The 144,179-nt window shown below is 38.1% G+C and overlaps 2 pseudogenes; one reads left to right on the forward strand and one right to left on the reverse strand.

Moving 5' to 3' along the window:
* Nucleotides 1-10,275: 10,275 nt before the first annotated feature.
* On the reverse strand, nt 10,276-12,198 carry LOC127691866 (exocrine gland-secreted peptide 1-like; annotated as a pseudogene).
* A 1,873-nt stretch (nt 12,199-14,071) lies between these two features.
* On the forward strand, nt 14,072-110,756 carry LOC127691957 (zinc transporter 4-like; annotated as a pseudogene).
* The last annotated feature ends 33,423 nt before the right edge of the window (nt 110,757-144,179 follow it).

Here is a 144,179-nt window from a genome sequence, read left to right on the forward strand (position 1 = left end):
GTATGAGTTCAATTATAAAGGACTTAATTTTTAGTATAATTTTAGGAATTTTATAGGATCATAATTAAGAATTATGAATTCATATTTTTACTATATAATAGCACTGTAGGATAGTACATCTTTTTTGATCTGCAGAAATCTGCCTAAAAGGACTAATTCCTACTGATTGTTACATATATTTAATAATAAGAGGATAGTATATTCAGCCAGACTATTCCTAAAATATATTTCCTTTTGGATTTACAGTCCATGATGAAACTATCCCAGGAAAATAGCCTGCTAGCTTTTAGCCTTTTCTCAATGACTTCCATCAGATTATCAAACTTCAGTTGACTCCACTTGTCTTGATAATTTCTTCTTTTCCAGCCATTATGTTCCTGGTAATCTAAAGCTCATCTCTATTTTACAATGTTGGAAAAATTATTTTATCCATATACATGTATAACTAAGATATTAGCAGTTCCAACATAATTCAAAGACACAATTTTCTTTTAGAACACATGTAAAATTCACAATTTTAAAACTTTGAAAGGTTTGTAATAACTGTCACATATTTTCTCAATAAAATACCATTTATAAAAGATCCTTGTTCTAAAAATAAAAAATAAAAATAACAAGAGAGAATCACACCAAAGAAAAACCAAATGATGGAGAGAAACTTTTCCATTCTTTATCTCCATGATTAGCAGCCAAGGTATATATGTGGCGAAGGTCTGAATCCTATGAACTATGAGGGCGAATAAGAATGGGAGGATCTATGGTAAGAGAGAGGGCACAGGATTGAGAGAGCTAATGGGGAAAAGTACAGCTAGAATTGAAACACATTTGAGGGACACTATGGAAACCTAGTGTGGTGAAAACATCATCTAATATATGAAGAGAATCCTAATGATTTCTGAAAATAATGTTGCAGACTAAGCCTCTAGTGGGCATCTCTTGTAGATAAAGGAAGTGTCATTCTCTTGCACTCAGTTTCATCCAATCGAGATGTTGCATTAAGGATCCTGTGGAATGTTCCCCCAAAGAACATATTTTGTTGTCAGGACAAAGAATATCTCTCCACAAATTGACCATAAGACCCAATTTCTGAAGAAAACAACCACACAACTCATTGAACAGGGAGAAGTCTAGCTGGAGCTTTTAAAACACGGAAAAGTATTCTACAGGAATCCAAAAGATAATAATAAATATCTTCCCAATTATAAAACCTTACATTTCAAAAAGGGACCTATCGGGCAGTGCAGCAGTGGCTGGTCTAGCTGAAGGGCCATCAGCAGTGGAACCAATGTGACACAGGGACCAGTTAGGCCCTGCGCCCACGACCACTGACCTTTGTTGACCAGCTGGGCGGCAAGCAGCTGCAGTTTTGCGGTGCCTTTCCTGCAGGGAAGCCACTTCAGAACTCGGCCTCCCACCAGTCAGGAGAGGTGCATCCATCTTGGTTCCGGACTCCAGAGATCGGACAGACTGAGGTACACAAACATAATCCGAGGCCAACACCACGGTGGTCTGAGCCCGACGGGCGTTGGCCTGCACCCAGGCCCTGGGCTGGTCAGGGGGGCCATCGGGGTGCCAACCCAGCCAGGAGGTTTTTTGCCCAGGCCTGCGCGCGTGCCGCCGCCATTTTGCCTGCAGGACGACAGAGAGCTCTGGCGGGCAGACCTGTAACAGGCATAGCCTGAGGCTAACAAAGCGAGGGTCTAGGCCCCAAAAGGCACAGGACTGACCCCAAGAACTGGGCGGCTTGGTGGGCCATCTGTGAGTCAACCCGCCCAGGGGATTGTTAGCACAGCAGACTCTCCCGGCACTTTCAGGGAGCACGGGCATGCACGCCCACCATCCTAGTCACCTGGCGGACCCAATTAACAGTCATAGCCCTAGGGGAACTTTGCTCGGACCTTGGCCTCCCAGGCTTTTGCCTGGACTCAGGGACTGGGCGGCCAGGCTAACCTTGTGTGCGACAGCCCGGTTGGCGGATCGGCTGCCCAGCGGAGTGAGCAGAACACAGGGGAGGTCACAGCCGCATACATCGTCGGCACTCCCTGGGGGTGCACACGGGCTCCATCTGGTCCACAGACACAATCTGGGGCAAGGCCTCAGGTGGAAGCCCTCAGCTCTACTCTCTCTTCTTCCGGATCCAGATCAGCCTGGGCGGCAGCACCACATCTCCAAGTCCTGCAAGAGGCTAGCTGGGCTTCCGGGCGGCCAGCTGGGAGAAGTCAGTGTGCTCCAGTAAATCCAGTGGGCCCCAGCGGGAGCCTTCAGGTGCCTGCTTTGGGATCTGAACAGCCTGGGCAGAAGCACCCTGTCTACAAGCAGTGCAGGAGGTAAGCTGTGCACCAGAGGCCAACTGGGAAGGGGCAGCTTGCACTGGTGAGTCCAGCACTGACAAGACAAACTGACACCAGTGAGAACTAGATGGCAAAAGGCAAACGCAGGAACGTCACTAACAGAAATCAAGGCAATATGGCAACATCTGAACCCAATTCTCCTCTACCAACATGTCCTGGATACCCCATCACACCAGTAAAACAAGATTTGGATTTAAAATCACTGGTCATGATGCTGGTACAGGAACACATGAAGGACATACTTAAAGAAATTCAGGAGAAAATGTATCAAACGTTATAAGCCCCTTGCAAGGGAAACACAAAAATCATTGAAAGAAATCCAGGAGAATACAAAAGCCAACAAGGAGGAAATGCAAAAAACACTTAAAGAAATACAGGAGAACTTTGGTCAACAGGCTGAGATCATGAAAGATGAAACACAAAAATCTCTTAAAGAAATACAGGAGAACTTTGGTCAACAGGCTGAGGTCATAAAAGAGGAAACACAAAAATCTCTTAAAGAATCACAGGAAAACACAAACATGCAAGTGAAGGAGCTAAGCAAAACCATCCAGGATCTAAAATCAGAAGTAGAAACAACTAAGAAAACTCAAAGGGAGACAACTTTGGAGTTAGAAAGCCTTGGGAAGAAATCAGGGGACAGAGATGCAAATATCAACAACAGAATACAAGAGATAGAAGAAAGAATCTCAGATGCTGAAGATTCCATAGAAACCATGGACTCAACAGTTAAAGAAAATGCAAAATGCAAAAAGCTTGTAACCCAAAATATCCAGGAAATCCAGGACACAATGAGAAGACCAAACCTAAGGATTATAGGCATAGATGAGAGTGAAGATTTACAACTTAAAGGGCCAGCAAACATCTTCAATAAAATTATGGAAGAAAACTTCCCTAACCTAAAGAGAGAGATGCCCATGAATATACAAGAAGCCTACAGAACTCCAAACAGACTGGACCAGAACAGAAATACTTCCCGTCACATAATAATCAAAACACCAAATGTTCTAAACAAAGAAAGAATACTAAAGGCAGTAAGAGAAAAAGGCCAAGTAACATATAAAGGAAGACCTATCAGAATCACAGCAGACTTTTCACCTGAGACTATGAAGGCTAGAAGGTCCTGGGCAGATCTCATGCAGACTCTAAGAGAACACAAATGCCAACCAAAACTACTATATCCAGCAAAACTCTCAATCACCATAGATGGAGAAACTAAGATATTTCATGACAAAACAAAGTTTACCCAATATCTATCCACAAACCCGGCCCTAAAAAGGATAATAGGAGGACAACACCAATACAAGGAGGGAAACTTCACCCTGGAAAAAGCAAGATAGTAACCTTTCATCAAACCCAAAAGAAGTTAAGCATTCAAATTTAAAAAATAACGTCAAAAATGATAGGAAGTAACAATCACTATTCCTTAATATCTCTTAACATCAATGGACTTAATACCCCAATAAAAAGACACAGACTAACTGACTGGATACGTAAACAGGACCCTACATTTTGCTGCTTACAGGAAACACACCTCAGGGTCAAAGACAAACACTACCTTAGAGTAAAAGGCTGGACGACAATTTTACAAGCAAATGGTCTCAGGAAACAAGCTGGAGTAGCCATTTTAATATCAGATAAAATTGACTTTCAACCCAAAGTCATCAAAAGAGACCCTGAGGGACGCTTCTTGCTGGTCAAAGGAAAAATACAAAAAGAAGAACTGTCAATCCTGAACATCTATGCCCCAAATGCAAGGGCACCCTCTTTCATAAAAGAAACTTTATTAAAACTAAAAGCACACATTGCACCTAACACAATAATTGTGGGTGACTTCAACACTGCACTTTCCTCAATGGACCGATCAGGAAAACAGAAACTAAACAGGGACACAATGAAACTAATTGAAGCTTTGGACCAATTAGATTTAACAGATATATATATAGAACATTCTATCCTAAAACAAAAGAATATACCTTTTTCTCAGCACCTCATGGTACCTTCTCCAAAATCGACCATATAATTGGTCACAAGACAGACCTCAACAAATATAAGAAGATAGAACTAATCCCATGCCTCCTATCTGATCACTATGGAGTAAAAGTGGTCTTCAATAGCAACAGAAACAACAGAAAACCCACATACACGTGGAAACTGAACAATACTCTACTCAATGATACCTTGGTCAATCAAGTAGAAACAAAGAGAACCATACAAAGAATCAACAAAACCAGGAGCTGGTTCTTTGAGAAAATCAACAAGATAAACAAACCCTTAGCCAGACTGACCAAAGGGCACAAGAAAGTATCCAAATTAACAAACTTAGAAATGAAAAGGGAAATATAACAATGGAAACTGAGGAAATCCAAAAAATCATCAGATCCTACTACAAGAGCCTGTACTCAACACAACTGGAGAATCTGGAGGAAATGGACAATTTCCTTGACAGATACCAAATACAAAAATTAAAACAGGATAAACTAGACCATCTAAACAGTCCCATAATGCCTAAAGAAATAGAAGGAGTCATAGAAAGTCTTCCAACCAAAAAAAGCACAGGACCAGATGGTTTCAGTGCAGAATTCTATCAGAACCTCAACGAAGACTTAACACCAATACTCTTCAAACTATTTCACAAAAAGAAACAGAAGGAATACTACCCAATTCCTTCTACGAAGCCACAATTACGCTGATACCAAAACCACACAAAGATCCAACAAAGAAAGAGAACTTCAGAACAATTTCCCTTATGAACATCGATGCAAAAATACTCAATAAAATTCTTGCCAACTGAATCCAAGAACACATCAAAACGATCATCCACCATGATCAAGTAGGCTTTATCCCGAGAATGCAGGGTTGGTTCAATATACGGAAATCCATCAATGCAATCCACTACATAAACAAACACAAAGAACAAAACCACATGGTCATTTCATTGGATGCTGAAAAAGCATTTGACAAAATTCAGCATTCTTTCATGCTTAAAGTCTTGGAGAGAACAGGAATTCAAGGCCCATACCTAAACATAGTAAAAGCAATATACAGCAAACCGGTAGCCAGCATCAAACTAAATGGAGAGAAACTTGAAGCAATCCCACTGAAATCAGGAACTAGACAAGGCTGCCCCCTTTCTCCTTATCTTTTCAATATTGTACTTGAGGTACTAGCTCGGGCAATTCGACAACATAAGGAGATCAAAGGGATAGAAATCAGAAAGGAAGAAGTCAAACTATCATTATTTGCAGACGACATGATAGTCTACCTAAGTGACCCAAAAAACTCCACTAGAGAGCTCCTACAGCTGATAAACAACTTCAGCAAAGTGGTAGGTTACAAAATCAACTCAAGCAAATCAGTGGCCTTCCTATACTCAAAGGATAAGCAGGCTGAGATAGAAATTAGGGAAATGACCCCCTTCACAATAGCCACAAACAGTATAAAGTATCTTGGGGTGACTCTTACCAAACATGTGAAAGATCTGTATGACAAGAACTTCAATGGGAAAACCTCCCATGCTCATGGATCGGTAGAATCAATATAGTTAAAATGGCCATTTTGCCAAAAGCAATATACAGATTCAATGCAATACCCATCAAAATCCCAACTCAATTCTTCACAGAGTTAGAAAGAGCAATTATCAAATTCATCTGGAACAACAAAAAACCCAGGATAGCTAAAACTATTCTCAGCAACAAAAGAAAATCTGGGGGAATCAGTATCCCTGACCTCAAGCAATACTACAGAGCAATAGTGTTAAAAACTGCATGGTATTGGTACAGTGACAGGCAGGAGGATCAATGGAACAGGATTGAAGATCCAGAAATGAACCCACACACATATGGCCACTTGATCCTCAACAAAGAGGCTAAAAACATCCAATGGAAAAAAGATAGCCTTTTCAACAAATGGTGCTGGTTCAACTGGAGGTCAGCATGCAGAAGAATGTGAATTGATCCATCCTTGTCTCCTTGTACTAAGCTCAAATCCAAATGGATCAAGGACCTCCACATAAAGCCAGACACTCTGAAGCTAATAGAAAAGAAACTGGGGAAGACCCTTGAGGACATCGGTACAGGGAGAAAGTTTCTGAACAGAACACCAATAGCGTATGCTCTAAGAGTAAGAATTGACACATGGGACCTCATAAAATTACAAAGTTTCTGTAAGGCAAAGGACACCATCAAGAGGACAAATCGGCAACCAACAAATTGGGAAAAGATCTTCACCAATCCTACATCAGATAGAGGGCTAATATCCAATATATATAAAGAACTCAAGAAGTTAGACTCCAGAAAACCAAACAACCCTATTAAAAAATGGGGTACAGAGTTAAACAAAGAATTCTCACCTGAAGAACTTCGGATGGCGGAGAAGCATATTAAAAAAATGCTCAACTTCATTAGTTGAACCTTAGATGTGCGACTAGGCACCATCATTGTACATTTTCATTTGTTGTGTTTTTCTGTAGTGGATTTTGTGCAAATAGAAGTTTCCTGGATACATGGTGAAAATACTCTGCTATATAGGTGTAGCAACTAATGTTTATAGATCATTAAGAATATACTGTCCTGTTCTTGGATGCCATTTTTTAATGTTTACAATCTCTCTCTCTCTCTCTCTCTCTCTCTCTCTCTCTCTCTCTCTCTCTCTCTCTCTCTCTCTGTGTGTGTGTGTGTGTGTGTGTGTGTGTCTGTCAATTCCTCCCTCCCTCCTCTCCCTCTCTTAATGTATATGTGTGTGTGTGTGTGTGTGTGTGTGTGTGTACATATTTCCATGTTTGCGTGAAAATACATATTTGACTTGGTTTCTTTTGTTTTCTTACCCAAATGTTCAGAACAACATGAGAGCAAGCCTGTGCAATTCATTCTATCAGGTTGAATTATCTCTTTAAAACATTTAATATGTCCAATTCTATTTTTAAAAATTCTTTTAAAACACATACAATTTTAAGTTGAAAAAATGCTTAAAACATGGGATATATCACCAAGAGGAAAGGGACAAGTACAAAGCAGGTCTGTTCTGTTTGATTTCTACATTTTATGCAGTCCAGGATCACATGTCCATGGACAGTCCTGCCCATAATTGAAACAAGTTTTCCAACATTAATGTAGTTAAAATAATTTGATACAGGCATACCCAGAAGTTCTAGCATGTGAAGTAGACAATTAAAGTTTACTCTCACAGCTTTATTACATCAATTAGTTCTGACATGTTAAAATGTTCTTGCTTATTTGGAATGAAACTACTAGATCATGATGTACAATTTTTAAAATGTGTTTTTAAATTTGGTTTGCAAGTATTTTGGTCAGAAATATGCTATTTGTCAAGTACATTGGGCTGTTTCTTTTGTTGTTGCTTTAAAATAGTATTGATAGCTTTGTACACGGTATCTTCTACCTCATTCCTGCCTCTTCAAATTCCCCAGTGTCCCCCCTCCCAAATTCATAGCCTCTCCTTTCTTCAATAAATGTACAATGTACTAAGTCCATTTAGCATTGATTCTATGAATATGTGTTCAGGACTGACCACATGAATGTGAATAATCTCGGCAGAATCTCTACATTAGAGGGCACTGATTCTCACTCAGCAGCCACTGACCACTTTTTAGCTTTTCATCTATTGCATGATTGACAGCTCTCCTAGATCATGTCAGCAGTAGGGACTAATGTGGGCTAGAAGATCAGAACTGATCTGAAGTTTCTGAAGCATTGATCCCAAAGAAAGATGAATTTATTTCATCTAAATTGCTTTTGGATATTTGTTCTGGTGAGAATAAACTATGACAGATAGTTTTTATTAGCAATCAAAATGAATTAATCACGTAAACCAATAACCCAACAATCACAAATAATCCCTTTGGTGCAGAATTTTAGTAAATTAAGTGGAATTTAATTTAAGCAGCAGAGAATCTATACTTGAACAGATAAACCTATCTTTTCCTGTGAGAAAATTGATGTAGTTATTGCCTTTAGAGAAGATGGGAAAATTACAGAATTTTAATAAAATGGTGCTACAGATCAATCTGATATTATTTCTCAAGAAGGTTGTAAAGCTGAGTTGCATTTATATAAAAGGCAAAAGATTTTACATTTGAACAGAATGTTTTAGAATGAGAAGTATCTTCTATGTAATATAATTTACTAATAATGTATATTGTTTCATATTTATTTGAAGAAAGTAGATTTAAAATCCATGATTTTGATTTTGGAAACTTATTTCCTGCCATAATATATTAATATCTATGTTAAGAATTTAAAAATGCATATGAAGTTACAATTTAAAGTAGACATTTAAATCAGAGTTTAGAGTCTTCTCCTGTGTAATGAAACTTGGTAGATAATACTCAGCTCGGCCAAATACAAAAATCTCAATCTCCTTTAAAAGTCAAAAATCAGTAAATTTTTGTCTACAAATGGGGCCATGATACAAAATATAACAAAGTCAAATAACATGGATTCATCATCATAATCTCTAAGAGAAATAGTACTAGACTATGAATCCTACATCTGGGTTGAGGACATTTCAGGACAAAAATATCAAGGAAAGTCAGTCTCTGAGGAGACCCCCATAGTTCAAAGATCAAATCCAACCTTCAGGTGCTCTAAAAGATAGGCCTAGTGAAGTTTTATGGGCAATATTAGTTTACAAGGGCTCTGTAAGTAATTGTTTTTGAAGGAGCAGAATTTCAAATCTGAATGTGAAGGCTGTTCTGTTTACAAAGGCTTGTCTCCAACAAGTGCTTTAGTAGCCCCTTATCTGAGGTTTGTAAGAACTCAATTGATCTGAATGAATGTGAATACCCTGCTCAGCCTTACTCTCTTTTCCATGTGAAGAAATGGATATAAGTTTGCATGAACATGGCTTGTACATGACTGAGTTTGTCTCCATCAGTCATAGATGAGAGAAGATCTTATATGACTAAGACTATCTATAGTGGGGCACTGGGACTGAGTAGCTGCTTGAGCAATGTAGTCATTTCCTTCAGAGGTTTTGCCACTGGTTATTTGTGTGGTTCCTGCAATCTTTTCGGGCATATGACCCTGTGTTATACCCAGTGAGCTGCCCAACAACAAAACAAAGCAAAACAAAACAAAACAAAACAAAACAAAAAGCAAAGAGTTCAACAAACAAGGAAACAAAACAGTAAACGCAGGAGGGAGACATATTGAGAAGATAACTTCATGGGAGAAAAAGGTAATAGAGAGTGAAATGTGACTGTGATCAATTGGGAAAATCAAGATAATTGATGCTTTATAACTTCAAAGCTTCATAGGCCAAAGCATATGACATTCTCATTCCTATCTGATCAGCTTACAGTGAGGAAGAGTGAGGTGACCATGATGACTTTCCTGGGAAACTTGCCATGAAATGACATGTGCATTTAAAGAATGGAAAGTTTCCGGAGGACTCTGCTATACCTCTCCTGGGGATATACTCAGAGGATTCTTCCCACCTCAGCAACCACCACTTTGATTTTGACCCTGCTTGAAGCTCTTATACACTGAAATGTATGCATAAAGAACAGGCTGCTTAGAGACATGGGTGGCTTGAGATAAAGGGGAAAAATAAGAGTATAAAGTTCACAGAATTTGTGGAAGACACCTGCTTACTTCAAAATTTGAAACAAATTAAAGTAATGGAAATATTTCCTGGAAAATAAAAGAATGGAAGGTTAGACTCTTAGTTCTAAAATTATGTTAATTCCTACTGGCTTTCTCCTTCCACAGCTAGTTCAGAACCCTTTCTTTGCTGCCTCTGGCCATTTTCAGTATTTTATTAGAGGGAGGAGAAGGTTAATTGTGTTCATTTTCCATCTGTTATCTCCTTTGTTTGCATGGTTAACAAAAGAAGTCATAGTACTACTTAGGAGAGACTACTAAGAGTCACAGCTTGTTGGAATCCAGGAGACTTGTAATTAAATTTAATGGGAAATCAAGATGTCTCTCACTGCATCCAAGAATTTATCAAAGCAACAGATGAGTTCCTTTTTAAAATAGTCTTCTTGGTGCCTAACTCTGGTCCCTTGAAGTGGATTGAAGTTTATTGGGTCCACTTGATCCTTCTGAGTACAGCAATTACTCTGCACCATTAGACTTTTATACAGGTTTAACATGTGTTTTTTGTCAATGGTGAAGTCTTCAAATAATGTTTGATTTTGATTGGAAGCAGAGAATATCTTCTCTGGGGCCTGTTTATTTCCTTCACCTTGGTGGTCAGTTTTGCCCAAGATAGCCTTGTGATTTTTCTAATGATTATAAGATTTGGTGGATTCTTTTTGAGTCTGCATCAGTACCTGTGTGAGAGGGAATTGTTTATGACAAGTTTTCATTAAGAAACATAAAACCCATTCATTTGTATTTACATAAGGTACAGTAAGATGAGAAGAGGATGTAAGCTCATAATTTACCTAGACTTTACAGGAAATACTCACCTCCATGACATTGAAATTAGAGTGGGTTAAGCTAATAAAGAAATAATATCCTATTCAGTACTCAACAAGTACTAATTTCCAGATTTACAAGTTCTCCATAGCTACTAAACACCAAAATTTCATATATTAGCAGAAAAATGTAATCTTATTTGGAGAAGTTACATTGATCTATTAAATAACTCTTTCTCATTTGTTCAGTGTAGTGATATTAATTCAACCAATGAGCTATTAGCAGTGTTTCTAGTTGATACTTTCACTTATAGATATGTGTATGTGATAATCAACTGAAGAAAAAGACAATCAATGCTTATGAATTGTCCCAACAAGATCTAAGGGGGGTTGGATTTCTATAGTAGTGTGGTGCTTTATGTGTAAAAGAAACATATTAAGCACATGTAAACAATCATAGTATAATTAAATATTTTCTCTGATATTTCAAGATTAGTTATATGGTCATTTCCTTCATCATAAGTAAGGATTTATCCTTTTTTTTTTTTTTTAAGTTTCTGTGCTCAAAGATCTGACCATACTGCATGGAAATATGTCTATGTCTAATTTTGGATGTATTCCCAGATATAGGCACCATTTGTGTGTGCTCAAAGAAATGGGTTTAAGGCACATATCAAGTCCTTGGAGAAAGAATGCACAAGCCAGACATTTGTCATACAGAACAGCTGTGATTTGTCTAAGCAAACATTTTCATACACATCCAATTCCCCATATACAATCTAACGCAAATGAAATATAATGATAATTTATGTCAAAACTCCAAATATGATTTTCTGACAAAAATGATAATACTATTTTTTATTTTCCAAAATTGCCAAATTTTTATTTTTCCTGTCCTTTTTCTTATTCCCCATTCTTGGGAGTTTATACTTTAAAACTCAAGCAAACAAATAAATTACCAACTAATAAAGCAACTTTGTATTATAGTTTTCAGAGGGCTTACATAAGAGTCAATATTAGAAGTGGGTATTTGCCTGGCAATGATGGTACACACCTTTAATCCCCTCACCTCTTAATGCTTTATCATTGACAGGTCTCTTAAGCCCCATAATGTGCAACTTTGATGCACAGTAAGTGTCATATATTTGTAGCCCACCCGCCTCTCCAAGTGCACAGTTCCCACATGCCATTAGTGGTTATTATAGCTGCCAATGCTAGAGAATGAAACCTTACTCTATATCTCTGTAGCCCTGTTATATGCTCTAAGGTCCAAATGTGACTACTGTAACCTACTGTACTATCAGGATTTCTGTATTCTTATGCAATGTACTATTTTCCAAAATTGTCAGGTAGATTTAAGATAAATATTTATGTAACACTCACCCTTCCATCAGTCAGCATTGATGGTAGCAGTAGAGTAATGAGAAATAACATCACTGGTAAAGGAGTCATGACTGACACTAAACAAAGAAAAAAATCCTGATTAAATTAAGCCATGTATAAGACTCATAGGTAACCAACACCAAATATACTCCAAATATACACCAAAGCAACTCTGGCTGACAAATTCATTAACAAAATAATGTAATAGTTGACATGTGAGGCTGGCTGCTGCAATATCACTGTGCCCAGTTTGCCTCTAATTGGTAGAAAAATAAAAAGCACCTAAGTGATATCTCTGATGTACCTACAAAGGATAGAGAATTCCTAGTTTCTTTCTCCACAGGTCCAATCTCCTGTTCTCATAATGAGAATATGGGAGAAAAGAAGACTCAGTTTCTACTTTTTTTGCTGTGTACCATCTTTTAATTTGCCCCTTCCTGTTTATAGCTCACATCTGTACTGGATATAAATCAGGGTGCCAAGGATGTGATTATACAGATGTAATTATAATAAAGCCTTAGAAGTACAATTTTGTGGAGAGTAATTGCAAGATTTATCAATATCTTCCTTTATACTTGAATTTATTTTTAATTTTTGCCTTCAGTAAGTAAATACAACCTGTGTCACAGCTCTCCCTACCCAAATACTATTGAAAGAGAGCTTGTCTCCCAGAAGTGCTGACACATCTGGAAGCACAGGTGAGACTACCACTTCTGCTCAAATTCCTGGCTAAAGATAGACCTGCTCAGAGACATCAGGACACAGGAAACAAGGAACAAACAGAGTCAGGATCCTTCCATTTTCTGTCTGCACCCTGGAGTTGACTTTGCGCTACAGTTCTCCATACTCAAATTCTTCCTGGAGAAAACTGGTCTTCTGGGAGTATTGACATAAAGGCTTGCAGTAGGGAAAAGCAAGTCAGAAATAACAAGACTAGGTAAGACCAGATAGGAAGAGGCAAGAACAAGAACATTAGGAACAGAAACCAAGGCTACTTGGCATCATTAGAACCCAGTTCTCCCACCAGAGCAAGCCCTGGAGACCCAACACACTAGAAAAGCAAGACTGATTTAAAATCCCAAATCATGATGATGATAGAGGACTTTAAGGAGGACATGAATGCTCCCTTATAGAAGTACAGGAGAACATATGTAAACAGGTAGAATCCATTAATGAAGAAACATAAAAATCTCTTAAAGAATTACAGGCAAATACAGGCAAACAGTGGAAGGAATAGAAAAGATCATCCAGGAACTAGAAGCAGAAATAGAAACATTAAAGAAATCACAAAGGGCAGCAGTACTGGAGATAGAAAACCTAGGAAGAGATCAGGAGTCACAGATACCAAGATAACCCTCAGAATACAATAGATAGAAAAGCAAATCTCAGGTGCAGAAGATACCATAAAATACATCAACACAACAGTCAAAGAAATTGCAAAATGCAAAAAGCTCCTATTGCAAAACACCCAGGAAATCCAGGACACAATGAGAAGATAAAAACTATGGAAAATAGGTGTAGTAGAGAGCAAAGATTAACAACTTAATGAGCCAGTAAATAAATACCTTCAACAAAATTATAGAAGAAAACTTCCCTAACTAAAGAAAGAGATGCCCATGAACAAACAAGAAGCCTACAGAACTCCAAATAGATTGGACTGGAAAAGAACTTCCTCCTGTCACAAAATAGTCAAAACACCTGTGACTTCCTCCTGCCCACTGTTCTAAAAGAATAGCAGCAAGCAACCTGATCCGCCTGCCTCATTGAAGAACAAGAAGAACCAGTTTCCAGCCTTCAGGGGAGGGGCTTGGCCTGCCTTTGTTGCTTGAGAAAGAAAGCATGAAAGATGGAGACTTGAACCAGAAGCCATCCATGTGTTTTTGTGTCTCTCCATGTGATTTATCTTGCAACCCATTCCTTACCCATCTCTCCTTCCAGAGAACCTGCTGTTAGAATGCATGAGCTGGACTCTACATATGGTGTCAACATGGATTATAACTGGAAACAGAAACAGAATGAGGTATGAGCTCCATGGAAAAAGGAAAAAAAGTTTATGTATCGGACATGGTAAGCAACAGGGTATTAATTTAGCGCTAATAATGTCATTTATTTCTAAAGAATGTTGCTGCAGAAGTGTGTATAGATACAGGCTAGACTGATTCAGTGTAGGCCCTAAACTGAGATCAGCTAGGGTGTGAAGACAACAATGGAATAGGGAATTAATTTAGTTAGGCAATTGTCCGCAATCTAGAACTGCACCAGGCAAGAGAAATAGGGCATAAAATAATATAAAACAAAATAAAAAGAGTAAAAAACAACAAAAAAATTCTAGAAACAAAAGAAAAGAGAGAAGGAAAAATGTATTTGATTGCATTGCAGCGCACTTTAATTTCTATGTCTTCGGTGCACCGATTGTCCATGTGTACGTTTATCTGTCTGTGTTTTGTGTGAATGACTGTTTGTTTGTTTCATGTTAAAAAATAAAAATTGATGAAAATTTTGTCTGCTGGCACCTCTTTAGCAAGCCACAGGCTAATTTAAAGCCACACACAGCACTAGGCAGCATGTTAAACTTTCTTTTCTTAAAAGGCCACTAGCCTCCAGTTCGGGAAAACTGGTTTAACCTATAAGATTTGTGTAATCGCTTTGTTCTTGTTTTTAATTGGTCTTAATGTTATAAAGTTTTACATGTCTTCACTATGGAGTTATAGATATAGAGGCAGGTTTTGGCTGATGGCTTAGAGGTGCAGCAATTTAGAGCACGTGGCTACCCGCTAAGTTTGAGCATTCGCTCTAGCTAGTAGGGAAGAGGCTGGAGCCGAGCCCCTGCCCTGTAGGCCCTATCACTTTGATTCAGCCCGGGCTAGAGAGAGTCCGGAACTCTGTAGGCCATGAGTAGGTAGCCCAGGCAGTTCACATGGAGCACAAGCCGATGGCGCCCCTGCTAAAAAGAGCCCAGAATTCTGCGGGCTGGGGAGGGTGGTCCGGGCAGTGGCAGTGGCGGCTGCAGTGATGTTGGAGCACAGCGCAGCATGGCACATCCTCGGTGGAGTGCCGGTTGCATGTGCTATGGCCCCCATGGGCAGACAAGCTGCATGGTACACGGCCTACAGTGGCTATGACTCTGGACTTGAGCCAAGTGGCCTGAGGGACTCAGTTTTTCTGCAGGACAACAGGAGAGAGGTGTCTCCCTCGCAGCTTCCTCCCTGCCACACTGGCCCGTGAGTTTTCCAAGCAGCACCTAGCAGACAACTTACTTGAAAAGGAGTGTTTTGTCTCTACTTCATTACAAGAAGCTGGGATCTTAGATTTTTTAATATATTTTATTTGTAGAATTTTTGTTTTGTTTTGTAAAATATTTGTTTATAAAAATGTTTTGTTTATAGAAACAGTCCTTTGCTTATGGGTTTTCTTAAATTTTTAAATAAATAATTTTCAAAGGTTATTAAAATAAGTTAATTAGCTAAGACATCTCTTTAAGCTTGCCACAGGAGAACTTAAACCTCTGTTTTCAAGGCAGATATAAATCAACTGGCAAAGGATAGGTAATTTTACAGATAAACACTGCTGTAATCAGCTGTTTATGATATGTGTTCACTGCCATTCCTTGGCAAAAATAACGTTGATATAGAATCACATTTTTTGCTTGTGAAATAAATTTTTTTACATCCTTCAATAAAGATATTGATGTATTGTTAAAATATTATAGAAATATTTTAAAAAATGTTTTAAGAGCCTAACAAAATGTTTGTTCCTTGCTTCAAGCAGCAATCAAATTAATTATTATTAATAACTGGCCTATTACATGACAGCCCTTTTTAGGCAAAATTAATAATTGCTATCCAAAAGATAATTTGTTACTATTTACTTTTGTATTTCTACATATACAAATCCCATAAATAATACATCAACTATGGGACTAAAGTTTATATAATTAGATCACACGTCTATTCCTTTAACTTTTCCCTGCTTCAGCACTTAGGTGCTATAGCAGCTATTTTTAAGATGTTAAAAATCAAGCTTTTAATAATATATATATAGATAGATATAGATATAGATATAGATATAGATATAGATATAGATAGATATAGATATAGATATAGATATAGATCATGGTTTACCATTGCTTAAAATTGTTCCATTTTTAATAGTGCTAATTCTTAATTTTTACAATTGTTTAAACAAATATAATTCAAATTTCAAAGGATATGTTCTCTAAATAAATATCCTTTAAATATTTAAAAGCTAACCCAAAGGCTACAGAGACAGCCATTGGTGCTGAGAGCTGAACTCTTATATTTTATGGTTGTAAGCCTGGAAAGATGGCTCAGCCGCTAAAGGCTAGGCCCTCATTCATAGAGCTTGAGAGCTTGAATCCCAGCAACGACATGGTGGCTCACAACCACCTGTGGTGAGATCTAACGCCCTCTTCTGGTGTGTCTGAAGACAACTACAATATACTTATTTATAATTAAATCTTTAAAAAGGTGCCTGAACAAGACCACTTGGGACAGGGCAAAACATTCAGATGTACAAGCATATTTATTATTTATATCATCAAAATGGCAATGACTTAAAAAATAATTTTATATTTTTATGTACATCAAATTATAAAGATTTGTTCTTTAAGAGTGGTTTTCAATAGCAACAAAAACAACAGAAAGCGCACATACACATGGAGGCTGAACAATACTCAATGACACTTTGGCCAAAGAAGAAATAAAGAAAGAAATCAGAGACTTTTTAGAATTTAATGAAAATGAAGGCACAATATACCCAAAACTTTGGGACACAATGAAAGCAGTGCTCAGAAGAAAACTCAGCCCCGAGTACCTCCAAAAAGAAAATGGAGAGAGCATACACTAGCAGCTTAACGACACACCTGAAAGCCCTGGAACAAAAAGAAGCCAATGCACGGGGGAGGAGTAGAAGGCAGGAAATCTTCAAACTCAGGGCTGAAATCAATCAAGTGGAAACAGAGAACCATACAAAGAATCAATGAATGCAGGAGCTGGTTCTTTAAGAGAATCAACAAGATCGATAAATCCTTAGCCAGACTGACCAAAGGGCACAGAGAAAGCATCCAATTTAACAAAATTAGAAATGAAAATGGGGATATAACAACAGAAACTGAGGAAATCCAAAAAATCATCAGATCCTACTACAAAAGCCTATACTCAACACAACTGGAGAATCTGGAGGAAATGGACAATTTCCTTGACAGATACCAAATACCAAAATTAAATCAGGACCAAATAGATCATCTAAACACTCCCATAACCCCTAAAGAAATAGAAGGGGGTCATAGAAAGTCTTCCAACCAAAAAAAGCACAGGACCAGATGGTTTCAGTGCAGAATTCTATCAGACCTTCAAAGAAGACCTAACACCAATACTCTTCAAACTATTTTATAAAATAGAAACAGAAGGAACACTACCCAATTCTTTCTATGAAGCCACAATTACACTGATATCAAAACCACACAACGATCCAACAAAGAAAGAGAACTTCGGACCAATTTCCCTTATAAACATCGATGCAAAAATACTCAATAAAATTCTTGCCAACCGAATCCTAGAACACATTAAAACAATCATCCACCATGAACAAGTAGGCTTTATCCCATGGATACAGGGTTGGTTCAATATATCCAACAATGCAATCCACTACATAAACAAACTCAAAGAACAAAACCACATGGTCATTTCATTGGATGCCGAAAAAGCATTTGACAAAATTCAGCATCCTTTCATGCTTAAAGTCTTGGAAAGAACAGGAATTCAAGGCCCATACCTAAACATAGTAAAAGCAATATACAGCAAACCAGTACCCAGCATCAAACTAAATGGAGAGAAACTTGAAGCAATCCCACTAAAATCAGGGACTAGACAGGGCTGCCCCCTTTCTCCTTATCTTTTCAATATTGTACTGGAGGTACTAGCTCAGGCAATTAGAAAACATAAGGAGGTTAAAGGGATACAAATTGGAAAGGAAGAAGTCAAACTATCATTATTTGCAGATGATATGATAGTCTGCCTAAGTGACCCAAAAAACTCCACTAGAGAACTCCTACAACTGATAAACAACTTCAGCAAAGTGGCAGGTTATAAAATCAACTCAAGCAAATCAGTAGCCTTCCTATACTCAAAGGATAAGGAGGCTGCGAAAGAAATTAGGGAAATTACCCCCCTCACAATAGCCACCAACAGTATAAAGTACCTTGGGGTGTCTCTTACCAAACTTGTGAAAGATCTGTATGACAAGAACTTCAAGACTGTGAAGAAGGAAATGGAAGAAGACCTCAAAAAATGGAAAAACCTCCCATGCTCATGGATCTGCAGGATTAATATAGTTAAAATGGCCATTTTGCCAAAAGCAATATACAGATTCAACTCAATACCCATCAAAATCCCAACTCAATTCTTCACAGAGTTACAAAGAGTATTCCTCAAATTCATCTGGAATAACAAAAAACCCAGGATAGCTAAAATTATTCCCAACAATAAAAGGAATTCTGTGGGAATCAGTATCCCTGACCTCAAGCAATACTACAGAGCAATAGTGTTAAAACTGCATGCTATTGTTACAGTGACAGGCAGGTGTATCAGTGGAACAGGATTGAAGATCCAGAAATGAGCCCACACACCTATGGCCACTTGATCCTCGACAAAAGGGTGGAAAACATCCAGTGGAAAAAAGAGTCTTTTGGTGCTGGTTCAATTGGGGGTCAGCATGCAGAAGAATGTGAATTGATCCATCCTTGTCGCCTTGTACTAAGCTCAACTCCAAATCGATCATGGACTTCCACATAAAGCCAGACACTCTGAAGCTAATAGAAAAGAAACTGGGGAAGACCTTTGAGGACATCGGTACAGGGGGAAAGTTCCTGAACAGAACACCAATAGCTTATGCTCTAAGATCAAGAATTGACAAATGGGACCTCATAAAATTACAAAGTTTCTGTAAGGCAAAGGACACCATCAAAAGGGCAAATCGGCAACCAACAAATTGGGAAAAGATCTTCACCAACCCTACATCAGATAGAGGGCTAATATCCAATATATATAAAGAACTCAAGAAGTTAGACTCCAGAAAACCAAATATCCCTATTAAAAAATGGAGTACAGAGTTAAACAAAGAATTTTCACCTGAAGAACTTTGGATGGTGGAGAAGCATCTTAAAAAAATGCTCAACTTCATTATTCATTAGGGAAATGCAAATCAAAACAACCCTGAGATTTCACCTTACACCAGTCAGAATGGCTAAGATTAAAAATTCAGGAGACTGCAGATATTGGCGAGGATGTGGAGAAAGAGGAACACTCCTCCATCGCTGGTGGGGTTGCAAATTGGTACAACCACTCTGGAAATCAGTCTGGCGGTTCCTCTGAACACTGGGCACCTCACTTCCAGAAGATCCTGCTATACCACTCCTGGCCATATACCCAGAAGATTCCCCAGCATGTAATAAGGATACATGTTCCACTATGTTCATAGAAGTCCTATTTATAATTGCCAGAAGCTGGAAAGAACCCAGGTATCCCTCAACAGAAGAGTGGATGCAAAAAATGTGGTATATATACACAATGGAGTACTATTCAGCCATTAGAAACAATGAATTCATGACATTCTTAGGCAAATGGATGAAGCTGGAGAACATCATACTAAGTGAGGTAACCCAGACTCAAAAGATGAATCATGGTATGCACTCACTAATAAGTGGATATTAACCTAGAAAACTGGAATACCCAAAACATAATCCACACATCAAATGAAGTACAAGAAGAATGGAGGAGTGGCCCCATGTTCTGGAAAGACTCAGTGAAGCAGTATAGGGCAAAACCAGAACAGGAAAGTGGGAAGGGTTGGGTGGGAAAACAGGGGGAGGGAAGGAGGCTGATGGGACCTTTGGGGAGTGGGGGTCTAGAAAAGGGGAAATCATTTGAAGTGTAAATAAAAAAATATATCGAATTTAAAAAAAAGGAAAAAAAAAGATTTGTTCTTGATGTCCTCAATTTCTACTTCCATCACATAATGGTGTTGATTCTAGAGGACTTAATTAACTTTTACAGATAAATGATACTCATATTCCTAATTTAAAAAATCAAAATACGTGTATATAACTATGATTCATTTTGGGACATTCTAATTGCAACTGCTTTAGCAAAAGGCAACTGAGAATGCTGTATTTATTTTCTATAATTACATAGTTATTACATATGTTATGGCATATGCTTGTTCCTACTTTGATTAAAACAAACAATTGAACTGGACATTTAAGAAATAAGAGTTATTCATTTGAGATATCTTTGACAATTTGATTCTTTATTATCCTCAAAGACAAGATAATATAAAACATTTTTTAAAATCAAAACAATATCTTCTTAAAAAAGAAAAAGAGAGGGGAATGCTTATAATTTAAATTATGCATATATATTTTAAGGCATATATATTTTTATGAAAAATTTAAAATTTGGATGCCAAGGAAATCCTTGCTAACTATATATGGCATCCTATCACTAGGCATGCCAATGCCTAGATGAGAAGGAAGAATTCACTTATTGGCATGGCTGTTGTCCTAAATATAGATTAATAATGTTTCTTAGATATGCATGAGGTTGTATTTACTAATATGATCTTTATAGCCTCTACATAATAATACTCTTGATTTTCATAGATGGCTCTTCTGAAGGAAGAGCTAGGTATCTTATTTATAACCAATAGGTGGTTATAGAAACACCTGGGCTCAGCTCAGTTAGCAGAGCTGACAATGATATTAAATGTTTTTCAACTTATAAATAATGCTTTTAATCCTTTTACAATTAGCTTGTATGCTGCAGAATCTTCCCTTTTATTAGCAGCCTGTGGCACATTGAATTTTAATACGCCATCAGGATCTTTGTTTTCACTATTGTAAAACAATGCCCTAACTGCCTTTTCTTATCTCCAGCTCCTCATTTAGGAGTTGATCCACATGACCTTGTGCCCAATCATTTTTGACAAATGGATGTAACTCACTATACAAAATTGGAAAATTAAAATTTATACATGTTTGCATTGATAATTTTCCAAGATTTCTTTTCACTTTTCTACATTTGAGAGAAGCCTCTAAATGTAATCAATCATTGTTCACAAGGTTTTTATACCAAGGGATTAAACAAAGTCATTAAGATGGACAATGAGACAGTCTACACTGGCAATAACTTTATCTCATTTTGTAAAGAATTTGGTTTTAAACATAAAACTGAAATTCCTTATAACCCAATGGTTCAAGGAATTATTGAGCATGCACATCGCACTCTTAAAAATTGACTTTTTAAAACAAAGAAGATAAAAACTATTCCCTTCTAGATCACCCAAAGCACGCCTTGCTTTTGTTTTGTTTGTTTTGAATTTCTTGCAAACTGATGCTAAAAGTCAGTCTGCAGCAGATCGCCATTGGCAATTTGCCACTTCTAATTCTTATGCCATGGTTAAATGGAGGGACACTAACTAATACATGGAACGGTCCAGACCCTGTTTTAATATGGAGAAGATGTTCTATTTATATTTTCTCTCAAAAAGAAGATGGAGCCTGATGGCTGCCAAAAAGATTGATATGGTAGGTAAATAAAGTCCCTGAATCAGCTGGTATGACTAATTCAATAATGTTCTTAAAGCTGCTTCTCCCATATTGGGAAGGTAGGCTGCTTTTCCTCTAGCCATTAATTTGCAAGCCAGGCTTTATTCATGAGCTACTAATTTACAACCAAATTAAATACCATGGGCCCTCCAGAGAAACAGTCCAAGCAGTTTTTCCTCTTAATCTCTTATTTTGCTTCAAGCAGGTATCTTTCAGATACAACACTCAAAGGTGGGCTGCTACAGCAATGGGTTCCAGGACTCGAAGGTGGGCTGCTATGAAAGCCAGCTAGCTCTTATTCATAAGACATTTACTTTACCTGGCCCCTTGTTCTGGAAAGACTCAGTGAAGCAGTATTCGGCAAAACCAGAACGGGGAAGTGGGAAGGGGTGGGTGGGAGGACAGGGGGAGAGAATGGGGCTTACGGGACTTTCGGGGAGTGGGGGGCTAGAAAAGGGGAAATCATTTGAAATGGAAATAAAAAATATATCGAATTAAAAAAAAAAGACATTTACTTTACCAGTAGATCTCCACAAATGGAGCTGCATAGAACTCAGATTTATGCATGTTTGTTAATTAAACAAACATGGGCACTAGTTATGAGGTGCGAGGTGAGGCACTGCAAAGGAAAAAGGAAATGTCCTGCTTCTGAGTTTCCCTGAAAGTAAGCCTGGCTGTATAGGGGTCAACGTTGAGAGACTGTCCTTTAAAATAACAAGGCAGTCTATTTCCCCTCCCCTGAAAAGGATGTCAATTAATATTTAAGGAGGTCAAGGCCAATGCTTTCCTTCACTAGTCAATGCCCACCGTCTTTTGACAAATATATTTATCCACTGGTGTTTCTTAAAATTAATAAAAAGGGAGGAATTGTTACCTCCTCTTGCCCACTGTTCTAAAAGAATAGCAGCAAACAACGTGATCTGCCTGCCTCATTGAAGAACAAGAAGAACCACTTTCCAGCCTTCAGGGGAGGGGCGTGGCCTGCCTTTGTTGCTTGAGAAAGAAAGCATGAAAGATGGAGACTTGAACCAGAAGCCATCCGTGTGTTTTTGTGTCTCTCCATGTGATTTATCTTGCAACCCATTCCTTACCCATCTCTCCTTCCAGAGAACCCACTGTTAGAATGTATGAGCTGGACTCTAATACACCAAATGCACCAAACAAAAAAAGAATACTAAGAATAGTAAGGGAAAATAATCAATAAACATAAAGGCAGACCTATCAGGATTATACTAGATTTCTCAACAGAGACTATGAAAACTAGAAAATCCTAGGCAGAACTCATACATAAACAAACAGAATACAAATGCTAGCCCAGGCTACTTTACCCAGCAATACTCTCAAATACAATTTATGGAGAAACCAAGATACTCCACGACAAAGCCAAATGTACATAATATCTTTCCACAAATCCAGCCCTAAAAAGGATAACATATGGAAAACACCAACACAAGGAAGGAAAACACCCCCCCCAAAAGCAAGAAACCAGTCTTCTTTCAACAAACCCAAAAGAAGATAGACAGCCACACAAACATAAAAATAACACTGAACAATACTCTACTCAATGATACCTTGGTCAAGGAAGAAATAAAGAAAGAAATTAAAGACTTTTTAGAACACAATGAAAATGAAAACACAACATACCCAAATCTATGGGACACAATGAAAGCAGTGTTAAGAGGAAAACTCATAGCCCTGAGTGCCTCCAAAAAGAAAATGGAGAGAGCATACATTACCAGCTTAATGACACACCTGAAAGCCCTAGAAAAAAAAGAAGCTATTTCACCCAGGAGGAGTAGCAGGCAGGAAATCATCAAACTCAGGGCCGAAATCAATCAAGTAGAAACAAAGAGAACCATACAAAAAATCAACAAAACCAGGAGCTGGTTCTTTGAGAAAATCAACAAGATAGATAAACCCTTAGCCAGACTGACCAAAGGGCACAGAGAAAGTATCCAAATTAACAAACTTAGAAATGAAAAGGGAGATATAACAACGGAAACTGAGGAAATCCAAAAAATCATCAGATCCTACTACAAGAGACTGTACTCAACACAACTGGAGAATCTGGAGGAAATGGACAATTTCCTTGACAGATACCAAATACTAAAATTAAATCAGGACCAACTAGACCATCTAAACAGTCCCATAAAGCCTAAAGAAATAGAAGGAGTCATAGAAAGTCTTCCAACCAAAAAAATTACAGGACCAGATGGTTTCAGTGCAGAATTCTACCAGACCTTCAAAGAAAAGTTAACACCAATACTCTTCAAACTATTCCACAAAATAGAAACAGAAGGAACACTACCCAATTCCTTCTACGAAGCCACAATTACGCTGATACCAAAGCCACACAAAGATCCAACAAAGAAAGAGAACTTCAGAACAATTTCCCTTATGAACATCGATGCAAAAATACTCAATAAAATTCTTGCCAACTGAATCCAAGAACACATCAAAACGATCATCCACCATGATCAAGCAGGTTTTATCCTGGGAATGCAGAGTTGGTTCAATATCCGGAAATCCATCAATACAATCCACTACATAAACAAACTCAAAGAAAAAAACCACATGGTCATTTCATTGGATGGAGCCCCCCCCCACTCCCCGAAAGTCCCTTAAGTCCCCTTCTCTTTCCCTGTCCTCCCACCCACCCCTTCCCACTTCCCCGTTCTGGTTTTGCCGAATACTGTTTCACTGAGTCTTTCCAGAACCAGGGGCCACTCCTCCTTTCTCCTTGTACCTCATTTGATGTGTGGATTATGTTTTGGGTATTCCAGTTTTCTAGGTTAATAACCACTTATTAGTGAGTGCATACCATGATTCACCTTTTGAGTCTGGGTTGCCTCACTTAGTATGATGTTCGCTAGCTCCATCCATTTGCCTAAGAATTTCATGAATTCATTGTTTCTAATGGCTGAATAGTACTCCATTGTGTAGATATACCACATTTTTTGTATCCACTCTTCTGTTGAGGGATACCTGGGTTCTTTCCAGCATCTGACAATTATAAATAGGGCTGCTATGAACATAGTAGAGCATGTATCCTTATTACATGGTGGGGAATCCTCTGGGTATATGCCCAGGAGTGGTATAGCAGGATCTTCTGGAAGTGAGGTGCCCAGTTTTCAGAGGAACCGCCAGACTGATTTCCAGAGTGGTTGTACCAATTTGCAGCCCCACCAGCAGTGGAGGAGTGTTCCTCTTTCTCCACACCCTCTCCAACACCTGCTGTCTCCTGAATTTTTAATCTTAGCCATTCTGACTGGTGTAAGATGAAATCTCAGGGTTGTTTTGAATTGCATTTCCCTAATGACTAATGAAGTTGAGCATTTTTTAAGATGCTTCTCCGCCATCCGAAGTTCTTCAAGTGTGAATTCTTTGTTTAACTCTGTACCCCATTTTTTAATAGGGTTGTTCGGTTTTCTGGAGTCTAACTTCTTGAGTTCTTTATATATATTGGATATTAGCCCTCTATCTGATGTAGGATTGGTGAAGATCTTTTCCCAATTTGTTGGTTGCCGATTTGTCCTCTTGATGGTGTCCTTTGCCTTACAGAAACTTTGTAATTTTATGAGGTCCCATTTGTCAATTCTTGCTCTTAGAGCATACGCTATTGGTGTTCTGTTCAGAAACTTTCTCCCTGTACCGATGTCCTCAAGGGTCTTCCCCAGTTTCTTTTCTATTAGCTTCAGAGTGTCTGGCTTTATGTGGAGGTCCTTGATTCATTTGGATTTGAGCTTAGTACAAGGAGACAAGGATGGATCAATTCGCATTCTTCTGCATGCTGACCTCCAGTTGAACCAGCACCATTTGTTGAAAAGGCTATCTTTTTTTCCATTGGATGTTTTCAGCCTCTTTGTCGAGGATCAAGTGGCCATAGTTGTGTGGGTTCATTTCTGGATCTTCAATCCTGTTCCATTGATCCTCCTGCCTGTCACTGTACCAATACCATGCAGTTTTTAACACTATTGCTCTGTAGTATTGCTTGAGGTCAGGGATACTGATTCCCCCAGATTTTCTTTTGTTGCTGAGAATAGTTTTAGCTATCCTGGGTTTTTTGTTGTTCCAGATGAATTTGATAATTGCTCTTTCTAACTCTGTGAAGAATTGAGTTGGGATTTTGATGGGTATTGCATTGAATCTGTATATTGCTTTTGGCAAAATGGCCATTTTAACTATATTGATTCTACCGATCTATGAGCATGGGAGGTTTTCCCATTTTTTGAGGTCTTCTTCCATTTCCTTCTTCAGAGTCTTGAAGTTCTTGTCATAGAGATCTTTCACATGTTTGGTAAGAGTCACCCCAAGATACTTTATACTGTTTGTGGCTATTGTGAAGGGGGTCATTTCCCTAATTTCTTTCTCAGCCTGCTTATCCTTTGAGTATAGGAAGGCCACTGATTTGCTTGAGTTGATTTTATAACCTGCCACATTGCTGAAGTTGTTTATCAGCTGTAGGAGCTCTCTAGTGGACTTTTTTGGGTCACTTAGGTAGACTATCATGTCATCTGCAAATAATGAAAGTTTGACTTCTTCCTTTCCAATTTGTATCCCTTTGACCTCCTTATGTTGTCTAATTGCCCGAGCTAGTACCTCAAGTACAATATTGAAAAGATAAGGAGAAAGGGGCCAGCCTTGTCTGGTCCCTGATTTCAGTGGGATTGCTTCAAGTTTCTCTCCATTTAGTTTGATGCTGGCTACCGGTTTGCTGTATATTGCTTTTACTATGTTTAGGTATGGGCCTTGAATTCCTGTTCTCTCCAAGACTTTAAGCATGAAAGGATGCTGAATTTTGTCAAATGCTTTTTCAGTATCCAATGAAATGACCATGTGGTTTTGTTCTTTGAGTTTGTTTATGTAGTGGATTGCATTGATGGATTTCCGTATATTGAACCAACCCTGCATTCCCGGGATAAAGCCTACTTGATCATGGTGGATGATCATTTTGATGGGTTCTTGGATTCGGTTGGCAAGAATTTTATTGAGTATTTTTGCATTGATGTTCATAAGGGAAATTGGTCTGAAGTTCTCTTTCTTTGTTGGATCTTTGTGTGGCTTTGGTATCAGCGTAATTGTGGCTTCGTAGAAGGAATTGGGTAGTGTTCCTTCTGTTTCTATTTTGTGGAACAGTTTGAAGAGTATTGGTGTTAACTCTTCTTTGAAGGTCTGATAGAATTCTGTACTGAAACCATCTGGTCCTGTGCTTTTTTTGGTTGGAAGACTTTCTATGACTCCTTCTATTTCTTTAGGCATTATGGGACTGTTTAGATGGTCTAGTTGGTCCTGATTTAATTTTGGTATTTGGTATCTGTCAAGGAAATTGTCCATTTCCTCCAGATTCTCCAGTTGTGTTGAGTACAGTCTCTTGTAGTAGGATCTGATGATTTTTTGGATTTCCTCAGTTTCCGTTGTTATATCTCCCTTTTCATTTCTAAGTTTGTTAATTTGGATACTTTCTCTGTGCCCTTTGGTCAGTCTGGCTAAGGGTTTATCTATCTTGTTGATTTTCTCAAAGAACCAGCTCCTGGTTTTGCTGATTTTTTGTATGGTTCTCTTTGTTTCTACTTGATTGATTTCGGCCCTGAGTTTGATGATTTCCTGCCTGCTACTCCTCCTGGGTGAAATAGCTTCTTTTTGTTCCAGGGCTTTCAGGTGTGTCATTAAACTGGTAATGTGTGCTCTCTCCATTTTCTTTTTGGAGGCACTCAGGGCTATGAGTTTTCCTCTTAGCACTGCTTTTATTGTGTCCCATAGATTTGGGTATGTTGTGTTTTCATTTTCATTGTGTTCTAAAAAGTCTTTAATTTCTTTTTTTATTTCTTCCTTGACCAAGGTATCATTGAGTAGAGTATTGTTCAGTTTCCACCTATGTGGGTTTTCTGTTGTTTTTGTTGCTATTGAAGATCACTCTTACTCCATAGTGATCTGATAGGAGGCATGGGATTAGTTCGATCTTCTTATATTTGTTGAGGTCTGCCTTGTGTCCAATTATATGGTCGATTTTGGAGAAGGTACCATGAGGTGCTGAGAAAAAGGTATATTCTTTTGCTTTAGGGTGAAATGTTCTATAAATGTCAAATCCAATTGATCCAAAGCTTCAATTAGTTTTACTGTGTCCCTGTTTAGTTTCTGTTTTCCCAATCGGTCCTTTGAGGAAAGTGGAGTGTTGAAGTCCCCCACAATTATTGTGTTAGGTGCAATGTGTGCTTTGAGCTTTAGTAAGGTTTCTTTTACGAATGAGGGTGCCCTTGCATTTGGAGCATAGATGTTCAGAAGTGAAAGTTCTTCTTGGTGGATTTTTCCTTTGACCAGCAAGAAATGTCCTTCTGTGTCTCTTTTGATGACTTTAGGTTGAAAGTCAATTTTATCTGATATTTGAATGGCTACTCCTGCTCGTTTCCTGTGACCATTGGCTTGTAAGATTGTCTTCCAGCCTTTTACTCTGAGGTAGTTTTTATCTTTGACACTGAGGTGTGTCTCCTGTATACAGCAAATTGTAAGGTCCTGTTGCCTTATCCAGTCTGTTAGTCTATGCCTTTTTATTGGGGAATTGAGACCATTGATGTTAAGATTTATTAGGGAATATTGATTATTACTTCCTGTCATTTTTGATGTTCTTTTTATATTTGAGTGGTTATCTTCTTTTGGGTTTGATGAAGGAAGGTAACTATCTCGCTTTTTCCAGTGTGTAGTTTCCCTCCTTGTATTGGAGTTTTCCTCCTATTATTCTTTGCAGAGCTGGGTTTGTGGAAAGATACTGTGTGAATTTGGTTTTGTCATGGAATATCTTGGTTTCTCCATCTATGGTGAATGAGAGTTTTGCTGGGTATAGTAGTCTTGGCTGACATTTGTGTTCTCTTAGAGTCTGCATGAGATCTGCCCAGGATCTTCTAGCTTTCATGGTCTCTGGTGAGAAGTCTGGTGTGATTCTGATAGGTCTTCCTTTATTTGTTACTTGGCCTTTCTCTCTTACTGCCTTTAATATTCTTTCTTTGTTTAGAGCATTTGGGGTTTTGATTATTATGTGACGGGAGATATTTCTGCTCAGGTCCAGTCTGTTTGGAGTTCTGTAGGCTTCTTGTATATTCATAGGCATCTCTCTCTTTAAGTTAGGAAAGTTTTCTTCCATAATTATGTTGAAGATATTTGCTGGCCCTTTCTGTTGTAAATCTTCACTCTCATCTATACCTATAATCCTTAGGTTTGGTCTTCTCATTGTATCCTGGATTTCCTGGATGTTCTGGGATACAAGCTTTTTGCATTTTGCATTTTCTTTGCCAGTTGAGTCAATGGTTTCTATAGTATCTTCGGCATCTGAGATTCTTTCTTCCATCTCTTGTATTCTGTTGTTTATATTTGCATCTATGACCCCTGATTTCTTCTCAAGGTTTTCTATCTCCAAAGTTGTCTCCCTTTGTGATTTCTTAGTTGTTTCTACTTCTGTTTTTAGGTTCAGGATGGTTTTGCTCATTTCCATCATTTGTTTGTCTGTGTTTTCCTGTAATTCTTTAAGAGATTTTTGTGTTTCCTCTTTCATGACTTCTGCCTATTGACTCAAGTTCTCCTGCATTTCTTTAAGTTTTTTTGCCTTTCTTCTTTATTGGCTTCTATCTCTTGGGCCTTATTCTCCTGCATTTCTTTAAGTGTTTTTTGTGTTTCCATTATACGGGTTTCTAGCTTATTCATGTTCCTCTGCATTTCTTTAAGAGATTCATTCATGTCCTTTTTGTGTTCTTCTAGCAGCATCATGAACAGTATTTTAAATCCAAATCTTGTTTCTCTGGTGTGTTGGCATAACCAGGACTTGCTGATGTTGGAGAGTTTGGTTCAGATGCTGCCATATTGCCTAGATTTCTGTTAGTAGCGTTCCTGCATTTGCCCTTTGCCATCTTGTTCTCTGGAGCTAATTGGTCTTGTCTCCGGCTGGTGTTTCAGCCTCCTGAGAGGCTCTAGGGCTATTTCTGCAACACTGGAGGGCAGGGTTTTCCCTTTTGCAGATTGCTGATGTGCTTTCCTCCTCTTGGGTGCCCTTGCAGCCCTAGTGTTCTTTGCCCCAGATTGTGTCTGTGAGCCAGAAGGTGCCCGTTTGCTCCTTCAGGGAGCGCTGAGGCTGTATGCTGCAGGGACCTTTTCTGTGTGCTGATCTCTCTGCTGGGCAGCAGAACTCCCAACCGGGTTGGTGCACACAAGGCTAGCCTAGCTGCTCAGGCCCTGAGTCTAGGCAAAAGCCTGGCAGGCCAATGTCGGAGCAAAGTTCCCCTCAGCTGTGAGTGTTAATTGGGTCTGTCAGGTGGCTAGGACGGTGGCGTGGGCGCGCTCCCTGAGAGTGCTGGGAGAGTCTGCTGGGCTAACGACCTCCTGGCTGGGTTAGCACACTGATGGCCCACCGAGCAGCCCAGGGCCTGGGGGCAGTCCAGGGCCTGACCGTCTGAGACCCCTGCTATGTCCGCCTCGGGATATGCCTGTTAGTTGGTTTGGTTTTGCCTGCTAGGTCTCTCTGGCTTCCCGTAAGCAAAATGGTGGAGGTGCGCAAACCGGCCCGGATAAACAACCTCCTGGCCGGGTCGGCACACAGATGGCCCACCGAGTAGCCCAGGGCCTGGGGGCAGTCCAGGGCCTGACCGTCTGAGACCCCTGCTATGTCCGCCTTGGGCTATGCCTGTTAGCTGGTTTGGTTTTGTCTGCTAGTCTCTCTGGCTTCCTGTAGGCAAAATGGCGGCGGAGTGTGCCGGCCTGGGCAAACAAGCTCCTGGCTGGGTCGGCACACAGATGGCCCACCGAGCAGCCCAGGACCTGGGGGCAGTCCAGGGCCTTACCGTCTGAGACCCCTGCTATGTCCGCCTCGGGCTATGCCTGTTAGCCGGTTTGGTTTTGCCTGCTAGGTCTTTCTGGCTTCCCTTAGGCAAAATGGCGGTGGTGCGCGTGCGCTGGCCCGGGGGGAAAAAAACCTCCTGGCCGGGTTTGCACCCCAGTGGACCCCCCCGATCAGCCCAGGGCCTGGGTGCAGGCCAACGCCCATCGGGCTTAGACCCCCGTGATGTTGGTCTCGGGTTATATTTGTGTACCTCAGTCTGATTTCTCTGGCGACCAAGAACCAATATGGAGGCCTCGTATCTGACTGGAGGGAGGCAGAGTTCTGATGTGGCTTCTGTGTGGTGAAAGGCAGCATAAATCCGCCGCTGCTTGCAGCCTGGCTGGCCAGCGATGGCCAGTAGTCGTGGGCGCAGGGTCTGCCTGGACCCTGTCAGCTTGGTTCTACTGCTGATGGCCCTTCCTCTGGACCAGCCTCTGCTGCTGCTGCTGCTGCTGCTGCTGCTGCTGCCGCCGCCGCTGCCGCCGCCGCCCCTGATCCTATGGTGTTTCTTTATAGTAGGAGAACACTATGAGAAGAGACAGAGAGGATGGAGGACATGAGAAAATTGGTCCTCTATTTAAGGACCAAAGGTCATATGAATTTATAGAGACTGAAACAGTCATCACAGGATTTAAATCTGTTTGCACCATGACCTCTTTCTTTATATATATTATAGCTTTCAATGAAGTACACTTACAAGACTCCTGAATGTGTAATATGATTCTTGTCTTTGGGGGCTTGTTGATTTTTTGGGTGGCTTGGCTTGTTTAACTTCAATATGAGGGTTTTCATTTTAACTTTTAATATTATACTTTTTTTTAAAATTAAGAAACTAAGAAATATGATATATTTTCCTGTATTTTAACCCATTTTATATTTTGCTTAATTTCTGAAATTTCAAGTTTCTGTTGTTCCTATTTCTTTATTTCTATTTTTCTTACATGTGTTCTTTGACAACTTTATACATGTATATGATACATTACAGTTAGTCTCAGACCTACTACCCTGGTCTATTTCCATCTTAATATTTGAGCCTACCTTCCATCCAACTATCCTTTATTCTTTCTTTTTTTCTTTCTTTCTTTTTTTTTCTTTCTTTTTTTTCTTTCTTTCTTTCTTTCTTTCTTTCTTTCTTTCTTTCTTTCTTTCTTTCTTTCTTTCTTTCGTTTTTTGAGTCAGGGTTTCTCTGTATAATCCTGGCTGTCCTGGATCTCACTCTGTAGACCAGGCTGGCCTGGAACTCAGTGATCTGCCTGCCTCTGCCTCCCAAGTGCTGGGATTAAAGGCATGAGCCACCACTGCCCGGCTACAACTACTTTTCTTATATTCATGTTCTTATGTTTTAACCACACACTGGCTTTAACTAGGGCATCTTTAAGACTGCTTGTTTGGAACTGTAGATTACAGCCTGTTGGGTTCATGTATAGGTCATCTATTAAAGACAATGCCTACTCCTTCCACAGAGTACACTGGTATACAAAACTTTAGCAAGCTGACACAGAGGGTTCTAGGTTCCATCTTTGATACACGACTGAACAATGACCCACACATTCCTGTGTAGGGCCACTGAAGGTAACTTCAACTGCTCTGGGTCACAATTTTAATGACTGTGCACCACCAGAAGATAGTGGTTGAAGTTCTTCTCCTAATTCCCGATACTTATGATGATTTTGTTTTTGTCTTTCCTGCTTTTCCACAATGCTATCTGAGTCTGGAGGAGATGGTATAAATGTCTTGTTTATGGCAAGATCTAACTAGCTGAACCATTTTCTCTGAGAAATTCATTCAGTCATCATGTATTATCAGCAGTAAACCAATATAATTCTCCTATGGTGTTATTGCCAAGGTACGGTTCTGTGATGGGAAAAGCATGTGCTCACACATTTGACTGTTGCAAGAATGTAAGTATTTAGAAGGCACTGAGACCAGGTCCTCTTACTTACACAGCAACACCATGCTCCCTGTTAGGGCTTAAGACCTCTTTGAGCATAAGTTGTTGACTGAGATTTCAGTAAGAAGCATGAATTATGTCCCATAGCATGGGGCTCAAATCCCATCAGAGAACAGTTTACACAGATATAAGTATCTTATTATTAGTGAACAAGTGGGAACATTTTGGCTGTCAGATTGGCACTGTACAGTTTACAGCAATTGAAGACCAAGGAGGAAGCTCTCATGTTTTCCTAAAGGATTATTATCCTTAGAGAGGAGGCAGCAGAAACGCAAATTTATCTTGACAGCAAGAGTTGTAGAATTATTTTTATTTATTTTAGTGTTTGTCCATAGGATTTTAGTCCCTGTTTAACATGGGATGTTGAAAACACTTTTTTTTTCTAGCTAAATAATTTAGTCATAATGACAATAAAGAGATTCTATCACCAAAGTGTGTTTTTTCAAAATGTGAGAAATAAAGGTCTGAGGGATGATATTGTATACCTTCAGTCTTAATAAACTGAAATAGTTCAAAGTCACCCTGGACTACATAAAAATACCCACAAAATATTACACGATTCCCTAGTATGTAATAAGGATACATGCTCCACTCTGTTTATAGCAGCCCTATTTATAATTGCCAGAAGCTGGAAAGAACACAGATGTCCATCAACGGAGGAATATATACAAAAAATGTGGTATATATACACAATGGAGTACTATTTGGCCATTAGAGACAATGAATTCATGAAATTCTTAGACAAATGGATGGAGTTGGAGAACATCATCCTAAGTGAGGTAACCCATTCTCAAAAGATCACTCATGGTATGTACTCACTAATAAGAGGATATTAGCCTAGAAACTTGGAATACCCAAGACATGATCCACATATCAAAAGATCACCAAGAAGAAGGAAGGAGTGGCCCTGGGTCTGGAAAGGCTCAGTACAGCAGTGTAGGGCAATACCAGAACAGGGAATTGGGAAGGGATAGATGGGGAAACTGGGCAAGGGAAGAGGGCTTATGGGATTTTCGGGGAGTGGGGTGCCAGGAAAGGGGGAAATCATTTGAAATGTAAATAAAGAATATATCAAATAAAAAAATAAAGCACAACAAATAAAAAAAAACACAAAACAAAATTAGTAGTCTGAATTATATTTGTACATCCTCTCCCCAATGCATACAGAGATAAAAACACACCAAACAAGCCAGAATTCAATGCTTGTTTAAGCAGGATATCAGTGAGTATATTAAAATTGTCTGATATGATTATGGATAGATTAATTTATAATGGCTTGAATAGATATACTGATTTTTTAAACTTCACATTATAATAGTATACATTTACATTATTTACTTTTTAAAAAAATCTGTTAAAGAATTTAAATGTTGGCTATCTTTGCTCCTGTGACTGAGCAGCCAGGTACAACCAGGTACACAGGGAACACCCAAGTGTAAGATCATGTGGGACATGGCTTGCCAGGGCCCCACATGCACCCAGGAGCTGGGCAGCCCCACAGCACTCTGTGCCAGGGGAAACCACTCACCCACGGGTGCTGAGATTAGCCTGCAGGCACACAGTAGGGTTAAGCACTAGTCAGGGACAGCAGGAACAACTAATACCAGAGATAACCAGATGGTAAAAGGCAAACTTAGGAACGTTACTAAAAGAAATCTCGGCAATATGGCACCATACAAAGCCATTTCTCCCACAACAGCAAGTCCTGGATACCCTAACACAACAGAAAAGCAACATTTGGACTTAAAAATCACAGCTCATGATGTCAATAGAGGGCTTCAAGATGGGCATAAATAGTTCCCTTAAAGATATATAAATCTCTTAAAGAAATACAGGAGAAAATGGATAAAAAGTTAGAAGCCCTTACAAGGGAAACACAAAAAATCATTGAAAGAAATTCAGGAGAATATGGGTCAAAAGATAGAAGCCAATGAGGGAAAGCAAAAACCACTTAAAGAAATACAGGAGAAATTGGGTCAACGGGCAGAAGTCATGAAAGAGGAAAGGCAAAACCTCTTAAAGAATTACAGGAAAACACAAACAAGCAAGTGAAGGAACTGAGCAAAACCATTCAGGATCTAAAAACAGAAGTAGAAACAACTAAAAAATTGCAAAGGGAGACAAATTTAAAGATAGAAAACCTTGGGAAGAAATCAGGGGACATAGATGCAAATATCAACAACAAAATACAAGAGCTAGAAGAAAGAATCTCAGATGCCGAAGATACCATAGAAACCATGGACTCAACAGTTAAAGAAAATGCAAAATGCAAAAAGCTTGTAACCCAAAACATCCAGGAAATCCAGGACACAATGAGAAGACCAAACCTAAGGATTATAGGCATAGATGAGAGTGACGATTCACAATTTAAAGGGACAGCAAATATCTTCAACAAAATTATGGAAGAAAACTTCCCTAACCTAAAGAGAGAGATGGCTATGAATATACAAGAAGGCTACAGAACTCCAAACAGACTAGAGCAGAACAGAAATACCTCCTGTCACATAATAATCAAAACCCCAAATGTACTAAACAAAGAAAGAATATTAAAGGCAGTAAGAGATAAAGGCCAAGTAACATACAAAGGAAGATCTATCAGAATTACACCAGACTTCTCACCAGAGACCATGAAAGCTAGAAGATCCTGGACAGATCTCATGTAGACTCTAAGAGAACACAAATGCCAGTCAAAACTACTATACCCAACAAAACTCTCAATTACCATAGATGGAGAAACCAAGATATACCATGACAAAACCAAATTTACACAATATCTTTCCACAAACCCAGCCCTACAAAGGATAATAGGAGGAAAACACCAATACAAGGGGGAAAACTACAGCCTGGAAAAAGCAAGATAGTAACCTTCTTTCATCAAACCCAAAAGAAGATAACCAATCAAATATAAAAAATAAAATGACAGGAAGTAATAATCACTATTCCTTAATATCTCTTAACTTCAATGGACTCAATTCCCCAATAAAAAGACATAGACTAACAGACTTGATACATAAACAGGACCCTACATTTTGCTACATACAGGAAAACACACCTCAGTGTCAAAGACAAACAGTACCTTAGAGTAAAAGGCTGAAAGACAATTTTATAAGCAAATGGTCCCAGGAAACAAGCCAGGAGTAGCCACTCTAATATCAGATAAAATTGACTTTCAATCTAAAGTCATCAAAAGAGACATGGAAAGACACTTCTTGCTGGTCAAAGGAAAAATACACCAAGAAGAACCATCAATCCTGAACATCTATGCTTCAAATGCAAGGGCACACTCATTTGTAAAAGAAACTTTAATAAAGCTCAAAGCACACATCGCACCTACAACAATAATGGTGGGTGACTTCAACACTCCACTCTTCTCAATGGACCGATCAGGAAAATAGAATCTAAACAGGGACACAGTGAAACTAATTGAATCTTAGGACCAATTGGATTTAACATATACATATATAACATTTCATCCTAAAGCAGAAGAATGTACCTTTTCCTCAGCACCTCATGGGACCTTCTCCAAAATTGATCATATAATTGGTCACAAGGCAGACCTCAACAAATATGAGGAAATTGAACTAATCCCATGCCTCCTATCAGATCACTATGGAGCAAGAGTGGTTTTCAGTAGGAACAAAAACAACAGAAAGCCCACATATACATGGAAGCTGAACAATACTCTACTCAATGATACCTTGGCCAAAGAAGAAATAAAGAAATCAAAGACTTTTTATAATTTAATGAAAATGAAGACACAACATTCCCAAACCTATGGGACACAATGAAAGCAGTGCTAAGAGGAAAACTCATAGCCCTGAGTGCCTCCAAAAAGAAACCAAAGAGGGCATATACTAGCAGCTTAATGGAATACCTGAAAGCCCTGGAACAAAAAGAAGCAAATTAATCCAGGAGGAGTAGAAGACAGGAAATCATCAAACTCAGGGCTGAAATCAATCAAGTAGAAACAAAGAGAACCATACAAAGAATCAACAAAAACAGGAATTGGTTCTTTGAGAAAATCAACAAGATAGATAAACCCTTAGCCAGGCTAACCAAAGGGCACAGAGACAGTATCCAAATTAACAAAATTAGAAATGAAAAGGGAGATATAACAACAGAAACTGAGGAAATTCAAAAAAATCATCCGATCTTACTACCAAAGCCTATACTCAACACAACTTGAGAATCTGGAGGAAATGGACAATTTCCTAGACAGATACGAAACACCAAAATTAAATCAGGATCAAATAGATCATCTAAACAGTCCCATAATGTCTAAAGAAATAAAAGGGGTCATAGAAAGTCTCCCAACCAAAAAAAGCATGGGACCAGATGGCTTCAGTGCAGAATTCTATCAGACCTTCAATTAGGTCAAGAAGACCTAATACCAATATTCTTCAAGCTATTCCACAAAATAGAAACAGAAGGAACACTACCCAACTCGTTCTATGAAGCCCACAATTACAATTACACCAAAACCACACAAAGATCTAACAAAGGAAGAGAACTTCAGGCCAATTTCCCTTATGAATATAGATGCAAAAATACTAAATAAAATTCTTGCCAACTGAATCCAAGAACATGTCAAAACTATCATCCACCATGAGCAAGTAGGCTTCATCCCAGGGATGCAGGGATGGTTCAATATATGGAAATCCATCAATGCAATTCACTACATAAACAAACTCAAAGAAAAAACTGCATGATCATTTCATTAGATGCTGAAAAAGCACTTGACAAAATTCAGCATCCTTTCATGCTAAAAGTCTTGGAAAGAACAGGAATTCAGGACCCATACCTAAATGTTACAGACCAAAGTCTGCTGCAGGATAACCAGGTCCAGGAAGGTCCAGGTCCAGTGGGGAATGACAAAGTGACATGACCACGAAGGCGGTTTGAAATCTGAATGTATTATTTTGGTTATCTCCTAGTCCAGTCAAGTTAACATCTCAAATTAAGCATCACATTCTTCTGTAAAAGGCTAGGTTTTCTCGGGCAATACAGGGTGTTTACCCAAATTCCAGAGCACATGGGGTTAAACAGTATCTTCATCATGGCCCCTCTGTCTCGTTGGCCCAGGAACTGAGGAAGGATGGTTCTGTGCCTAGCTTCCTGGCGAAAATGGTGGCATTGTAGAGTTTGGGAAGCTGCCTGACTTGCGCTGTCTTCCAAGAGTACTTCTGCATAGTATGCCTGTTGCATTCTTCTCTGTGCCATGCCAGGGGCCACCATAGCCCCCCTCCCAGAGGTCCCCAGCGATCAGTTCCCTGTATTTCCTAGTCTCATTCCAGGTTTGCAGTAGACCCCTCTGGCAATCAGCTCTAGTAGCAGCCTCTTGCCCTCAGCCTGGTGAACTAACTGGCTGCATCCTTTAGGCCCAGCCTGATGAGTGTCCCTCTGAGTAAAAAGTATCTATTGTTTCTCTGAGTAAAAAGTATCTATTTTTTGAGTAAAAAGTATCTAGTACCTCTTGAATCACATCTGGATGAGCTAGAAATGTTGATTTTGCTCAAGGATTCACTGGGTGGGGCTTGCAACACAAAAGTAGTTCCTCATAGGCCTCCATTGCTATCCAGGTGAGCCTGGGTAGAGATAGCCTGTCTGCATAACAAGCAAAAGTCAAGAGTTAAAGGCAGAACAGGATTAACTTGTCTGCTCTGGATGTCTCTGAGGTAATCAATTCAGCTGTAAATTAGCAACTCAAAAAACAGAGAGCCTGGCCTCTGGAATGGGGGGGAGGGTAGCTATGAGCTATGCATTAACTCAAATGTAAATTCTTATTACCTGGTTCAACAGCCACTTTTATTATAAGATTCTTCAGATGTAAATATCCTTAGTCTGGATCTATTGTTTCAGAATCCACCTGCCCTGAAAGGAAATGACTAATAAAAGAAGAAAGAACCTGTGATTAGAGTTCCTGGAATGCTTTTTTTACCATAATAACATAAATGGAGCAAAGCATAGCAGAATTTTTTGGCTACAAGATGAATTCTTTCACATCTATACTTGCTTGGTTATACTATGTCCCAGCCACTAGGAAGGAAGAGAGTTTTCAGAATTGCCAAATGAGATTTTCAGCTTCCGATTATACCAGGAGTTCTGCTTTTTCCTAGGAGACATTTCTTGCCTCTGTCTGTAAAATATCATTTTTACAGGCTTCACTGGGCAACTGCAGCACCTAAACATAGTTAAAGCACTATACAGCAAACTGGTAGCCAACATTAAACTAAATGGAGAGAAACTTGAAGCAATCCCACTAAAATCAGGGACTAGACAAGGCTACGCTCTCTCTCTCCATATTTTTTCAATATAGTACTTGAAGTTCTAGCTAGAGCAATTAGACAACATAAGGAGGTCAAATGGATACAAATTGGAAGAAGAAGTCAAACTATCACTATTTGCAGATGATATAATAGTGTACTTAAATGACCCAAAAAACTACCAGAGAACTCCTACAGCTGATAAACAACTTCAGCAAAGAGTCTGGTTACAAAATCAACTCAAGCAAATCAGTAGCCTTCCTATACTCAAAGGATAAGGAGGCTGAGAAAGAAGTTAGGGAAATGATACCCTTCACAATAGGCACAAACAACATAAAGTATCTTGGTGTGACTCTAACCAGACAAGTGAAAGATCTATACGACAAGAACTTCAGGTCTCTGAAGAAGGAAATCAAAAAAGACCTCAGAAAATGGAAAAATCTTCCATGCTCTTGGATTGGCAGGATTAATAAAGTAAAAATTGCCATCTTGCTAAGATTAATATACAGATTCAATTCAATCCCCATCAAAATCCCAAGTCAATTCTTCATAAAGTTAGAAAGAGCAATTCTCAAATTCATCTGGAACAACAAAAAACCCAGGATAGCTGACACTATTCTCAATAGTAAAAGAACATCTGGGGAAATCAGTATCCTTGACCACAAGCAGCACTACAGAGCAATAGTGTTAAAAACTGCATCGTATTGTTGCAGTGACAGGTAGATCAATGGAATGGAAATGATGACCCAAAAATGAGCTCACACACCTATGGTCACTTGTTCTTTGACAAAGGAGTTAGAATCATCCAATGGAAAAAATACAGCCTTTTCAACAAGTGGTGCTGGTTTACCTAGAGGTCAGAATGCAGAAGAATGCAAATCGATCCATTCTTATCTCCTTACACTAAGCTCAACTCCAAGTGGATCAAGGACCTTTACATAAAACCAGACACATTGAAACTAATAGAAAAGAACTGGGGAAGAGCCTTGAGCATGTGGTCACAGGGAAAATTTCCTGAACAGAACACCAATAGCTTGTGCTCTAAGATCAGTAATTGACAAATGTGGGAAGCCATTAGAGACTCTCACTTTGGCTGACAGGACAAAGGCCCTGAGATAAGCAAACAAGAGCCTCTCCCACGGGCATTGGTTTAGCCATTGTCTCGAAGATAACTGCAGAATGATCCTGCCTGCATCAACACCCACCGACTCCGGTAATTGCGGTGGAAGGAAGTCCTGAGGTAACTGAGGCAGGCTCCAGCCTGTGCAAACACCTGTTGTCTCCACCAGAGGACCCTTATCTCTTCCTGCTGAAACTGCTAGATTGCCCTTCCTTCCTTTGTCCTTGCCTTGGGGTATGCCCCTCCTGAAAGCCTTAAAACCTGGGTACCCCAGAACAATAAACGAGGCTTTGACACAACCCAGAGTGACTTGTCGTTCTTGGTGCTTGGCCTCCCTCCTTCTCTACCCCCTTTTGACCCTCAGGTAGCACCCCTTCAGAACCCTGGAATAACTGACCCGTGGGACGGGTTACAGACAAATGGGACCTCATAAAATTACAAAGTTACTCTAAGACAAAGGATACTATCAAATGGGCAAATTGGGTAAAGATCTTTACCAACCCTACATCTGGCAGAGGGCTAATATCCAAGATATACAAAGAACACAAGAAGGTAGACTCCAGAGAGCCAAATAAGCCTATTAAAATGAGGTACAGTGCTAAACAAATTTTTTCACATGAGGAATATCGAATGTCTGGGCAGCACCTCAAGAAATGTTCAACATCCTTAGTCACCAGGGACATGCAAATCAAAACAAACCTGAGGTTTCACCTCACACTGTGAAACCCTAACTCGATACTTTTAGACTTCTAGCAGCTAGCCTAATACATAGAAACTTGCTCTTTTACCCTACTGCCCCCAGCTTTGACTTTGAGATTACCCTAGAAAATAACAATCCCTGATCTCAGACCTGGCCTGCCAGCTTCTTTACACAGCTGAGAGCTTTGCTAAATCTTCAACCACATAATGGCCCAAGAATGTTGCCTGTTTGCTCTAGCCCCACCAAATCCCTGACACATTTAGTACTCTGTTAAATGTATAGCATCCCTGATGCATTTAGTGCTCTGTTAAATGTATAGCATCCCTGACACATTTAGTGCTCTGTTAAATGTATAGCATCCCTGACACATTTAGTGCTCTGTTAAATGTACAGCATCCCTGACACATTCCATGCTCTGTTAAATGTTTAGCCACACAATATCCTAAGAATGTAAATGTTGGCTCTAGATAACCTATTATCACCTGGCTTCCCCATTCCTCTTCAGTTTATGGAAGTTTTGAATCATTGACAGGATGTCTAATGCATTGTCAAACTTCCCGGTTTCTTTGTGTTTTTTTTTCCTTTAAAAACCCCCAACCACTGCAGCTCAGGGTCGAACTCTTCTGACCTCACGTAGGTTATGAGGTTCGGCCGTAGTGCTGCACTGGATTCCCCAATAAACCTTGTGTGTTTGCATCAAGAAGGTCTCTCATGAATTTCTGTGGGTGTCGCCTTTTCCCGAGGCTGAGGGTCCCCTACTTTGGGGCCTTCCAACACCAGTCAGAATGTCTAAGATAAAAAACTCAGGAGAGTTTAATCCTAGCACTTTGGAGGCAGAGGCAGGCGGATTTCTGAGTTCGAGGCCAGCCTAGTCTACAGAGTGAGTTCCAGCACTGTCAGGGCTACACAGAGAAACCGTCTTGAGGAAAAAAAAAATAACACAGTAGAAAACAGGTGAACAGGTGCTGGAAAGAATGTGTACAAATCAGAACACTCCTCTAGCACTGGTGGGATTGCATGCTGGTACAACCACTCTGGAAATCATTCTGGCTGTTCCTCAGAAAACTGGGCATGATACTACGAGAGGTACTTGCTATACCATTCCTGGGCTACACCCAGATGATTCCCCAGCACATAATAAGGATATATGCTCAGCTATGTTCACAGAAGGCCTATTTATAATAGCCAGAAGCTGGAAAGAATCCAGATGTCCCTCAGTGGAAAAATGGATACAGAAAATGTGGTATATTTACAGTATGGAATACTACTTAGCTATTAAAAACAATGAATTCATGAAATTCTTAGGCAAGTTGGTAGAATTAGAGAATGTCATCCTTAGTGAGGTGACCCAATCACAAAAGAACACACATGGTATGCTCTCACTGATAAGCAGATATTAGCCCAGAAGCTTGGAATATCCAAGAAACAATTCACATATCAAATGATGCCCAAGAAGTAGGAAGGAGAGGCCCCTGGTCCTGGAAAGGTTCAGTGTAGCAGTGTAGGGGAATACCAGGACAGGGAAGCAGTAAGGGATTGATTGGGGAACAAGGGGAGGGAAGAGGTCTTATGGGACTTTTGGTGAGGGGGTATCCAGGAAAAGGGAAATGATTTGAAATGTAAATAAAGAATATACTGAATAAATAAAAAGGAGACCATAAAGGAAATAAATACAACTGTCAAAGAAAATGCTAAATCTAAAAAACACTTGACACAAAACTTAGAGGAAACCTGGGATACCATGAAAAGACCAAACCAAAGAATTTTAGGAATAGCAGAAAAACAAAACAAAACAAAACAAAACAAAAACAACAAAAACAAAAAACAAAACAAAACAAAAACAACAACAACTCAATCACCAGGAAAATATTTTTAACAAAATCATAGAAAACATGTTCTTAATCCAATGAGGGACATGTTTATAAAATATTGGAAGGTTAAGAATACTATAGATTTATACAGAGAAGAAAGTCCCATAGTAATCATAGCACAAACACAGAGAACTTGAAAAATATTGAATCCTCAAAGAAAGGAGGCCAAGTAACATATAATGGCTGACTTGTAAGAATTATACCTGACTTCTTAACAGAAAGTCTATAAAACAAAGGGATCTGGATAGATGTTTTGCAGAGTATATGTGATCACTGTGATCATCAGTGTCTGTCTAACCTATTATATCCAGCAAAACTTTCAATTATCATAAGCAGGAAACACAATATATTTCATGATACAGTCAAATTTAAACAATGTCTATGCACAAAACTAGCCCTACAGACAGTATACGGAAAACTCCAACCCAAGGAGGTCAATTTTTCACATTAGCAAAACTCTGAACAGGCAGACAAATTCTCTCTCTCTCCTCTCTCTCTCTCTCTCTCTCTCTCTCTCTCTCTCTCTCTCTCTCTCTCCCTCCCTCCCTCCCTCTCTCTCCCTCTTCCTCTCTTTCTTTATCTTTCTCCCTCTCATGTGTGCGCATACTCTCTCACACACATGAGAGAGAGAGACTAACACCACCACAAACAACTACAAAATTACAGGAATTAACAATCACTTGTCATTAATATGTCAGAATATCAATAGACTCAATATATCCATAAAATTACAGGAGCTAAAAAGATGGATACAAAACCAGGATCCTTCCCTCTTCTGTACACTAGAAACACACTTCAACATCAATGATAGACATCACCACAGGATAAAGGGATTGAAAAGGTTTTCCAAGAAAATAAACCTTAGACAAGCTGGTGTAGTTCTATTCTAATATCTAATAAAAGACTCTTTAAACCAAATTTAATCAAAAGACATGGAAAAAGTATCCCTACTCATGAAAGGAAAAGTCAACTGAGAAGATATTTCAATTCTTAACACCTGTGCCCCAAGTACAGGGTCAATGTTGATAAACAAAATGCAATTAATTCTCTTTCTTTGTTGAATATTTTTGTGATTAGAGGTGTCATGGCAACTGTGGCTTCATAGAATGACTTTGGCAGTATTCCTTTGGTTTATTTTTTTTTTTAATAATGTGATAAGTTTTGTTATTTGCTCTTCTTTGAAAGTCTGGTAGAATTCTCTAGGGAAGATGTCCCATTCTCATGAATAAATAGAATTAATGGAGTAAAAATGGCCATCTTCCCAAAAGCAATGTACAGATTCAAAGCAATCCCCTTCAAAATTCCAACTCAATTTCTCCAGAACTTGAAAGAACAATTCTCATGTTTACATGAAAAACAAAACAAAATGATGTTGATATCTAAAACAATCATGAACAACAGAAAATCTTCCAGAGCTATCATTATCACTGATACCAAGCAATACTACATATTTAGAGTATTAAAACCTGCTTGGAAGTTCATCAAAACAGACAGGTTTAAACATGGCATCAAATTAAAGATTCAGTAAATTTATATACCTATAGATACCTGATGTTTGATAAGGAAGGCAGAAATAGACAAGGGAAGAATTGAAAGCATCTTCAACAAATGGCGCTAGTCTAACTGGATGCTAGCATGTAGAAGAATGCAAATAGACCTGTATGGATCACCATTCAGAAAACTCAAGTACACTTGTTCCAAACACCTTAGCACAAATCAGATGCTCTGAATGTGACAGAAAAGAAAGTGGAAAATGGCCTTGAAAGCATTGGCACATGAGACAACTTCCTGAATAGGACATCAATAGCATAGACATTAAAATCAAGAATTACTAAATGGGACCTCATGAAACTGAAAAGTTTCTATAAGGCAAAGGATGCTGTCAATGGAATAAAACATGAGGGTAAAAATGGGATATTTTTCCAACTCCATATTTGACAGAGGGCTAGTATCTAAAATATATAAAGAATCCAAGAAACTAGACATTAACAAAGCAAATAACCAAATTAAAAATAGGGTACAAATTATAACATTACATTTTAAAAACAAAACAAAAAGGGTAATCTCAAATGTTAGAGAAATACTTAAAGAAATGTTCTCAACATTGTTCACCATAAGGAAAATGCCAATCAAAATGAGATTCCATATTATAGCTTCTTATACCTGCCAGAAGGGCTAAGACCAAAAACCCAAGTGACAAGGCAGGCTGGTAAAAATGAGGACCAAGGGAAACACTTCTTCTTTGCTGGTGACAGTGTCATCCCAAGTAGCCACTGTGGAAATTAATATAATATTTCAGAAAATTGCGATTTCATCTACCTCAAGATTTAGCTATACCACTCCTGTGCTTATATGCTAAGGATGCTCCACCATACATACCATAAGGACACTTGGTGAACTGCGATCACAGCAGTTTTATTTGTAATAGCCAGAAACTGGAATTATCTTAGATGTTCCTCAACTGAGGAATGTATAAAGGTCTATTCATACAATGGAGTTTTATTCAGGTGTTAAAAAAATAGCTTCATGAAATTTGCAGATAAGTGGTTAGAACTAGACAATATCATTCTGAATAAAGTAATCCAGACCCAGAGAGAAACACAGTATACATACACTTGCAAGTAGATATTTGCTGTAAGGTAAAACATAAATATTCTACAAACCATAGACCCAGAGAGGCTAAGAAACAATGAAGGCTCTAGGGGAGAAGCATGATTCTCCCTGGGAAGGTAAAATTGTATAGATTTTTTTTAGGTATATTTTAGTCAGGTAAGGATGGGAACAGAAGTGATCAGAAGGGACTATGGAGGGAGAGATACCTGAGAGAGATGAGTGGGATTAGGGGTCTTTTAGGGGGCAAGGTAAAAACCCAGTACAATTGAAATTCTCAGCAATTCATGAAGGTGAACCTAGTTAATTCTTATAATGAGGGACATAGAGCCTGAAGTGTTCATGTTCTATAACCAGACAAGGCTTCCAGTGAAGGTACTGAGACACCAAACCAGCCATAAACCTTTAGCCTACAATTTGTCCTGACTGCAACATGTACTAGTATAAATGTGGCACAGAACTTGTGTGAATGTTCAAACTTCAGACCCATGCCACAAGAGACAACCAAGGTCTAACACTGTCTGAATGTCCAGGATCCAGCGTTTGTTGGATAGCTCAGAGACCTAAGATGGAACTAAACAGGGCTTAAAACAAACAACAAAAGAAACAAACTAAAGACAAAAAACTCAAAGCAAAAATGTTACTACAATGATTCCTAATGATAATGTGTGATAGTCACAGGCATGAGCCTCGAGTAATCATTATCATAGAGGGTTTGTTGTCAAGCAACTGATTGGAGCAGATATGGAGATTTCCAACCAAATTGGAGGTTTTCATAGTTTATTGGAAAATAACAATGTGTTCTTATGGGTAAGCTGGATATAGAGAGCTTTCTACCTACTGATCTACAAACACTCTCATTTCTATGAAGAAACTAAAATAAGTTGATCTGACATTAGATCAAAATGACTAGGGTTATATGTTAGCTATTGGCCAAACTAAGTTAGAGCAGAATTAGAGGGATCTGCTGCTCTTGATCTTGATCCTTATGTTATCAAAAAAAAAAAATCCGCTGCTGTATTTATTTTAGATATTTAGACTCTGGCTGGGTAGCTGTTTTACTCCAGAATCAAGTAACCAGGTAAATGTAATGAATCTAACATCAGGGCTGAGAGAAATTGAGATGCAGGATATTCACAGATATAGAAACAAGGAAAGTGCATGTTCTGATATATCTTATGATATATCATATATATGATATATATCTTGACATTGGGATCTTAGTTCAGGTAGGCTATCTGTACTACAGGGTGCATGCCCTGGTCACGTTCTCTTATCTTATACCATCCATGTGCTGCATTCCATTGTATAATGCCAAGATCAAAAAATTTGCTGATAATATGAATGCTTCTAGGACTAGCTATAGTCCTGGGTAAATGTCTGGAACTTTTGAGATTTTGATGTCAAAGTGTTGACATGGCCACAATGCTAAGTTCAGCTCCAGAAGAAAAAAAGAATCAGATATAAATAGACTCAGGAGAGAGAGGGAGACTGGCACTTTTACTAGGTCATTCTAGCAGTGGTGACTAATGTCAGCTAGAGGAATGCAACTATCCTGAAGGGTCTGAAATATGCAGACCAAATAGAGATGTATTTATTTCCTCTGAACTGGTTTTGGGCATTTGTCCTGGCAAGATTAAAGTATGACTAACACTTCTGTATTATCAATCAAACAAAGATTCAGTTTCCTTTTTACTGTGTACCATGCTCTCTTTTGCTATTCCCTGTTTATAGCTATCATCTGTACTGACTGTAAATCAGGTTTGCAGGGTTGTGATTATGTATATTTGTAAATACAGGAAGACCTTAGAAGTGAAATTTTAAAGAGCAGTTGCAAGTTTTGCCAACATTTATAATACTTTAATTTATTTTCACCTTTTCCCTTTATTAAGAAAATACAATCACAAAGAATGCCACATCTAATCTATTTAAGCTCACTCAACCCATCTTTTGTGAAATGGATCATTTTGTATTTTCATTCAAGTTCAAACTACCACTGATATTTGCTCTCAATATTTTTTCTTAGAGTGTTGAGTACAGATTGTTTTTAAGGTTCTGGTCCTTGCTCATAACAACATTTAAGAGAGTGTCATGGGATAGCAGAACTGAGTAATTTTCCAGCATCTGCTCAGTATGTTAGTAAACCACTGTTTTGGTGGTTTTTTTTCTGTCCTTTCACCAGGGGATTTTTCTTTGTCACTCTTATTATATGTAAATACACTGTAGCTGTTTTCAGACACCCCAGAAGGGGGATCAATGGTTTTAAGCCACCATGTGGTTGCTGGGATTTGAACTCAGAAACTTCAGAAGAGCAGCCAAGTACTCTTAACCACTGAGCCATCTCTATATCAGGAGAAAAGATTTTCCCTCTTCTCTAAAATGTTGTGTAGCACTTTAAGTCATAGTTTGCTTTTCCCATTCTAATTGTATTAACTAATATTTGGGTATTTTCTCTAGTCTTTCTTATTACCCTTTTTATGCATTTTTTCTTTTGCCTTTCAATGTTTTAATATTTGGATTTTATGAACTTTTCAGATTTATGATTATTTAGTAATGTATTTCTGGCTCATATTCTACCATTTTTATCAACAAACATTTCTGGAAAGGAAGAATACTTATCTTGACATTATTGTGCAGTCTGGATGTTTTATAGACACATGATTCTGATTTGACAGTTAATTGTCATAAAATGAAAGGTCTTTGGGCAAATACAACATAATAAATCAGCAATTAAGCAGGAGAGGAAGAGCTTTTAGAAAATTCTGATAATTAAAATATTTTGCAGAAGGTAAATAAAATATATTGGTTGAGCTAAGAAAAACTGTTATTACATTTCAAAATATTATTGTTTAAAGTTTTCTTAGATATAAAAGAAATTTGAAGACATTATATCAAAATTCCAAATCTGCTATATGTTCTCACTTTAGCTTAACACATTATTTCCTATTGATTTTGTCTTGTGCCGTTATTTATTTATTTATTTAATATATTTCTTTTTACTTATTCACTTTTTATCCTATCACTACCTCCCATCCAGGTGACCTCTTCCCACAGTCCTTCCTTCATCACCCTGCTCCTTGTCCTTGGAGCAAATGGAGACCCCTCTGGGTATTTCTCCAACCTGACACATGAAATCTCTGTGATGCTATGCACATTCTCTCCCACTTAGGTCACACAAAGCATCCCAGCTAGAACATATCCTACAGACTGGCAACAGCTTTTGGGATAGCCCCTGTTCCAGTTGTTTGTGATGCATAGGATGATCAAGTAGCATATCAATTACATATGTGCTGGGACATCTATGTCTAGTCCTGGTATGTTCTTTAGATTGTGGTTCAGAGTCTGAGCCCAAGTGTCCAGGCTAGTTGATTCTGTTGGTCTATAGAGTTTCTATCCACTCAGAGGCCACAATCCTTCCTCTTACTCTTGCATATGAGTTTCCAAGCTCCATCCACTGTTTCTCTGTTGGTATCTGCATCAGTCTGAGTCAGCTGGTGGGTAGAGCTTCTCAGACAGTAGTCATAACAGATTCATGTTTGCAAGCATAACAGAGTATCATTAATAGTGTCAGGGATTAGTGGTTGCCCATGGGATGGATCTCAATTTAGTCCAGTTACTGGTTGGCTTTCCCCCTCAGTCTCTGTTCTATCCCCTGTTCCTTCATTTCTTGTTAATAGGATAAATTTTTGGTTTAACATTTTGTGGATGTCCCTCTCACTATATTGGGGTTCTTTCCTTTCTGCAGGAGGTAGCCTCTTCTGGTTCCATATCCACAATGCTGTCAATCATAGCTAAGGTCATCCCCATTGATTCTTGGGTGCCCACCATATCCCATATCCCAAGTTTCTGCCTCTTTCTGGAGATGCCTCTACCTCCTCACCATTGGCAGTTGAAGATTTCTATTCATTCTCATGGTCATCTGATATCCTTGCTATCCCTCCCTTCACTTAATCTTCTACCTCTCATTCCCCTACAGTCCCCTCTTCCACCGAGTTGCATCCCACCATCTGCCTCTTATTATTTACCCCTTCTAAGTGAGATTGAAGTATCATTTCTTGTGCCTTTCTTCTTGTCTAGCTTCTTTGAATCTGTGGACTGTAGAATAGCTATTCTTTATTTTATGGCTAATATCCAATTATAGGTGAGTGCATAACATGCATGTCCTTTTGGCACCAGACAAGGCTGCCTACTCTCTTCTTGCCATCTATTTAATATAGTATATGAAGTTCTACCCAGAGCAATAAGACAACAAAGTAGTTCAAGGTGATACAAATTAAAAAGAAGTCAAAATATCAGTCTTTGTGGATGATATAATAGTTTATATAAGTGATCCCAAAATTTCTGCCAGAGAACTCCTACAACTTATAAACACCTCTAGCAAATGACTGGATAGAAAATTAACTCAAAGAAATTACTTTCTTTTTTATACAAATAAAAAATGAACTGAGGAATTAATTATGAAACAACACCCTTTTCCATAGCCACAAATAATACAAAATATCTCAGGGTAACTAACCAAGCAAGTGAAAAATTTGTTTAGCAAGAACTTAAAGTCCTCCAAGTAACAAATTGAAGGTGAGTATGTGGAGCAAGAGGAACACTCCTCCACTGCAAAATTTTGCAATCAATTTGGAAATCAATTAGGTGGTTTCCTCAGAAAATGGGGAGCAGTTCTACTTCAAAACCAACCTATACATGTCCTGGGCATGTACCCAAAATATTCTCCACTATACCAGATACTTGTGCAACTATGCTCACAGCAGCTTTATTCATAATTGCCATGAACTGGGCACAACCTAGATATCCCTCAAGTGAATGGTGGATAAAGAAAATCTGGTACCTCTACCCAATGGAATACTATTCAGATATTACAAAAAACATTGTTAATTTATTGCAACTTCTTAAATGCCACACCCTCTTATGCTACACATTTGCATAGACACTTTGCCTATTGACTGTTGAGAATTGAGAATTGATAGAATTCATTTCACTCACCTTACTTTGCATGATCTTTCTGATTTTTCACTGTCCTCATAGTTGTAGACTGGAGTGTATGCAGATTATGAAATCCCAGTACTTTATAATCATCTTAGCATCTTTCTATTTATTCCATTCTGTGCTTGGGCAACAAAATCTCATATGCATTTCACAATGCAGAAAAAAAAACTATCCTTTTTTTCATTCCCAGTAATCATTAAGATGACAATTCCAACATCATTCAAAGGTCCAAGTCTCTTTTAGGACACAAGGAAAATCCACAGTTTTAAACCCTTGAAAATTTTATTGTAAATGTAATATATTTTCTCAATAGTATACTACATACAAAATATTCCTGTTTCATAAAGAAGAAATAATAAAGTAGGAAGAAGGACCCACACCAAATAAGTCCAAAAGTCTGTATATAAAAATTTCCATTTTGTAACTCTATGGTTAGTACCCAATTTGTTATGTTGCTAAAATCTGTGGGCTAGGAACCATGAAAGGGATCAGGAATGGATCGGTTAATTATAAGATAGAGGAAAAATAGGATTGGAGAGGTAATGGGAAGGATAAACAGTTAGAATTGAAAGGTATTTGAGGGGAAGTATGAAAACCTAGTGTGAAAATTTCATATGATATCTGAAGGCAGTCCTATTGAAGTCTTCAAATCATGACTTTAAATGTATGGAATGGTTTTTGCCTGTTACCATTTAATACATTTTTGAGTATGATTGTTGCTTTTTTTCTGCACATTTGAAGCAAATTATCTACATTAAATAATTATTAGTGGAACATTAGAAAGTCAAGGTAGATGAAATAACAAAAATAAATCAGGTCCTGTTTTTCCATTAATTTTACGTTTGAGTGTTTTTTGGTGTTCTTAAAGAACATTCTAGATAATGAGGTAGCCCAGCTGATTGAAATCTTCAAATCAATCAAAGCTCTTGTTAAAACAAGCATGCAGGAACACAGAAATATATGATAAAATTTGAAAGATAAATGTTAAAAGATGACAAATTGGTAGGACTCCTTTCTTATATGAAGAGAAAATAGTTGGATTGGCATCTCCTCTACTAGGATCCCAGAAAGTCCAAAAATGTTGCCCTTTCTTCCCCATGCTCTAGACTTTTCTAAGATTTTGAAAAGTCAAATGTAGTTTTACCCTTGTTTTCTCTGCCTCTGATGATTCACAAGTTTCAGACATCTTTCCATTGTTTTAGGACAGATTTAACCTAGTTCCAACAATTCCTTGTTAATCTCAACTAAAAATACAAAAGGATTTTAAATTTTGAGATTCACATTACTTGTGTGGCACATTAAACTGACTAGATATTTTCATTTGGCTTTTAATTTGTCATTCTTTCAAATACTCATACAGAACCATCATATTTAATGAATTTTTCTGTCTGTAATGTATGTATATATGTATGTATGTATGAATGAATGTATGTGGTATTTATGTATGTTTTTATATGTGTGTTTGTGTATGTGCATGTGTTTGTAGTATATGTATGTGTGTATGTAGAGTGTATGGTGCAATATTTGTGCATGTGTTGTGTATGAGGGGCTGTATATATGTATATATATATATATATATATATATGTGTGTGTGTGTGTGTAGTGTGGTGTGTGTGTTTGTGTATGTAGCATAGAATTAACAAGTTTTATCCTAGAACTTCCACATGTCTACTTTTTTAAAAAAATGGGATTAAGTAAATTTTAATGAGTATTAAACTTAGTTTATAAAAATCTTAATATTATGTGAATACAATATTTATTAATATAGTCATTCCTATTTGTTCCTTCCCACCAATCAATGATCGTACTTCATTATCAGTATTCTTCACCATTTCTAACATTGCTGTAAGAATGTACAGTAAGTCTATATTCACCTACAGTTGTCTAAAGCCCTTACCTTTTGTAAGAGAATTCACTTCCAGTGGCATGAAGTCTGTGGTTTTTGATATGAGAAATGGGGACAAATCTTGAACACATAGGTACAGGGGAAAAGTTCCTGAACAGAACACCAATGGCTTATGCTCTAAGAACAGGAATCGACAAATGGGACCTCATAAAACTGCAAACCTTCTATAAGGCAAAGGACATGGTCAATAGGACAAAACGGTAACTAACAAATTGGGAAAAGATCTTTACTAACACTACATCTAATAGAGGGCCAATATCCAATGTATACAAAGAACTCAAGAAGTTAGTTTCCAGAGAGTCAAATAACCCTATTACAAATGAGGTACAGAGCTAAATGGGGAATTCTCAACTGAGGAAAAGCAAATGGCCCTAAAGCACCTAAAGAAATTTTCAGCATCCTTAGTTATTAGAGAAATGCAAATCAAAACCACTCTGAGATTCCACCTTATACCAGTCAGAATGGCTAAGATGAAAAACTCAGGGGACAGCAGATGCTGGAGAGGATGTGGGGAAAAAGGAACATTTCTCCATTGTTGGTGGGATTGCAGGATGGTAAAACCACTCTGGAAATCACTTTGGCGATTCCTCAGAAAATTAGATATAGTATACCTGCTGACCCAGCTATACTTCCCCCGGGGCATATTATATCCAGAAGATGCTCTTACATATAATAAGGACACATGCTACACTCTGTTCACTGCTGCCTTATTTATAATAGACAGAAGCAAGAAAGGACCCAGATGTCCCTCAACAGAGGAATGGATACAGAAACTGTAGTATATACACAATAGAGTACTATTCAGCTATTAAAAACATGAATTTTTAAGTAGAACAAAATATTTAAAAACCAGGACTTAAGACACTCACTAAGAGGAAAGGGGCAAGTACAAAGGCAGGTTCAGCTTGCCTTCTCCATTTTAAGCAGTTCAGGATTGCATGTCCATGTAGAGTCCTGCCCATAGTCAAAATGAATCTTCCAACATTAATGTAGTTAAAATGCTCCAACACAGGCAAGTCAAAAGATACCAGAGTGTTAAGTAGACAGCTAACACGATCCTAGATTTATTTTATCATTAGTTCTGACATGTTAAAATGCTCTTGCTTTTTTTGGAATGAAACTTAATGAATCATAATGTATAATTTTTAAAATGTATTCTTGAGTTTGGTTTTCAAGTATTTTGTTCACCAAAATCCTTCTGTTTTTCAGGACACTGGGTTGGCTTTTTTGTTGTTGTTGTTGCTTTAAAGTATTTTGATAGCTACATACATGAGCTACATACATTACATCATTCCTACCCCTTCAGATTACCTGGTGTCCTCACTCACCCTCACATATTTATAACCTCTCCATTCATTAATAAAACCTATTGAGTTTATTTAGCCTTGAGTCTATGAACATGTGTCCAGGGCTGACCACATGAATATGTATAATCTCAGCAGAATCTTTACATTAGAGGACACTGATTCTCCCTCAGCAGCTACTATTCACCTTTTACATTTTCATCTCCTGCATGGCTGACAGCTCTCCTAGTCATGTCAGCAGTAGGGACTAATGTAGGCTAGAAGAACAGAGTTAGTCTGAAATTACTGAATCATTGAGCCCAAGAACGATGAACTTATTTCCTCTAAACTGCTTTTAGGCATTTCTTCTGCTGAGAATAAAACATGACAGATAATTCTTTTATTAGCAATCAAAAAGAATTAAGCAAGAAAACCAATTAACCAACAATCACAAACAATGCCATTAGTACAGAATTTTAGAAAAAAATGGAATTTAGATTAGACAAAAGAGAATCTATAGTTGAACAGATAATGCTATCTTTTCATGTAAGAAAATTCATGTAGTTCATGCTTTGAGAGAAGATAGGAAAATTATAGTGTTTTAATAAAAATAGTGCTACAGATTAGCCTGTCATTTCTCTAGAAGGTTGTGAGGTTGAGTTGTATTTATATAAAAGGCAAAATATTTTGCATTTTTACAGAATGTGACCAATGTTTTAGAATAAGAAGTATCTTCTATATAGTATAATCTTACTGGCAAAATATATCTTGTTTCATATTTATTTGAAGAAAGCTACTGTTAGGAGATTCAAAATCTTTAATTTTTATTTTCCAAATTCATTCCTTCTTATAGCATAACACAAGAATATCTTGTTGAGAATTGAAAAATACACACGAAGCTACAATTTAAGGTCAACAATTAGAGTTCACACTCTTCTGTTGTATAAGCAAACTTGTTAGATAATACTCAGGTCAGCAAAGTACAAAACTTGAATCTACTTAAAAAGTCAAAACATCATGAGCAATTTTTGTCTACAAATGGGGCACAAGATACAGAGAATAACAAATTCAAATAGCATGGCCTCAATATCAAAAGCGCTAAGAGAAGCAGTACTAGACTATGAATGCTACACCTGCTTTGTAGACTTTATGTGATAATAATATCAAGGTGAGCCATTGTCTGAGGAGACTCTCACACTTTCAGATGCTAACATTCGAGTGCTTGAATGAATATCTGGCACACTTGAAATTTGTTCAGTGAAGTTTTAGGGGGAGTATTATTTTACCAGGATTCCAGAAGTGATTGTTGTTGGCAGAGGAGCAACCCTTTGAAATCTAAATGTGAAGGCTGCTCTATTTACAAAGGCCTGTCTCCAAAACCAAGCACTTACTCAGCTCCTTATCTGAGGTTTGTAAAATTTTAAGTGATTGCCAGTATATGAACACCCAGCTCAGCCTTATTCTTCCTTTGTATATGGAGAAATGAACTTAGATTTGAATGAAGAGGTACTGCAAGTGACTGAGCTTGTCACAATTCAGCCCTAGATGAAAGAGAGTCTCATAAGACAAAGGCTGCCATTTCTAGGGAGGCATTGGTGGTGGAGAGCTGCTGTAGCAGAGGAAGCTTTTAACTTCAATGATTTAGCTTTTGGTGATTTGCCTTTTCTCCAGTGGTCACTTCATCGTTGATGAAGTAATATACACCCATACACATGTTTGTATCATTGGTTAATCCCAGGGAGCTTCTAAACAATAAACCAAAAAGACATTAAGCAGTAGAGTGACTGTTTGAGAAGATTTATAGTTTAGGGATATATATATATGGAATTATGAGACCGTGAGTTGTGAGTGAGGTCAAAATATATCATATACTTCTCTGAAATTCTAAACAGAAATTAAAGGGGAAATAATAATGTTACTTAATAATTTTTATAACTGCAAAGCTTCCTTGTTCAAAGAATAAAAGATTTCCTTTCACATTTGATTAGACTATAGCAAGGAAGACTGAGTGACCAAGATGAATCTACTGGGAATGTTGCCTTAAAATAACATGTGCATTTAAAGAAAAGAAGGTTAGGCCATTAGTTCTATGATGGTGTTAACTGTAGCTGGCTAATCTGTGCACAGCTGAGTCAGTACCATTTTTTGCTGCCTTTGGCCATTTTTAGTATTTAACCGGATAGAGGAAAGACCAGTTTACTGCATTTATTCACGTACTACAGTCTCCTTGTGTCTGGGTAGTTAACCAAATAGGATGTAGTAATTGAAAGAAAGTCTAGTAAGAGGCACAGCAGGTATGACAACAGGAGCCTTCTAGTTAGCCATATTTGGAAATCACCTCATTTGTCATTAAGGTTAAGTATTCTTCCACAGATTAGAGGACTTACTTCATAAAAATGTCTTGTTGGGGCATACATTTGGTCCCTATATCCTTACTGGAAAGTCTGATGTCAAGTAGTCTAACATCTGAATGCTTTTGAGCACCACTCAAGGAAAACAAGACTTTAGAAAGGTTGGACTTGTGTTTAGTAGTATCAGCCATGTCTTCAAACAATGTTTGTTCTTGATGCAAATGACAGAGCATCTCCTCCAAGGCCTCTAGAGGGTAGTCAGTCTAGTCCAAGTCAGCCTTTTGATTTGTCTTGTGATCAGCAGATATGGTGCGGTCTTTTTGAGTCTTTGTCAGAATCTGAGGTGAGGAAATTGTATATATCAGGTTTAGAGTAAGAACATAAGACCTATCCAAGGATTTATTTTATTTTATTTTATTTTATTTTATTTTATTTTATTTTATTTGGTTCTGTGCTCATAGATCCCCCACAATAATGTATGACAATTTTCTACTCTATGGTTATGCCTATCTTCTGTTTTATATTTCTGGAACAAGAACCATTATAATGTGCTTGAACAAATATATCTGAGAAAGTTACAAATAATTGATAGAAAGAATACACATAACTAGACATTTTATCTAAGATAATGTTGCTACTATACACGTACAATTTCCCCTGTACAAGTAAACTCAAAGTAAATAGACAGATAATACATTTCAAAGCTCAAAAATGAGTTTTATGAGAGAAGGTAATCATAATTTTCAACTTATATAATTTCTTGTTTTGAATATGAAAATTCTCCTGGAGAGGTGTTTTTAATTGAATACAATCTTCATTTACATTTCAAATGCTAAAACATTTCTCAGTTTCCCCCCTCCCTGAAAACTCCCAACCTCTCCTCTCACCTACTTACTCCAAGTATATGCACCTCCAAACAACCTACTCCCCCCACCCCCTCACCCCGATTTCCCCATGCTGGGGCATCACAGGACCAAGGACATCTCCTCCCACTGATTCCCAGTAAGGCAGTCTTCTGCCACACTTTTGGATGGAACCATGTATACCCATTGGTTGATGGTTTTGTCCCTGGGAGTCCTGGGGTGTCTTGGTGGCTGACAAAAATTGTACTTCCCATGGGGCTGTAAACCCCTTCAGCTCCTCCAGTCTGCCCTCTAACTTCTCCCTTGGGGATCCCACTATCAGTCCAATGGTTGGCTGCTAGCATCTACTTATGTATGTGTAAGGCTCTGGCAGGGCCCCTCTGGAGACAATAACAGTCTCCTTTCAGAATGCACTTCTTGTTGTCTATAATAGTGTTGCGGTTTGGTGACTGTTTATTAGATGGATCCCTATGTAGGGCAGTCTCTGGGTGACCTTTCCTTCAGTCTCTGCTCCACACTTTGTTTCCATTATTGCTCATGTATTATGTTCCCTTTCTCAGAGGAACCCTAAGAGTCGACACTTCAGTCCTCCTTCTTTTTCAGCTTCCTGTGGTCTGTGAATTGTACCTTGTTTATTTTGACCTTTTGGGCTAACATCCACCTTATCAGGTATATTTGTGATATTTATCTATGTAACACTCACCGGTCTTCAGTGAACATAGATTTCAGCAGGAGAATAATGAGAAATAGCATCACTGGAAAAGAAACCATGGCTGAAAGTAAACAGAGAAAAGCTCTATATTGAATCATGAAGTGCATGGGCCACAGAGGTAAACCACACATTGAGAGAATATAAGTCAAAGCAACTCTGACTGGCAAATTCATTACAAAACGAGGGAAGAGTTGCAGTATGAGGGTTCCTGTAGTTTATCATGCTGCAGTTTGGGGGTTCCTGTAGTTTATTGTGCCAAACATGTCTCTACTTGGGAGGCTCTATAACTAAAAGACTTAACTGATGTGTACAGATATATTTATGTTATGCTATGCTACAGCATTCTCATTGGGTGATTGATGTATACCTACAAAGATTAGAGGATTCATAGCTTCTTTCTATGTAGGTTAATTCCTCTGTCCTGAAAGGCAAATGTGGGGGAAAAAGATTCTGTTTCATTTTTTCCAGTGTACCATTGCTTATTTTGCTATTCCCAATTTAAAGCTTTGATTTATTCTGGACATGGAACAGGGTGCCAGGATTGTGATTTTATAGATATCTTTGTTCAAAAACCTTAGAAGTGGCATTTTGTGAGGAGCAATTGAAAGTTATGTCAAATCATTTTTCTTTTTCTTCAATATGTAAATAAAAACCAATTAATGAAATTCATTCTATTTGATGAATTCTATTTGAACTCACCAAAATTTTTTGTTAGATATCTCAGAATTAAATGTCTCATAATATTCTTATGATAATCGCTGACTGACAGTGGAGAACCATGATCAGCAAAGATCAAGCACATTTTACATTTATAAATACAATTTGACTTTCTGCTGCTTCTTTTCAAGCACTCTCAAGTACTCTGTATTTTTCTCATTCAAATTCATTGCCTGTATGGAATCATAATTTTAAACTAAAATTTGAGTCACAATGTTCCCACATAGATATGCAGTCTTTTGTTATGTCTTCTCTCATGGACACCATCATTGTCCAGGATCTAGATTCCTGATCAACCTGGATTTTCACACTCAGTGCCCATACCTTCAAGAGTAACACTCTTTATTCTTATTCATTGAAGATTAAAGTACAAGTAACTTTTTTCCCTATGACATTTATCTTAGGGCCTAAAGTTTACACAAAATTTGGACTCACATATAGTCATGGGCAGATGAGTAAATGCCTTCAAATGGAGTTTTCTTGTGTTCACAGTGATGACATACTCTGTATTACATCTCATCTGATCCACTTCCATTTTGAAATTATTGAGCAGCCTTCAATATTTCAAAGACTGGGTCTCTAATTTGCCACTAGCCTCTGTAATCATAACCTTGTAAATACTGTTCTTACCATGGAACTTGCTTAGCTTGAATTGCTTGTTTCATATTTTCTGTTTTTATCAGCTCCTATTGCAGACTCCTGAGCTTCTGTGGTTCTTAGTGTGTTTTCCTTTTATTGTGTAGAGTGCAGGTGTTTAGAATTTGGAGGCCAGAGGTGTTTGCATTGCATTGGTTGCTGTTCTTCGAATGTACATTAATTGTGCTGTTTCTCTTCGGTTCTGCTTTTCACACATCAGAAAATTTAAGAAATTGACATGGGACAGGAACATTGAGTACTTTTCCATCATCTTCTTGGTGTGTTACTAAAGCACTGTTTTATACGTACTGTTTTTGCTCCAGTGGATTTTTTTGCCCTCTTCAAATTAGAATTTCTGGAGAGAAGATATGCCTTCCTCTTGACCCCTTTGTCCATCACTTTTGGTCACAGTTTACTTTTCCCATTATGAAGGTATTACCAAGTACCTGTGTCCTTTATCTAATCTTTCTACTTTCTGCTTCTGTCTCTTTGCCTTTTAACACTCCTCACGTTTTTGATTACGTGTTTTTTTTCAGATTTGTCAGAATGTAGTAGAGTATTGCTTGCATTTATTCTACTATCTTTATCACCAAATATTTGTTGAAAGGAAGAATTACTTATCCTTGAGTTGTTAGTGAATCTTGATATTTCAGAGACACATGATTCAGACTTGGTAATCCACTTTTATAATATGAAAAACTCATGTAAAAATACAACAAAATAAAACAGCAATTCAATAGAGGGAGTTGGATCTTATAAAAAATTAGAAATTAATTTAAATATCAGAAAAAATATAGAAAATAAATGAAATGTTCTCATTGACATAAGGAAAATATTTATTTAAATTGGCTAATTTAAATCAATATCATTTCAGACATTTTGCTGTATTTAAAAGAAATTTGGCAAATATATCTAACATCCAAATATTTCTTGTTCTGATAGATTGTTCTGTTATATGTTAACTTGATATGTTTTTTTTTATGATTAAGGATTCAGCATCAGAACTCCAAAAAATTGCATTTCATTTGTATTTCATTGATGTTCTTACCTCATTTTTTTCCTTCCAGAATTTGATTCAATATCCCATGTTCCATAACTGCTATTTCTTAGTCTCTAGTTGTTTGCAATTGTTTCTCAGATTTATTTGTATTTCACATGTTAGTGTTTTCACAGTACCCACACCCTTCATTAGCATTTTAAAGAAAATCACTTAGGTGATGACTGAATTTTTTTCTTTCCTTTTTCTTTTTCTTTTTCTTTCTTTTTTTGGTTTTGTTTTTTTTTTTTTTTTTTTTTTGGTTTTTCAAGACAGGGTTTCTCTCTATATCCCTGGATTATAATTAGACCTATCTTACACCAGTGTCAGAAGTATCTGGAATTATAGGCTAAGTAAATTTTTGTAGAAGGTTAATGTGATGTAGCTTTCTATACTATTTCCTGCATGGCTTCAAATTATTTTTAAAAAACAACATATTGTAGAAACATGTATAATCAACTAATGCAACCATATGGAAGTGCCAGCATATAAACAAGCCAGTGCAAAAGCACTGGTAGAACAGTTTTAAATAATGAATTTGATATCCTGACAAGGTTTAAAGGATGTATAGTGTCAGGCCTTTCAAACCTTTACCTGTAAAGTAACATAAACATGTACTAAATGTATAACTACACAAAATAATGGGCATAAAGTAATTTGGGGGCCATATTGCACAACAAATCTATTGTCTCATGGTGATCATGGAACAATGACACAGGAGAAGATCAGGGTTCTAATACTCATTTAATAGATACATCAAAGGATTTCAGTATCTTCTACCCAACTCAAGTTCTCAAATGCTACACCTTCTGCCAGTTATACTACACGTATGCAAGTAGGCTTAGCATATAGAGTGTTGATGTTTCAGCTGATACTATTTAACTTACATTCCTTACTTAGCAAGAGCATTCTGACTTTTTTACTGTCCATATAGCTGTGGACTAGGGCATAGCATAGTGTAAAATTCCAATTTACTTAGATTCTGTTAGCATCTCTCTTTTCATGTCATTCCCGTTTTGGCAATGCAAGAAAAAAAAAAGATTTTATCAGCATCTAAGAATCACAAATATACCAACACTTTCCATATTATTTGAAGACCCAAGTTTCTTTTTTGATACAAGTAAAGCTCACAGTTATGCATCTTTGAAAAACTATAACTGTCACCCATTTCTTTAATAAAATATCATTACAAATCTTCCTATTCCAAAAAGAGGATATAATAAAATAGCATGAATGAATCACACGAAAGAGAGAGCAAACCTGGATAAAAATTCATCAATTTTGTTAGCTTGATTAGCACCCAAGGCATATCTTGCTAAGATCTATAAGCATAATGTTTCTGTGCACTGTGTAAATGTTATCCTTGTGCTATTTAAATCCTGATGCTTTTGCCTCAAGTTTGTATGAACATTGTTCCTCACTCTTCCTCTGCCTTTCCAGTGAAAGCCAATGAGCCAATACTGAGTTTAAGAGAGAATAAGGTGAGACTTCCAATTATAGGAGAATGGATAAAGAGACCTCAAGTGAAGGAGAAATACATGAGGCATGGTTGAAAAATCATCAGAAGAGAGCCAGATCAAAAAAGGATGAAGAAATGCAAGTAAAATAGTAATATTGCCTAGGAGGAAGCCTGACTGGCTTGGAGTTGTAGAATGGAGTAATAGTTGTTCATCATTTGGCTCAAGGCAACTTTACCTTAGTCTCTCTGTGTCCCTGTTGGGGAACTAGCAGGAATTACTACCACCATACAAATTTTATGAATCTATAAAAATATGATAATCATTTTACAAAAATCTGTGGCTTAGGTCCCATAAAGGGAAACTAAAATGGGCAGATCAAGTAGGAAGAAATAGGGGAATGGAGCTCAGGAAGAAAATGAGGGAAAAGGCAGCTATTATTGAATGTCATATGAAGGACAAAATAGAAACCTAGAGCAGGGGAAATGTCCAGCAATTATAAAGACAATCCTAATGAGGTTTCCATCTTGTCACCAAAGAAGACTCCAGTGCTAGGGCTATGTATTTACCAATTGAATTGTTTGCTCAAGCCTCCTATAGCAATCACCAAACACCTCATTGTGTTGGAAAAACAATGGATAGCTCTCTAAAAGAAATGCATATAGCAAGGTTGTTTGAGGAAGACAACACCCACACAACTCATTGAAATGGAACATATATAGAAACTTCACCCTCATGTTCTAGTGTTTATGACAGGGACATATATACTACAAAAAAAATTAGTAAATACTAACCCACCCATCAAATTTTAAATCAACAACCTAAAATTAGAGCAATGTTGGCCACAACTTTGTTGGAGTAATCAGTTGATACTTATTTTAATTAAGGCTCACTCACTGAGTTGGAATCTATATCTGGCACTGCATAGGTGACCAAGATCCAGAGTCTCAAGAGCACAGAGATGTAGAGTCAATCCACATAGTATAGTATAAAAAAATAAAAAGTCAAATAAAAAAATAAAAAAAATAATAAGTGTAAAGTGAATCTATTGATAATGTTTTGCTCCAAGATGGATGTCTGATTCAGCCATCATTAGCGCTGATAAAAACCAATACAGAATCCACAGCCAGATATTATACATAGATAGAAATTTTGGAACAAGCATCTCAAAATTGTAACAATTCATTGGTAATTAGCTTAGTGTCTCTATGTCCATTAATTCCCCTCAGAGCTTAGGGATTCCCTCAGCAGAGAAGAGGGAAGGAGTTGGGAGAGAGAGTGGATGGAGGACATCTATGACAATAGAGCAAAACCTATATTGACTCACAGAGACTGAAGAAGCAATCACAGAACAGCAATCTAAATCTGTCTTCTCAGGACCTCTGCATATATACTACAGCTTTCAGTAAAGTACTATTACAAGACTCCTGAATGTGTAAATGATTGGATATCTAATTCTTTACCTCTCTTGGTTTTCTTTTATTTTTCTATTGGCTTGATTTGTACAATTTCAATACGATGATTTTTACTTTAACTTCTATTTTACTTTGTTAAAAATTTATGAAATTCAGACTTATTATTTGTTATATTTTCCCTCTGTTTTTATTCAGGTTTTATTTTTTTCTGAGATTATAAATATTCTGTTCTTCCAATTTCTTTTATTTTGATTTTATTTATATTACATGTGTTCTTTGAAATTTTCCTATGCCTAGACCATGTATTCTATTGATTCTCAAACCCCCTATACTTGTCTATTTAACCCTTTGTTAACTTAGTTTTTTAACCCTTTGACACCTTTCACCTTTCTTACAACTACTTTTGCTACATCAATACATTTGGCTTTTGTCACACACTCTTCTTAACTACATAGTCTGTGTGACTGCATGTTTGAGTCTGGCCTTTTATACCTCTTGGGTTCATGTATGGGTCTTCAAATAAGCACCTTCCCCAGAATGCACCAGTAAGTAATAGTTTAGCCAAGTTGAGCAGAGGCTTCCTGAAAGCAACATCAGCTGCTTTGTGTCACCATTGCAGTGACTGTGCATGACAAAAAGATAGCAGTTTGAGGTCCTCCTGATTTATGGTTTTAAAAGGTTTTTGTCTTTTTGTTCTTTCTCAGTGCTCCCCAAGAGTTGGGGGAGATTGTGTAAATGTCTATTTTAGGGCAGTACACTCAGCCATCATTTATTGTTAGAATTAAACAATTGTAAGTATTTTCTTGAGTTTATTACAAAGAGAACACTCTTTTATGGGAAGAACATGTACTGACACATTTGATAAGAAAGTAAATATTTAGAAGGCACGAGGGCCATTTCAACTTACTTATACAGCACCATCATGTTCCCAATAAGTGCTTAAGACTTCTTCAAATATATTTTTTGGCTGAGTTTATAGTAAGAAGCATGAATTAATAGAGTGGACATCAAATGCCATCAGATAGCATGAAGTTACACCCCCAAAAATCATACTATTATTACACAGGTGAGCACACCTTGTCTGCCAGTTGGGTGCTCTAGTGTTCACAGTTAAGACTAAGGAGACACCTCTCATATTTTGCTACAAGATTATCAATCTTAGACAGGAGACAGGTGAAACGCAGGTTGTTTTTGACAGCAAGAGTTGCAGAATTATTTTCATTTATTATCATTGTTGTCAGTAGGGAGATTGTTCTTCTTTAACATGGGACACTTAAAAATGGACTCTTTCTACTTTAAGTTCCAGGGCTGAGGGATAACCAGCAGAGATACCCACTCAGAGAAGAAGGGGAGTACAGGATGAGGAAAGAATTGTGGGAAGGGGTAATGGGGAAGGGAGCAGTGACAAGATGTAAGTCAATAAGTAATAATTAACTAAATAAAATTTAAAAATTTACTCTTTCTAGCTAGAACATTCACAATAAAGTACAGAGAATCTGTTACCAAAATGTGTTTTGTGAGTCATAAATATCTGAGGGAAATGAAGTTTCTCACTACCTCTCACTCTGGTAATCTAAGTATCAATGTATCCTTCATCTGCAAAGAAATCAGGTAGCCAAGCAATAGGAAGGCCATATCTCCACCGGTATCTTCTCCATTAGCTTCCATATTTCACATTTCACTCCCTATATCTTGTAGAAAAATGAAGACCCTCTCATGGGTGTGTGTGTGTTGTGTGTGTGTGTACACTATGTTTTACCATAGGTGTTTTTTTCAACTCTGAGAATACTCTGTAGGCAATCACCAATATTAGGATGATTCCACAGTAGATACATAAGTAATGAAAAAAAATCTACCACTATAATATGTATTCTCCAGCTCATTTATTTAGAGTTCCCAGTTCGTATTCATCGTAGTTTTTGAAAATTAATTGTTGGCACAAAATGGTGTTGAAATTCTGTTTTTATTTTAAGCACTTAACTTACTGGTTCTGTATATTTTGTGATCGATTTTGGTAATTACAGCCCTGTAGGCTTTAGGAGGTCCACAGTAGGAAGATGAGTGATATCCAGTTTTCAACTTTCTGCGTTGTGGTGGTCAATATCTCCACCTGATACTTAGAGGAAGGTTGTATTATATACAGTAAGTGCATTATTAAGCATCACAAACTGTTTAGGATGATTGTTACAACACTATAACATGAACTAGTCATTCTCAAGTAGTGATAGATTAATCCCTCATGAGTGCCCATCAAGTATTACTTTTTCCATTCAGGGTTTTGGTATAAACATGCAGCAACGGTATGTAAGAGTGATACTCAGAACCTTATAACACAATACAGCCTCTAGGAATAAATAATTCTCCAGTCTAAGTTGAATAGAAATTTAATCTTGACTCAATTATAGTAATACATATGGTTGAGATTTGATATCTCAAGAAAATAAATCAGTTTTATTTATTCTATAACATTTGAGCATAGTCACATTTTAAGATCATATGAAGATCCATCCAAGTCATTATCTGCACTTGGTGTCCATTGCTAGAAATGGAATATGCATTAGGTTTAGGCATATTCTAACCATGTGGGTATAGAGAAAGCAGCCTAAATAATTCTACTTTGAGGAAAATAATGTATGGTCATACATAAAAAGTTTACTGACTTGTCCTTCAGCTCAGTTGAGGAATAAGATTACACGTACTTAAGAGTGAATGTATGTTTGTTCTATTTGTTTTTGATGGAAGTCACAGGTGTAGGTAAAGCACTTGCTTAGAGGATGATCACAACTAGAATGTTTTTAGACTATGAATCTTTAAAAATTATATGCACTTGAAGATACATGGAAAACAAGCTTCTTCCTAGAATTTACAATATCAACAGAAAATATTTTCAGAACAAGTAAATATCAGAATGGGTGAGGGTATAAAAGAAGCAGAAATGAAGTAAGGTGACAGCAATGTATTATCTAAAATAATGTGACAAAATCATGGAAGAAATGAAGTAAGGGGTTTCTATTAACATATTAATCATAATGAGAAAAGTAATTAAAATAATTAATGATCATTTAGAATAATGACAACTTTGAGCCAGGGAATATAACATATACCTTTAGTCCTATCACTCAGTAAGCTGAAATAGTGGTCCAAAATCATCCTGAGCTACATAAAAGGACTCCATCTAAAAGAAACAAACAAACAAACAAAACATAGTCATTATCCTGAATCATACATTTGTTCAAAAACCCCATGTAATTCAAAATACTAAAAGTGACTAAAACAGAATTCAATGCATTTTAGGAAAAAATATTTGTGAGTATACTAATATCAATTGATATGGTAATACTGGGATTCATGTGTGATAATTTGAATAGTTGTGTTAAGCTTTAAATTATAGGTTATTGTATACATTTATAATATTTAATTGTTTATTTGCTTGTTTGTTTGTTTATTGGTTATTTTCTTTATTTTACATTTCAAATTTAATCCCCTTTCCAGGTTTTCCTCCTCCAGAAAATCCTTTATCCCATCCCTCTCCCACTGCTTCTATGAGGGTCTTCCTCCACCCACTCACCCACTCCTGCCTCCCTGCCCTCAATTACCACTGGGGCATCTACGGAGCCTTCATTAGAACAAGGAACTCTCCTCCCGTTGATGCCTGACAAGGCCTTCATCTGCTACATATGCATGGGTACTCCCTGGTTGGTGGCTTAGTCCCTAGGAGCTCTGGGGTCTCTGGTTGGTTTATATTGTTGTTCTTCCTATGGGGTTGGAAAATCCTTCAGATACTTCAGTCTTTTCTTTAATTCTTCCAATGGGACTCCATACTCATATCAATAGTTGGCTGTGAGAATCCACCCCTGTATTTGTAAAGCTCTGGAAGGGCCTTAGGAGACAGCTATAACAGGCTCCTTTCAGCAAGCATTTCTTGGCATCCACAATAGAGTCGGGCTTTGGTGACTGTACCTGGGATGAATCCCCAGATAGCAGTGTCTATGAATGGCCTTTCCATCAGTCTCTGCTCTACACTTTGACTCAATATTTGTTCCTGTGAGTATTTTGTTTCCCTTTCTAAGAAGGACTGAAGCACCCACACTTTGGTCTTTCTTCTTCTTGGGCTTCCTGTGGTTTGTGAATTGTACCTTAAGTAATTCAGACATCTTGTGCTAATATCCATTTATCAGTGAATGCATAGCATGTGTGTTCTGATATCTAATATATACAAGGAACTCAAGAAGTTAGTCTCCAGAGAATCAAATAGTACTATTAAAATTGGGACAAAGCTAAACAGAGAATTTTCAACTGAGGAATATAGAATGCTCAAGGAGCACTTAAAGAAATATTCAACATCCTTAGTCATCAGGGAAATGCAAATAAAAAGAACCCTGAGATTTCACCTCACACCAGGAAGAAAGGCTAAGATCAAAAACACTGGCAATAAATGCTGGCAAGGATGTGGAGAAAGGGGGACACTTCTCCACTGTTGGGATTGCAAGCTGGTTCAATCACTCTGGAAATCAGTCTGGCAGTTCTTCAGAAAACTTGACATAGTATTACCTGTAGACCCAGCTATACCACTTCTGGGTTTATAGCCAGAAGATTATCCAACATACAACAAGGACACATGCTCCACTATGTTTATAGCAGCCTTATTTATAAGAGCAGGATGCTGAAAATAACCCAGCTGTCCTTCAATAGAGGAATGGATACAGAAAATGTGGTACATTTATGCAATTACTCAGCTAATAAATGATGAATTCAAGAAATTCTTAGGCAAATGGATGGAAATAGAAAATATCATTCTATGTGAGGTGATCCAATCACAAAATTACATACATGGTATGCATTCGCTGCTTTTTGTTTGTTTGTTTGTTTTAATCAGTTAAAGAAAACAATTTTAAAGTTGCAGTTAAAATGTAGCCACAAGATGGCAACATTACTTTCAGTGGGTGGAGTTGTTTTGGCCTGCTTGCAATTAATTCAGTTTTTACATCCCTTTGAATATGATTGCTCATTTATTTTTTTACACACTTAAAACAAATTACAAATTAAAATTATTATTTGTGCAGTACTAATAAATGAAGATGGATAAAAAAATGAATCCCCTGTCTTTCCATTGACTTTACATTTGAATAATTTCTTTTCCTGGAATGTAAGGAGCATTCCAGATAACTTGGTGGTTCAGATGGAAATCTTCAAAACAATATGAGTTCAATATAAAATGAGGAATTTAGGAACAGGAAATATATGATAAAGAGTGAATGCTAAGTGCTTAGAAGATGACAGATTGGAAGAACTTGTTACTTGATATGAGCAGAAAATATTTGCATTGGCGTGTCCTCACCCAGGATGTCAGGACGTCCATTAAATTGGCAATTTCTTTCTCATGAACTGGAAAATTTTCTCTGGGAAGTCAAAAGGGATGTAGTCTCATGTTTATTTCTTCTTTGTCTGAAAATAATCCACAAGTTTTAGCCATCTTTTCTCTAGTTTTTAGGTAAAATTTTACCTAGTCCCTGTAATTCCTTATTACGTTTGAGTAAAAATTCAAAGTGCTTTAAAGTTTTTGTCATTAATATTCATTTTGTGACACTTTTAATTGACAAAAATTTTTATTTGGCTTTTAATTTTTCATAGTTTCAAATATTTGTGAAGTATAAATTTCACAGTCTCTCTCTCTCTCTCTCTCTCTCTCTCTCTCTCTCTCTCTCTCTCTGTCTGTCTCTCTCCCTGTGTATGTGTGTGTTTGTGTTTGTATTTGTGTGTTTGTGAGTGTTTGTGTGTGTGTGTGTGTGTGTGTGTGTGTGTGTGTGTCTTTATGTACTTGTTCCTGTGTTTGGGTGCAAAGCCTATATCCCATAGCACATGTATCAAAATCAGAGAACAACCTTTGTATGTCTATCCCAGCATTTCCATCTGTGTTCTTTCTAAATACTGTTTTAATGTATTTTATTATTAAAATATTTTAGGTGCATATGAAATTTCATGATATAATCATCCCCATATATTCCTGCCCACTGAAAAATGCTCCCACTCCATCATCAATATCCTTTACCTAACTCTAAAAATTGGTGTGATTAACGAGCCTATACTTACTTACTGTCACCTAAAGTTTTTATGATATTAGAATTCATTCCTGCTGTTGAAGGTTTCAGTGATTTCTTGTTCAGAATGATTCTTTTCCAGGGATGAAAAGAAGAGGTTGTTGCAGAAGCCTTCAGTGTTTTTCCTTCTTAATTATGAATCTGGAGTCATCAATGCCATGGCAGCACAAGCTTCCTTGACCTTAAGAGCCTGCAGCAGTATGGGTCATTGAATTTCACATCATTTCCTGATTATATCATTAAAAAAATTAAAACCTACCTTCTTAAGGAGAAAGAAAAACATTCGAAATACTGGATGTAAAACATCCACTAAGTGGAAGCTGGTGGTGTACAAAGGCAAACATACAAGCTTGTGATCAACTTGTTTTCTTCACCTTAAACAGTCTGTGACCACAAACCCATGGAAGAGTCCTGCCAATAATCAATGTGAGTCTTCCCACATTAATTAATATACATAAAATAATCTTACACACACATGCCCAGAGGCCCATCCTGTAGATTTTCTAAAAGGAACTGGACCCCATGTCCCAAATTCATGCCAGCAAGTCAACTTTTGGTACCTTGTGGAGGTCCTGTTCAGATGTTTATATTGCTGAGATTTTTGTGGCTAAAGTATTTCTGTTATAAACAGAAGGAAGAGATACTTTATTCCTCTGGATCTTAAAATCATTCTTTCCTCATTCTTTAATTTTGCCTTAGTCTTACATTTATGTAATGGTTATATTAAAAATGTGTCAACTAGTACTAGGCACCAGATAGATAGTTCTCTATTTTAGGGGAGTTTTGGATCTCTATAAATAGTTTCACTACCCATTACAGCAATATTCATCTTTAATCAGGGATGATATTATACTTATCAGTGAATATAAAAATATTTAGCATTCAATTATATATTTTAGGGAAATGCTAATTCTATGTTTGCTTCTAGCATCTATTGAAAGTATAGAAAATACAGCCTAACTCCAGCCTTCTAAGGAGCCCCAAACACTTTACATTCCATAGCCCGCTCTTTGTGCTCTTTCTTAGAAACTAGGTAAAAGCTCACAGTCCAGAGCCCCACCCCCCTTTAAGAGATAGGCAAAAAGGCCTTGAATAGGTGATCCTGGCCCTGTAAGGTAACTGGACATGAGCTAATTATTTGCTTATCTTGCTTCTGTAAACTGCTTATGCCATTATCCACATCCAGGAGTTCACGCAGCTATAGACCTCCAAGAAAATAGGAAACTAATTGGTTCACGGAGCGTGGGCTCTGATAATTTAAACTGATTGGCCTAAAAACTATAGAGTGGTACAAATCGATTGGTTCACATTACGTGGGCTCTCATTGCTAAGGAATGATTAGTTCATGATTCGCAGGCTGTTGTAAACTTATAAAAGCTGTCACAATTCTGCACTCAGGGTCCACAGTCCTCTCCCCTGTGCAGTGTACGACTGTGGAACCCAGAATTCTGGAATAAAGAAATCCTCATGTTATTGCATCGAGACCATTTCTCGCGAGTTATTTGGGTGTCGCCTTCTGAGGCGTGGGGTGCTAGGGCACCCTCGGTTTCTGGGAGTCTTACACTATGACCTCTAGAACCATGAGGAGTTGGCGAGGGTATACTATTAGATATGGATACCCCTGTTAGCTCTGCCTTATGACCCATGAGACAGCTGTTGGTTAATACCAATATAAAAGTGTCAGTATTGGATTGTTGGGTTTATCTTGTCTAAGTAGTCATTATTGTGGTTTATCAGTTATGCAGCTCTGTAAGACAATCATTTTTTCCCCACACTTGGCAACATGCATAATACTTTCCTATGTCCTGAGAGAAAGTATTTAGAAAGAAGACTACCAGATTTAGTTCCAGATCAATTCCTTCAAGTTCCCTGTACAGAGAACCTCATGTTTTGGAAATACCAATCCCTTTTAACATCTGAAAGCCACCCATGCAATGACAATAGCCTATATTGTTTACAGAGAAGACTATACTCATCCAAGTACCTGAGAGAATGTTTTTCATGACTGACACTGACATTTTCCTTAGATAGTTTACAGCTGTTTTTAGGAACACCATAACCTCATTAATATGTACACACACACATACTCACACACACACACACACACATATAAAATAAATCTAACCCTGTTAATATATTTTGTATATATGTAACTACATGTATGCTATTTGTCTTATTTGTCCACATCTTGTGGTAGTTTTCCTACTTAGAGTCTGGATCATGAACTGTTGGTTCCCAGTTGGTAGTGCTGACATGGAAGGTCTTTGAAGTATACTATTTATGAAAAAGTAAGCCACAGGGCCCAGGATTTGATGGAGCAAAGACTGGCATCAATCCAGTGATCTTTATCTGCCACTTGCTTGAGTTCATTCACCATGCCAGTTGCCTCTGCTCTGCCATCATGGACTCTTGTGTCTTCTGAATTATAAATTATAATAAACATCTATTGTGTAAGTTGCCTTGATGCTGGCATTTCATCACTAAGATAACAAGTAATGAATATAAGTCCTATATCCACTTGTCAGTGAACACATATCATTTTTGTTTTCCTTTTTCAGGGCTACCTCAACTCAGGATGATTTTTTTCCAGTTCAATTCTTTTGACTATATGTTTCATGATGTCATTTAAAAAAATGATTGAGTAGTACTCAATTGTGTAAAGGGAACACATGTTTTAACCCCTTTTTTGATAAAAGGACATCTAGACTATTTTCTGTTTCCAAATATAATGAATAAAACTGCTATGCTTGATTGTAGTAGGATAGAGTATTGTTTTGGTGTAATGAATTATCATGCCCCACTCCTGATAGGCAAATAACAAAGTGTACTTAAGGGAGGATATATAGATCTACCTGGGAAGATGAAATAGAATAGACTCTGTGGGTGGACTGGGTGCAGGTGCTAAAGGTAACAAGGTCAGTCAGGAAGTGTTGAGGAAGAGAGTACTGGAAAAGACCACTGGAACTGAGGCTCCTTTAAAGGGTGCAATGTAGAAACAGTGCAATGGAAACTTCCTGGAATTTATGAAGGTTACGTATGAGAAGACTCTAGATAAAGGAGATAAGGGACCTTCACCAAACATCTGTAACCATGCTGGATTTCTAGTTGTGGGATTGGGGCATCAACCCTGTCATAAAAGCTTTGACCTACTGCTTGAGATGCCTGTAAAATATACTAGGGTAGTGATGGTGAAGACCTTGTGGGAGTGGAAACCAATGACTGGTCCAACTTGAGATTCTCACTGTGAGGGGAAGACTATGCCTGACACTGCCTGGATGGCCAGGAACCAGAGGCTGGCTGTCCTAGAGAACTTAGATAAAACAAATATTTGGCAAAACAAAGAACAAGACAGAACAAAACAAAACGGACAAGGAAATTTCGTTTTTTAAAATTTTCTATGTTCTTTATTTACACTGCAAATGAATTCCCCTTTCTGGTTTCCCCCTCCCAATAGGTCCCATAATCCCTCTTCCCTCTGTCTGTTCTACAATCAACCCCCTCCCTCTTTTCTGTCCCTGTACTCCCCTACAATGCAGGATCAAGCCTTTACAGGACCACAGACCTCTTCTTCCTTCTTCTTGGGAATTATTTGATGTACGAATGGTGTCTTGAGTAACTAGAGCTTCTGGGCTAATATCCACTTATCAGTGGCTGTATCCCATGTGTGTTCTTCTGTGATTGAGTTACCTCACTTAGGATGATATTTTCCAGTTCCAATCATTTGCATAAGAATTTCATGTATTCATTGTTTTTAATTGCTGAGTAGTATTCCATTGTGTAAATATACGACATTTTCTATATCCATTCCTCCATTGAGGGACATCTGAATTCTTTCCAGCTTCTGGTTATTACAAATAAGGCTGCTATGAACATAGTGGAGCATGTGTCCTTATTGCATGCCTGGGAATCCTCTGGGTGTATGCCCAGGAGTTGTATAGGAGGGTCCTCTAGAAGTGTCATGCCCAGTTTTCTGAGGAACTGCCAGATTGATTTCCAGAGTGGTTGCACCAACTTGCATTCCAACCAGCAGTGGAGGAGTTTTACTCTTTCTCACATCCTCTCCAACACCAGCTGTCCTCTGAGTTTTTAATCTTAACCATTCTGACTGGTGTGAGGTAAAATCTCAGGGTTGTTTTGATTCAGCATCACTAATGATGCTAAACATTTTTTAAGGTGCTTCTTAGTTATTCGAAATTCTTCAGGTGAAAATTCTTTGTGTAGCTCTGTACGCCATTTTTAATAGGGGTATTTGGCTCTCTGGAGTCTAACTTCTTGAGTTCTTTGTATATATCAGATATTAGCCCTCTGTCAGATGTAGGGTTGGTGAAGATTTTTTTCCCAATTTCTTGGTTGCCGTTTTGTCCTTTTGACAGTGTCCTTTGCATTACAGAAACTTTGTAGTTTTATGTGGTCCCATTTGTCAGTTCTTGATCTTAGAGCGTAAGCTATTGGTGTTCTGTTCAGGAAGTTTTCCCCTGTGCCCATGTCATCAAGTGTCTTCCTGAGTTTCTTTTCTATTAGTTTCTATGTGCCTGGTTTTATGTGGAGGTCCTTGATACACTTGGAATTGAGCTTAGTACAAGAAGATAAGAATGGATCAATTCACATTCTTCTGCATGCTGACCTCCAGTTGAGCCAGCACCATTTGTTGAAAAATCTATCTTTTTTCCACTGGTTTCAGCTCTTTTGTCAAAGATCAAGTGACCATAGGTGTGTGGGTTCATTTCTGGGTCTTCAGTTCTATTCCATTAATCTACCTTCCTATCACTGTATCAATACCATGCAATTTTTAACACTATTGCTCTGTAGTACTGCTTGAGGTCCTGGATATCGATTCCCACTGAAGTTCTTTTGCTCTTGAGCATAGTTTTAGCTATCCTGGGTTTTTTTGTTATTCCAGATGAATTTGAGAATTTCTCTTTCTAACTCTATGAAGAACTGAGTTGGGATTTTGATGGGGATTGCATTGAATCTGTATATTGCTTTAGGCAAGATGGTCATTTTTTACTATATTAATCTTGCCAATCCACGAGCATGGAAGATTTTTTTTCTGAGGTCTTCTTCTATTCCCTTCTTCAGAGACCTGCAGTTCTTGTCATACAGATCTTTCACTTGCTTGGTTAGAGTCACCCCAAGATACTTTATAAGGATTATAGGTATAGATGAGAGTGAAGAGTTACAACTTAAAGGGCCAGCAAATATCTTCAACAAAATTATGGAAGAAAACTTCTCTAATCTAAAGAGAGTTGCCCATGAATATACAAGAAACCTACAGAACTCCAAACAAACTGGACCAGAACAGAAATACCTCCCTTCTTATAATAATCAAAACCACAAATGTTCTAAACAAAGAAAGAATATTAAGAGCAGGAAGAGAAAATGGCCAAGTAACATATAAAGGAATACCTATTAGAGAATTAGACCAGACTTACCATCAGAGATCATGAAAGTTAGAAGATCCTGGGCAGATCTCATGCAGACTCTAAGAGAACACAAATGCTGGCCAAGACTACTATAGCCAGCAAAACTCTCCATCACCATAGATGGAGAAACCAAGATATTCCAAGATAAAACCAAATTTACACCATATCTTTCCACAAACCCAGTCATACAAAGATAATAGGTGGAAAACTCCAATACAAGGAGGGACACTACACCCTGGAAAAAGCAAACTTCTTTCATCAAACCCAAAAGAAGATAACACCTGGATTGCCTTACCTATCCTGTACTACTGTAAGGATGTAATATATGGAAGAAGAATAATTTAAAAACATACATATTACTGGTGTTATTTGTCTGTCCCCACTTCTTCTCTCCCTGCATCACTCTTTTCTCCCCTTCCTGTTAAAGTACCCGAACATTCCTATTACCATTTTCATAGCACCTGCATCACCCTTGGCCTCATTACAGAGCTTCTTGTCCCTTCTTGTTTTTTGGTCCCTTTCTTCTTCTGTTATTTCAAGCTATATTGGAATCTAAAGGCTTGCAATTAGTAGCTATATATGAGAGAATAAGTTGGTATTTGTATTTTTGTGTCAGAATTAATCTCCCTTATTATAACATTTTCCATATTCATTCATTGACTGTAAAATTCATCATTTCAACTGCCTTTACAGCTTAGTAAAATTCCTTTGCATGGACATACCATACCTGGTGATACTTTGGTGACTTCAATGACCTATGTATCATTTCAAAGGGCAGTTTTATTTCTACATGGTTCTATATTTTCTATACATTCTACAATTTAATTTCTAGTGTTATTCTCTTTTCTTGTATTTGGGTTGCCATCTAGAAGATATTCCCTTTTGGAGAAAGTTATATGTTTCTGATAGATCTATTCTGATATTGCTGGATGAAATCTGTGCTTACCTGGTAAGGCAATTTGTTTTATGGTGTAATTTTATTCTGTAATGTATTTGTTAATTTTTTGCTGTCATTGTGGTATTTATATGATTAATTATAATTTGGTGGTGATGTGTATGGCTAATACTGTTTGTTCTGTTAGTTTTGTGGCATAGTTTCCAGCAACATTAATAGCATATCTATTTCCTCTCATTTTTCTTGTTATTGTTCTTTTTATTAATATTGTTATTGTTCCTTTATTAATATATAAGGGACTTTGAATTTGCTCTGCTCATTATGACTAAAGATGATTCTGCTTGCTTTTGCTTTTCAATTGCTTAGACTATAATGTATTTACTTGCTGTGTATGTGTTTAAAAACAGTGTTTCTTATAGGCAGTGAATAAATCATGGAATCCTTTCAGTCAGCACAGCTTTCATATCACATAGTAGCTAAGGCAAGCCTTGAATATTTTTTCTATTGATGCATTTCTCCCAAGTACAGAAATCATAGGTGTGTTCTACCATCCCTGGCTCCTTTTTTGATGTTTCCTAGTCAATGGCTTTCCCACCTGTGATTTACTTATACAGCCAAGGGCTTATTGTTATCTTCTCTTTTTCTAAGAATGCCACAAATAATAGTTTGATTGCTGTATAATTGATTTTGAATTCACTGAATTTGTTTTCAGCTTAATATGTCTTCATTTCTTCTTTAATTCAGAAAGATTTCCTTCCTGCTTATGGGAACCTTGATTAGTATTTGTTTCATTCACTGATCTTCTGACTCTTTGTTTTCCTATTGATATATCAGGTTGATTTGCTTTATAAGTTAAGGCATATGTATTGTAACTTTCAATATCATTTATTTCTTCTGTCCTCTTGTGATTTTAACTATCTTGCTGATGAAAGGCACTTTACTGGTTATATTTGCTGGAGATTCCAAATGTGTACTTAGTTGTTTAAATCTCTTTAAAGAAGGAAGAAATTTTGTTTTTTACAAAATATGTGTTCTTTGTGTTTAATTTATGTTTCTGCAGCCCTTCCTACAATCATGTACCCACCCAACAATCTCCCAACTACTCTTCTTATAATATTCATCAAATCTTGTCTACCAACTCCAGTGTAGTTATCCTTCTGGACCAGATATTAACATAGGCCAGAACTTTAGGTATTTTGTCTGTACTCACAGTGTCCACCCACAAGACTCTAACAGTCCTTCCTTTCCTCATCTTGATATACTGGCCCCAATTCACTGAATTTCAGAACTTCCAACTCCATCAAAGGCAAACTGTTGGATTAAAGACCATGCCAGAACTTGAGGTACGTTAGCTGCCAGCAGATTGCCCCTCATTTCCTGTTCACCCTACTACCAATAATATCTCTTTCTTTTCATGGTATCCTGGTACACAACTCTTGTGCAGGTTGGCTTATTGTCCTAAGGCACACTGGCCACCTAAAGATCAACTCTGCTCTCTCAGTGCTTGCCTAATGAACCCACAATGGACCATCTTTTCCTCCTTGCCATATCCCAATCCACAATTCAGAGATTCTCTATTGTACATATGCCACACTTGCCATCAGAACTTCAGGTAGACCAATTATCTGGGACCATGCTCACACTCTTGGTTCTCTTATATCCTAATCCCTATGTTAATATCTAATCCTCAATATCTAATCCTCCTCTTCACTATGTTCAAATGCTCAATTAGAGTAATATACCCTGCTAAACTACCCTGGCCATAAGAACTCTATTAAATAACTTAGAGATCCTGCTCAACCATAGGTTACTCTGAGAAGACGACAAGAGAAGAAACAGAAACTGGAGGTGATGTAGGGGCCAAGGACACCTCATCATCAAACCAGATCTACTTAACATGACAGAAAAGAAATTAAGGAATAACCTTGAATACATTGGCACAGGATATGACTTCATAAAGAGAACTCTCACAGTGTTGGCACTGAGATCAACAATTAAAGATGGTAGCACAAGAGACTAGAAAGCTTCTGTAAGCCAAAGAACAAAGTAAGACAAAGTGGCAGCCTACAGAAAGGGAAATTATTTTCAACAAGGTCACAGCATTTAAAAGGATAATATCCAAAATATATAAAGAACTCAAGAAATTAGACAGAAAGCATCTAAAAACTGCATTATAAACTTGGTCCAAATCTAAATAGAAAATTATTAATACAGGAATCTCAAATGGCTAAGATATACTTAAAGAAATGGTCAATATTACATTGTTGGCTGGGAGTACAAACTTGTAAAACCACTCTGAAAATTAATTGGGCAGGTTCTTAGAAAATTAGGAATAGATGTACCTCAAGACACAGCTATACCACTATTGGCATATACCCAAAAGAGAATCCACTACCCCACAAGTACCCTTTCTCAACTATGTTCATAGTAGCTTTATTTGAAGTGGTCAGAAACTAAGGCCAACAACTTAGATTGTCCTCAACTGAAGAACAGAGTAAAAAATGTGGTTCATTTACACAATGAAATATTACACAGCCATTGAAAACAAAGATGTAAAAATTTCTCAGGTAATTGTGTGGAACCAGAACATATAATCCTGAGTGAGATAAGTCATATACAAAAGGACATGCAAAGTAATGTACTCACTTATAAGTGGATATTAACCATGAAGTACAGGATATACATGCTACAATAAACAGGTCTAAAGAAGCCACATAGCAAGGAGAGTCTAAGGGAGGATGCTTGAATGTTTCTCAGAAGGAGCAATAAAATAGATACCATATCAGAGGTGAATGAAGAGAAGAAACTGGGTGAGGGGGGAAGGCGGAGCAACACGGGATGGGGGATATCAGGTATAGGAAGAATTGAAGAGAGAGAACTAAAGTCAGCATGGCCTGGTAGAGCATCAGGAAGCATCAGAGACCTGCGATGGGTATGGAGAAGGGTGTCTTTGGGAGGAGATTCTAGATGAGACTTCTATCAGTAGGGGATGTGTATCCTGAAGTGACCACTTCCTGAAGCCAGACAGGACTCCCAGTGAAAGGATAAGCAACCCATCCACAAAACTTTTCATCCCAAAATATGTCCTACCTACAAGACGGGTAGGGGCAAAAATAGAGCAGAGTTGGAGGAAATGACCAAATACTCTCTGGCCCAAATTGAAACCCATCTCATGGACAAGAATCAATTCCTGACAGTATTAATGTTACTCTGTTATACCTGAGATAGGATCCTAGCATAACTGTTCCACCCATCAGTCAATGGAAACTGTTGCAGAGACCCACAGCCCAACATTTGATGGAGCTCAGGGAGTCTTATGAAAGTACTGATGGAAGGACTGAGGGTCACAAAGAGGACAGAATCCCCACCGGAAGATCAACAGAGTCAACTAGCCTGGACTCTTAGTGGCTCCCAGGGACTGAACCACCAACCAAAGAGTGAGGATGGGCTGGACTTAGGCCCCACACATTTAGCAGATGTGCTGCATAATCTTTATGCGGGTCCCCCAAGAACTAGAACTAGGGCTGTCCTTGAATCTATTGCTTCCCCGCACATCCAGCTCCCCAAACTAGCCTTGAAGGGAGAGGATGCACCTAGTTTTACAGTGACTTGATGTGCAGGATGGTTGTGGTGGGGTGCTATCTGGTAGATCTTCTTTTTGTCATGGAGACAGGAAGGGAAATGTGGGGAGGATCCCTGTGAGGGTATATTAGGAAGAGATGGGAAACTGACATTGAGTTGTAAATTTAATAAAGAGATAAACTAATTAATTAATCAAAATAGCATGAAAGAAAGTGAGAGAAAGTGAGAAAGAGAGAAACAAATGAACAAACAAACAAACAAACAAACAAACAGACCATCGTGTCTAGACATAAATTGAGAATTCTCATCTGTAGAGGAATATCAATTGGGCAAGATATACTTAATGAAATTTTCAACATTTGTACCATCAGGGAAATGAAATTCAAAATGACTTTGAGACTTCCATCTTATATCTGTCAGAATGGCTAAGGTCAAAAACAGAAGTGACAGCTCATGCTCATGAGGAAGTAGGGCAAGGAAAACATTCTTCCATTGCTGATGGGAGCACCCCCTTGTATAGCCAGTAACGAAGAAGCTATGGTGTTTCCTCAGAAAATTGTGAATCAGTCTAAGACCAAGTCATACCACTCTTGCACATACACTTCATAATATCACAAGGACACTTGCTCAACTAAGTTCATAGAAACTTTGCTTGTAATAATATTTATAATTTGAAAACAATTTATAATAATTACAGAAACTGGATCAATCTAATTGTCCCTTAATGTGAGAATGAATAGATAAAATGTGGCACAATTACACAGTGGAGTATTATTCAGCTGTTAAAAATGACATCATGAAATTTGCTGGCAAATGAATGGACTAGAAAAAAGTCATACTGTGTGAGGCAACCTATATTCAGAAAGACAAGAATGATATGTACTCACTTGTAAGTGGTTATTAGGTGTTAAGAAAAGCATAATCATACTACAATCTATAGACTCAATTAGCATAAGTAACAAGAATGTGTCAAGGGAGGATGCATGGATCACTTTTGGAAGGGTAAATAGAGTAGGTCTTGAGTAGGTACTAGGATCAAGAGGGATTGGGAATAGAAGGAATCAGATATGGGAAGGAGAGGTAGAGGGAAAAAGTTTAGGAAAAGAAAACTAGAATGGGGGAGTATTTAGGGAGGTAATGTCCAAATCTAGTGAAGTTGGACACTTGCTGACTTATTATGGTGACCCTAGTATGGACTCCTGAAACTTGAGGATACTGAGTCTGAGCCAGACATCTTTTGGAACCAAGCACTGCTTCTAATGTTGTAACTGAAACATCAATCCAGCCACAAATCATTTTTATCTACAACTTATCCTGTCAGCAAGATACATAGGAGAACTCCTGGGCATATACCCAGAGGATTCCCCACCATGTAATAAGGATACATGCTCTACTATGTTCATAGCAGCCCTATTTATAATTGCCAGATGCTGGAAAGAACCCACGTATCCCTCAACAGAAGAGTGGATGCAAAAAATGTGGTATATCTACACAATGGAGTACTATTCAGCCATTAGAAACAATGAATTCATGAAATTCTTAGGCAAATGGATGGAGCTAGAGGACACCATACTAAGTGAGGTAACCCAGACTCAAAAGGTGAATGATTGTATGCACTCACTAATAAGTGGATATTAACCTAGAAAACTGGAATACCCAAAACATAATCCACACATCAAATGAGGTACAAGAAGAACGGAGGAGTGGACCCTTGTTCTGGAAAGACTCAGTGAAGCAGTATTCGGCAAAACCAGAACGGGGAAGTGGGAAGGGGTGGGTGGGAGGACAGGGGGAGAGAAGGGGGCTTACGGGACTATCGGGGAGTGGGGGGGCTAGAAAAGGGGAAATCATTTGGAATGTAAATAAAAAATATATCGAATAATAATAATAAAAAAAAAGATACATAGGAGAATGGTGACTCAGAGCTTGTGAGAGTGGCCAACCAGTGGCTCATCTCACTTGAGGCCAACACCATGAAAATGAGCCTATGATCAACATTTTTTGAATACCCAGGAATTAGAAACTAGAGGAACCTGCCACCTAACATAAAGTGAAACGCAACTGGCTAAAGGTGGAAAAATAAGTCAATGAAATTGTTTTTAAGAATATTCTGCTATGCTCATAAATAGATGTTTGGTGCAATAGTCATCAGAAAGATTTCCTCCAAGAGCTGATGGGAATAGATGCAGTGAACTATAGCAAAACACTAGGGGGAGCTTTAGGAACACCAAACCAAACTCCCAGTCCAGTGACTGGCGGCTAACATCTACTTCTGTATGTGTAAGGCTCTGGCAAGGCCCCTCCTGATACAACCATAACAGGCCTCTTTCGGTATGCACTTCTTCTTATCCATAATAGTGTCTGTGTTTGGTGACTTTTTATAGGATAAATCCCTAGGTAGGGCAGTCTCTGGGTGGTCTTTCCTTCAGTCTATGCTACACACTTTGTTTCCATTATTACACCTGTGAGTATTTTATCCCTTTCTCAGAGTAACCAAACCTAACCCTAACCCTAACCCTCCAGACCTCCTTGTTGAGCTTTGTGTAGTCTGTGAATTGTTATTTATTTTGAGCTTTTGGGCTAACATCCACTTATCAGTGAGTGCATACATACCACTCACTCACTCTAACAACAAAGGAAATAAAAGCAGGTGTTGGTGAGGATGTGGAGAAAGAGGAACACTCCTCTACTGCCTGTGGGGTTGCAAATTGATACAACCACTGTGGAAATCAGTCTGGCAGTTCCTCAGAAAACTGAGCATGTCACTTCCAAAAGATCCTGCTATACCACTCCTGGGCATATACCCAGAGGATTCCCCAGCATGTAATAAGGATATATGTTCCACTATGCTCATAGCAGCCCTATTTATAATAGCCAGAAGCTGGAAAGAACCAGGTATACCTCAACAGAAGAATGGATGCAAAAAATGTGGTATTTCCACACTAGAGTACTATTCAGCCATTAGAAACAATGAACTCATGAAATTCTTAGGCAAATGGATGGAGCTGGAGAACATCATACTAAGTGAGGTAACCCAGTCTCAAAAGATCCATCATGGTATGCACTCACTAATGAGTGGATATTAGCCTGGAAAACTGGAATACCCAAAACATAATCCACACATCAAATGAGGTACAAGAAGAAACAGAGGAGTGGCCCCTGGTTCTGGAAAGACTCAGTGTAGCAGTATAAGGCAAAACCAGAACAGGGAAGTGGGAAAGGGTGGGTGGGAGAACAGGGGGAGGGAAGGGGGCTTATGTGACTTTCAGGGAGTGGGGGGCCAGAAAAGGGGAAATCATTTGAAATGCAAATAAAAAATTTATCGAATAAAAAAAAAAACAATTAAAAAAAAGTTTCCCTAAGCCCTGCAAAACAAAAAGAAAACAAACAAAACAAAACACCAGAAGAACAACAGCAGCCCAAAGCCAGATTGTTTTAATGCAGAATTCATCCAGGCTGGGCATTCACAAACTTACAATTTTGGGGTTACCTGTGGGTCTGTGTTGTACTTTCTTCAGGGCATGGCCTCTCAGGAGTGGGAACCTGGGAGTTTTACTCTGCTTATCCCATGCTGGCACTGGGCATGTGCTGTGAAATAACTGGGCACAGAAAATAACAAGAGATAGTGGTCTGGGGATGGGAAAGCACAGTAAGAGGTTGGGGAAATCTGGAGCTGGTTTGGAGGTCTACAGGCCTGAGACAAGACTCTGTCTGTGGGGTTCTCAGAATCTTGGACATCCAGGTGCCACTGTGAGTCTCAGGAGAAGTGAGAAAAGAGTCAGGGCCGCAGACTGAAGAAAGGAGATAGCTCAGGAGTGATTGTTCCTAGCTTAGAAGCAGTTGGCTGGGAGCTCAGAGAGGCCTTCTCTGGATGAATTAAGTTGCAGCTCCATATGTGAAGACCTTCTATATATTCTCCATGATGGTGGTATATGAGATGGTCAATGAGTCTAGACTATTTATTGACTGTACATTGCTGAAAACCAATGCATACCCTATGATATCATACCAACATGTCAGGTTGGACCTGAGAACAAATGCTTTTGTCAAGGAAGAATATCTGTGAAGGGCAACTTATTGGTTAAGTCCGAAGGGCATCTAGGTACCTCATTAGTATGGAGTACTCTGTTCTGGGCCTAAATTACCATAAGTCATGTTTTCTTATGTGGGGAATGTAGCATGTATTCCAGGCCATGAATCTAGCAGGGAATATGGTGTTGCCTAAGTCTCAGGTGTGTGCCCCCTGAGTTTCTGGGTCTCATTATTCTCTACCTTCCAAGTTCCCTGGCATGTTTTTACTCTCCCACAGATACCTATCTCAGAAAGCAAGATAGTGACAAAGAAAATAGGTGATTTTAGCCACTGGCCTCTACATGTACAAACAGTTGTGCAAACCTGCATGTACACACTCACACACAAATGTGCAAACACATGCACACACACTAAAAACATGTAAAGTTTATTTCAGATCAATGTAAGATTTTAGCAATCAAAACATTATGTAAAAATGACTTCATAAAGGCTTTTGTATAGTTTATTAGAAAATAGAAATGCATTCTTATGGGTAAGCTGGATATAGATTCCTTTCTACTTACTGATCTACTGACACCCTCATTTCTGTGATAAAATTAAAATGAATTGCCCTGACAATAGATCATAATGAGTAGTGTTATATACTGTTTATTGGCCAAACTAAGTTAGAGCAATATTAGATACTTTTGGCCTTGATCCTTATGCTATCAAAAAATATCTACTGCCATATTTATTTTAGCTTTTAGTGTGTCTGGCTAGATAGCTGTTTTACTCCAGAATCAAGTTATCAGTTCAATGCAATGAATCTATTCTCGGGGATTAGACAAATTGAATCAGGACATTCACAGATACAGAAATAAGGGAAGTGTATATCCTGATGCACATATGTCTTGATACTGGGATCTTAGTTCAGGTAGGCTGTCTGTACTATGGGGTGCATACCCTGGTCACATCTTATCTTATACTATTCATGTCCTGCATTTTCTTGTATAATGCAAAGATGATAACATTTTAGAAAAGATGAGAGTCAGGGACACCTCAGTTCCAGTTATTGGGCGAACTCCATGAAGACCAAGATGCAGATCAGCCATGTATGTGCAGAGGGCAAAAGTCTAGCTCATGTGTACTCCCTGGTTGGTGCTTCAGTTTCTGGCAGTACCCAATGGTCCAGAGTAGTCAAATCTGCTGTCTTCAACACATCATGCAAAATTACTGTCTAAGAATGGGATCCAACATACAGACAACTGTAGAAAGCCTTATTGCAGTGCCAAGCCACTGAGCAGGTACTTGACATTGACCAAGGCGAAGTTCCTCTCCCAGGCTTTGAGCTGGAATTCCAGTGTTAGCTATAATCCCCTCCATCTAGGGTGGAGTACTCAGACCAAGGTGAAGGCCATTGTTCCTCCAGATCTACAAATTCCTGAATTAAGCAGGTGACCTACCCAGCTGCCTGAGCATTGGAGCCAGGGCCCAGAGAACAGCCAGACCAGATCCCTGGAACACCCCCTGCATTTTGGGGGAAGGGTCTTGCCTGAAACTTTAAAATTCTGAATCTTCCATTAAATCTTGAGACTTTGAGCAGCAGGTATTATCTTAGTCTCCATCTCTTTTCTCTGCCTTCCCATATACCCCCAGCTTCCCTTCCAGGTAAGGGAACCCATTTGATGTAATTGCAGACAGTTACAGAAAATAACAACTTTAAATGGCAAGGTTTCACCATTTAAAGCTATACACAGCAATGTAAAAGGACATGATGGGGAGAGTGACTTATTAAGAAGAGATGTAGTTCATGGGAGATAGAGGAAAACATGAGATTCTGAAATGAGACAGCAAAATGTATCATAGTTGTGTAACATTCTCAAAATAGAAGTTAAAACATAAAAATCATGATACTAAATACTTTAAAACTGCAAATCCTCATGGTTAGAACCACAAAACACATACATTCACATTGATCAGACTATAGTGGAGTGTGAGTCCTATGATGAATTAATTGGGAATCTTGCCATGAAATAACATGTGCTTTTAAAGAAAGGTCGGTTAGGCCTTTCGTTCTGAAGGAATTTTAATTCCTAGCTGCTTGCTCCTTCCATACCTGGTTTACAACTTTCTTTGATCCCTGTGATCATATTTTTGTATGTAACTGGAGGGAGGGGAACCTAGTTATTGGGTTTAATTACAGTCTCCACACTCATTTATTTAAGTGGCTAATTAAAGAGGTCATAGGACTTGGGGCTTGAAAGAGAGCCAATAAGGGGCACAAAAGGTAATGCTCCAGGAGTTAAACTTATTTGGAAATCACCTTATATCTCACTAAGTTCAAGAAGTCATTCCAGGAGATGTCTGTCCTGATAGAATTGTCTTCTTGATGCCTAAGTTTGTTCCCTTGAAGTCTATGGGCCATTCTCCTCAATTTTCCAGGGTTTACTTCATTCTCCTGAGTGCAACATTTGTTTAGAGCTTACAAGGATGTAGAAAGCTTTCACTTGTTTGGAGTAGCATTACCCAGGTCTTCAAACAATGTTTGGTTTTGATGAGATACACACAGCTTCTGCTCTAAGGTATCTTTGATATTTCTTTTACTTTGGCAGTCAATCTTGTCCACAACAGCCTTGAGAATTTTCTTATGATCAGCATATACCATTGGTTCTTTTTGAGTCTGTTTCAGAAACTGTAGTAGAGATAATGTTTTATAACAGGCAATATAATAAGAAACATAAGATTTATCTATTTTTATATACATACTTTTCAGTATAATGGCAAGAGGCAGTAAGCTCATGATTTATTTTAGACTACAAATTGAACACTGGCTTCCATGTCATCTGCTGTTGGAGAGGACTTGGCTAATGCAAGAGTAGTATCCCACTCTATACTCTACATTTACTAATTCACAGATGTAGACAACATTCTCCAGGGCTGCTCCACACATTTTCAAATATTAACATAAAAATCTTTCAGTATGCTTGGTGAGAATATATTGATCTAGTGAAGTGACTATTTTTCAGTTTGTTCAGTTTGCTGAGAGAAATGCAGAGAGACCCCCAACTCAATGTTTTTAGACCTCTAAACAACTAGCCCAGCACAGAATAACTTGTTTTCTGCTTTCAGCTGGAGAAAGATAGCCTACCCCGTTCTAGTTCCAATGTTTAACTATACAATGCCCTAAGGACATTTGATCCAGATAATCTCTTCCTTACTTCCTCATTCTGTACTTCCGCATTCCAAGCATGTTTTGTCCTCCACCCCTTGCCTTGTGAATTGTGGCCTCCAACCCTTGTCTTGTGATTTTACCCCTTTAAATACCCCTGACTTTAGTTGCAGTGGGTCCTCAGTCCTCTACCCCTGCGTGGTGTATGGCTGTGGAACCGAGAATTCTGGAAATAAAGAAATCCTCATGCTATTGCATCGAGACCGTTTCTCTCGAATGATTTGGGTGTCGCCTTCTGGGGTGTGGGGTGCTGGGGCACCCTTGGTTTTTGGGGTCTTACATTAGCACAAGTTCAAATTTACATAGTGTTATGTGATATGTGTATGTGAAGATCAAGTGCGAGGATTGCGAGTGCTTGTGGATTTTGTCAAAAGATCTAAGGCTAAGTTTTGTAGCATTGTAGTGGCTTCTGGGTAAGAGTAATATATCAAGCACAGGTAAACAGTTACAATGTCATAATATATTTTCTCTGGTATTTTTCAAGGTGAGTTATTCACTCCATCATGAACAATTGATTGTTTTTTTAACCCTGTCCCCTCACACCTTAACAAACTATATTACAATTATTTGCTCTATGTTTATGTCTATCTTCTGTTTTATGTTCCCAAGAACAGGGACCATTATGGTGCTTGAGTAAAATAGACAAAAGACTCTTATCAATTCCTGGTAGAAAGAATGTACATGGTAGAGTTTTATAATATTGAACTACTCTATTTTATCTAAACCAATGCTGTCATAAACATATGATTCTCCATATGCAATTCAACTCAAATAAAATATGAAGACAATTCATTTTAAAGCATAAAATGAACATTCTAAGTGGCAAGGTAGTAGTAATTTTCTACTTATATACTGTCTTTTTTCATATATAAAATATCTTCTGAAGATATATATATTTGAGTATCAGTGGAGCATTTCTACCCTCCTAGGAGGGTAGAAATTCAAAAAAATATTGGCAATAACATATAATATATAGTATCTTAAGAGTTTCTGAGTCTGGAAGCCCCCCCCAGTGCCACTACAAGGAACAAAACTGGTGGAGAGGTAGAAAAGATAGAAAAACAGAGCAGTGAGTAAGCTAGGGTGAGAGGTAGAACTAGAGACAGGATGGTAACAACTAAGAATAAACTTAGGTCTACATGCTGCCATTGCATTGTAGGGACAGTGGGATGTGTAGAATAACCTGGGGATTAGGCAGACAAAGAATCATCCCTGGAACCTCCTGCCCAGCATTGGGATGACCTGGGTGTGGGCCATGAGGAATGTTTCACTTTCTGGATTGGACCTTTTTAGTCCATGATGCCACTGGAGTCCATGTTAGCATCAGTGGTCCATGCTGTTGTTCTTGACCTCCATGAAGCTGAGCTGGTGGCATGTATTACCATTTGAGACCATCTTGTTGCTCATGGTCAGGTCTTCTGCCTGAAACCATGTTAATTTTGTGGTGGAGCTGTCCATACCCATAAGCAGCCCACAGCACTGAGATACAGAGGAGAGGAGAGGGGAGAGGAAGAGTGGGCACCCTCCTCTCATGCTACCTCACATCTCTCTTTACCTGATTTCTTCTGGATTGGATGAAGGAAGAAAAAGTATCATCTGCCCTTGACCATTCCTTGGTGAATGTGTGGATCACACAAAATGAACTTTAAAAATATTGAAGAGCATAGGTCAAGGGAGAAGGGGCACATGGGAGAAGGTTTACATGTCTGTAAGTAAACACCATGAAGTTAGTGTGACTGGGAGAATGCAATGAGATTCCAAAATAATCAATATAAGAAAAAAAACATAAATAGATAAATAATGAAAGGATCATAAAAGGAGTTAATTATGAATGAACAATATGTCATCACATTTGATTAGGGACCATGTGCATGCTTAAAGAAAGAAGGTGCTATTTATCTCTTCAGATTGAGGCCAACTTCACATGCTGTTAACAGATAATTAGCAGATCACTTTGGCTCTTGGTCCTCTTATTCAATTTTATCTGAGACTAGGTCCTTTCTTTCCTGTTGCATTATTCTGCCCCTGCCTCACATTTCACAATGAGAACATGAAATTAAAGACAAACTTCATTTCAGAACTCATTCTTTAATACCTTCCTCACTGACACATTTCTCAGTCCTATCAATGTGCATCTTTAATGACTGGCACATCTCCATTTTCACAAGTCCCGTTCCCCCATGTCACTAGTGGGTTGCATAACTGCCAGTAATCAGGGGTGGGGGTGGGGTACAACCTTACTCTATTTCCATAGCATGGTAAATGCTCCAAGACCTCAGTGAGAATGCCATAATACAACAACCAGAATTTCTGTATTCTTATTTAATTTTATAAAATTATCCCGTATATCTGAAATGATAATTGAAGTAAAACTTATCCTTCCTTCAGAGCACATTGATTGGAGCAGCAGAATTATGAGAAATAACATCACTGGAAAGGAAGTCATGGCTGACCCTTAGCAAAGAAAAATCTTGATTGAATTAAGCAGTGCTGGGTACACAGAGATAACTAACACAATGCTAGAAGCTATGTCAAAGCAACTCTGGCTGATGAATTTGTAAGACCCCAAAAACCGAGGGTGCCCAAGCACCCCACACCCCGGAAGGCGACACCCAAATCACTCGTGAGAAACGGTCTCTATGCAATAGCATGAGGATTTCTTTATTCCAGAATTCTGGGTTCCATAGCTGTGCACCACGCAGGGTCAGATGACTATGGACCCCGATTGCCGAATTGAGACAGCTTTTATAAGTTTACAACAGAGCCCGCGAATCACAAACCAATCATTTCTTAGCATGGAGAGCCTGCGAAATGCGAGCCAATTGATTTGTACCACTCCATAGTTTTTAGGACAATCAGTTTAAATTATCGGAGCCTGCGCTCAGTGGACCAATTAGTTTCCTATAATGTCTACAGCTGTGTGAACTCCTGCTTAGGGGGAATGGCGTAAGTTTACAGAAGATAAGCTTAGCCCATTTCCAGTTACCCTATGGGACCAGGATCACCTATTCAAGGCCTTTCTGCTAGGTCTAAACAAAGGGTGGGCTCTGGAATGTGACCTTTTACCTAGTTTCTAACAAAGCAAGATAGCATTTTAAACTCCTGATTTCTTGGGGTCATTAGAGTTAGGCTGTATTATTTTTTATCCTTTCAGAATTCATTAACAAAATAAAGGGAGATTTGCCAGTTGAGGTTCCTATAATTTCCTTGTGCTCACCTTGGCTCTATTTGTTAGAATGATAAGATAAAGGACCTGATTAATGTCCCTGAAATTCACCTAGAAAGGTTAGAGAATTCCTAGTGTCTTTCTACACAGGTCTATCCCCCTATACTCAGGGGGAGATTATGGAGAAAAAAAGATTCAGCTTCCTTTTTACTGTGTACCATGCTCTTTTTTGCTATTCTCTTTTTATAGATATCCTCTATACTGACTGTAAATTAGGATGCCAGTATTGTGGTTATGCATATATAAATATAGAAAGACCTTAGAAGTAGAATTTTAAAGAGCAGTTGCAAGTTTTGCCAATTTTTCTAGTACTTCAATTTATTCTCGCCCTTTCCCTTTAATAATAAAACACAATCTCAATGAATGACACATCTAGTCTATTTTTTGTTTGTTTGTTTTTGTTTTTTGGATTTGGTTTTTTCAAGACAGGGTTTCTCTGTATAGTCCTGGCTGTCCTGGAACTCACTCTGTAGACCAGGCTGGCCTTGAACTCAGAAATCCACCTGCCTCTGCCTCCCAGAGTGCTGGGATTACAGGCGTACATCACCAGCACCTGGCTACATCTAGTCTATTTAAGATCATTCAGCCCATTTTTTGTGAAGTGGATCATTTTGTATTTTCATTCAAGTTCAAACAACCACTGATACTTGCTCACAATATGTCTTCTCAGGGTGTCACCAAATCCTACATCCTTTATATGATGCTAAAGACCACTTAGTGTGGGATGCACACTCCTTTCTTCTGGAACACATATAAATTAATTACTTTGTCTATTAAAGGTGTGACACCTTCTTTTGTATACTGTGTGTACATTCAAAAGTGTTAAAAATATTTTTATTAAGTTTACAATTTGCTCCAAATGTTTAATTGTCTGGATGACAATGGGTCATTATTAGCTATAGTCTAGTACATTCTATGTTTTTATATCATTTACTTTTATTTCCTCTCTTTAATCCTCCTCTATACTCTGCAATGCTCTCTTTTAAGTTAATTGCCTACTTTTTCATTGCAATTTTTGACCAAAATTTGAGATCAAAATATCCCCACTGAGATCTGTAATATATATTTCCTTAGTGTTTCTAATAGATACCAGTCACTTTGCAGGATCTAGAAAACCTTTCTGGTCCATTTGGATCTTCATACATCCAGTGCCTATACCCTTCTGTGACAAAATTATCATGGTGAGCTACTCTCTGAGGAGACCCTCATACTTTTAAATGCTAACATTCGAGTGCTTTAACAGGTTTGCCCAGTGAAGTGTTAGGGGGAATATTATTCTACCAGGACTCCAGACGTTGGTTGCTGTTGTCAGAAGAGCAGCCCTTTGAAATCTCAGTGCAAAGGGTGTTGTGTTTACAAAGGCCTGTCTCCAAGAACAAGCTCTTTCATAGCCCCTTATCTGAGTTATCAGCCTTACTCTTCGTTTTGATATGGAAAAGTGGACTTAGATTTGCATGAAGAGGGACTGCAAGTGACTGAGCTTGTCTCAATTCAGTTATAGATGAGGGAGGGTCTCATAAGCCAAAGGCTGTTCATTTCTAGGGAGGAATTGGCAGTGGAGATCTTCTAGAGGAGGGGAAGTGATTATCTTCAATGATTTAGCAATTGGTGATTTGTCTTTGCTCCAGTGAACACTTCATCACGTGACTTGATATATACAAAAACACATGTGTATATCCATAGTTAAACCCAGTAAACTTCTAAACAACAAACCAAAAAGGCTTGAAGCAGGAGAATGACTCTTTGGGAAGAGGATTTATAGTTTAGGGATATATAGGGAATTAAGAGACTTGAGTTGTGAACGAGATCAAAATATATCATATAATTCTATGAAATCTAAAACAGAAATTAAAGGGGAAATAACAATATTACTTAATATTTTTATAACTCCAAAGCTTTCTAGTTCAAAGAATTAAACATTTCCATTCATATTTGATCAGACTATAGTGAGGAAGACTGCCATGGTGGCCCAGTGATATCTGTAAAACAAAATTTTACAGACAGAGGCGAGAAATGTCTTCTGGGAAATTTGTGAAACACCCTGTAAGTCCAGAAGCTGAAAATCTCACTTGGCAATTTACTATACTCCTGAAACTCTCCTTCCTAGTGGCAAGAACTAAGAAATACTGAGCATATTAAGATGTAAAAGAATCCATCTTGTAGCCAAAAAATTCTGCAACGCTTTGCTCCAATTGTAATTATGTAATTACTTTTACCTCCCAACAGGATATATTATAGTATGACTCCAGATACGGTAGAAAGAGCATTATTAGCAGGCTGTAGAATTTTTCAGGAACTCTAAGTCACAGGTTCTTTCTTGTTTTTAGTCATCCTGGCAGGGCAGAAGGATTCGAAACAATAGGCTCAGACTAAGGATATTTACATCTGAAGAACCTTATACATTGTCCTTGCAGTATAAGTGGGTGTTGGGCAAGGTAGTAAGAATTTACATTTGAGTTGGTGCATAGCTCGAAGCTATCTCCCCCACCCCAGAGGCCAGGCTTTCTGTCTTGCAACTGAATTGGACATCCACAGCAGACTAGTCCAGTTCGCCTTTAACACTCAACCTTGCTTGTTATGCAGACAGGCTATCTCTACCCAGGCCCACCAGGATAGCAATGGAAGCTTGTGAGGAACTTTTTTTGTTTTGCAGACCCCACCCAGGGAGTCCTTGGGCAAAACAACCTTCTTAGCTTATCCATGTGTGATTCAAGAGACAGTAGATACCTTTTACTCAGAGAGAGACTCTGGGTAGTTAGTTAGTTCACCGAGCTGGGCCTAAGGACTTGTCAGTGAGTTCACATAGCTGAGCCTAGGGACTACGTGGAGCTGATCGCCAGTGGGGGGGTGGGGGTGGGGCTATGGCGGCCCTGGGCATGACACAGAGAAGAATGCAATGGGCAGACTAGGCAGAAGTGCTTCTGGAGGACAGTGCAGGTTAGGTGGCTCTCCAAGCTTTGCAATGCCGCCTTCTTCGCCCGGAACAGCAGGCTTGGGAAATGTCCTTCCTCAGCTCCCAGGCTAGTGCCACAGTATGGACACAATGAAAAAGTAGTTTAACCACATGTGCCAAATGGCCAACTGGACTATGGGTAAAAACCCTGCACTGCCCGAGAAAACTGAAGCTTTAACAGATAAATGTGATGCTTAATTTGAGAGGTTAACTTGACTGGACTAGGAGATACCCAGAAAAATACATTCAGATTCAAGCTGCTTCTGTGTGTGATTGTGTCTGTCACCCACCAGACCTGTTTCCTTTCCTGATATCCAGAACCTGGGATTTAGTTCCTGGCTGGGACCATCCGTGGCACAAGACTGAGTGGCCAAGATGAATTTACTGTGAATGTTGCCTTAAAATAAAGTGTGCATTTAAAGAAAGGAAGGTTAGGCCATTAGTTTTAAAAATGATGCTAGCTATAGCTGGCTAATCTGTACACAGCTGGATCAGAATTTTTTTTTTTTTTTTTTTTTTTGCTGCCTCTGGCCATTTTTAGTATTTAACTTGAGGAAGGAGAGACTAGAATATTGTATTTATTTACATTCTACATTCTCCTTGTATCTGGGTAGTTACACAAATAGGACATAGGACTTGAAAGAAAGACTAGTAAAAGGCACAGCAGTTATGACACCAGGAGACTTCTACTTAGTCATATTTTTAAATCAACTCATTTGTCATTAACTTTAAGCATTCCTCCACAGAGTAGAGGACTTACTTCATTAACATGTCTTTCTGGGGCATACATTTGGTCCCTACATTTTTGTGGAAAGGTCCACTGGCAAGTATTCCAAAACCTAGATACTTTTGAGGACAAAGTTTGCTCAGGGCAAGCAAGAATTCAGGCAGATTTGACTTGTTTGTATTAGCATCAGCTATGTCTTCAAAAAATGTTTGGTCTTGATGTAAGTGACAGAGCAAGGTCTGTATGAAGGTATTCTTAAGTTGATCGTCAGTCTTGTATAAGTCAGCCTTGTGATTTGTCTTGTTATCAGCAGATACAGTGGGTTCTTTTTGAGTCTTCATCAGAATCTGAAGTAGAGGAAATTGTTAATAACTGGTTTAGAGTAAGAATATAAGACTTATGCAAGGATTTATTTTATTTTATTTTATTTTATAGTTCTGTGCTCATAGACCCCCACAATAATGTATGGCAATTTTTTACTCCATGGCTATGCCTATCTTTTGTTTTGTTTTTCTGGAACAAAAACCATTATAATAATCTTGAACAAATAGATGTGACAAAGTTACAAATACCTAGTAGAAAGAATGCACATGCTAGACATTTTATCTAAGTCAAGGTTGCTGCTATACACTTACAATTTGCCCTATACAATTAAACTCAAAGTAAATAGGCAGATAACACCGTTCAAAGCTCAAAAATGAGTTTCCTGAGAGAAAGTAATAGTAATTTTCTACTTATATACTTTCTTGTTTTGTTTATGAAAATTCTTCTGAAGAGGTGTTCTAAATTGAGTTTTAGTGGAGCTTTCATTAGGAGGGCAGAATTTTGGAAAAATATTGATAATAGTATATAGCAAATAGCAACATAAGAATTTGATGTTAAGTTTGAAGTTCCTCAAGGACCAAAATAAAGAACAACCAGAGGTAGCAAAGATAGAAAAACAGAGTAGTGTGTGAGCTAGGGAAAGGGGTAGATCTGGAGATGTGGAGAAAGATGATAGAAAGACTGCAGTCTACATGCTATCCTTGCTCAGAGGGGTTAGTAGGAATGATTTGCAATGATATAAAACAGCCTGGAGCTCATGCCGACACAGATTCATTCCCAGAACATGTACCCAGCTTTGGATTCCCTATAGATCTGAACAAAGAGGAAAGTTTCACTTTCTGTATTGGACCATGTCAAAGGACCATTGTCATCCAAAATGCCAATGGAGTCTGTGTTGTTGTCAGTGGTCCATGCTTCTTTCCTAGACCTCAATGAAACCTGAGAGTCATGGGGATGTTTGCCATCTGTGCAGTTGCCTGATGCTTCAGTGATGTCTCAGTCTTGCTGTCTAGAGGAAACATGCTGATATTAATGGCATGTGTAATGACCTATGACTATGTTGAGATTCATGGTCTGTGCAACTGTTGAGTGACATGCTTGAGTCAGTGGTCCTGATAAGGTCGAGTGCTAGATATTATACTGTCATCTCCAGGCTTTGTTACCCTCAAAGCCCATATGGATGTCCATGGTCAGGATTTCTGCCTGAAGCCCTGTTAATGCCTGTGGGAGATTTGGCCACACCAATAACTAGCCAAGAACTCTGAGGTACAAGCAGGGGATTGGCAAGGAAGAGCTGACTCCACTCTGCTCAAGTCACCTTACAATTCTCCATAATTGCATTTCTCTTTTGAAGGGCAGATCAGGGACAAGTGTTACATATGTAGGAATAGATGTAGGTGTGATGTATGGATATTAGGTGAGATTTAATAAATAAAAACTGAAAAGATCATAAAATACATTTGTTATGAATGAACAGTATATTGTCAAAGGTGATTAGGAAGGATATACATGCTACAGAGGAATGTGGCATTATCTCTTGAGATTGAGGCAGATGTTGCATGCTATAGAGGTTGGCAGGTAACTTTGGCTCTTGATCCTCATATTCAAATGTATTTGAGATAAGGTATTTTGTTCCTTGCTGTATTCTTCTCCCTCTACCTCACATTTCACAGTGGCATAATTGGACTGGAAGACAGGCTTTATAATAGAACTCAACTTTTAATGCTCTACTCACTGAAACATTTCTCAAGCCTGTAATGTGCATCTTTGCTGTCTGTTAAAGGTCATATATTTGTAGAATGTCTCCATTTTTAAATGTCTGTTTCCCACATGTCACTAATTGGTATTATAGCTGCCAGTGGTGGAGACTGCAACCTTATTTCCTATCTCCTTAGCCCTGTTTTGTTTACTATGTCTCCAATGAGTACGCCGTAACCCATCATAGCATAAAGATATCTGTATTCTTGTTTAGTATAATACTATAAAAAGTTATCTTGTATGTTTGACATACTTATTTATGTAACACTCACCAATACTTCAGTGAGCATGAATGGCAGCAGTAGAATTATGAGGAATAATATGAGTTGTAAAGAAACTATGGCTGAAAGTGAACAGAGAAAAGTTTTTGGTTGAATCATGCAGTGCCTGGGCCACAGAGGTAAACAACACACTGTTGTTGGTTTCATATTTTCTGTTTAGATCAACTCCTGTTGCAAACTCCTATGCTTCTGTGGTTCTTGGTGACTTCTCCTTTTATTGTGTAGGTGTTTAGAGTTTTGAGGCTAGAGGTGTTTGCATTGCATTGGTTGCTGTTTTTGGAATGTACATTAATTACGCTGCTTCTCTTGGGTTCTCTTGCACATCAGAATATTTAAGAGATTGACATGGACAGGAGCATTGAGTACTTTCCCATCATTTTCTTGTTGGGTTAGTAAACCACTGTTTTATTTGTACTGCTTTACTCCAGTGGATTTTCTGTGCCCTTTATACAACAGGATTTTGGGAGAGGAGATGTGCCTTCCTCTTGGTCCCTTTGTCCATTACTTTGGTCACAGTTTGCTTTTCCCATTATAAATGTATCAACAAGTACCCATCCATGTATTTTATCTACTCTTTCTACTTTCTGCTTTTTACTGGAATGTCCCTTTGCCTTTCAATGTTTTTCACATTTTTGATTATATAGGCTTTTTTTTTTTTTTAGATTAGTCAGAGTTCAGTTGAGTATCGCTTGCCTTTACTCTACTATCATTCTTACCAAGTATTTGCTGAAAGGAAGAATTACTTATCCTTGATGTTATTAGTGAATCTTGATATTTCAGAGACACATGATTCAGATTTGAAAATCCACTGTTATAATATGAAAAGTCCACGTAAAAATAAAACAGAATAAAAACAGAAATTCAATAGTGGGTGTTGGAAATATAATTTAAGTGTCAGAAAAAATTATAGAAAATAAATGAATACCTCATTGACATAGATAAAATACCTCATTGACATAGGTAAAATTTATATAATTGGATAATTTAAATCAGTATCATTTTAGAATTTTTGCCGGATTTAAAATAATTTTGGGAAATATATCAATCATCCAAATATTTCTTATTGTAATAAATTTTTCTGTTATATAATCTCTGTTTAATTTGGTATCTTTTATGATTAAGGATTCAAAATCAGAACTCTAGAAAATTATATTTCATTTGTATTTTATTGATGTTCTTATCTCCTTTTTTCCTTCTAGAATTGGATTCAATATCCCATATTACATTCAACTGTCACTTCTTAGTCTCTAGGTGCTTGCAATTTTTCTTTGATTTATTACTTTTCATGTGTTAGTGTTTTCACAGAACCTACACCCTTTAGCAGCATTTTAAAGAAAATAAGTTCAATGATGACTGATTTTTTTGGCTTATAATTAGACCTACCCTACCCCAGTCTCAGAACTATCTGGAAGTATAGGCTAAGTAAATTTTGTCAAAGGATAATGTGATGTAGCTTTTTATACTTTCTTGTACATGGCTTCAAGTATTTTTTTTAAAATGACAAACCATGAAAATAGACATAAAGTCGATTAATGCTACTATATGGAAGTGCCATAGTACGAACAAACCAGTGCAAAAACACTGGTAAAACAATTTTGAATAATGAATTTGAAAACCTGATGAAGTGTAAAGGATACATAGAGTCATATGTTTCAAACCATTACCTGTAAAGTTATATAAACATGTACTAAATATATAAACTACACAAAACAATGGGGCATAAAGTAACTAGGGCCATATTGAACAGCAAATCTATTGTCTCATCATGGTTATGGTATGACACAGGATAAGACCAGGGTTTTAATGCTCATTTAATAGATATATCAAGGGATTTCAGTATCTTCTACTCACTCAACTTCTCAAATGCCACACCTTATGTCAGTTATAGTACACATGTACACATAGGCTTAGTATATAGAGTGTTGATGTTTCAGCTGATACCATTTACCTTATACTCTTTCCTGAGGAAGATTGTTCTGACTTTTCACTGTCCACATAGTGTGATCTAGGGCATAAGCAGAGTGTAAAATTTCAATTTCTTTGATTCTGTTAGCATCTGTCTATTCATGCAATTTCAGTTTTGGCAAACCAAAACTCATACCTAGTTCACAAAGAGAAAAATTAAGATTTTTATCAACATCTAAGAATCACAAAGATATCAACACTTTCCATATTATTTGAAGAACCAAGTTATTAGGGAAGTAGCAGGTTAAGGAATAACTACCACCACACTTATTTTATGAATCTACATTAATATAATTATTTTACAAAACTCTGTGACCTTGTAATCATTTTACAAAAATCTGTGACCTTGGACCCATAAAGGGTAACTAGAATGGGAAGATCAAATGGGAATAGAGGAAATGGGACTCAGGGTGATAATGAGGAGAGAGACAGCTAGTATTAAATGCCATATGAGGGACTACATGGAAACCTAGAGCAGTGGAAACTTCTTATAATTTCAAACTTCCTATAATTATGAAGACAATCCTAATGAAGTGGCCATTTTGTCACCAAAGAAGATTGCAGTACTGGGGCTATGTATTAACCAATTGAATTGTTTGCTCGAGCCTCCTATAGCAATCCTCAAACCCCTCATTGTGTTAGCAAGGCAATGGATAGCTCTCTACAAGCAATATGTAGCAAGGTTGTTTGAGGAAGACAGTACTCAAACAACTCATTGAACATGAAGAGTATACACAAACTTCACTCTCATGTTCTAGTGTTTACAACAGGGACATATATAGTGCATGCTATAAAAAATAGTAAATACTAACTGAACCATCATATTTTAGATCTACAACATGAAATTAGGGCAATGTTGGCAGCAACTTTGTTGGAGTAATTGATTGATTTCTATTTTACTTAAGATCCACTCCTTGAGTTGGAATCTATATATGACACTGCTTGGGTAACCAAGAACCAGAATCTCAAGAACACAGAGTTGTACACAGAGATCCACATAGTACAGTAGAAAAAAAATCAGGAAATGTAAAGTGAATCTATTGATAATGTTGTGCTCCAAGATAGATGTCTGTTTTAGCCATCACTGCAGCTGATGAAAACAAATACAGAATCCACAGCCAGATATTACACATCGATAGTAATCTTGGAACAAACATCTCAAAATTATGTCAATTCATTGGATCCATTCGTTCCCCTCAGATCATAAGGATCCCCTCATCAGAGGAGAGAGGAGGAATTGGTAGACAGAGTGAATGAAAGACATCAGGAGAACCAGATCTATGACAATGGAGCAAAGCTCATATGAACTCACAGAGATTGAAGCAGCAATCACAGGCTCTAAATCTGCCCCCTCAGGACTTCTGCATATATACTACAGCTTTCAGTAACGTACTATTACAAGACTCCTGAATGTGTAAATGATTGGGTCTCTAATTCCTTTACCTCTCTTGGTGTTCTTTTATTTTTCTGTTGGCTTTGTTTGTACAATTTCAATATGATGGTTTTTGCTTTGATTTCTATTTTATTTTGTTAAAAATTAAGAAATTAAGACATATTATGTGGTATATTTTTCCTGTTTTCATCCAGATTTTATTTTTTCTGAGATTATAAATATTCTATTGTCCCCAATTCCTTTCTTTTGATTTTATGTATATTACATGTGTTCTTTGACAATTTTCTATGCTTAGAGGATATATTTTAATTACTCTCAAACCCATTACGCATGTCTACATTTTTATCCTCTTTGACACATTTTGACCTTCCGTACAATCACTTTTCTTACATCTATACCTTTGTCTTTTGTCACACATTCTTCTAAACTACATGGTCTGTGAGACTGCAGGTTTGGGTATAGAATTTTATACCTGTTGCATTCATGTATGGGTCTTCAAATAAGTAGTTTCCCCAGAATACACCTGTAATTAATAGATTAGCAAACTTGAGCAGAGTCCCACTGAAAGCAACATCAACCGCTGTGGGTCACCATTTCAATGACTGTGCATGACCAAAAGATTGCATTTTGAAGTCCTTCTCCTGGTTCTACAAAGGGTTTTTCCTTTCTGATCTGTCACAGTGCTCCCTGAGATTTGTAGAGGATCATGTAAATGTCTATTTTAGGGCTGTACACTTAGTCATCATTTATTATTGGCATTAAACAATTATAAGTATCTTCTGGAGTTTATTACAAAGGGAACACTCTCTGATGGGAAGAGCATGTACTGACACATTTACAAGAAAGTAAATATTTAGGAGGCACTAGGACCATGTCAACTTATTTACACAGCAATATCATTCTCCCAGTAAGTGTATTCTTTGTATATATATTTTCTGGCTGAGTTTAGAGTAAGAGGCATGAATTAATAGAGTGGGCATCAAATGCCATCAGAGAGCATGTAGTTATACCCATAACAATCATATTATTGCTATATAGGTGAATACATCTTGCCTATCAATTGGGCTCTGTACAGTTCACAGTTAAGACCAAGAAGACATCTCTCATATTTTGCTACAAGATTATCAATCTTAGATGGGAGGTAGGTGAAACATAGGTTGGTTTTGACGGCGATAGTTGCAGATTTTTTTTCATTTATTATCATTGTTTTCAGAAAGTAGATTGTCTCTGTTTTATATGGGAGGCTTAAAAATGTATTCTTTAGACTTTAAGTGCCAGGGTTGAGGGAAAGCCAGCAGGGGCACCCACTCAGAGAAGAAGGGTCATGCAGGATGGAGAAAGAATTGTGGAAAGGGTTATGGGGAAGGGAGCAATGAATGTATGTAAAGGCAATAAGTATTAATTAAATAAATAAAATATAAAATTTTACTCTGTCTAGCTACCTAACATATTCACAGCAAAGAGAATCTGTTAACAAAATATGTTTTATGAGTAATCAATATCTGAGGAAAATGACATTTCTGACCACCTCTCATATAGTAATCTAAGTATCAATGTATCCTTCATCTGCAAAGAAATCAGGTAGGAAAGCAATAAGAAGGCCACCTCTTCACCAGTATCTTCCCCATTGGCTTCCATAGTTCCTGATCTCCCTAGATCTTTTAGAAAACTGAAGACGCTATTTCTCATGGTGTGTGTGTGTGTGTGTGTTTGTGTACACTATGATTTACCATAGCAGTGTTTTCAACTCTGAGAATACATTGTAGGCTAATATTAGGATGATTTTACAATAGATATATAAGTAATGAAAAAAGTCTAACACTGTGATATATATCCCCCAGCCCCATTATTTAGAGTTTCCAGTCTGAGCTCATCTTATATTTTGAAAATTAATTGTCGGCATGGAATGGTATTGAAATTCTGTTTTTATGTTAAGCACTTGTCTTACAGGCTGCATACATTTTATGACAGATTTTGGTAATTACAGTACTATAGGCTTTAGGAAGTCCATGGTAGGAAGATGAGTGATATCTAGTTTTCAACCCTCTGTCTTGTGATGGTCACAACATGATACTTAGAGGAAGTTTGTACTACATATGGTAAGTGCATTATTAATCATTGCAAACTGTGTAGGAAGATTGTCACAACACGACTACATGAACTAGTGGTTCTTAAGCAGGGATAGATTAATCCCTCATGAGTGTCCATCAAGAATTTATTTATCCCATTCATGGTTTTGGTACAGACATGTAGCATCAGTTGGTAAGGTTGGTACTCAGAATCCTATAACACAATACAGCCTCTAGGAAGAAATAATTACCTAATTCAAATTGAATAGAAGTTGGATCATGATTGAATTATAAGTATGGTTGAAATTTGATTTCTCAAGAAAATAGATCATTTTTATTTATTCTAAAGCATTTGAGCATATGCATATTTTAAGATCATGTGAAGATCCATCCTAGTCATTATCTTCACTATATGTCCATTGCTAGAAAGGGAATACATATTAAGATTGGGCATATTCTAGCCAAGTGGGGAGAGAACAGTCTAATTCTTCTTTGAGAACAATAACAGATGGTCATACACATAAAGTTTGCTCACCTGCCCTTCAACTCAGTTAAGGAATAAGATTGCATGTATCTAAGAGTGAATGTATGTTGTTCTATATTTTTTTAAGTAAATCACAGGCCTTTATTATTATAAAGCAGTTGTCATGAGGATGATCACAGCCAGAATGTTTTTATACTGTGAACCTTTAAGTATTATATAAACTTGAAGATACATGGAAAACACACTTCTGCATATAATTACAATATCAAAGGAAAAATTTACAGAACAAGTAAATATCAGAGTGTGTGAGGGTAAGAAAGAAACTGAAATGAAATAATGTAACAACAATGCAATCTTTAAAATAATGTGACAGAAAGATGGAAGAGACAACATAGAGGACTCTATTAACATTTTAAACATAGTAAGAAAGAGTAATGAAATTAATTAATGACCCCTTAAAATAATGAGGACTTTGATCCAGGGAATAAGCAAATACCTTTAGTCCTATCTCTCAGTAGGCCGAAATAGGAGCTCAAGATCACCCTGAACTACATAAAAAGACTCTATCTAAAACAAACAAACAAAACACAAACAGTAGCCTGAATCATAAATTTGTTTAAAAAAAAACATGTAATTGAAAACTACTAAAAAATACTAAAAGAGAATTCAATGAATTTTAGGAAAAATATTTTTGAACATATTAATATTATTTGATATGATTTTGTATGGATTTATGTGCAATCATTTGAATAATTGCGTTAAGTTTTAAATTACATGTTGTAACTGTATACATTTAAAATATTTACTATGTTGATTTGTTTGTTTGATTAATTGATATTTTCTTTATTTATATTTCAAGTGTAATCCTTTTACCTGGTTTTCCCCCTCCTGGAATCCCTCTATACCTTCCCCTCTCCCCGTTTCTACAAGGGTGTTCCTTCACTCACCCACAGACTCCTGCCTCCCTGACCTCAATTCCCTTATGCTGGGGCATCTATTGAGCATTCATAGGAACAAGGACCTCTCCTCCCATTGATGCCTGAAAAGGCCATCATCTGCTAGATACTGTTGTTCTTCCTATGGGGTTACAAACTACTTCAGCTCCATCAGTCCTTTCTCTAACTCCCCCATTGGGGACCCTGTAAAAAGTTCAGTTGTTGGTTGAGAGAAACTGCCTCTGTATTTTTAAGGCTCTGCAAAGGCCTCTCAGGAGATTGCAATATCAGACTCCTTTCAGGAAGCATTTATTGGTGTCCAAAATAGAGTTCAGTTCGGTGACTGTGTCTGGGATGAATCCCCAGGTAGGATGGTCTCTGGATGGCCATTTCTTCAGTCTTTGCTCTACATTTTGTCTCCATATTAGCTCCAATGAGAATTTTGTTCCAATTTCTAAGAAGGACCAAAGCACCCACACTTTGGTCTTCCTTATCTTGAGCTTCAGGTGGTCTATGAATCATATCTTGGGTATTCAGAACTTTTGGGCTAATATCCACTTATCAGTGAATGCATAGCATGTGCTGATATCCAATATATGGAAAGCACTCAAGAAGTTAGACTTCAGAGAATCAAATCACCTTATTAAAAATGGGGCAGAGATAAACAAAAAAATTTCAACTGAGGAATAAATACCTAAGGAAATGTTCAACATTCTTAGTCATCAGGGAAGTGCATATCAAAACAGCCCTGAGATTTCACCTCACACCAGACAGAATGGCTAAGACCAAAAACTCAGGAGACAGCAGATGCTGGTAAGGATGTGGAGATGGAGGGACACTTCCCCACTGTTGGTGAGATTGCAAGCTGGTTCAATACTCTGATAATCAGTCTGGGGTTTCTTCAGAAAATTGGACATAGAATTACCTATGGACCCTGCATATACCCAAAACATTCTCAAACATATAAGAAGGACACATGCTCTACTATGCTCATAGCAGCCTTATTTATAATAGCCAGAAGCTGAAAAAAACACAGGTGTCCTTCAATATAGGAATAGATACAGAAAACACATTTCTGTACATTTACACAATGGAGTATTACTCAGCTATCAAAAATGATGTCTTCAGGAAATTCTTAGGGAAATGGATAGAACAAGAAATTATCATCCTCAGTGAGGTAACCTAATCACAGAAGTACATACATGGTGTGCATTCACTGCATATTTTTTAATCAGTTAAAGGATTTTAAAGTTGCAATTAAAATGTAGCCACAAGATGGCGATATTACTTTCAGTGGGTGAAGTTGTTTTGGCCTGCTTACAATTAACTCAGTTTTTACATCCCTTTGAATATGATTGCTCATTTATTTTTATACATTTAAAACAAATTATAAAATAAAATAATTATCTGTACAGTATTATTAAATGAAGAGGGATGAAAAATGCAATCTCTGTCTTTCCATTAACTTTATGTTTGAGTAATTTCTTTTCCTGGAATTCCAGATAACTTGGTGGTTTAGAAGGAAATCTTCAAACCAATATGAGTTCAATATAAAACTAGGAATTTGGGATCATGAAATATATGATAAATAGTGAAAACTCAGTGATTAGAAGATGACAAATTGGACGAACTTGTTACTTTGATATGAGCAGAAAATATTTGCATTGGCATGTCCACTCTCAGGAGGACAAGAAGTTCATTGAATTCGTGCTTTCTTTCCTATGAACAGGAAATTTTTCTCTGGGAAGTCAAAAGGGCAAGGGTAGTCTCAGGTTATATCTTCTCTGCCTGAAAATAACCCACAAGTTTCAGTCATCTTTTCTGTAGTTTTTAGGTAACATTGTACCTAGTCCCCATAATTCCTTATTAAATTTGAATGAAAATTCAAAGGACTTTTAAGTTTTTGACATTAATATTCCTTTTGTGACATATTTAACTGACAAACATTTTCATTTGGCTTTTAATTTTTCATACTTTCAAATATTTGTGCAGAACTATAATTTTTACAGTATCTCTTTTGTGTGAAAGTTTCTCTCTCTCTCTCTCTCTCTCTCTCTCTCTCTCTCTCTCTCTCTCTCTCTCTCTCTCTCTCTGTGTATGCATATGTTCCTGTGTTTGTGTATAAAGCCTATATCCCATAGCACATATATAGAAATCAGAGGACAATCTTTGTGTGTCTATCCCAGCATTTCTACCTATGTTCTTTTTTAAATATTGTTTTAATATATATTCTTATTATAATAATTTAGGCATGTATGACCATTCATGATATAATTGCCCCATATATTCCTGCCCACTGAAAAATGCTCCCACTTCATCATCAATATCCTTTACCTAACTCTAAGCATTGGTGTAATTAATGATCCTATACTTACTTACTGTCATCTCAAGTTTTCACTATTAGAATTCACTCCTGATGTCATACAATTGAAGGTTTCAATGGCTTCAGGTTGAGACTGATTCTTTTCTGGGGGTGAGAGGAAGAAGTTGTTAATATTCCTCCTTCTTAATTATAAGTCTGGAGTTATCAATATCATGGCAGCATAAGCTTCCTTGCCCATAAGAGTCTAAAGCATGGGTCAATGAATTTCACATTGTTTCCTGATTACATATTTTAAAAAATATTTTAAAACAAACCTTCTTAAGGAAAAAGAAAAACATTCGAAATACTGGATGTAAAACAACCACTAAGTGGAAGCTGGTGGTATACAAAGGCAAACATGCAAGCTTGTGATCAACTTGCTTTCTCCACCTTAAACAATCTGTGATCCCAAACCCATGGAAGAGTCCTGCCAATAATCAATGTGAGTCTTCCCACAATAATTTTTTTCTTTTTTTTTTGTGCTCTTTTTTTTATTCGATATATTTTTTATTTACATTTCAAATGATTTCCCCTTTTCTGGCCCCCGACTCCCGGAAAGTCACATAAGCCCCCTTCCCTCCCCCTGTTCTCCCACCCATCCCTTCCCACTTCCCTGTTCTGGTTTTGCCTTATACTGCTACACTGAGTCTTTCTAGAACCAGGGGCCACTCCTCTGTTCTTCGTGTACCTCATTTGATGTGTGGATTATGTTTTAGGTATTCCAGTTTTCCAGGATAATATCCACTCATTAGTGAGTGCATACCATGACCGATCTTTTGAGACTGGGTTACCTCATTTAGTATGATGTTCTCTACCTCCATCCATTTGCCTAAGAATTTCATGAATTCATTGTTTCTAATGGCTGAATAGTACTACTCCATTGTGTATATATACCACATTTTTTGCATCCATTCTTCTGTTGAGGGATACCTGGGTTCTTTCCAGCATCTGGCAATTATAAATAGGGCTGCTATGAACATAGTAGAGCATGTATTCTTATTACATGCTGGGGAATCTTCTGGGCATATGCGCAGGAGTGGTATAGCAGGATCTTTCGGAAGTGACATGTCCAGTTTTCTGAGGAACCGCCAGACTGATTTCCAGAGTGGTTGTACCAATTTGCAACCCCACCAGCAATGGAGGAGTGTTCCTCTTTCTCCACATCCTCATCAACACCTGCTGTGTCCTGCGTTTTTAATCTTAGCCGTTCTGACTGGTGTAAGGTGAAATCTCAGGGTTGTTTGATTTGCATTTCCCTGATGACTAATGAAGTTGAGCATTTTTTAAGATGTTTCTCCGCCATCCGAAGTTCTTCAGGTGAGAATTCTTTGTTTAACTCTCTACCCCATTTTTAATAGGAGTCTAACTCCTTGAGTACTTTGTATATATTGGATAGTAGCTCTCCCAGAGTCCCATCCTCTGTCTTATTCTAGATTCTATCATGTTGATTGTTAACATTGATTATCACAGCTTATTACATCCATTAATTCTGAGATGTTGAAACATCCATGCTTCTTTGGGATGAAACCAAAGGGATCATAGTATACATTTTTTAAAAATATTTTATTGAATTTGTTTTGCAAATGTTCTGTACGAGAAAATCTTGCTGTTTTTGTCAAATGCATTGGAACTATTTCTCTTGGTGTTGCTTTAAAATATTTTTTTTTTGTGAATTTCACATGTGAGTACTGCATCTATGACATTCCTACTCTTTCAACTTTGCTTGTATTTACCCCCTTTCCAAAATGTATAACCTTTCCTCTATTTAATGACTATATTACTTACTGAGGCCATTTAGCACTGAGGCTATGAACATGTGTCAAGCACTGTCCACTTGAAAGTAAATGACCTCTCCTGGAGCTCCTCTTTTGAGGACATCGATTCTCCCTCAAGATTCACTTACCACCTGTAGGTTTTCAAAGAGGGACTGGGCCCCATGACCCAAATTCATGTCATACTCATGGAACCATTTTGGAGATCCTTTTCAGGTATTCATACTGCTGAGATTTTTGTGGTTGGAGAATTTCTGTCATATACAGAGGGTAGAGATACTTTGGTCCTCTGGCTCTTAAAATCTTTGTTTTCTCATTCTTTAATTTTGCCAGAGTCTTACATTTATATGGTGGTTATATTAAAAATGTGCCCATTAGGGTTAGGTACCTGATCGATAGTTCTCTGCATTCTGACCCGTTTTGGATCTCTAACTCTAATTATCTCACTAACCATTATAGCAATATTCAGCTTAATCGGGGATGATATTATACTTATTAGTAGTATAAAAATAATTATTTAGCCTGCAATTATATGTTAGGATGTCTACAACCAAGAGTAACTAAGGTTGCTACTAGATATCAATTAACTCTATCAACTCTGGCTATGACCCATTAGACAGTTGTTGGTTAATCCCAATATAAAAGTGTCAGTATTGAATTGTTAGACAAATCTAATAGCCAGTTATTATTGTGGTTTATCTGCTATGCAGCTGGGTAGGATAATCATTTTTTCCCCACATTTGGCAGCCTATATAACACTTTCCTATTCCATGAGAGAAAGTACTCAGAGAGAAGACTATGAGGTTTAGTTCCAGATCAATTCTTTCAAGTTCCGTGTACAGAGAACATGATGTCTTCGGAAGTACCAAGCCCTTTTAACATCTGAAAGCCACCCAATGCAATGACAATAGCCTATATTGTTGTCAGAGATCACTGTATTCCTCCAAGTACCTGAGAGCAGGCTTTTTGTGACTGACACTGACATTTTACTTAGATAGTTCATAGCTGTGGTTAGAAGCACCATAATCTAATTTAAATGTAACCCTATTAAATATTGTTGTATATATATGACTATATGTACGTTATATGTATTATTTGTCCACATCTTGTGGCAGTTTGAGTACATAGGTAGTTTTCCTCCATAGGCTGTGGATTATGAATTCTTGGTTCCCAGTTGGTAGCACTGATTGGGGAGGTCTTTGAAGTGTGTTATTTATGGAAAAAAATAAGTCACTTGGCCCAGGATTTGATGGAGCGAAGACTGGCATGATTCCAGTGATCTTTACCTGCCTCTTGCTTGAGTTCATTCTCCCTGCCTGTTGCCTCTGCTCTGCCATCACTGATTCTTGTGTCACTGAATTATAAATCCTCATAAACATCTATTGTGTAAGTTGCCTTGATGGTAGCATTTCAAGAGTTGACAAAGCAAACAAATAACAGAACAGAACAGAACAGAACAGAGTAGAGCAGAGCAGAGCAGAGCAGAGCAGAACAAACCAGACAAGAAAATTTCAAAAATTTGTTTATTCTCATAGACAGAAGCCTAGTCCAATCATCAACAGAATAGCTATATTCAGCAACTGATGGGAGCAGATGCTGGAACCGCAGACAAAAATTAGGCAGAGCTAAAGGTGAGGGAACCTAGCAAAAGGGGAAGAAGGTCTGTAGGGTCCAGAGGACCTGAGGCTATCACAAGAGCATTTCCCACAGAATCAACTAAATGGGGCTCATAGGGGCTCACAGAAACCAAAGCAAGAATCACAGAGCTTGTAAAAGTCTGAACTAAATACTCTCCATCTTAGTTGGGTAGCCTGGTGTTCTTATGGGACTCCTAACAGTGTAAATGGGAGTGTTTCCCACTCTTTTCCCTGCTCTTGAGACCATTTTCTCCTACTGGATTGCTTTACCTAGCCTGTACTATTATCAGGATATAATATATGAAAGAAGAATAAGTTAAAAACATACATATTAGTGGTGTTATTTGTCTGTCCCCATCTCCTCTCTCCCCGCATCACTCTTTTCTCTCCTCCTGTTAAAGTACCCAAAGATTTCTACTATCATTTCCCTAGTACCTGCATCACCCTATGTCCTGCTACAGAGCTGCTTGTCCCTTCTTGTTTTTTTGGTCCCTTTCTACTTTCCTAACTTCTTCTGTTACTTCAACCTATACTGAAATCTAAGGGTTTGGAATTAGTATATATATGAGAGAATATGTTGGTATTTGTCTTTCTGTGTCAGTATTAATCTCCCTTACAACATTTTCCACTTTCATCCATTGACTGTAAAATTCATGATTGCAGTTGCCTTTACAACCAAATAAGATGCCAATGCATTGTCATACCATACTTTGATGCTCTCCGTGACCTCTGTACCATTTCAAAAGGCAGTTTTATTTCTACCTGGTTCTATGTTTTCTATGCATTCTACAATTTAAATTCTAGTGTCATTCTCGTTTCTTGAACTTGGATTGCCATCTAGAACATATTTCTTTTTGGAAAAAGTTATGAGTTGCTGATAGATCTATTCTGCTGTTGCTGGTATACCTGGTATAGATTCCTGTAAGGCCATTTGTTTTATGATGTAGTTTTATTCTGTAATATATTTGTTAATTTTTGGTGTCAACGGGTGTTTATGTGATTGATTATAATTGGATGGTGATGTTTATGTCTAATACTGTTTGTTCTGTGGCATAGTTTGCACCAACGGTCATTGCATATCTATTTGCTCTCATTTTTCTTGTTATTGTTTTTTCTATCAGTATCTAATGGACTTTGCTCTGCTGGTTATGACTAAAGATGTTTCTGCTTGCTTTCGTTTTCCATTTGCTTAGACTATAATATATTTACTTATGGTGTGTGTGTTAAAAAGGTGTTTCTTACAGGCAGTGAATAAATCAGGGTTTCCTGTCACTCAGCACAGCTGTCAACTCACTTAGTAGCTAAGGCAAGCCTTGAATATTTTTTCTACTGATGCATATCTTCCAAGCACACAAATTATAGGTGTGTTCCATCATCCCAGCCTCCTTTTTGATGTTTCCTAGCCAATGTCTTTACCACCTCTGATTTACTTACACAACCTAGGTCTTATAGCTATCTTCTCTTCTCCTAAGAATTCCATAAATTGTATTTTGAGTGCTGTTTAACTGATCCTGAATTTATTGAATTTGTTTTTAGCTTAATATGTCTTCATTTCTTCTTTAATTCAGAAAGATGACTTTCCTGCTTATGGGAATCTTGATTAGTAGTTGTTTCTTCATTGATCTTCAGACTCTTTGTGTTCCTGTTGGTATATCAGATTTGTTCGCATTATGAGTTAAGGTACAGACCTCGCTGCCGCGGGTGGGCGGGTGCAGTGGCTTGGCCTCCGCCTTGGTCCCTGGCCTGGGTCGCGGCAGCATGAGCCTCCTGGGCAGGGCGGGTATGCGCGCTGGCAGGAATCACAGGTAGCTGAGCACCGCCAGGTCCAGAGCTGGCGCCTGGCAGGGGCGCGGCAACAGTAGCGGGTTTTGTCCCTCTCACTTTGGGCAGGGACGCACCACGTTGCTCTGAGGAGTCCAAAGCAGGTGAAGGCTGTGTCTGCCCTGCCAGGCCCCGGAACATGGATGTACCTCAAATCCCTGCCGAGGAAAGAGGACAAGCACCTGTTCTTAAATGACACCAGCGCCTTTTGACTTCTTGAATGAGGTGAGCAACGAGGGGCTTTCGAGCTTTAATAAACTTCTAGTTGTGGTGGCCAGCGATGACTTGGAAGCCCCAGAAAGGCCCGTGAACCGGGTGCACCCGGCCCTCCAGGCAGAGGGCAGGAGTTGCTGAAGCAGAAGGTGAAGACCAGGCTAACCATCGCTTCAGTCTTCTACTTGCTTTTCAGGATCGGAGAGCTTGTACATGGCAAATAGCTTAGCAATTATGACGGATACACTTCATATGCTAGCTGACTTTTGTGCCACCATTCTCACTCTGCTTGCTTTGTGGCTGTCCTCAAAGTCACCAACCAGAAGGTTCACCTTTGGATTTCATCGTCTAGAGGTTTCGTCGGCCATGATCAGTGTAATGTTGGCGTATGCACGTACGGCATTCCTCTTATATGAGGCTGTGCAGAGGATGATGCATATGAACTGTGAAATAAATGGAGATGGCATGCTCATCCCTGCAGCTGTTGGAGTTGCAGTTAATGTCATAATGGCGTTTCTGATGAACCAGTCTGGTCACCACCATTCTCACGCTCATTCCCTCTCCCTGCCTTCAAATTCCCCAAGCATGGTAACTAGTGGACACAACCATGGGCAGGACAGTTTAGCAGTGAGAGCTGTGTTTGCACACACCCTGGGGGATTTGGTACAAAGTGTTGATGTGCTTATAGCTGCATACATCATACATACGATTCAAGCTAGAATGCAAGATTGCTTATCCCATCTGTACATGTATATTTCATTACTTGTGGCTTTCACAACGTTTCGCATTACATGGGATACAATAGCGATAATACTGGAAGGTATACCAAGCCATTTGAATGTAGATTACATCAAAGAGTCGGTGATGAAAATAGAGGATGTATATTCTGTGGAAGATTTGAATATCTGGTCTCTCACTTCTGGGAAATCCACTGGCATAATTCACATGCAGCTAATTCTTGGAAGTTCATCTAAATGGGAAGAAGTACAGTCCAAAGCTAAGCATTTATTACTGAACACGTTTGGCGTGGTCAAATGCACTATTCAGCTCCAGAGTTACAGGCAAGAAGTGAGCAGAACTTGTGCAAATTGTCAGAGTTCCAGTATCTGATTGTATGTCCTCTGGGTCATTGGCCTTGTTTATCCTGCAGTACAGACTTGAGAGCAATAAATGCAAACCTAATGGCGTCCCAGACAGCTGGGTCCAGGTGAAGCACCAGTCTCCCCAAGACAGACTCTGATCTGACTGACAGTTGCATGATTTTCAGATAAAGAAGTTCCAAACTACTGTTTACAGAATGAGCTATAACTCTGCAGATACCTCATTAGAAGACAATCCAAGACCATACTTCCTTAATTTGACAGAATATGCAACATGTACAGAAAGACTCAGAATTCAGTATTTGCATCTAAGCACTACTTTTTTCAGGCCTTTTATATGAAGTCAGTGCTAGCAAACTCAGTGTTGAATTAGTTGGGATTTTTGTCCCTGTGTAATCATGGCATCCAGTTTCTGGAATTGTGTTCTCTCTTTATTAAAATTAGCCATCAATAAACTTCAGAAAGTAATTGTATCCAGAAAATGGAATAAGCATGTATTCCTAAGTATTTCAGAACTGTCTTATTTCACAAATAACTTATAAGCAAATTTTCTAGATAGTACTGGGTTTCATATCTCAATATTTTTTGATTATTTGTAATCTTGTCAGAAATATTCACATAATGTGGTCACTGTCCTTAAGTTATTTAGGAAAACTTTAATATAATTATGAATGGCAGAAATTAGATTTAACCTCAAATTACCTTACAATACGATGATCTAACACAGAGGAGCAAGCAGTTGGCTGTAGAGTTTTGGATTCTATCTTCTGGAAAATCACTTCTGTGCTTTATGTAGAATGATCTGAGGACAGCAAGAGACAACAGAGTTTCAGCAGTTATCCAATGTCCTTTTGAGAACTGCCAGCATTTGTTAGTAACTGCTGACTCAGCACCTTGTTCTCTTGTGCACACCAGGTTGTCTGTGCGCATCTTTCTGAGTAGCTATGGAAGGCTAAGGCTGAGGGCATTAATGCCTACCATGTGGAGTTCCTTTGTTATTCCAGGGAAAATTTCTGTTATGATATAGGCTAGGGGGTTCTCCATGGATTGTGGAAACCCCCAATGTAGAATCTTAAAATTTCACAATAATGCTATAGCAGAAAGATTCAGAGGGGTTGGGTGGAGAAGGCTCTTTGAGAAAACACAAGGTAAAAGGTTTGGTTTGTTTTCTCTCATTTTGTTTTGTGTGGTCATGTATGTTCACAGAAGAACTGAAATAAGGATGGACACTAAAGCTGTGTCTTGGGAAGCTACATAAATATTTCTAAGCTAAAGGGAAGGCAATTGGCAGCAGTTGGGCTAAAGAGATAGTCATGAATGTTGATGCTTCATTCCCAGAAGTTGCTTTGAGAGAAGCTCATTTCAACCTAGACACTTTGCATGGCTCTTAACTCCTCAGAGAATCAGAGTGGGGTAACACTGTCCCAGACAGGTTGTGAGGAGAAATCCAAATGGTGTATAAATGGAGAGTGGAAAGTTGAGGCTTTTCCTGTGTGTAAAAGTGAAAAGGAAAACTTGGGTTTACCCAAAAGGTTGCTGGGAACTGATAGGATCAAAACATGGCTGATGTTTCTCCATAAAACTCTATGAGTATTTGTTGAATTAAAAGTTTACTCTGAAAAAACAAAAAGTTTACTTTGTTGAATTTTTATTGTCTATTTAAAATTATAAATAAATATTTGAACTTCAAAAATTCTTAGAATATAAATGAAATAAAACAGCGATTAGCCTATGAGTAGATGACAGGCATTTAAGTGGCTGCCTGGACATTTGTGGCCTTTAGATATCTAGAGGGAAAAGGAAAATGTTCATTTTATACTTAACATTTTCACACATCATTTGAGCTCATTTCTTGTAAACATCCCTTTACCATAATGTGGACATATCTGGATTTTCATGTTGACTCAGTCCTTAAAATATTTGGTTAAACAGCCTAAAAATCTATTTGAATATTGAGAAAGTTGTGTTCATTAAAAAAAAAAAAAACAACAACAACAAAAAAAACCCAGAAACACAAACAGCTTCTATAAGTCTTTTTTTTTTTTTTGCTTCTTTTTTTTATTCGATATATTTTTTATTTACATTTCAAATGATTTCCCCTTTTCTGGCCCCCCACTCCCCAAAAGTCACATAAGCCCCCTTCCCTCCCCCTGTTCTCCCACCCACCACTTTCCACTTCCCTGTTCTGGTTTTGCCTTATGCTGCTACACTGAGTCTTTCCAGAACCAGGAGCGACTCCGCCGTTCCTCTTGGACATTATTTAATATGTGGATTATGTCTTGGGTATTCCAGTTTTCCAGGCTAATATCCACTTATTAGTGAGTGCATACCATGATTGATCTTTTAAGACTGGGTTACCTCAATTAGTATGATGTTCTCCAGCTCCATCCATTTGCCTAAGAATTTCATGAATTCATTGTTTCTAATGGCTGAGTAGTACTACTCCACTGTGTATATATACCACATTTTTTGCATCCATTCTTCTATTGAGGGGTACCTGGGTTCCAGGTACTGGCTATTATAAATAGGGCTGCTATGAACATAGTGGAGCATATATCCTTATTACATGCTGGGGAATCCTCTGGGTACATGCCCAGAAGTGGTATAGCAGGATCTTTCAGAAGTGAGGTGCCCAATTTTCTGAAGAACCGCCAGATTGATTTCCAGAGTGGTTGTACCAATTTGCAACCCCACCAGCAGTGGAGGAGTGTTCCTCTTTCTCCACATCCTCAACAACAACCTACTGTCTCCTGAGTTTTTAATCTTAGCCATTCTGACTGGTGTTAGGTGAAATCTCAGGGTTGTTTTAATTTGCATTTCCCTGATGACTAATGAAGTTGAGCATTTTTTAAGATGTTTCTCCTCCATCCAAAGTTATTCAGGTGAGACTTCTTTGTTTAACTCTGTACCCCATTTTTTGATAGGGTTATTTTGTTTTCTGTGGTCTAACTTCTTGAGTTTTTTGTATATATTGGATATTAGCTCTCTATCTGATGTAGGGTTGGTGAAGATCTTTTCCCAATTTGTTGGTTGCCGATTTGTCCTTTTGATGGTGTCCTTTGCTTTACAGAAACTTTGAAATTTTATGAGGTACCATTTGTCAATTCTTGATCTTAGAGCATATGCTATTGGTGTTCTGTTCAGGAAATTTCCCCCAGTACCGATGTCCTCAAGGGTCTTCCCCAGTTTCTTTTCTATTAGCTTTAGAGTGTCTGGCTTTATGTGGAGGTCCTTGATCCATTTGGAGTTGAGCTTAGTACAAGGAGACAAGGATGGATCAATTCGAATTCATTTGCATGCTGACCTCCAGTTGAACCAGCACCATTTCTTGAAAAGGCTATCTTTTTTCCATTGGATGTTTTCAGTCCCTTTGTCGAGGATCAAGTGGCCATAGGTGTGTGGGTTCATTTCTGGATCTTCAATCCTGTTCCATTGATCTGCCTGCCTGTCACTGTACCAATACCATGCAGTTTTTAACACTATTGCTCGGTAGTATTGCTTTAGGTCAGGGATACTGAGTCCCCCCAGAATTTCTTTTGTTGTTGAGAATAGTTTTAGCTATCCTGGGTTTTTTGTTATTCCAGATGAATTTGAGAATTACTCTTTCTAACTCTATGAAGAATTGAGTTGGGATTTTGATGGGCATTGCGTTGAATCTGTATATTGCTTTTGGCAAAATGGCCATTTTAACTATATTAATCCTGCCGATCCATGAGCATGAGGGGTTTTTCCATTTTTGAGGTTTTCTTCTATTTCCTTCTTCAGAGTCTTGAAGTTCTTGTCATACATATTATTCACATGTTTGGTAAGAGTCACCCCAGGGTACTTTATACTGTTTGTGGCTATTGTGAAGAGTGTCATATCTCTAATTTTTTTCTCAGACTGTTTATCCTTTGAGTATAAGAAGGCTACTGATTTGCTTGAGTTGATTTTATAATCTGCCACTTTGCTGAAGTTGTTTATCAGCTGTAGGAGTTCTCTAGTGGAGTTTTTTTTGGGTCACTTAGGTAGACTATCATATCATCTGTAAATAATGATAGCTTGACTTCTTCCTTTCCAATTTGTATCCCTTTGACCTCCTTATGTTGTCTAATTGCCCGAGCTAGAACCTCAAGTACAATATTGAAAAGATAAGGGGAAAGCAGGCAGCCCTGTCTAGTCCCTGATTTTAGTGGGATTGCTTCAAGTTTCTCTCCATTTAGTTTGATGCTGGCTACTGGCTTGCTATATATTGCTTTTACTATGTTTAGGAATGGGCCTTGAATTCCTGTTCTTTCCAAGATTTTAAGCATGAAAGAATGCTGAAGTTTGTTGAATGCTTTTTCAGCATCCAATGAAATGACCATGTGGTTTTTTTCTTTGAGTATGTTTATGTAGTGGATTGCATTGATGGATTTCTGTATATTGAACCAACCCTGCATCCCTGGGATAAAGCCTACTTGATCATGGTGGATGATCGTTTTTATGTATTCTTGGATTTGGTTGGCAAGAATTTTATTGAGTATTTTTGCATCGATGTTCATAAGGGAAATTGGTCTGAAGTTCTCTTTCTTTGTTGGATTTTTGTGTGGTTTTGGTATCAGCGTAATTGTGACTTCATAGAAGGAATTGGGTAGTGTTTCTTCTGTTTCTATTTTGTGGAATAGTTTGAAGAGTATTGGTGTTACGTCTTTTTTAAAAGTCTGAAAGAATTCAGCACTGAAGACATCTGGTGCTGTGCTTTTTTTGGATGGAAGGCTTTCTATGACCCCTTCTATTTCTTTAGGGGTTATGGGACTGTTGAGATGATCTATTTGGTCATAATTTAATTTTAGTATTTGGTATCTGTCTAGGAAATTGTCCATTTCCTCCAGATTCTCCAGTTGTGTTGAGTATAGGCTTTTGTAGTAGGATCTGGTGATTTTTTGAATTTCCTCAGTTTCTGTTGTTATATCCTCCTTTTCATTTCTAATGTTGTTAATTTGGATACTTTCTCTGTGCCCTTTGGTCAGTCTGGCTAAGGGTTTATCTATCTTGTTGATTTTCTCAAAGAACCAGCTCCTGGATTCATTGATTCTTTGTATGGTTCTCTTTGTGTCCACTTGACTGCTTTCAGCCCTGAGTTTGAAGATTTCCTGTCTTCTACTCCTCCTGGGTGAATTGGCTTCTTTTTGTTCCAGGGCTTTCAGGTATGTCATTAAGCTGCTATTGTATGCACTCTCCATTTTCTTTTTGGAGGCACTCAGGGCTATGAGTTTTCCTCTTAGCACTGCTTTCATTGTGTCCCAAAGATTTGGGTATGTTGTGCCTTCATTAAATTCTAAAAATTCTCTGATTTCTTCCTTTATTTCTTCGTTGGCCAAGGTGTCATTGAGTAGAGTATTGTTCAGCCTCCATGTGTATGTTGGCTTTCTGTTGTTTTTGTTACTATTGAAAACCACTCTTACACCATAGTGATCTGATAGGAGGCATGGGATTAGTTCGATCTTCTTGTATTTGTTGAGGTCTGTCTTGTGACTGATTATATGGTCGATTTTGAAGAAGGCACCATAAGGTGCTGAGAAAAAGTTATGTTCTTTTGTTTTGGGATGAAATGTTCTAAAAATATCAGTAAAGTCCAATAGTTCCAAAGCTTCAATTTGTTTTATTGTGTCCCTGTTTAGTTTCTGTTTTCCTGATCGGTCCATTGAGGACAGTGGAGTGTTGAAGTCACCCACAATTATTGTGTTAGGTGCAATATGTGTTGTGAGCTTTTTCTTTTAAGAATGAGGGTACCCTTGCATTTGGCGCATAGATGTTCAGAATTGAAAGTTCTTCTTGGTGGATTTTTCCTTTGACCTGCAAGAAGTGTCCTTCTGTATCTCTTTTGATGACTTTAGGTTGAAAGTCAATTTTATCTGATATTAGAATGGCTACTTCGGCTCGTTTCCTGAGACCATTGGCTTGTAAAATTGTCTTCCAGCCTTTTACTCTAAGGTAGTTTTTGTCTTTGACATTGAGGTGTGTTTCCTGTATGCTGCAAAATGTAGGGTCTTGTTTCCTTATCCAGTCTGTTAGTCTATGTCTTTTTATTGGGGAGTTGATTGAGTCCATTGATGCTAAGAGATATTAAGGAATAGTGCCTATTACTTTCTGTCATTTTTGATGTTATTTTTATATTTGAGTGGTTATATTCTTTTGGGCTTGATGAAAGAAGGTAACTATCTTGCTTTTGCCAGGGTGTCGTTTCCCTCTTTGTATTGGAGTTTTCCTCCTATTATGCTTTGTAGAGCTGGGTTTGTAGTAAGATATTGTGTAAATTTGGTTTTGTCATGGAATATCTTGATTTCTCCATCTATTGTTATTGAGAGTTTTGCTGGGTATAGTAGTCTTGGCTGACATTTGTGTTCTCTTAGAGTCTGCATGAGATCTGCCCAGGATCTAGCTTTCATGGTCTCTGGTGAGAAGTCTGGTGTGATTCTCATAGGTCTTCCGTTATATGTTACTTGGCCTTTTTCTCTTGCTGCCTTTAATATTCTTTCTTTGTTTAGTACATTTGGGGTTTTGATTATTATGTGGCGAGAGGTATTTCTGCTCAGGTCCAGACTGTTTGGAGTTCTGTAGGCTTCTTGTATATTCATGGGCATGTCTCCCTTTAAGTTGGGAAAGTTTTCTTCCATAATTTTGTTGAAGATATTTGCTGGCCCTTTCAGCTGTAAATCTTCACTCTCATCTATACCTATATTCCTTAGGTTTGGTCTTCTCATTGTGTCCTGGAGTTCCTGGATATTCTGGGATACAAGCTTTTTGCATTTTGCATTTTCTTTGACCGTTGAGTCAATGGTTTCTATTGTATCTTCGGCATCTGAGATTCTTTCTTCCATCTCTTGTATTCTTTTGTTGATATTTGCATCTATGGCCCCTGATTTCTTCTCAAGGTTTTCTATCTCCAAAGTTGTCTCCCTTTGTGATTTCTTAGTTGTTTCTACTTCTGATTTTAGATCCTGGATGGTTTTGCTTAGTTTCTTCACTTGCTTGTTTGTGTTTTCCTGTAATTCTTTAAGAGATTTTTGTGTTTCCTCTTTCATGACTTCTGCTGTTTGACTTTCTCCTGCATTTCTTTAAGTTTTGTGTGTGTGTGTGTGTGTGTGTTTCTTCTTTAATGGCTTCTATCACTTGAGCCTTATTCTCCTGAATTTCTTTAAGTGATTTTTGTGTTTCCATTATATGGGTTTTTTTTTTTTTTTAGCTTATTCATGTTCCCCTGTATTTCCTTAAGAGATTCATTTATGTCCTTTTTGTGTTCTAGCAGCATCATGAACAGTGATTTTAAATCCAAATCTTGTTTTTCTGGTGTGTTTGTGTAACCAGGACTTGCTGATGTTGGAAAGTTTGGTTCAGACGCTGCCATATTGCCTAGATTTCTGTTAGTAGCGTTCCTGTGTTTGCCCTTTGCCATGTTGTTATTTCTGGCATTACTTGGTCTTGTCTCTGGCTGGTGTTTGTGCCTCCTGTGAGACTCTAGGGCTATTTCTGCAACACTGGATGGCTGGGTTTCCCCTGTTATGGATTGCTAATGTGATGTCCTCCTCTTGGGTGCCCTTGGAGCCCTAGTGTGCCTTGCTCCAGATTGTTTGTGCGAACCAGGTGCCCATTTGCTCCTTCAGCGAGTGCTGTTGGTGTATGCTGTGGGACCTTTTCTGAGTGCTGGTCACTCTGCTGGGCAGCCGATCTCCCAACCATGTTGGTGCACACAAGGCTAGCCTAGGTGCTGAGGCCCTGAGTCTAGGCAAAGGCCTGTCAGGTTATGGCCTGAGCAAAGTTCTCCTAGGGCTATGACTGTTAATTGATTCTGTCAGGTGGCCAGGATGGTGGAGTGTGTGAGCGCTCCCTGAAAGTGCCAAGGAGAGTCTGATAGGCTAACAATCTCCTGGCCGGGTTGGCACACAGATGGCCCATGAACAGCCCAGGGCCTGGGTGCAGGCCAACACCAGTCGGGCTTAGACACCCATGATGTTGGCCTCGGGTTATATTTGTGTACCTCAGTCTGTCTGATTTCTCTGGTGCCTGAGATCCAAGATGGCGGAAAGTCTCTCCTAACTGACTGGCAGGAGGCAGACTTCTGATGTAGCTTCTGTGGGGTAAAAGGCGCTGTAATCTGCCACCACTGCAGCCCAGCTGGCCAGTGAAGGTCAGTGGTAGCAGGCGCAAGGCCTGCCTGGACCCTGTCACCTTGGTTCCACTGCTGATGGCCCTTCCACTGGACCAGCTGCTGCTGCTGCTGCTGCTGCTGCTGCTGCTGCCGCCGCAGCCGCCACACTTCTATAAGTCTTAACCATCATATACTTCAGGTGGAAGGTAGTCTCTGCACTTTACTGTGGTGGCAGCATCTAGATTTTGTGCTTCACTGGTCCACAAGATGGAGAGCTGGGTGATTTTTAACTGTTTAACTTGTCAAAACCCGTAGAAAAAGAACGTTAAGTCAGTAGTTACATCAGGGACTACACAGCTGTAAGAATTCACCTGTCTTTTTCCTGTTGAGACACAGTGCACAGTAGCATAACCTCTCAGTTAGCTGTGAGAACTCTTTGCTCTACACAAAAGCAGGAGATGCAGTGCTAATCTTGCACTGGGAAACATCATGACATAAAAACTTGGCAGTTCTCCCCTGCAGCATATTCTAAGGAGTATTCACAGATAATTAGTTACTGTAGACATTAACCTATATTTCACAACCTCGGCCCAATGCAGTCTTTTGCTTTAGGAAGACATTGACTAACAATCTTACTGTCTTAAGAAGCATACCAAGGATGCTGGTGAGTAAGATGTACTTGATAGGCAGAACTGGAAGCTATCGTAAATTTTACAGGCAGCTATGTTAACTTTCCTCAGCTAAAAATATTAATACGAGCACAGATTTTCACATTCACAGCTTCCATCCACATTGTTTATCAGATTCACTAGATGTCTTGGTTTATAGTGTTGTTTTTTTTTTTTCAGTTTGAGGTAAAGGATTTTGTTTTTCTTTGTGACATTATTTCCTGATTATATGACTCTTACTGTTCTGTCTTAAGCCCAGGTGGCCCACAGTCACTGGGCTTAAGTCACTGTCAGTATTTGTATTTAGGAGATCCCTCCCACAGAGGACACAGTCAAGATCAGAGCTACAGGAACATCTTTCTAATTTTTCAGAGAGAAATTTCAGCCAATAGTTAGAAATATGTTTCCAGGTGAGAAAAGTTTTTAAAACCTCAGATCATGTCCTGCCCAGGATTTCTGCCTGGGAACATGGTAGAGAATATGAGACAGAAATAGACTGAGCAGCTACTGGGAAGCACTTTGAGTTTCTCAAAATGCCAGTCAGCATTCTTAGAGATTTTGATCCTGAAGCAGACTTCAGCTGCCTTTGGTTCTTTGTATTTATGACCCTTGGCATACAATGTTCTTATAGAATCTGAACTCTTTGGCTGTTGACTACCTTGTATGTAGTAAACTGAAAGCTACAAAATATGCTGTACATACAATACCATTGTGTTCAGTTCATCTTTGGACTACTCTTAGTTACAAATGACCAATGACATCTCAGTAGCCACTGTGCTGATGGGGGAGAAAATCTGATCTCTAGATAATTGGCTTAGTATCTCTGTAGCCAGGATGCCATTTGCACACTCTTTTTTTTTTTTTTTTTATAGTGACCTATTGACTCTTTTTTATTTGATAAATTTTTTATTTACATTTGAAATGATTGCCCCTTTTCTAGACCCCCACTCCCTGAAAGTCCCATCAGTCCCCTTCCCTCCCCCTGTTTTCCCAACCAACCCTTCCCACTTCCCTGTTCTGGTTGTGCTTTATACTGCTTCACTGACTCTTTCCAGAACAAGGGGCCACTCCTCCATTCTTCTTGTACCTCATTTGATGTGTGGATTATGTTTTTGGTATTCCAGTTTTCTAGATTAATATCCACTTATTAGTGAGTTCATACCATGATTCATCTTTTGAGTCTGGGTTACCTCACTTAGTATGATGTTCTCTAGCTCCATCCATTTGCCTAAGAATTTCATGAATTTATTATTTCTAATGGCAGAATAGTACTCCATTGTGTAGATATACCACATTTTTGGCATCCACTCTTCTGTTGAGGAATACCTGGGTTCGTTCCAGCATCTGGCAATTATAAATAGGGCTGCTATGAACATAGTAGAACATGTATCCTTATTACATGGTGGGGAATCCTCTGGGTATATGCCCAGGAGTGGTATAGCAGGATCTTCTGGACATGAGGTGCCCAGCTTTCTGAGGAACAGCCAGACTGATTTCCAAAGTGGTTGTACCAATTTGCAACCCCAACAGCAATGGAGGAGTGTTCCTATTTCTCCACATCCTTACCAACATCTGCTGTCTCCTGAATTTTTAATCTTAGCCATTTTGACTGGTGTAAGGTGAAATCTCAGGGTTGTTTTGATTTGCATTTCCCTAATGACTAATGAAGTTGAGCATTTTTTAAGATGCTTCTTCCGCAATCCGAAGTTCTTCAGGTGAAAATTATTTGTTTAATACTGCACTCCATTTTTTAATAGGGTTATTTGGTTTTCTGGAGTCTTACTTCTTGAGTTCTTTATATATATTGGATATTAGCCCTCTATCTGATGTAGGGTTGGTGAAGATCTTTTCCCAATTTGTTGGTTGCTGATTTGCCCTTCGGATGGTGTCCTTTGCCTTACAGAAACTTTGTAATTTTATGAAGTCCCATTTGTCAATTTTTTTTTATAGATTTATCTTATTTTTTTTATTCGATATAATTTTTTATTTACATTTCAAATGATTTCCCCTTTTCTAGCCCTCCACTCCCCGAAAGTCCCGTAAGCCCCCTTCTCTGCCCCTGTCCTCCCATACACCCCTTCCCACTTCTCCGTTCTGGTTTTGCAGAATACTGCTTCACTGAGTCTTTCCAGAACAAGGGGCCACTCCTCCTTTCTTCTTGTACCTCATTTGATGTGTGGATTATGTTTTGGGTATTCCAGGTTTCTAGGTTAATATCCACTTATTAGTGAGTGCATACCATGATTCACCTTTTGAGTCTGGGTTACCTCACTTAGTATGATGTTCTCTAGCTCCATCCATTTGCCTAAGAATTTCATGAATTCATTGTTTCTAATGGCTGAATAGTACTCCATTGTGTAGATATACCACATTTTTTGCATCCAGTCTTCTGTTGAGGGATACCTGGGTTCTTTCCAGCATCTGACAATTATAAATGGGGCTGCTATGAATATAGTAGAGCATGTATCCTTATTACATGGTGGGGAATCCTCTGGGTATATGCCCAGGAGTGGTATAGCAGGATCTTCTGGAAGTCAGGTGCCCAGTTTTCGGAGGAACCGTCAGAATGATTTCCAGAGTGGTTGTACCAGTTTGCACCATTTGTCAATTCTTGATCTTAGAGCATAAGCTATTGGTGTTCTGTACAGGAACTTTCCCCCTGTACCGATGTCCTCAAGGGTCTTCCCCAGTTTCTTTTCTATTAGCTTCAGAGTGTCTGGCTTTATGTGGAGGTCCTTGATCAATTTGGAGTTGAGCTTAGTACAAGGAGACAAGGATGGATCAATTCCCATTCTTCTGCATGCTGACCTCCAGTTGAATCAGCACCATTTGTTGAAAAGGCTATCTTTTTTCCATTGGATGTTTTCCGTCCCTTTGTCGAGGATCAAGTGGCCATAGGTGTGTGGGTTCATTTCTGGATCTTCAATCCTGTTCCATTGATCTGCCTGCCTGTCACTGTACCAATACCATGCAGTTTTTAACACTATTGCTCGGTAGTATTGCTTGAGGTCAGGGATACTGATACCCCCAGTGTTTCTTTTATTGTTGAGAATAGTTTTAGCTATCCCGGGTTTTTTGTTATTCCAGATGAATTTGAGAATTGCTCTTTCTATCTCTGTGAAGAATTGAGTTGGGATTTTGATGGGTATTGAGTTGAATCTGTATATTGCTTTTGGAAAAATGGCCATTTTAACTATATTAATCTTAATCCTGCCGATCCATGAGCATGGGAGGTTTTCCCATTTTTTGAGTCTTCTTCCATTTCCTTCTTCATAGTCTTGTAGTTCTTGTCATACAGATCTTTCCCATGTTTGGTAAGAGTCACCCCAAGGTACTTTATGCTGTTTGTGGCTATTGTGAAGGGGGTTATTTCCTTAATTACTTTTTCAGCCTGCTTATCCTTTGAGTATAGGAAGGCTACTCATTTGCTTGAGTTGATTTTATAACCTTCCACTTTGCTGAAGTTGTTTATCAGCTGTAGGAGTTCTCTGGTGGAGTTTTTTGGGTTACTTAGGTAGACTATTATATCATCTGCAAATAATGATAGCTTGACTTCTTCCTTTCCAATTTGTATACCTTTGACCTCCTTATGCTGTCTAATTGCCTGAGCTAGTACCTCAATTACAATATTGAAAAGATAAGGAGAAAGGGGGCAGCCCTGTCTAGTCCCTGATTTTAGTGGGATTGCTTCAAGTTTCTCTCCATTTAGTTAGATGCTGGCTACCAGTTTGCTGTATATTGCTTTTACTATGTTTAGGTATGGGCCTTGAATTCCTGTTCTTTCCAAGACTTTAAGCATGAAAGGATGCTGAATTTTGTCAAATGCTTTTTCAGCATCCAATGAAATGACCATGTGGTTTTTTTCTTTGAGTTTGTTTATGTAGTGGATTGCATTGATGGATTTCCGTATATTGAACCAACCCTGCATCCCTGGGATAACGCCTACTTGATCATGGTGGATGATCATTTTGATGTGTTCTTGGATTCAGTTGGCAAGGATTTTATTTAGTATTTTTGCATCGATGTTCATAAGGGAAATTGGTTTGTAGTTCTCTTTTTTTGTTGGATCTTTGTATGGTTTTGGTATCAGCGTAATTGTGGCTTTGTAAAAGGAATTGGGTAGTGTTCCTTCTGTTTCTATTTTGTGGAATAGTTTGGAGAGTATTGGTGTTAACTCTTCTTTGAAGGTCTGATAGAATGTAGCACTGAAGCCATCTGGTGCTGTGCTTTTTTTGGTTGGAAGACTTTCTATGACCCCTTCTATTTCTTTAGGGGTTGTGGGACTGTTTAGATGATCTATTTGGTCCTGATTTAATTTTGGTATTTGGTATCTGTCAAGGAAATTGTCCATTTCCTCCACATTTTCCTGTTGTATTGAGTATAGGCTTTTGTAGTAGGATCTGATGATTTTTTGGATTTCCTCAGTTTCTCTTGTTATATCCCCCTTTTCATTTCTAATGTTGTTAATTTGGATACTTTCTCTGTGCCCTTTGGTCAGTCTGGCTAAGGGTTTATCTATTTTGTTGATTTTCTCAAAGAACCAGCTCCTGGATTCATTGATTCTTTGTATGGTTCTCTTTGTTTCCACTTAACTGATTTAAGCCCTGATTTTGATGATTTCCTGTCTTCTACTCCTCCTGGGTGAATTGGCTTCTTTTTGTTCCAGGGCTTTCAGGTGTGTTGTTAAGCTGCTAGTGTATGCTCTTTCCATTTTCTTTTTGGAGGCACTCAGGGCTATGGGTTTTCCTCTTAGCACTGCTTTCATTGTGTCCCAAAGATTTGGGTATGTTGTGCCTTCATTTTCATTAAATTCTAAAAATTCTCTGATTTCTTTCTTTATTTCTTCTTTGGCCAAGGTGTCATTGAATAGAGTATTGTTCAGCCTCCATGTGTATGTGGGCTTTCTGTTCTTTTTGTTGCTATTGAAAACCACTCTTACACCATAGTGATCTGATAGCAGGCATGGGATTAGTTCGATCTTCTTGTATTTGTTGAGGTCTGTCTTGTGACTGATTATATGGTCGATTTTGAAGAAGGTAGCATGAGGTGCTGAGAAAAAGGTATATTCTTTTGCTTTAGGGTGAAATGTTCTATAAATATCAGTCAAATCCAGTTGGTCCAAAGCTTCAATTCGTTTTATTGTGTCCCTGTTAATTTCTGTTTTCCTGACCAGTCCATTGAGGACAGTGGAGTGTTGAAGTCCCCCCTCCCCCAATTATTGTGTTAGGTGAAATGTGTGCTTTGAGCTTTAGAAAAGTTTCTTTTACGAATGAGGGTGCCTTTGCATTTGGCGCATATATGTTCAGAATTGAAAGTTCTTCTTGATGGATTTTTCCTTTGACCAGCAAGACGTGTCCCTTAGTGTCTCTTTTGATGACTTTAGGTTAAAAGTCAATTTTATCTGATATTAGAATGATTACTCCGGCTCATTTCCTGAGACTATTGGCTTGTAAAATTGTCTTCCAGCCTTTTACTCTAAGGTAGTTTTTGTCTTTGACATTTAGGTGCATTTCCTGTATGCAGCAAAATGTAGGGTCCTGTTTTCTTATCCAGTCTGTTAGTCTATGTCTTTTTACTGGGGAATTGAGTCCATTGATGTTAAGAGATATTAAGGAATAGTGATTATTACTTCCTGTCATTTTTGATGATATTTTTATATTTGAGTGGTTATCTTCTTTTGGGTTTGATGAAGGAAGGTTACTATCTTGCTTTTTCCAGGGTGTGGTTTCCCTCCTTGTATTGGAGTTTTCCTCCTATTATGCTTAGTAGAGCTGGGTTTGTGGAAAGATATTGTGTAAATTTGGTTTTGTCATGGAATGTCTTGGTTTCTCCATCTATTGTGATTGAGAGTTTTGCTGGATATAGTAGTCTTGGCTGACATTTGTGTTCTCGTAGAGTCTGCATGAGATCTGCCCAGGATCTTCTCGCTTTCATGGTCTCAGGTGAGAAGTTTGGTGTGATTCTGATAGGTCTTCCTTTATATGTTACTTGCCCTTTTTCTCTTACTAACTTTAATATTCTTTACTTGTTTAGTGCATTTGGGGTTTTAATTAGTATATGGCAAGAGGTATTTCTGCTCAGGTCCAGTCTGGAGTTCTATAGGCTTCTTGTATATGCAATGTTTTCTCCCATAATTTTGTTGAAGATATTTGCTGGCCCTTTCAGTTGTAAATATTCACTCTCATCTATACCTGTAATCCTTAGGTTTGGTTTTCTCATTGTATCCTGGATTTCCTGGATGTTCTGGGATACAACCTTTTTGCATTTTGCATTTTCTGTGACTGTTGAATCAATGGTTTCTATGCTGTCTTCGGCATCTGAGATTCTTTCTTCCATCTCTTGTATTCTGTTGTTTATATTTGCATATATGGCCCCTGATTTCTTCTCAAGGTTTTCTATCTCCAAAGTTGTCTCCCTTTGTGATTTCTTAGTTGTTTCTACTTCAGGTTTTAAATCCAGGATGGTTTTGCTCAGTTCCATCATTTGTTTGTTTGTTTTTTCCTGTAATTCTTTAAGAGATTTTTGTGTTTCCTCTTTCATGACTTCTGCCTCTTTACTCAAGTTCTCCTGCATTTCTTTAATTTTTTTTTTTTTTTTGCGTTTCTTCTTTATTGGCTTCTATCTCTTGAGCCTTATTTTCCTGCATTTCTTTAAGTGATTTTTGTGTTTCCATTATACGGGTTTCTAGCTTATTCATGTTCCCCTGTATTTCTTTAAGAGATTCATTTATGTCCTTTTTGTGTTCTTCTAGCAGCATCATAACCAGTGATTTTACATCCAAATCTTGTTTCTCTGGTGTGTTGGCATAACCAGGGCTTGCTGATGTTGGAGAGTTTGGTTCAGATGTTGCCATATTGCCTAGATTTCTGTTAGTAGTGTTCCTGCATTTGTCCTTTGCCATCTTGTTCTCTGGAGTTAGTTGGACTTGTCTCTGGCTGGTGTTTGAGCCTCCTGAGGGGCTCTGGGGCTATTTCTGCAAATACTGGGTTTCCCCTGTAGCAGATTGCTGATGTGCTGTCCTCCTCTTGGGTGCCCTTGCAGCCCTAGTGTGCTTTGCCCCAGATTTTGTCTGTGAACCAGATGGTGCCCGTTTGCTCCTTCAGGGAGTGCTGAAGTGTGTATGCTGTGGGGACCTTTTCTGCTTGCTGATCACTCTGCTGGGCAGCTGATCTCCCAACCGGGTTGGTGCACTCAAGGCTAGCCTAGCTGCTCATGGCCTGAGTCTAGGCAAAATCCTGGGAGGCCAAGGTCCGAGCAAAGTTCCTGTCGGGCTATGATTATTAATTAGGTCTGTCAGGTGGCCAGGATGGCGGGTGTGGACGCGTGTTCCCTGAAAGTGCTGGGAGAGTCTGCTGGGCTAACAACCTCCTGGGCAGGTTAACACACAGATGGCCCACCGAGCAGCCCAGTTCTTGGGGTCAGTCCAGGGTCTGTCGGGGCCTAGACCCTGCTATGTTAGCCTCGGGCTATGACTCTTAGCTGGCTTTGCCTGTTAGAGCTCTGGCCTCCTGTATGCAAAATGGTGGTGCATGCTCTGGCCCAGGCAACAAACCTCCTGGGTGGGTTGGCACTCCGATGCCCCCCAACCCCTGAACAGCCCAGGGCCTGGGTGCAGGCCAACACCCGTCGGGCTTAGACCCCCCGTGTTGTTGGCCTCGGGTTATATTTGCATACCTCAGTCTGTCGGATGTCTCTGGTGTCCAACAACCAAGATGGAGGCGAGTCTCTGTGACTGGCGGGAGCCAGAGTTCTGAAGAGGCTTCTGTGCAGTGAAAGGCACTGTAAATCCACCACTGCTTGCAGCCCGGCTGGCCAGCGATGGCCAGTGGTCGTGGGCACAGGGCCTGCCTGGACCCTGTCACCTTGCTTCCACTGCTGATGACCCTTCAGCTGGACCAGCCACTGCTGCTGCGCGCTGCCAGCCAAGACCCTCAGCAGTTGTTTCTTGTAATCCCATTTGCAAACTCTTAATTCTAACTCCAGATCTGTCTAATGGATCCCATAGACCAGGGCTTCAGATTTGATTTTGCGGAAGATATATTGTTTGTGATGTTAGTGGGAGTATGCAAACTAGAGAAAAAATTAATGTGGGAATTCCTCAGTATTATGGGTCTCCATTTAGGTAACCCGTCAATGGGTTCTGGTTACAGAAGGTTTGTTGGAGACCAACAGTCATTCTCTGATTTTTGTTAAGATTGGTAAATGTTTATGGAGACCTTGCCAGCTAAATCCATAACAGTGTCCATTTAAATAGTGCAATCAAGAACACCCTGAAATAAATGCAACTCAAAACTGAAATATGCCAGAATGCCCCTTTTCTACCCAGGAGATATCTTATATTTAGAAAATGCCTGCCTCTCTAAATAAATATATGATTAATAAGTTGTATCACAGTTTAAGAAATTGTATATACTTTCCTGTATGCCTCTCCAAAATCCAAGTATTTTGCATATGATTGATTTTAGAAAGATTTTGAAGCTGGGGTTTATCTGTATAATGATTACCAGATTCATTGTATATGTATTTGTAATTTTCAAATGAAATTTCCTATATAATTATTAAATAAAGTGTTGTTTTGCCTTGTAGTTTATTAAAAACGTTAAAAAAATAAGTTAAGGTATATGTTTTGTACCTTTCAATTTTGTTTGCTTCTTGAGTCCTCTTGTGATTTTAATTATCTTGCAGCATGGAAGGTACTTTATTGGTTATATTTGCTGGGGATTCCAAATGTCTACTTAGATGTTTAAATCTCTTGCAAGAAGGAAGAAATTTTATTTTCCATAAAATAAGTCTTCTTTGCTTTTAATTTATATTTCTACAGCACCTCCTACATAATTGTACCTACCCAACATTCTCTCAAGTACTCCTCTCATACTATACATCAAGCAGAAATTCCAACTCCAGCAGAGGCAAATTGCTGGATTAAAGATGACTCTCCTGCCAGAACTCGAGGTAGGGTTGCTACCAGCAGATTGTTCCCCCCCTCAGTTTCTGCTCACCCTACTACAAACAATATCTCTCTTTCTTGTCATAGCATCCTGCTACACAACTCTCATGCTGGTTGGGTCCTTGACTTAAGGCACACTGGGCACCTAAAGATCACCTCTCAGTGCCTGCCTAATGGATCCTCAATGGACTGTCCCTTTCTCTTTGCCATATCTTAATCCACAACTCAGACAGAGGTTCCCTATTGTCAACATGCCACACTCGACAACAGAACTTCAGGTAGACCAGTTATCTGGGACCATGCTCACACTCTTGGTTTTCCTATATTCTAACCCAATGTCCCTAATCCTCCTCTTTACCATGTTCAAACATGGTGGTGATATATCCCTGCCAAACTACCCTGACCATAAGGACTCTAATAACTTAGATGGAGATCTTGATCAACCGCAGGCTACTCAGACAAGAAGACCAGAGAAGAAACAGAAACTGGGGATGGGGGTTGGTCAATGACCTCAACGTAAAACCACATCTATTGAAATTGATAGAAAAGAAATCCGGGAATAACCTTGAATACATTGGTATAGGCAATAACTTCCTATAAGGAACTCTGACAGTGTAGACACTAAGATCAATAATTAATAAATGGGATCTCATGAAACTGGAAAGCTTCTGTAAGCCAAAGAATACCATCAATAAGACAAAATGGCAGCCTACAGAAAGGAAAATTATTTCCAAAAAGTCCACAACAGATAAAGGGCTAATATCCAAAGTATATAAACAACTCAAGAAACTAGACATCAAGAATTCAAAACTTTCATTAAGAAATTGGTCCAGTCTTCCTGCTGCAGGTAGGAAGTTCCCTCTTCCTATTGTCAGGTATAGCATCTGAGGTCCCTCTTTTAAGACAGGGTTCAAATGAGGGGGTGGCGTCATCCCATAATTATAACTCTGAACAATAATTGTTCCTATCTGAAAGAATTACAGGGGTGAAAATGGAGAGAAGCCAGAGGAATAGAAGGTCCAGTGACAGGCTCAAAGTGAGATTCTGTGCAAGGGGAGGTCCCAAGTTCTGACACTATTACTGAGGCTATGGAGCACTAACAAAAAGAGACCTAACATGATAGCATTTCATAAGAACCAACAAGCAGCTGAAAGATTCAGTTGCAGATATTTGCACCCAACCAATGGACAGACACAGCTAAACCCTGCTTCTGAAATAGGGAAGGCTGAATGAGGCTGAGGGCAACCCTATAGGAGGACCAGTAGTCTCAATTAATCTGTACTCCCTGGGATCTCTCAAACACCAGACCACCAAACAAGCAGCAATCATCAGCTGATATGAGGCCACCAATACACGTACAGCAAACATACAATAGAGGACTGCCTGGCTTGTGTTTATTCAGAGATGAGGCACCTAACCCTCAAGAAACTGGAGGTCCCACGGAGATTAGAGGTCAGGTTCAGTGGGAGTTAGGGAGATCCATGTGGAGATGGGGGAAGGGAGGATGTATAGGATGTGGAACAGTCAGAGGGTGGGCAGAGGTTGTCAGGGTGGGGAATAAAATATAAACAATTCACATATCAAATGATGCCCAAGAAGAAGGAAGGAGAGGTCCGTTGTCCTGGAAAAAAAATCAATGCAGCAGTGTAGGAGAATACCAGGACAGGGAAGCAGGAAGGGGTTGATTGGGGAACAGGGATGTAATTTGAGATTTTTTCATCAATTGGCTAAGACACACTTAATGAAAATTTCAACATTCTTAGCCATCAGGGAAAATCAAACCAAAATGACTTTTCCATTTTATATCTGTCAGAATGGCTAAGATCAAAATCAGAAGTGACAGCTCATGCTCATGAGAAAGTTGGGCAAGGAGAACATTCTTCCATTGCTGGTGGCAGCACCCATTTTTATAAACACTATAGAAGCAGCTATGGTGTTTCTTCAGAAAATTGTAAATCAGTCTAACTTAAGCTCAAACTATACCACTCTTGCACATATGTTTCATCATATCACAAGGATACTTGCTCAACGTTATTTGTAATAATATTTGTAATTTGGGATCAATTTGTATTCATTCCAGAAACTGGAATCAATCCAGCTGTCCCTTAACATAAGAATGTATAGATAAAATGTGGCACCGTTATACAGTAGAGTATTATTCAGTTGTTAAAAAAAATGACATGAAATTTGCTGGCAAATGGATGGACTAGAAAAAATTCATACTGCATGAGGCAACCTAAACTCAGAAAGACAACCATGGTATGTAGTCACTTAAAGAGGTTATTAAGTGTTAAGCAAGAGAAAATGATACTACAATCCACAGACTCAGATAGCCTACATAATAAGAAGGCCTTAGGGGAGGATGCCTGGATCTCCCTTGGAAGGGTAAATAGAATAGGTTTTGAATGTGTAGTAGGATCAAGTGGGATTTGGAGTAGGAGGAATCAGGTATGGGAAAGAGAGATAGAGTGAAAGAGTTCAGGAAGATAAAACTAGAATGGAGGAGCATTTGGGGAGGTAATGTCTAAATCTAGTGGAGTTGGACACTTCCTGGAACTTATGGTGACCCTAGTATAGACTTCTGAAACTGGAGGATACTGATTCTGAGCCAGACATCTTCTTTAACTAAACACAGCTTCCAGTGGTGAAACTGGGACAGCAATCTAGCCACACATACTTTTTATCTACAACTTAAGCTGTCTGCAAGATACATTTTGACAATGGTGATGACACAGAGCTTGTGACACAGAGTAGTCAACCAATGGCTCATCTCACTTTAGTCTCACACCATGAAAATGAACCTATGCTCAACATTTATTGAATACCCAGGAATAGGAAGCTAGAGGAACATGTCACCTAAGATAGAGTTAATCACAACTGGCCAAAGGTAAAAAAATATGTCAATGAAATAGTTTTTAATAATATTCTGCTATGCTCATAAATACATGCTTAGTGCAGTACTTGTCAGAGAGATTTCCTCCAGAAGCTGATGGGAATAGACAAAGAAATCTATATCCAAACATTAGGGTAAGCTTTAGGAACACCATGGAAGAGGGACAGAAAGGATCACTGGAGCTATAAGGATTGAGAACACCATGAGAACAAGACCTACAGAATGAACTAAGCAGGGCTCATAGTAGCTCTCAGAGACTGAAGCAGTAATCATAGTGTCTATATTGGTCTATACTATGTCTTCTTTATGCAAGCTATGGTTGTTCAGCTTTGGTTTTTGGTGGAATCCTAACATTGGGAATGGAAATATCTCTAATCTTTTTACTGTTCTTGGGATAATCTTCCTCATAGTGAGCTGCCTTCTCTGGCATTGTAATGGAGGTTGTACGTAATCTTATTGCTACATGTTGAGTTGATTTCCCAGGGAGATCTGCCCTTTTCTGTAGGGAAATAGGGTAGCAGCAACTGGGTGGGATGGGAGAGGTAGGAGTGGGAGACTGAGAGAAAGGGAGGAAGGAGATGTTATGCTTCAGTTGTATTATATGAAAGAAGAATACATTTTAAAATAAAAAGGAAAAAAGGGTTTTGTATTTGGTGCTACTCCATAATCTGCTGATTCAGCCTATCTTGTATTTCCAATAGTTTCCCCCTTTCCAGTAATCATTAATTATATACTATGGTTCTTTAGAGAAACCACTTGTATCATGAATAATTTTTTTTTTCCGAGACAGGATTTCTTTGTGTAGCTCTGGTTGTCCTAGAACTCACTCTGTAGACCAGGCTGGCCTTGAACTCAGAAATCCGCCTGCTCTGTCTCTCAAGTGCTTGGATTAAAGGCGTGTGCCGCCACCACTCAGCATCATGAATAATTTTAAGTGGAATTATAATTTTATTAAGGTACATCTAGAATTCTTGTAAACCAAACAACTGTGTGCATCTACTTAAGATTTCCTTGAAAGAGTTTGTTTCCATACTGTAAGTTAGGAAGAAACACCTACTTTTATGTGTATATTATTCCAGAAAAGCAGGTAGACACATGCTTCCATTTCTCCTGTATCAGAATTTATTGTTTAGCAACGAATTTCTAAGCCAAATAGGTTTCATTGACCCCAGTGAATAGCAGTCTCCAGTGGAATGATAGATTCCCACTAGCAAATACAAGTCTTTTATACCTATTTTAGTCACTGACCTTGCTTCCATATAAAATATTGCAAATTACATAGAAATTCTTTCTCTCTCTTATATATACTAATGCTACATAAGTAGATTATACAATGGCCACAAAAGGATTAAAAAGTTCAAGCTTAAATAAGCTTATGTCTTTGAGTCTGATATTTTATATAGATGCCAAAATAAATGTGATACTTAGATAAGGTATTATTTAATTCAGCTATTACAGTAAAGAATCAGTCTTAACATTAATGTCTGAATCTCTCCACACTTTTGCATCAGTTGTAAGACAGGGCATAGGATCATGCAGCCACAATAAAGGGCCTGTAGGCTTTGTGCATATTAATGAGTGCTTGAGGAAAGAATTAGCAACTTATTTTTTAATGTCAGTGGTTGTTAACAAACTGAGTGGAAGTGTTCTGATAGTTGTATGTTATTTGTCTCTTAGTATTTTACTATATGTACCAGATACTTAGATGATAGGTAGGTAGGAACAATACCTTTATACTATCAAGTATTCTTTTTAAGTATATAGGGTAGTTATTATTTTGGTTGACCTGATGTGTTAATGAATTCTCAGTTTTGTTTTTATCAAAACTCTTATGTACTCATATACTCTTAATCTACTTTGATTTCTTTATTTTGTGCTACATTTTACCCTTTAGCAATGTGTTATTTATTAATCTATCATGGTTATATACACAGAAAGGATCAATATGATCTTTACATTTGAACTAAGATAGAGTTTAGAACTTCCAATAAGGTAATGAACAACACAAGGTGGTCCACTTTTTTCTATAGTTCATTGTAGGGAATGGCATCTTAGAAAAATAATGGGCAAAAGAATTAAAAGGCATACAAATAGGAAGGGAAGAATTCATAAAGTTGGTATTTGCAGGGATCTCTCTCTATAAGAGAGAATATAAAGATTCTACCATGTAATTCTTAATGCAGATTACTACTTTGGCCAAGTTGACAGAACATAGTAATGACTACCCCAAATTAGAAGTTCTCCTTTGTACCATAGGAAGAAAAATCAGAGAAACAATCCCTTCACTCTAGCCACAAAGATACCTGATGGAAAAATAACCAAGTAAATGAAAGTCTGCTATAAGAAAAACATTTAGACACTCTAAAAAAATGGAAAAGGTACTAGAAGATATAATAATTCTCCTGCTCATAGAATAATATAATTTATTTTTATGCAGATGTTTATTTTGCCAAATGCAATTCATGAATTCAATGCAAGTGAATATGAACACCATAGTTAATCTTCACAGAGGTGACAAAAGCAGTCACAATATTTATATGGAATCACAAAAGACCAAGGATAGGCAAAGTAATCCCAAACAAATCAACATGATAGAGCTACCACTATATCTCATTTCAAGGTATATCAGAGTACCATAGCATGATACTGCTACATACTAAATTTATACATCAGTGGAATAGAATAAAGGACTGGTTATAATAAGGTCTACAGTTACCTGACTTGACAAATCCACCAAAACTATGCACTGAAGAAAAGATAGCATTTTCAACAAAGGGTGCTGGGAACAATGGACTTCAAACATAGAAAAAGAAAACTAGATATTTATCATTCACTTTAAACAAAACTCAGCCATAAATAGATCAAAGACTGATTCAACATGAGACCTATACCCTGAAATAGCTAGAAATAGAAGTACAGTGTCTACTTCAATTCATTCACAATGGCAAGATCTTTTGGAACAAGACTCCAACAGTACAGGAAATGAAACCAAAAATTGACAAATGGATCTTATGAAACCACAAAAACATTCTGCACAGTGATACAAACTTTTAATCAACTGAAGAGTTAGTCTATAGAATGGGACAAAAGTACTTTTTTTCTAGTTAATAATCTAACAGGATTAGTGTCTAGAATATAAAAAGATCTCAAGGAACTAAACATCAATAACAAAATATCCCAAATAAAAAATAAGTTACAACACAGAATAGTATTAAAAGAAGAAACACTAATAGCTAAAAACACTTCAAATAGTGTGTATTATTTTTATCTATACAGAAAATACCATGAAAACTGTATAGAACTGCACAAGTCTAAGCCAGCCAAAATCCCATGATGGATAGCAGAGTTGCTTGTGAAGTCTCATGTCTGTCAACCTGTATTCATTAATACAGATTCCTATTATTCTGTATTCTTAATAGCTTTGGAGGAAAAAGAATTATGGATTACTCAGTTATTTTCCCCTTAATAGATATCCACATCCACATGTCCATCTATCCACAAAGAGGCAGTTATGTTGAGTATATTTTGCCAGAAACTATATATTGGCAGATTTATTGACTAACAATGAATTCACAAACAAATAGAGTTTCATTGAGCACAATTTGCCAAGTTGTGTAAATTCCCCCTTGATAGTTGGACATAAGTAAACAAGAATTCTTTTATTACAAATGTCATTCCTAGCAAAACATGTAGATCACATACTTTCTACATATTTATATATGTGTATGTCTACATGCAGGTTACAGACTAGGTAAAAGCATGTAAAAGACGCTAAAATAGGTCTCATGGAGTTTGAAGGACTAATATGTATGATTCTGATTGCTGATATAAATGTAAAAGAGAATCAGTTCAGTATTTGATTAGGATACTAAGGCATCTCCTTGAATAGTTGTTCAAATTCAGAATCAATTCACAATGTCATGAGTCTTGTTTCTATCCTCCTCAGGGTTTAGGTAAGCTTCAGAGATGAGATACATACATCAACTGCATTAGAGGAGAGGTGTAGGACTTCTACAAGTAGAGGTATGTTTATGAAAATGGACATTAATTCAAGTAATCATTATCAACCCAGATAAGAACAAACTGAACTAACTGACAAGCATGGGGAAATCACGAGTTCTCTGCATGTCAGTACTTTGATGCATACATGTTTTGGGGAGAATTGAGTGGGGCCATGTCATTGCACTGTTGGTTCCCTTTGACTTCATGGGATTCTTTTTTACATAGCCTGAGTTTTTAATCAGTTATAAATCATTCTCTGAGTACAGCTTTGTTCTTACATGATCAATGCTACTTTAGTGGTACCTCTTAAATTTAGGAAGAAGGAATGAATTATTAGTCTGAGAGGCATTGGTGCTACTAGACATAGGATGGTGATTTGTGCACATAGATGCAGAATCAACTTTTTTGTGTGTGTATGCATTTGAACTCTGAATGACACCAACTACTGTGTGCATATTAGAGTCACCGATGCCAAGGTGACTTTTTTATACCTTATGGAATAATTTATTAAGGAATAGGGATTGTTGTTTCCTGTTATTTTTATGTTTGAGTGGTTATCTCCTTTTGGGCTTTTGAAAGAACATTCATTTCTTACTTTTACTAGAGAATATTTTCCCTCCTCGTGATGGTGTTTTCCATCTATTACCCTTAGTAGGGCTGGATTTGTGCAAAGATGTTGTATAAATATGGTTTTATCATAGAATATCTTGGTTTCTCCATCTCTGGTAATTGAGAGTTTTGCTGGGTGTAGTAGTCTGGGCTGTCATTTGAGTTTTCATAGGGTCTATATGAGATCAGCCTAGCATCTTCTAGCTTTCATGGTCTCTGGTGAGAAGTCTGGTGTAATTCTGTTAGGTCTGGAGGAGGCCAGCTGTGTACCCGGAGGCCGACTGGGAGAGGGCAGATTGCACTGGTGAATCCAGCCCTACAGAGTAGAGGATCCAGTCCAGAGGCCTCTGGCAGGAGCCTTCTGGTCTCAACCTCTGGATCTGGAACAGCCTCAGCCAAGGCACCTCATCTCCAGGCAGTGCAGGGGGCCAGCTGTGCACCCGGAGGCCAGCTGGGAGGAGGCAGCTTGCACTGGTGAGTCGGCCTTGCAGAGCAGAGGATCCAGTACAGAGGCCTCTGGCAGGAGCCTTCTGGTCTCTGCTTCTGGATCAGGAACAGCCTCAGCCACAGCCCCTGACCCCCTGTCTCCAGGCAGTGAAGGAGGCCAGCTGTGCACCCAGCTGTGCCAGGTAGGAAGAGGCAGCTTGCATTGGTGAGTCCGGCATTGACAACAAGACCAACTTACACCAGTGAGAACTAGATGGCAAAAGGCAAACATAGGAATATTACTAAAAGAAATCAAGGCAATATGGCACCATCTAAACCCAATTCGTCATTGACAACATGTCCTGGATACCCCAACACACCAAAAAACAAGACTTGGGTTTAAAAATCACTGGTCATCATGCTGTTCCAGGAACACATGAAGGACATAAATAAATCTCTTAAAGAAATTCAGAAGAAAATGGATCAAAAGTTAGAAACCCTTACAAGGGAAACACAAAAATCATTGAAAAAAATTCAGGACAATACAGTTCAAAAGATAGAAGCCAATAAGGAGGAAATGCAAAAATCACTTAAAGAAATACAGGAGAACTTTGGTAAACAGGTTGAGGTTATGAAAGACGAAACACAAAAATCTCTTGAAGAATTACAGGAAAACACAAACAAGCAAGGGAAGGAGCTGAGCAAAATCATCCAGAATCTAAAAAAAAAAGTAGAAACAACTAAGAAATTGCAAGGGAGACAAATTTAAAGATATAAAACCTTGGGAAGAAATCAGGGGCTATAGATGCAAATATCAACAACAGAATACAAGAGATGGAAGAAAGAATCTCAGATGCAGAAGATACCATAGAAACCATAAACTCAACAGTCAAAGAAAATGCAAAATGCAAAAAACTTGTAACCCAACACACCCAGGAAATCCAGGACACAATGAGAAATCCAAACTTAAGGATTATAGGCATAGATGAGAATGAAGATTTGCATCTTAAAGGGCCAGCAAATATCTTCAATAAAATTATGGAAGAAAACTTCCCTAACCTAAAGAGAGAGATGCCCATGAATATCAAAGAAGCCTACAAACTCCAAACAGAGTGGACCAGAACAGAAATACTTCCTATCACATAATAATCAAAACCCCAAATGTACTAAACAAAGATTAAAGGCAGTAAGAGAAAAATGCCAAGTAAGATATAAAGGAAGACCTATCAGAATTACAGCATACTTTTCACCTGAGACTATGAAGGCTAGAAGATCCTGGGCAGATCTCATGCAGACTCTAAGAAAACACAAAGGCCAGCCAAAACTACTATACCCAGCAAACCTCTCAATCACCATAGATGGAGAAACCAAGATATTCCATGACAAAAACGAAGTTTTCACAATATCTTTCCACAAACCCAGCCCTACAAAGGATAATAAGAGGAAAACACCAAGACAAGGAGGGAAACTTCACCCTGGATAAAGCAAGATGGTAACCTTCTTTCATCAAACCCAAAAGAACATAACCAATTAAATATAAAAAATAACATCAAAAATGACTGGAAATAAAAATCACTATTCCTTAATATCTCTTAACATCAATGACTCAATTCCCCAATAAAAAGAAATAGACTAACAGACTGAATACATAAACAGGACCCTACATTTTGCTACATACAGGAAACACATCTCAGTGTCAAAGACAGATACTCCCTTAGAGAAAAGGCTGGAGGAAAATTTTACAAAAAAATGGTCTCAAGAAACAAGTCAGAGCAGCCATTCTAATATCAGATAAAATGGACTTTCAACCTAAAGTCATCAAAAGAGACTCTGAGGGACACTTCTTGCTGGTCAAAGGAAAAATACACCAAGAAGAACTCTCAATCCTGAACATCTATGCTCCAAATACAAGGGCACCCTCATTCAAAAATGAAACTTTACTAAAGCTCAAAGCACACAGTGCACCTAACACAATAATTGTGGATGACTTCAAGACTGAAATTTCCTCAATGCACCGACCAAGAAAATAAAAACTAAGCAGGGACACAATGAAACTAATTGAAGCTTTGGACCATTTAGATTTAACAGATATATATAGAACATTTCATCCTAAAGCAAAAGAATATACCTTTTTCTCAGCACCTCATGGTACCTTCTCCAAAATTGATCATATAATTGGTTACAAGACAGACCTCAACAAATATAAGAAGATCAAAAGAAGCCCATGCCTCCTATCAGATCACTATGGAGTAAAAGTGGTCTTCAATGGCAGCAAAAACAACAGAAAGTCCACATACACATGGAAACTGAACAATATTCCACTCAATGATACCTTGGTCAAGGAAGAAGTAAGAAAGAAATCAAAGACATTTTAGAATTTAATGAAAATGAAGACAAATCATACCCAAATCTATGGGACACAATGAGGAAGACTCAAAGCCCTGAGTGCCTCCAAAAAGAAAATGGAGAGAGCATACACTAGCAGCTTAATGACACACCTGAAAGCCCTGGAACAAAAAGAAGCTAATTCACCCAGGAGGAGTAGAAGGCAGGAAATCATCAAACTCAGGGCTGAAATCAATCAAGTAGAAACAAAGAGAACCATACAAAGAATCAACAAAACCAGTAGCTGCTTCTTTTAAAAAATCAACAAGATAGATAAACCCTTAGCCAGATTAACCAAAGGGCACAGAGACAGTATCCAGATTAACAAAATTAGAAATAAAATGGGAGATATAACAACAGAAACTGAGGAAATTCAAAAAAATCCTCAGATCCTACTACAAAAGGCTATACTCAACACAACTGGAGAATCTGGAGGAAATGTACAATTTCCTAGACAGATATCAAACACCAAAATTAAATTAGGATCAAATAGATTAATCTAAATAGTCCCGTAATTCCTAAAGAAATAAAAGGGGTCATAGAAAGTCTCCCAACCAAAAAAGCATGGAGCCAGATTGCTTCAGTGCAGAATTCTATCAGACCTTCAAAGAAGACCTAACACCAATACTCTTCAAACTATTCCACAAAATAGAAACAAAAGGAACACTACCCAACCCATTCTATGCAGCCACAATTACACTGATATCAAAACCACACAAAGATCCAACAAAGAGAACCTCAGGCCAATTTCCCTAATGAATATCAATGCAAAAATATTACATAAAATTCTTGCCAACTGAATCCAAGAACACATCAAAATGATCATCCACCATGATCAAGTAGGCTTCATCCCAGGGATGCAGGGATGGTTCAATATAAGGAAATCCATTAATGCAATCCCCTACATAAACTAACTCAAAGAAAAAAAAATATGGTCATTACATTAGATGTTGAAAAAGCATTTGACAAAATTCAGCATCCTTTCATGCTAAAAGTATTGGAAAGAACATGAATTCAGGGCCCATACCTAAACATAGTTAAAGCAATATTCAGCAAACCGGTAGCCAACATCATACTAAATGAAGAGAAGCAGGAAGCAATCCCACTAACATCAGGGACTAGACAAGGCTTCCCTCTCTCTCCATATCTTTTCAATATTGTACTTGAAGTTCTAGCTAGAGTAATTAGACAACATAAAGTGGTCAAAGGCATACAAATTGGAAAGGAAGAAGTAAAATTATCACTATTTGCAGATGATATGATAATATAATTTAGTGACCCAAAAAAACTGCACCAGAGAACTTCTACAACTGATAAACAACTTCAGCAAAGTGGCTGGTTATAAAATCAACTCAAGCAAATCAGTTACCTTCCTATACTCAAAGGATAAGCATGCTGAGAAAGAAGTTAGAGAAATGACACCCTTTACAATATCCATAAACAATATAAAGCATCTTGTGACTCTAACCAAACAAGTGAAAGATCTATATGAGAAGAACTTCATGTCTCTGAAGAAGGGAATTGAAGACCTCAGAAAATGGAAAAATCTTCCATGCTCGTGGATTGGCAGGATTAATATAGTTAAAATGGCCATCTTGCCAAAAGCAATATACAGATTCAACGCAATCCCCATCAAAAGCCCAACTCAGTTCTTCACAGAGTTAGAAAAAGAAATTCTCAAATTCATCTGGGATAACAACAACAACAACAAAAAAAACCCAGGATAGCTAAAACTATTCTTAATAGTTCAAGAACTTCTGGGGGAACCAGTATCCCAGACCTCAAGCAATACTAGACCAGAGCAATAGTGTTAAAAACTGTACGGTATTGACACAGTGACAGGCAAGTGGACCAATAGAATAGAATTGAAGACCCAGAAATGAATCCACACACCTATGGTCACTTGATCTTTGACAAAGGAGCAGAAAACATCCAGTGGCAAAAAGATAGCCTTTTCAACAAATTGAGTTCAGCAAGCAGAAAAATGAGAATTGATCCATTCTTATCTCCTTGTACTAAGCTCAATTCCAAGTGAATCAAGAACCTCCATGTAAAACCAGACACACTGAAACTAATAGAAATGAAACTGGGGAAATCCTTTGACAACATGGGCCCAGGGGAAAAAAGTTCCTGAACCAACAGCTTATGCTCTAAGATCAAGAATTGACAAATGGGAACTCATAAAATTACAAAGTTTCTGTAAGGCAAAGGCCACTGTCAAAAGCACAAAATGGCAACCAACAAACTGGGAAAAGATCTTTACCAACCCTACATCAGATAGAGGGCTAATATCAGATATATACAAACAACTCAAGAAGTTAGACTCCAGGGAACCAAATAAACCTATTAAAAAATGAGGTACAGATCTAAACAAAGAATGCTCACCTGAAGAAATTCAGATGGCTGAGAATCACCTTAAGAAATGCTCAACATCATTAGTCATTAGGGAAATGCAAATCTAAACAACCCTGAGATTTCACTTCACACCAGTCAGAATGACTAAGATTAAAAACTCAGGAGACAGCAGGTGTTGGCGAGGATGTGGAGAAGGAGGATCACTCCTCCACTGCTGGTGGGATTGTAAGATGGTACAACCACTGTGGAAATCAGTCTGGTGGTTCCTCCGGAAACTGGATATTATACTTATGGAGGATCCCGCTATACCTCTCCTGGGCATATACCCAGAGGATTCCCTGGCATGCAATAAGGACCCATGCTCCATTATATTCATAGCAGCCTTATTTATAATAGCCAGAAGCTGCAAAGAACCCAGATGTCCCTGAATGGAGGAATGGATACAGAAATTTTGGTATATTTACACAATGGAATATTACTCAGCAATTAAAAACAATGAATTCATGAAATTTTTAGGCAAATTGTTGGAACTGGAAAATATAATCCTAAGAGAGGTAACCCAATCACAAAAGAATACACATGGAATGCAATCTTTGATAAGTGGATATTAATTAGCCCAGAAGCTCTGCATACCCAAGGCACAATTAGCATAAGAAATGACTACCATGAAGAAGTAAGAAGAGGGCCCATCTCCTGGAAAGGCTTGATCTAGCATTGTAGTGGAGTACCAGGACAGAGAAAAAGGAGGGAGGTGATTGGAGAATGGGAGAAGAGAAGAAGGCTTATGGGACATATGGGGAGGGGAGATCCGGGAAAGGGGAAATCATTTGGAATGTAAACAAAGAATATAGAAAATAAAAAAAATAAAAATAAAAAAAAACACTTCAGTATCAGGAGACTAACACTAATCAGAGTGAAACTCAAGAGTACACTTGAAAAGCACTAGAAAGCTGAAAGGACAAAGACAACAAGAATTGTGCCTTTGTATTTTATTAAAGCCAGGAATTACCCTGCGGAAGATGGAATGATAAATGCTTGTCACACTGTAGGATGTTTGAACACTTGGTTCTTAGTTGATAGTGCTATTTTGGAAATATCTCGTATGTAACTGGAGGTAGGCTCTCAGAGTTTAATGACTCATGCTCTTTCCAGTTCTCTGTTTTATACGTTTATATGAAGGGATCAGATTTCAGCTTGCTCCATCCACTATGCCTACTGCCATGAGTTCTTTACCACAATGGACTCTAAACCTCTGGATTCATAAACCTAAATAAACTCTGTTTTCTATAAGAAAAAAAATTCTGATAGGTCTGCCTTTATATGTTACTTGACCTTTCTCCCTTACTGCTTTTAATATTCTTTGTTTAATGCATTTGGTGTTTTGATTATGTGCGGCGAGGGATTTCTTTCCAGTCCAGTCTGTTTGGAGTTCTGTAGGCTTCATATATGTTCATGAGTATCTCTTTACTAAAGTTAGGGAAGTTTTCTTCTATAATTTTGTTGAAGTTATTTATGGGCCCTTTAAGTTGGAAATCTTCACTCTCTCTCTTCTATACCTATAATTCTTAGGTTTGGTCTTCTCATTGTGTCCTGGATTTCCTGGATGTTTTGTGTTAGGAGCTTTTTGCATTTTGCATTTTCTTTGACTGTTGTGTTGATGTTTTCCATGGTATCTTCTGCATCTGAGATTCTCTCTTTCATCTCTTGTATTCTGTTATTGGTGCTTACATCTATGACTCCTGTTTTTTTTGTTTTTTTGTTTTTTTTTAAACTAGGTTTTCTATCTCCAGTGTTGCTTCACTTTGTGATTTTTTTTTTCTGTTTCTACATCCATTTTTTAGATCCTGGATGGTTTTGTTCAGTACCTTCACTTGTTTGTCTTTTCCTATAATTCTTTAAGGGATTTTTGTGTTTCCTCTTTAAGGGATTCTATCTGTTTGCCCATGTTCTCCTGTATTTCTTAAAGGGAGTTATTTATGTCCCTCTTGAAGTCCTCTATCAGCTCATGAGATGTTATTTTGAATCCAAGTCTTGTTTTTCCATTGTGTTGTGGTAACAAGGGCTCACTGTTGTGGGAGAACTGTGTACAGATGATCCCATGTTGCCTTGGTTTCTGTTTGTAATATTCTTGCATTTCCCTTTCACCATCTGGTTATCTATGGTGTTAGCTGGTCTTGCTGTCTGTGACTGTGGTTTATCCATCCTCCAAGCCTGTGTATCAATACTCCATGGAGACCAGTTCTCTCTGGGAAGAATTTAGGTCTTACAGTGTCAGCTCAGGTGCGCAGACAGGAACCAGCAGGATCCTGTCCCTAGCTAATCCTTGGTTCCTGTGTCCTGATGGCTCTGGACAGGTCCCTCTTGTGTCAGGGATTTGAAGAGACTTGTGCATACAGGTCTGTAGGCATTCCGTGGAGACCAGCTCTCTTGTGGTGGTATTTGTGTATGTAGCTCTGTGGCCCAGGATCAGCTCTGGTGCAGATGGAAATTGGAAGATCCTGTCCCAGGCAGCCCCTGGGATCTTGTGTCCTCAGGGTTTCAGTTGAGTTCCTCTGAACAGCAGGGTTAGTCCTACTTCTGCTCTCAGGCCTGTTTGCACTCCTGGGAGGCTATCTATCTCCATTTGTTTTGAACAGTGTTAACACTGCTTGGAAAAATACAGATTTTTTACGCCTTCTCTCAATATATTTTGACAATATAGTTGAGACTTTAATTAAGACTATGGCTATATGTTTAATTAACTCAGTTGACTGTTTTCATTTTTCTTATTGTCTCTGAGAAATCAGATGCTCTTTATATCCCTATCCATTCTCTCTAATAATCTCTGTACATGTTTTGTCGGCCATTAGATGTGGATTATGTCCAAAGCCATATTCTTCCCCATTCTATTTGCAACAGCCAAGAAATGGAAACATCCTAAATGTCCTCATGGAGATTAATGGATAATGAAAATGTATTTTGCATACACAATGAAATACTGTTCAGCTTACTAGTATGAGGAGAGACATATTTTTACATTTCAATGTCTTTACAATGTT

Source organism: Apodemus sylvaticus, chromosome 9 (assembly GCF_947179515.1).
Source record: "Apodemus sylvaticus chromosome 9, mApoSyl1.1, whole genome shotgun sequence".
Classification (NCBI taxonomy): Eukaryota; Metazoa; Chordata; class Mammalia; order Rodentia; family Muridae; genus Apodemus; species Apodemus sylvaticus.